This window comes from Populus trichocarpa, chromosome 1 (assembly GCF_000002775.5).
Source record: "Populus trichocarpa isolate Nisqually-1 chromosome 1, P.trichocarpa_v4.1, whole genome shotgun sequence".
Classification (NCBI taxonomy): Eukaryota; Viridiplantae; Streptophyta; class Magnoliopsida; order Malpighiales; family Salicaceae; genus Populus; species Populus trichocarpa.
Genome location: NC_037285.2, coordinates 8,846,963 through 8,990,288, shown reverse-complemented (window position 1 = coordinate 8,990,288; position 143,326 = coordinate 8,846,963). Strand labels below are relative to the sequence as shown.

The following is a 143,326-nucleotide window of genomic DNA, read 5'->3' as shown; positions in this document are numbered from 1 at the left end:
ACAACCCCTACCATAATATCAAACAGATTTTAAGTTTTTATTCTGACATATGTACAGTGAGATTTTATCTCAGCGGGGCGGAGGTAGGGTAGGCCCTAAAAAAACAATTAATATAATACTCACATAAAAAGAATAATTTTAAATTTTGTTTAAAAAAATTTCTAGTCTTGATCCCTTAACAAAAAAATTTATATGAAAAACACAATATTATGTAATAAATACGTTGTTTATTTTTTTTTTTACAAAATAATAATAATAAACATCCATTCACATTCTAGATTCTGAATTAAAGAAAGAGAAAGATATAGATAAATAATTTATACGAGCATAATATAGATAAATAATTTATATTGCTTATAAAAAATTGTTATAGGGTTGTTCTCTTAAAAAAATATCATCTCATCTTTTAACCTTACGGTCTACAATTATAGACTCTTATAATTCAAAATACGCTTAAAAATGTAATATAATAATATCATAATTCAGATTAAAACTTGGAATGCAATAGTATAAAAGAGGAGTACGTTACTAATTATGAACTCGATGAACATGTTTAACATTAAATTCATGTAAATATTTATTTCACTGCGCTTCTCCCGTTTATAAAAATGACATGAAGTTGATAACAGTTTAGTATGGGATTCTGCTTGATGATTTGATGTCACGAAGACCTAGTCAACGTTTATGTTTTGTAATCATAAATAAACAGGATCCATTGCTCTTGACATGGCATTTATCATGTTTAATACACAGTTTAAGTTTATCTACATTTATTTTTTTATGCTTTAATTATATGTTAAGTTCTTGTTATATATATTTTTTTTTTAACGTAGATGTTCGGGTGAGTTTACATGTATCTTAACTAATTCAACAGGCTCTAAAATTAATAACCATATAAATCTCTAATTACTATCATATTAGGAATCAGGAAAATCAAACCTCAAACTACATAAAATGCAAATTTTTTAATCTCTTTTACTACTGTTACTTACTAGTTAGTTCCGGTTACTTTTTCATTGTAATGGTTGAGAAGGTTTTTACTTTATTTTATGAAAGCTTGCAAGTTCTTAAAAAAAACAAAAATGGTAGGTATATAGTACAGCTATTGATTAAATTAATGCCCATATCTTGTTTATTAAATTCGTCTCACTTCACTCTCTGCAAAGGGACAGTACCTCTAATGTCCACACTCTGATGTCGGATTTTGACATTGATAGCACATGCTGTCGTAACTATTTCTGTTGAAGATTATATAATATAACAGCAGCAATGCCAGCAACCCTCAAATATCTGTAAAATAACACTAAAAATCCTAAGGCTTTCAACAAGTTGCAGTTTTTTTTTTTAACATAATCATCAAAAATATATTAAAAAAACCAACAGCTAAAAAAAATACATAGACATGACCAAAAAAAAAATTGATCTGCTACAGTTGCAGCTTTTGCTTTTAGAAAATGATGAAAAATGTTTTTATTTGAGCCTTACAACCGTATAAAATATAGATTTGATTATATTTGCTGCCAAATTTGGATAAAGATGAAAACAAGATATAAAATAAATAAATAACCCATTTAATTCTTTATGAAAAAAGAAAGAAAGAAAGAAAGACTAGCATTGTGAATATGAAGTTGCGTGTTGGACATGTACAATGATTCAATAAATGTATTGGTTATGCAGATAAATTGTGACATAATACTTTGAAGTGATCTATATATGTTATGGTGCACGTAACCCACACTTAGTCATCCACGTTACATGCTGTTCAATACTTCTATTCGAGTATATATCTTAATGTATTTTTTTTTAGTTTCTAAAAATTAAAGTGGACATCCACCACCACCCAGGATTATACACTTCAATACCTTCAAACCATTCTCTAGTGTTTATGGTGCGTATAAATTTCCAGTGCAGAGCAGAAGCACTCATCTCTAACAAACAACAAAGCATATTTAATGTCGAGCACCAACCTCTCTCCTAGTAGTACTCATTTCTCTCCACTCACAACGAGTTCCCTCGTCATCAATACTTTACTCTCCACGAGGTAAACTACCATGATTGAGGTATATAAACATCTCAGCTCACCAAGTAAGTTAACATGAGAAACAACACGAAAATAAATTCTCACAACTAGTCTCTTGACACAAAACAAAGCATACCACACAAGGCTACAATGCACAGTGCTACTCCTACGCTCTTGCTACACTGCTTATCGTCTCCACTACTTACTTCCATGTACAACATACTCCTCTCCCCTTACATTCATTGACTTAAATATTAGAGTGTTTCATGTTTTAATAGGAGACTTGTTTTGTAAAAAAAACTCATGAAAGTCACCCATCAACTCACGAGACCAGTGGTCAAGCCTAGTCATTCCATCAGTTTAAGATCACATTTGTGGAAAGCCTAGTCCATTTCTAAAGTTTTCACGACTTCATCAGCATAACAATGGATTGGGTTTAAAGAAAGAAGTTAATATGACTCCAATGCACGTTGAAGAAAACTCGAATAAGATTTTATAAGAGATGAACAAAGAATGTACAATCGAGATGATGATATGGACATAGAAAGTTAATAGTAACGGTATATTATTATATGCAAAACCTCTAGACTTGCAAATCTAACTATGATGCGCCTCCTCTAAAATTGACATTTAACAAAACCTAAAAGGTGTGACTAAGTCACTATAGTCACACTCACAAAGCACTATTCATTGCAATATTGCTTTGCTCTTTTCTTTCTTTCTTTCTTTTCTTTAGTTTTTCTTTTCAATTTCACCCTTCAATAATCCAACAATTTTTTATTTAGTTTTTTTTTCAATTTCATCATTGAATGTTAGGTTGTTTATAATTTTTTTTAATTTGCTTTATATGGGATTATATGGATTTAGTTTTTCTCTCTCGATTTCAACCCTTAACATTGGATCCTGTGGAATTAGGTTTTGTAATTTTACTTGATTTTTATTCTATGAAGTTATCTCAATCTCAAGGCTCAAGTTGCAGGTTTGATTGGTTAATCAGGATTGGCTAAAAGGTTTTTTTTTATTTTTTTTAATTTTATCATTCAATATTAGGTTGGTTGAGAATTAAGCTTCATAGTTTTGTTTTGATTTGCTTTCTTTAGGGTTATCATAGTCTCATTACTTAGGTAAAAAGTTTGGGAAGTTAACTCGAGTTGTTTTTTATTTTTTTTTCTTGAATATTTTTTTTCATTTTCATCCTTCAACATTAGGTTTATTCGGAACTGAGTTTCATAATTTATTTTGATTTGCTTTTTATGAAGTTATTGCTAACCTTTAGGTCACACATTTATGTTTTTATATATTTTAATGATAACAATAATATGTAAATTGGACTAATAATATATTTGGTTGAGAATAAGTTTTAAACATGTTTTATACAAAGATGATATCAACAAACATAAAGTATTTCATAAAGAAATCAATCAAGGAATCCAAAAGGAAACAAAGTGAAGACTTAGTTTTAATATTCATTTTAATGTTATATTTTAAATCTTTATATCTTATCTCGATAGAATAAGTAAAATGAACTCATACACTTCATTATGCATGCATTTAAAAAGAATTGATAATTAATCTAAGATAATCTAAAATAGATGATTCAAAAAATTCACCTAGGTTAATATGTCAAAACTTGAATTTTACATCAACTGGTTGACCGTCTAGTATGACCAAATGATTATACTCTAATTTGTGCTATTATACCTTCATAATCTAGCACAATTGTATTCAATATCATTCTCATTAGTTTTAAATATCTTCAAATCCTATAAGTGTTATCTTGTGAGATATACAAATATTAGGTCCTTAAATTGTATTATTCACTCTATTAAGAGAGTTAATTATGATAGCAAAATCACTCTTGTAAACTTTTAAGAGTTAGGTAAAAACTCTTGGTATTGGTGAGGTAATTTTACCAAGGAAAAATATTGAAGAGGGTACATCTTCAAGTGGAAAAATCTTGGTGTGGATTCATCGAGTGGTGAAAAATCTTGAAAAGAGAATATCTTCAAGCAGAAAAGTCTTGGTATGGATTCATCAAGTAGTATAAAAATCTTAGCGTAGATTCATCAAATGGCTATTATACTCTTAAACTTAGACTAATAAATGAATATAATACTTAAGTATGGTTTGGTACTTGAAGTGTGGATGTAGACTTACCGAACCATGTTAAAACCGAGTTTGCAAATTCTCTCTCTTATCTCTTTACTTTAAACACTTTAATTATAGTATTGGTTATTGTATTTATTTGAATTAGTTTATATTATTTGCTAATATTAGTGATACATCTAATTCACCTTCTCTCTTAGGTGTTATAGTTGTTTTAATCCTAGAACAATAGTTATCATATTCTCATAACCCGAGTTATAGATTTGACAGGTTAACCTAATAGGTCAACCTATTACGTAGTCATCTTAATATTTTTTTTCTTTATAAAAGATGTTTGTCTAATATGTAACAGTCTCAATATTTAAAACATATGTCATTCAATATCATTAGATTTTGGGTTCATGATTAATTGTTTTTACTATAAACACATTAGCAATATCTGGATAATTTTTTTTTTCTTTCAAAAAATTGATCCAACTCGTAACATAAATGTGGGCTAATGATCTAGTTTATACTAATAATTAAGTAATATTATCATGAATACCCAAAAAACAATAGTGAGCTAAATGATAAGTCATCTTTATCATTTTATTTTGTCGAGGCAACTTCTTATCCCTTTAATAAAACAATTTCATTTTTTATATGTTATGTTTATTTTTCAAAAGGAAGCTAAAACTCGTTGGTTTTAACTTGGAACTAATATTTGACTTGCACGTTATAACAAATCTAGTTTATAATCATATATATTTGTTTAGACCTTGTATTATTTTTGTTGTACATGTTAAGACTTTATGCATATGTTAAGATCTTGTTTTATCATCTTAGTTAATTTAATTTATGTTTTACATGATGGATGGACACATAATTTATTACAAATCCTTTTTTCACTTTTAAGCTATCTTTATAAATCAAGATACTAAAATTGTCATTTGTTAATATTACCAACAAATATTTTATTGATATTTGTTTAGTATAAGTGTTATTTTACTTGTTTGGTTAATTTGTTTATGTATATGGACTGAGTTTGTTTATTTGATATTTAGTAATATCATTTCAATTTCTAAAGTTATTACTCAGTTTGGTTGATGAGTTCTTATTATTGCTAATTTATTTTTCAATTACTAATTTTTATATATAAAAAAAAACTATAAGAAAAAGTATATCATGTGCTATTTATCTAAAATCTATATTTTCATTATATGATATATATTTAAACAAGTCGTTTTTTTTTTCCATTTATCATTAACCTTTGTTTATTTTTCTTTATTCTTCAATTCAATTTAATTTTAATATTTGAATATCAATTAGAATTTCTATTATATTATTCTATATGAATATAATATATTCTTAGAAAAACCTACAATTGGATTTGAAACTAAAAATTTCTTGATTTAATCATAAAAAACTTTAAGCATAGAGTTGGGAGTAAATAGTTTCTTGACTTAAATATTGCATCTAATAGGCAATTAAATCTTATTGGGCTATTTATATGTCCTTAACTTGCTTAACACTAAATAAATAATGGAGACTATGTTATTTTTACTAAAGACATCTTCTTTTACATCTCTTTTTCTAGTGATATGGGATGAATTTTTTTCTACTTCTATTTAACATGATAACATCAATGTGATGTGAAACAGGAAATGGAGAACTAGATTAGAGTAGAAGAAGTAAATGTGATCAAATAGGGACACCTTCATTTTTAAATAATAGAATCTATATAATGTCATTAGTCCCTTATCAGGTCATCCAAGAGGAGCACCAAGAGATAAATTCATGATCGCCTAACATTTTCTAAGCTCTTAACCACATCTTTTACCATTATATATGCTGGGTTGTTTATTGTCATTCATAAAAAGTATTTCGTGTGATATCCATCTCTAATAAAAAGTGATATGAACACAAGGAACCCTAACAAGTTTTATCACTTTTATCATGACCACGATCATGATATTGAGGAATGTCATGCCTTAAAATAGAAGATTAAAATATTGATCTTTAGATAATACCATTAATAATTTATGAAGAAGTAAATGTAACCTAAAGAAGTAAGGGAAAATCCCTATTATGCACTACCTAAGGTCATATAATTTTCAAAAATTAAATCTCTAATATCTTTTAAACTTTTGACTACAAGCAATAATATTTTTTCATGTCTTCACCAGAAACTATCCATAATAAGATTTTCATATCTCCAATAAAATCTTCATATCAAGATCTTCATGTCTTCATTAAATTTTCCAAGTCTTTGTGATAACTTATCTATGAAAGGAATATAAATCCTTTTCCAGGTCTTTGTGACCACTTATCTCTAAGTCTTGGTGATTACTTCTCTCAAAGCCTTCATAACCACTTATCTTTAAAAAGATCATTGATCCTTCTCTAGGTCTTTATGATGGTTCATGGGATACTTTACTTTAAATACATTCCTAAATGCATACAGAAGCAATATTATTTGACTTTTATATTTATCTTTTTATATTAGACTACCTCTTTTAACAATTCTTATATTTACGATATTTTTCTTGACAGACTATACAGAAGGGATAAACAAGTCTAAAAACATAACATGTATAAAACAATAAGTGTTTTCTCTTCTTGTACTACTAATTAAATCTTTCAAACATGATATTTTAAAAGACATGGGGGGCAAGTAATGGTGCATGAAATTAAAAGAACCTATTTGGACCCAAAACAAAAGGCCCAATTAAGCTTGATTTTGAGCCTGGCTAAGCTTGATTTAAATTGGCCCAATCGAGGCCTACAAATAAAAATAAATTAAGGAGAAGAAGATACTCTAAAGTGGGAATAAAGACATAAAAAAAGGGGCATGAAAATTAAAGCAAGAAGAGAGGAAGATAAAGAATGAATAAATGAGACACCAAGAAGACACCAAAACTTTTGTCAATATATGTATTATGCCATTGGAAAGATCTTGATGATAGAATTTCAAAGACACCTTAGAAGCTTATCATTGGAGGTGGGGTTGAACCACACACGCCATTCAAAGATGATGCGTGTGGTTCACATACTGGCGTGTGAGTTGCACGTACTAGCTAATTTCTTGCTCCTTTTCGAGTTCAATCCCTAAACTTTCTTTTCATTTTATTCCCTATAAAAATCCTTTCATCCCTTCTTAACCCAACCTAATCTTATTCTCCTTATCCCACTGAACCTTCTCAATCCCAATTGAACCTTTTCCTGGCCAAGACCAACCAAAAATACGTACGAAAGGAAGAGAGGAGCAAATCTCAACTTAATTAAACCCTCTCCAAACCAAGCCCGACCGAACCCTCTCCAACCTTGGCCCAACCACATTTATGTTACCCTTTCTTGCCACCATACAACCCCTCTCAAATTGTCTCAAGCCAATCTTTTCACCAATACCTATCCCAAAGCTTGACTCTACACCAACTATTATAGTCTGACTACTATTTTAACCAATGGTTATCCCAAAGCTTGATTTTGTACCAACTCTCTTAGCTTACTATTTTCACCAATGGTTATCCCTTTCCTAACCATTATTTCCACCAATGGCTTATTCTCAAACACCAACCTACCTATTAATAACAAGTATGACACATCAATTAATGACTCAACTTTATAGAAAAGTAAATATTTCTTATCATTTTTTCTCTCCACAAAGTCACTAGATAAGAAAGAAAGTTATGCCATGCTTTCTCAAGCTTGCACCTTACTTTACTCTCGTTGCTCCACTTACCCTCTCTTCACACACACATTCTACTTTTTCTACATTTACTAACTGAAGCATCGAGAGTCTCTTATTCTAACAAGGGACTTGTTTTGCAAGCCATAAAAAACCCAAATCTAATATGAATTTTTTCATGACTTAATCAATATATTTATCTCTGCCTCCACAATAAAAAAAAAAACAATAAAATTGTCTCTTTATTAAATTTATTTACAATTTTATTTATTTACTCAAAGTTCTCAACAATAAAAACACAACACCACACAACATGTATATTGAATTACGTATGGTTAAAGACTATACATGGCATTGCACATGGCTACGTAATAAGTCTAGCTCTATGAAACTAGCACTTAAAAGAAATGATCATGCTGCAGAACTATTTGGCATTGTTATTAAACCCAACCTAGCGGATCAATCTTGAAACCTCCCGGCATGACTCCTAGCCCATCCCATATTTAAAATTAACCTGGGTGAGAGTTTTCTCGATGTGACCCAGTCAACTTGATGAGTTTAAAGACAACTCGGATGACAGGTAAAATACATGGTTTGGCTTTAAAAAAATTCAAGATAATATCTTTTTTTAATATTAAAACAATGACATACTAGATCAGCCCATGCTTTGCAACTTAACTTACCAAACCTGCGATCCAGATCATGAACTTCACTGGGTTTAATAATTTTTACTTAATGATATGATAACAAAAACATAAACTCGCAAGATTGAAGATCAATCAAGTGTTAAAACATTTGTTTGAAACTATGATAATCTCATCGAAAACAAATCAAAATAAATTATAAAAATCAATCAAATATTGAATGATAAGATTAAAAATCAATACTTAATGATAAAATTAAAAACAAAATTCAAAAAAAAATAATCTAAAGAAATGGAGTTAAGAAATAGCTAGGAACTGATAGCCATATGTATTCTTTATTTTTCAATTCTTATAATCATTGAAATGGGATTGTTTGATAATGTAAGAATGATCATGTTGCTGAGCCAGCAATTACACGATCATGCAGGATAGTAGATTGATTAGAAGACAGTCAGGACTTAGAAAATGACTACAAAGAATTAAAATCTTGCAGCATGTGCGACGGAGGTGTCTTTGTCGAGTAACATGATATTTACGTATAAATATAAATGCAGGGGTTTGTTAGATATCTGATTGTTTTCTTAATTTTGTAGCTGTACTGTAATGTAGATGATTGCTCAATCAGTGATGACTGAATGAATTCACCCAGATAGAAAATTAATAGCTTGCATGCCATCCATGCGAATAGGATATATCACTCTTGTCCATGTGGTTGATAAATAAGTAGAAGACAGAGTAAATAAAGCAAGCCATCAAACCTAACTTTTGTGGGGCTAGTTTCTTCTCTCTCTGCGTGTGGCTGCTGGGGGGTTTCAAACCGACCTCCATGAAACCGAAGAGTCAATTATCGCTCGCGTCTTGTGCTGAACCCCCCAAGGGGAGGGGCGGTGGGGCCTGGGACCATGGTGGGGTTGATGAAATGATGTTGATCCAATGCTTGCTGAGTTCCATTAGCAAATGATTGATTGCTAGGGATATGTTAATGTTCCCAGATGGAATCATGATTAAAAAAAAAAAAGAGAGACGAGACGATAATTGGAAAATCAATTGTTTTATAGCATAGAGGTAGAAGAAAAGGATGTTAGAAAAATCGTGACAAAATCAGGATGAAAAGATTTTGCTTTTAAAGTTTCAATCAGCGTAGCTCAAATGCTTCAGTCAATAAGAAGAACTTGAAAGCAAAATCATGATGGAAATTGATCGAGGTGAAGGATTTACATAAGCAAAAGGCTTTAAAAGCCCCCAGGCCCAAACACAAAAATACTAAAGATTTTAGTGTGAAAGCCCTCGCCCAATTAAAAAGCTAAAAGTTTGACAAGAACATACCACTGGCTCGTGCAACCGTGTAACTTACATTGTTTGTGAATGTAATTTTAAGTTAATTTTTGCCATATAAAAAGAGTTGGGGTTATAAATGTGTTTTTTGGCATTATACTTTTTTTAATTGAGAAAAAAATCTATATTTAATAAAATAAATTGATAAATATAAATTGATAAATAAATAAAAATATTAATGCCCAAAATATAGATACATGTACAAATATTTTATTTTAACTATTTTTCATTTTATATTTTATTTATTTATCTTAGAGATTTATTTTGGCCGCTACATAATAATAAATGCATAATATAAATACAACTTATCTATCTTCATTATAAAATTATATAAAAACAACTTAAGAGGTTAATTACTATTAAAAAAGTTAAAATTAAATAATTTAAAAATAAAAGAGGATATTAATTAAAATTTAAATTAAAAAATAATAATTTTCTTTGAAAACAAAAAAATCAAGAGCGAATGGACATCAAATGAAAGGCCCAACTGCACTTGATTTTTTTAAATAACATTTTTTGACATATCTCTGTTGAACATTTTATTTATCATCAAAGACAAATGACATATAGTCTCTTCTCTCTCAGTAACCACAAATTAAAACATGACAAAATAAAATCTCAAACCAAGACATAATAACTTCAAACAACAGGCACCAAATATTTATAATTTTAGACTTCAAAGATGAAATTGAAGTTTTCTGTCTTTTCAAAAAAACAGCTCTATTTCTTTTTTAAATTTTAACCCTTGTTTTTTTTTTTCAACAATAATCTAAAATTCTATTTTGTAAAATTAAATTTTAATTTAACATCAATTTATTTTTCACAGCATATCAAATATACAAGAACAAGAAAATAAAAACAAATCTCAACCATGCTAAATTAAATTCAATAACCGCATTAAAGAAAAAATAGATATGAACAATAAGGAGACCAAATAAGGAGAAAAACAAAAAAGGCTTTGCCATTCTAATAAAATCTTCACCGAGATTACATCACTAACGCTACTGCTACTCTCGAAGCCAAACACCCTTTGATGATATGAAGCTTTAAGCATTGTTCATGTAGGTTAGAAATAGAAAAGATTCCCAGATCAAGGCATATTAAAATCCCCCAAAAGTAAAAACACTAAGAAAAAGTTCTTATTTTTTCATCCCCACATGAATTTATGAATACATCACATAAATGAATGCTCCACGCAAGCTTTTCGTTGCTGCTTCCACTAAATCTCCATTGCCGTCATAAAATTTAAGGCAAAAGAGTCAGAGTGGAAGGAGCAAAGAGAAGCTCGGGAAATGGACTGCCCTCCATTTAAGGACAATACTACAAGAAAAGAAGAGGAGGAGGAGGAGGACTTGTTCTGTCAAGAAGAAGACTCCTCCTTGTTCATCTAGCTATCTTATCCTGCAGAAAATTCTACTTTTATAGAAAATGTACAACTTTCAAAAGATGCAAATACTACAACCAGTTGATGAACTGCTGCCTTTGTCCGTAGCTGAACTATGTTAGTTATCCAAAGGCAAGTCAGTACACCCACTGTTGTCTGTTGCAGAGACCTTAGATGTCAAATATTTTTCACAATACCTTTTGGCCCTTTGAGGAGCAATGATCTCAAGAGCGTTATGGAGACATTTGCGATATGAGAAGTCCTCTATCGTCCCATCTGTTCTAACCAGTGAAAAGCAGCGTGTATCTTGATATTCTGGGTGGTTTATAACCTGTAATAAAGGATGGGAAAGGAAGCACCCTCAAACCTTGTGCACTGCTTATATTATTTCAACCACAAGATAGGGACAAACAACCACTTCAACAAACTAACTCATTTCTCTGTGCATATCTGTCAACCCAGTATGTAGTTGATGTTACATGTTAATTCAATCAAAACGAAAATAACTTCAACATTGACCAATATTTTATCAAAGGAATATGGAATACAACGTTTTGAACACTTTCAACAAAAGGAAGACTATTAGTGTGTGTGGGTGTATTTTTTTATTTTTTTTCTTAGAACAAGATACTTTCCAAAAGTAATTTGCAGGGAGAGATCTCATGAAATTGATATAGAAAAGATGGATTAAAAGAACTAATTCCTCTCAGAAAGTTGTATAATCCAGAAGCCAAAGAAGTGCCAAACATAGTTTCATGAAGTTACAATAACTCTACTATTGGTTTACGACTTCTTTCATGCCTACCAGATTTTAAATCTCAAGGTCATTACCTCCACAATATAAGCTTACACTGGAGGGTTTTCTAAGCCATGATACAATCTCATGGTTATCTGCTGTGACTGTTAAGGTTTTCAGTGTGGCATGATTTTTTAACCTTGTGTTTGTGATCATTTTCAACAATCTCAGCTAGTCAGAACCTTCACAACTCTGGAAATTGCTATGTGAGGTACATGTATATGAAATCTTTATTCAAACATTTATATATTCCCATACCTATTGTTTCTGCATTAACATTTACACTGATTTTTACTGAAACAAACAAAAAAAAGGGAAAAGTTAAAAGCCAGTGTCGTGTTTGTTCCAATGCAACACTGGCTTTAATTTCCTTTTCTCATTCTTTTATCTTGTTTATAAGATAACTGAATCTGTCTCTAAACTTTAGTCATGCTTTAATACCATAAACAGATGTCCAACGCATAAGAAAACAGTCTAGTTATCCAAAACAACAGCATCATAAAATTAGGCAATGGAAACAGTTCTAATTATTATTATTTTCAAAGAGCTTTTGCATATTTGATATATGAAATCATGACTATCTTTACACAAGTCTCACAGATGTTTACATACCTTGATGTCTTTGGCTCCAATTCCAATCTTCTCATCTCTTCGAGGATGGAAATATAAAGTCATCATCAAAACAGACTTGTCACTCTCATTTAATTGTTGGTCTACAGAGTACCTACATCCACACCCATTTAAAGATTCATTAGGACCTTCCACTTCACCAATCTCTCTGAAACAGTGAACTACTAGTATCTCTTTCATTCTTTTGCAAAGAAGCAGATCTTATTAAATTGACATGATCTTGAAATAATCAAAACAAGGGGCATGTTGGGAATGAGTAAACACTTTATCTTTATAAGACCCACCAAAAGAACAGAATAATGTTTAGATCATTGACAATACTGTGGCTTTGGTACAGTGACAGGATCATGTATATTGATGTCAAGCACCAGCATGAACATAGAAAAACATGTATGAGTGGAAGAGAAAATGAACAATTCATAAATGGTTGATGGTTGCTGCAACACTATAGATACATCAGTCAAACCAGCTCCACACTCAATAAAAATTATGTTTCAAGAATATGCAAGAATTACTTCTTATATCATGTTTCTCCTCCGCCATTAACATATGCATTTTACTGCCAAAAAACAGGTGGAATGTTTGTACATTAAATGCACCAGGGAGATGGTTAAAAGGAAAAAAAAGACCTCTCAACAAAAAGGTAATAAAGATGCAAATAATTTTCTGCAAGGGCAACAACCTTTCCACAAAGTAAGCAACAATCTTGAACTAGCACCACAAACAAGGCCCAGAATCTTGGCAAGATAATCCACATGGTAAGCATCACTCTTGAACTAGTAGAACACAAGTTCTTTCATTTGTGGAAAATGCCATAGAAAATGGAATAATTAAAATTGCATTGAAAAAAAATGAGGCATAAAAAAATCAGAAATATAGATCTATCATGAATTCAACATCACAAGTATTGCATCAAACCAAGACAAAAATAGAAAAAATTCATTTGAGATTTAACTTACTTATTCAAGATTTTTCTCACTGTATAGGACATCCGTTGAATGTCATCATATGTAAGAAGACGTCGTAAGAATGATCTTGGTATACCCTCCTTTACTTTAAATCCTTTAGGGCCACAACCACCAAACTTGTGCAGAAACTGAGCTCCACATTTATCAGATTTATAGATTTGAGCATCCAGTACTCCAAACTCAGTATTCTGCTCAGTAGATATCATTTGGCTTCCCAGAAGGTTATACACATCAACAGGCTTTGAAAACTCTAAACCCTGATGTGTCAAGATGAAGCATAAAAACATAAGGGATTAGACAATTCTAAGAAACGTTGTTGATGCAAGAGAAAGAAACATGAGGACATCATTAATGACAAGGACTACAACTCCTATGTAAAGTTCCAGGATACATGTTTTATGAATGATAACCATTCAAATATTATTCACTTCCTCGAACTCCTGGAATCCCTTTAACACTCAAAATCGTTTCAGCAAAACCCTTATGTTCACTATGTAACTTCTTAAATTTTAGCTTCCCAAGAACTGGGAAAAGATACTTGACATCTAACCTCTTGTTAACTACTGCCTAGAGGAACAATGTAAAATCTACCTTTCCAGAGTATACAATATCAAATTGTCCAGTCCCAATGGCAGGAACCTTTCCCCATGCCAAAGCATCTATGCTTCCCTGGAGATCATCCACCACTCCAGCCTTAGCAGCCCTGATAAAGCAATCACCAGGATTCTAGAACAAATTTCAGAAACAAAACATGAATTATATTTGATTGAAAATATCAAGAAAATATGAAAGTGCGCAGCACAAAGCAATGAGAACTAACAGAAAAGCATGCTTGCACAAAAGGCGTTGAGACAGAAGCATGCTCTCTTTGTCGTTTCAAGCCTTTTGCATTTAGGCCAACAAACTCCCCAGTAACTGAGAGACAATTTGCAACAAGAAGCAAATGTTCAGGAAGTACTGTCTTGCCAACATCAGACATTGCAGACTGCAAATTCTGTTTTCAAAATTGTGTTAGTAATTAGTCTAAGTGACAATTTCCATGAATGGTCGTTTTAGAAAACAATATGATGAGGTGACAATATATTCTACGTACATTGAGAAAAAATTTCCATCCAGCATCTATGCCATAAGCCAAACAGCATTCATGTATGTTATCTGGATGACTACGAGCCCAGTCAATAAGATCCATTATTGAGAGACAGTCATCCATAAGTTGGTTCCAGAGTCTTGTTTTGTCAGATCCTCTTGACATGTGAACCCTCAAGAAGAGCTCACCACGGAGACGATTATGAGATTTTGGTATCTTGGGCTTATCATTCCACAAAATGTCAACCTTTTGTATCTCCATGAATCCTAACATCAAATCAGAAATGTGGTATGTTATAATATCAACAACTTGTCCACTTACATCTAATCCAAATGATATATTATGTTCATGACCGACCTTTTATAACTGTTTCAAGAAGGAATGGAATCATTAGATCTTGAATTGTCTCCAATTCTATGAATTCATTCTTGGAAGTTTCAACTATGGTGACAGTTATGCAAAATGTTTCTTTTTTTTCCTTCCAAGTGTCAGCTACAGTGCAGTACCTGGCATTTAATCACCAAGTCAGAAAGAACAACAGATCTCCTTGCAGATTTTGAGAGGTTTTGTAAAGAGTCTAGCACCAAAAAAGGGCACAAGTGGTAATGATAAGTCATTATCTCATCCAAATGGAATACACTGCAATAATCACTGATAAAGAGTGGGAAAATATGCAAAACTTTGAACCAAAGAACAAAGAAACCATGAAAGGAAAGGGTCAAGAAATGAAAGACATAGGGAATGACCAGCAAAATGATTTGTTGATAGCAAATAAGTGGAAATAGGTTGAGGCACCAGGCAGATTTATAAAGTGAGGGGAAACATGAAGGGAAGACAAGGCAACAAATTCCAATACAAAGCTCAAGTATATTTAGGCCACAGGTTCATTTGTAAAGCAAATTCAAAAGTGACCAGGAAACCAGAAAGTATGAATCCGGGAATGGGTGGGTTTCACAAATAAACCTCTTATTTTGATATGCATTATTACTCTTAGCAATTAAACCAGGTTAGAGTGAACAAATATGAAGAAAACCACAATCAGACATACGAAGAGGAATAAACTCAAATTCAGGAAAGAAATTGTTCCTGGATATTGAGACAGTCAAGTTTTAATTAAAAAATAAAAATCCATTCCTTAGATGATTACATTATGGAATTTTTAGCAGTTTTACAGCTGCTAGGTCTACAATTCTACTTCAGTTTTAGTGAAATGACAAGAAAAATAGAACAAAATTTTAACAACATAATGCAGATACCATAAATTGTTCTCCAGTCTCTAATTTGATGGGTATTTAATAAGAACCATAGAGCATACCTGCTTGTTATTTGCACTTTAGGAAAACGAGTTTTTGATTTACACTGCTTTTCAAGGGCGTCAATTATGTAGTGCACCTTTAGACTTCTCTTCTTTACAATTTCCTGAAAGGAAAAAAAAACTTTATGCAAGATATACCACTTATACATATGTAGTAGAGGTAACCAAAATATTTAGTTTTATTACCTTGTATACATGAAAATGGCAAACCCAAGGACTAAAATGCATCCTGCCATCACTTTGAGGGGAAAAGCTAGTGCCCAAATACACATCAATTAGCAAAACAAATAATAAGCATTGTGATAATAATTATTAAAAAAATGAAATATTTAGAACAGTAAACTAGAAACTGACATTATCCTGACAAAAGAAACAATGTCTGAAAAGAGTAGTCTCTCTAAATGGTTCTGGACTTCTAATGCTGCATACTCGAAACCATGCCTCTGTCTCCCAAGTTTCTCAGACAAAAATAGTGACATAGTTTGGTGAGCACTATTCCTTTTCAGACCACACTCCAATACATTCTGTGCAATTTATCAGATGATGATTAAAAAAAAGTCGGAATATTCAGGGATAATAGTATAATAAATACATTGAGCAAACCATGATACCTCAAAGTGAAAATTGAAAAGGTTCCAAGACTGGGATCAAATAAAAGAAAAGGAAAATACTTCTGTGGCACCAACTATACATGCACTTCTCAATTGATTTCATGAACTATAGCTATTCAGGCTCCATTTCCAAAGATTAAAGAATAAAAAATAAAAGCATGCTTCTGTCACTCCAACTATGGATGTATTCCCCACTGACTTCATGAAACTATTTTCTACCATTTTAAGCTCCAGTTATGTATAGTCGATGTGTCCTAATTCCATGACTAAGTCATGGAAATACATCTAGTGTATCCGCATTCTTAGCTTCATTGGGAGTGGGAGGACAAGAACAAGTTCTAAGCACCCCTCTTAATAAAACCTCATTTATCTGTTTATGCTTTTGGGATGTGGCAGGGTCTATTCACTACATTTTGGACATATTAAAACATCATCATGTAGAAGCCATTCCTGAGCGCAACATCAAAAGATATGCTTGCAGCTGCAAGAGCAGTCACTTAATGCAAGCCAAAAAAAATACGAGCTAAAATGCCAAATGGTAACAATTTGTCTCTAAATCACCCCCTCCAGTTCCCAAAATGACAAATTTTTTGTGAGTAAAACGTGGTTATGGACTACATGTACAGAAATTAAGCTGATGGATGTGTTTACTGTCATTTGCAAGTGACCTTTGTAACTAAACTGATAGATGTGTTTACTGTCATTTGCAAGTGACCTTTGTAACTTGCAAAGCATAATAAAATGAAGCTTCCACAAACTTGAGAGGGAGAGAGAGAGAGAGAGAGAGAGAACCTTCAGATTCAGCAGAGGTGATTTTTCAAGTAGGCTGATTGGTTGATCCAGGGCACTGTATGCAGCTTCAGAGATGGCACATGCAGCCAATGGACCCACTGGCCGACCAGCTATCCCATCACTGTTATTGATCTCATCAACACTACCAGATGGATCCATGTCATCAATATTGTAAGAGAATTGAACAAGCTGATTTCCGTATGCATTTCTAACTGTTCCATCATATGCACCATGCAAATCACGCATGAAGAACATCATCCTTCGAAACAAAGTCCCAGGAAGATCAGCATTGTCACTGAAAGAGCTATCTCGGCTTGTTACTGAATGAACAAAACACTCAATAGGATTCAAGCCAGATAGAAAAGAACCTTCAACAACAGCATGTGGGATGTAGCGCTTGGCAGATTCAGTAGCATCATCAGCCTTTTGCTTATTCCAACCAGCACATGAGAGTTGATGAGGTATTCTGAAGGACAATGAAGCCAGTGCATGTTGCAAGCCTAGACACATGCTATGCTGCACTAATTTCAGTAGATTACCCTTGCTTCCTGCCTTAAACATAGCCAGAAATGAGTTGTCCTGACTAGCATATTTGTATACTAAACTTTGAATATCCCGAAACACTAGCCTGAAAGCATCAACAGAAGATTGACTGAGAGCAGCAGATCTTTGTTTCTCATAACACAAGCGCTCTCCATCAAAGGCCATAACACAATAATCCTCTTCACTGCATCCAGAAAGGAAACGCAATCGTTCAACATTGCACTGATCCTCTTCATTATTTCCAGTGAGGAAATCCCGACAGGAATCTACCATCAAATGTTTCAAGTTGCATGCATAGTCAGCATCTTGCAATCCATACCAAATTTCATCCATCATGTTTTTCCGTGAGTTAGAATCAGGACAGAGGTACAGATCAGAAAGAGAAACACTCAAGCCCCTCATTGATAACCATTCACAAAGAACTCTCTGAGCTGCATACAAGAAATCAAGAACCTGACCATGGCAATGTTTCACAAGGCTTTGGAATAGGTTACCATCAGTGTCCCAAAGCCAAAAGGACCCTTCAGAAGAAACAAGATCACCATCTCGAATGCAAACATTGCATGATGGAAAATCATGATCAAATCCTACAGGTAGGAGCATGCTGATCAACTGCTTTCCAGTCCAAACAAGAGCATTAGCTGAAGGAGCTTTAACTGCTGGCAACAGGAACCGCTCAGGTCGAAACATTTGCAGTTGCTGCAACTCAAAAGAACTTAAGAAAACATCATCCTCCAAAACCAAGTGAGCAGCAGTTAAACTATCTTGACTAAGAGAAAGAAGATTCCTGCCACTCTGCCAATTAGTTAACTGCTTATCCAAGGAAACAAGCTCAGTTAGCTCAACTCTGGTGTCGACCGATTGAGGAACATAGCCGTGCAGACAATCACCATCGAAATCAGCACGGAATGGGGGACAACAGAGGGGATTAATTGCAAGAACCGAAGGCACTGGAAGGACTTTAACAGAGAGAGCAATGAGGGAGTGTTGATGTATGGATGGGGGCCTATTGATCAAGACCGTATCTCCATCATTAAGAGGTCTATAAATGATGTCGCCAAGACGAAGTTCTTTCATGTGACGAACACGAACCAGATTCCCTTCTCTGCGAACATGCATGTCACCCTTCTCAAAACGGCTTTTCTCAAAACAAGCATTCAACTTCTCCCAATTCCAAGCTGTGAGAGATTCTGAAATTTGCAACCTCTCAGCAATATGACAAGGTATGCCAATTTCGTGCAGCTGGAGATGAGGATCCCCTACAATCACCATACGGAATGAATGATCATTCCGTTTACCTAGAACGACATCCTTGATCCATCTCAAACCAGATGCGTTGTTAACATAATCGTTGCTTTTCTTAGGTTGAGCAGTCCAAGGATCAATATTTCCTGACTTGTCTGGGTTTAGCTGTGAATTAGAAGAATAAATTTTAAGAATAAAAGCACAAGATTTCAAATATCAAATGATTCAAATCCAATACATTTTAAGCAAAAATTAATAAAGGAAGCCATGTCTTACTTTAGAAGTTTTCAGACAGTCCATGACGTGAAAACTCAACGTATTTGCTACCCCTCGGAAATCAACCATTTTTTTGTAAGCCCTAGTCCGTTCATCCTACAAGCACAATGGGCACATGAGAACAGCTTTGGAAGTTTTCCAAGCTGCTGTGACATGCAATCCAAGACAACCAAGACAAATGAAGTGGTGGAAGAAACAGTTCTTACAAAGATCAATCGCTGCCCATTAGAAAATGCATGTGTAACTTCTGTCACACGATGAGAATTTGGTGTTACTGGGAAACAATTGAGGAAAATTGTATCTGTCTTCAAAATAGACAGTTTTATGAAATTTGGATCAACATCTTTCAACATATGTCGAACCTGAAACAAGAAAGGTAGTCATCATGTACACATAAGCTTAGTGTAAGGCATAGATAACATAAACAAGATAGCAGCAATCAATTAAAAAATGCATAAAAAGAAAAATACAAAATGACACAATGACAGCAAGCTATATTTGTGAATCAATGAAAAAGCATTAAACCTGAAGCCACACTAAGTTCCAAATAAAACTCAAAACTATGATGCATATACAAAAAAAAAATGAATAAGCAGGAACGTTGTTCATTATTTATGAATGATTTCTGAGGGTATACAAGCATACAAGGGCATTCTAAAGAATATGTGGACACCAGCTCCAAGAGATTCACGTACTTTAATGGGCAGTGGAATCATAATTAACCTATCATTCAACCCATCTTATGTCCTTCACTCCTTAAACCTGAACACCCAGCTCTTCCTGGAAAGGGACAAAAGAGATTAAAGGAAGCCATCGAACAACCCAACACCAACCACATTTCTCCTCCCCATTCTATTCTGTAACAGTGGATTTACAAGGAAAATCTTCATGATGACAACAGTTTTTAGTGGCAGCGTGGCCATTAAGAATTTTGGCACCAGCATATAAATCATGACAAGAGGGCCATAACTCGTGCAAAGGAAATGATCTTCTTGCTGATAAACTTGATTTCTTAAAATATGAAATAATTTCTGTCGCCATTTTTTGATCTACTTAGAATAGCAATATGACTGCCTATGCTAGACCTCACATTGAGCCAGATCTGCCATAGCATATCTGGACCCAAGATGTAGAAGTTGTGATAAATTGACAGTCAGCATAAAACTAGCTGTATCATTTTAAAGAGATAGGTCCTGGTGGGAAAACGATTAATGGAAACTATTCAACTAATCCAGGAACAAGTGTTGGTCAGTTATATAACACCATAACTGATTACAATGAAATGCTACAATTGTCACATTTGTAGATGTTCAGTACACTAATGGATCAGGCAGGAAACATCAAGTCAAGATATTAAATTCATCTCTCTGTCCTTGTTTAGAGTTTTCACATATGGTGAAACTATAACATACTAAAAGAAACGGGTCCTAAATAGATTGATGACATTAATTGAAGTGGAAGGTTAAAAAAAAAATTGCATGAAATTCAATTAGAAATATCGGGTGACTGAGACATCAAGATACGATAAGGCAATGATGTGGAACCTGTGAATGTGATAGAACTCTTCTGTTTGGTTTTGCATTGGTTTCTTCCTCTTCTTCTTGTTCATCTTTTGGAAAAATATCCCAATAGTCAGCAGCCAGAATTTTCTTGAATCCTTTCTGGGGTTTTTTTGACAATGTTTCCCTGATCTCTGCTATAATTGCTGTTTTTCTGAAAATTTCTTTGGAGGAGACTTTGAATTTCATTGGTGGATACCAACCTAGTGAGTTTCCCTGTTTGTAATACGGTGATTAATATGAAACCACGTATGGGCAAAAGAAAGAAGACTGCATCAAGTGCTGGACAGACTTACAGCACAATATTTGCAGCCCTTTCTCTGTGGATTTTCTTTAGTTATCAACTCTGTCGCCTGAATACATGCACAAAATAGAAAAGGAAAAATATCAATAAAAGGATGACCAGATCACCTGCAGTAGCTCACATACAAAGCACCAAGCACTGATGTTATTGTATGGAAGGAAAAGATGATCTATAATCTATCTTCAACCGCAAACAAAAACAAATTTCAAGGATCTAGAACAGAAAGGGGAAAGAACCATCCCAATAGAAATATTAATGCTTCTCAAAGTTTTCCAAACCAAACCTGGTGATTCATTCAATGAACATGGTAAAACAGAAAGGTTTGTGCTAATTGCCAAACGCCAAGTGATTAGATGCCCTATCCTAAATAAATTGTAAAGCATCTGTGCTAATGAAAAAATGCCAGGTGATTAAATGCCAAATCCTAAATAAATTGTAAAGAACAATATACTTTTTTAGATCAACCCACGACATAATGAAAAGCAAATTCATGCTGTGGATGATTAAGCCTCCCAATAACACCTAAATATTTGTTGTGCTTAACTGCTAAAGTTGTGCCCCACACAATTAAGGTTCTCTACTGATCTACTTCTTTCAAAGCACTTCTACTCTTCAAAAATTGTTATATTTGAATAAAAACAAATATAGCTTTGTTTTTATTCCAAATCACAAGGGTAAAAGGAAGAAAAAACTCAGCACAGTATAGTCTGTGGAAGTGGAATACATTACAAACGTGAACCTGGTTAATATACTTAACATGACGCTCATGCAGGTGCTCAAATCCAGATTTAACATATCTAAATGAAATGCGTGCTTGAGTATTCATTCTCACATGGATAGTTTTGATTACTAATTAAAGTAAAAGTGAAAATGGAGACAAATCTGGCAACAATCACAAATAAACATAGAAAAGAGCATATATAACTTATCACAAGAGAAATAGCAAAAAGGAAAAGATTTAAGCACAGGGAACGAGGTACCTGACCTTGGCCAATCGAATAGATTTACATCCTGGGCAAATTTTATTCAGAATCTGTACAACTTCAGACAAAAAGTATGGATGTACTATAGTGTATGGAAAATTAATAACACCAAAATGACCTGAAAGTGATAATAATATATTAGCACAATCTCCAGTCGCTATAGATGCTAATCTGTCAGCAGAATTTAAGTCGACATCCACAATACCTTCACACGACTTTAAATCCCTAGAGCCACATGTGGAGCACTGCGAAGATGGATTTGGAAGTCCTAGCTTAGGATCAGTGACCTCACTTACAGCATCAATATTTAGAACTGAAAGTTTTTCCTGTCACAATATGACAAGATATGACAAGATGAATCAATTATTTGATATGAAAAGGCACTACCTCATAAAACTAGAAATATCAATCACCACTTGAACTTATGTAGAAATTGGATGACAATTTTATAAAAAAAAAATGGCGTGTCTAAATTTTGAAACCATCAGTATCAATAAATAAGCCAAAACAAGAACTCAGAATTAGCATTGGATGCCAGAAGAGTTTCGGAAACAAACAGAAGCTTGATAGAAGTAAATTTACCAAACTGAAAGAAACGATACACCTTAGGGGATTTGGAGAGTCACTGGGTTTATAGGGAAGAATGAATTCTAGAACCTCACTGAGTGGTTAACACACAGAGATATGAATATAAGATGTTAATGCTGCTATGGTGATCAAAGCTGAAACACCACCGTAAAGAATATTGCTGTGATGGCACAGCAATATTTAAAAAAAACAGAATCCAACTAAAAACGCATACCGTTTCTGCCTCAGTTAAAACACCAAAAGCCATCCCAGTTATCAGAGCAGATGGCACTTGCTGTTCTTCAGAAAAATCAATCTCCATTACACCCAGCAAGCTTATCACTTCAAATCAAGCAACCTGCAGGCCCCATGAGATCATAAGAGCGGGGAGGTGGGGGCAAGTGCAACAACCAGAAAAGATTAGAATAAAGTAATAATTCAACAATTTTTATAAAGGGAAGGAAACTTTCCTACGCAAAAAAGTTGATTTCTTTAAACCTGTTAGTGGTGTAGCAAGGAATTCTTGCAAGAGGTTGGGTCAACCTAAAAAAACAGCAGTCTAGGTATTAGGAAAGCCAAGGAAATTGTGTCATCAGCATATCTGAAGCCTTACTGAGAGACCTTACAGCTTATCCACCCTATTACTGTCAAAGAAATGAGCAAGAGAAAAAGGAAAGAAGAGACCAAAAGTTAATACACCATCTATGGCTGATTTTAAAAATCTGAAAATTCAATGAAACAACATAATTCAAACATTTAGTTAAGATTGTTAAGTTTACTCATTTTGCTTGTAAGAAATTCAATTATCTACTATACTGTCTTAAACTAGCAGCAGATGTTTCGCATATATAAATGCATCAACTTCAAATGTTGGCAGTTACTCCCAAGCATGCCAAAGGGGTGATTACATCCAGTTCATTCTTTTTCCTCTTCAGCCAAACTCAACAATGAAATTGCCTCTAGAGGCAAAAGATAGCAGCCGAGATAGCTTCTGGCTTTGTGTTATTCCGTGAAATTTAACTGCCGTGCCTCTGAAATATATTATGACCGCATTCAATGATCACAAGATCAGAGTTCACCAGATTTTCCACCATCAAAGCTGGCACACAAGCCTGGAATAAAACGACACTACAATGCAATCATTGCAAGAAACAGTCACTATGACCAAATTACTCAGTTTATGTTGCATAATGAGTAATCTTATGGCGCTCAACATGTAACTAGAGGCAGCATAACAGTTATGGGTCCATAACATAAATCAAATCACATGACAAACAGCAACCACTTCTGACTCTTTCAGACTGGAGTCTCATACTCTTGCGGCTGAGAGTTGACGTCGCTCTTGCTGCTGAGAGTTGACGTCGTATGGGCCCATGTTGAAACTAGTGTGTTGTCACTAAACACAACAACTTATACACCATAAAATTTCCATTGCATGGCACATCCAATTAAATGAAACGTACGTATCACACATGCATCACGTCAATATACTCTGCAGTTTCATCCGTTATCCACACCTTTACTTATGTTTTCTCCTACTATCCAATGATAATAGCAAGTCAATCAATAAGAATATTGGAATCGTCTGAAAAAACAAGCAACAAAAATGCCAAACTACCAAATTTACTTCTAGCAGATAAAAACATACGTTATTGGATGCAAACATCCGGCAAGTCAACGAATCATAATCACATCCTCAATCATTAATCCCCTGCTTTCTGTAGTTTGGAAATTTTGGGGCACACCAATTAATTAATTATCCACCAAAAGAAAACATATTCCCTCCAAAATCATCATAATTAAACACCTAAATTTATATTTCTTAAGAGAGAAAAAAAATGAGTTTGACAGCAATGATCCACTATATCACCCATTAATCAACTGGATGCACAACAAACACATACCCCCCCCCCTACTTTTTTTGGCTCAATGTTTCAAGTGAAAAGGCAAAAAGACCATGGTTTTGTAGCAGACCTAACTCAAAACCAACAAAAACTTGCACTAAACAATCAAGATTCATCAAAATAACAACAATTCACTAACCACATTGTACAGAGTTTCACTTTTAAACCATCCAAACAAGAAATACTAACACATTCACCAAAACCCTTGAATTCCAACAAATCCCCCACAATCAAAACTCGCATGCAAACACACTAAAACCCAAAAAAACAAACCCACATTCGAGAAAATCCAAAAAACAGGATATGATCATATGATCATGGTCACTGATCAAACAACCTAACAAACAAACATGCGGAATAATAATATATGCAATAAAACAAGACCTCAAAAGCTAAAAAAAACATGAGAATATACTAACTTTAGTTTGTGTAAAGAGAATGTACTATAATTTCCTTGATACAGGGGATTCTTTGCTTTTCCAGTGAAACAGAGGAGAGTAGTAGGGAAACTGCAGGGCGTGTCTAATGGTGGCTAGCGAACATAGAAGGGAGCAGCAGAGTGGCTGAGCGGTGAATGAAGTGAGTAAGTGAGGGTAAGTGAGGCGGGGAATGGAGGCGCTTCACGCCGCCGATTAAGCAAACGACACGGCTCCGAGTTCAAGGTTTTCTTTTATGCCTTTCTGGGAGCAGACCGAGGTCCTATATCGAAGTGCTTCTTTATCGTTCAGTTAAGGGACTTGCTTTTTGTTTTAATTACGATTCTGTGACTTTTGGCTTTGCAGTGTTTGTCTTCATGAATTGAAAATGTGTTAAATTTATATTTTTTTTATGATTTTAATATATTTATATTAAAAAAATTAAAAAATTATCTTGATATATTTTAAAAAAAACACTTTTAAAAATGAAACGCACGACAACTATGTTTTTTTTTTTTCAACAACGACAGCAAAGAAATTGTTAGGTTTATAATGGACAGCAATTCTCTTGAGCATCATCCCTATCTGTGCTAGCAAAATTTATCCCTCTAAGTTCCACGTCACCTTTACATGATACCCCCTTGTACAATAAGGTTTTCTCGACTTTTTTTTTTTATGAGAGATTAAGATTAGTATTTGTATTTTTAATTTATTCTACTTATTATTAGTTGGTTGAAGTTTTTTTCTCTAAATATTGGGGATTCTCAAAGGGGTTTAAATCATTTTCTGCTCAAGCTTCAGGTGGTCATCTGATAGATTCACAAAATAATTGTTCTTCTGAGGTTTTTATAAAATCTAACCTAAAATGACAGCACGAGAAACAAAGTCATTTATTATGTGAATCAATACCTTTGGTTGGTTGAGTTAGATTATTTACTATGGATGGTAAGGAGGAGGAGGAGGAGGAGGAGGTAGCAATAAATTTGCTCGGAAAAAAAGTACCTAGTTGTGTAGAAATTAAATGTGGTGAGTAAAATGGTTAGCCGTATTAATGGAGCACGTATTAAGAAATTGCAAGAACAGCCAGGTTCAGGGGATTGTTGGACGAGAGTCACCATTTGTGTGCAGAATCGGGGGGGCCTGATTTGGCAAGTTCACAATTCTTTTTTCTTCTTTTTTTTTTTGGTTTTATTAACACGAGTGTTCGGACCGGCTTGCGTACACCTTAACTAATCCCACGAATCCTGAAATTAACGACCATATAAGTTTCCAATAACCCTAAAAAACTAGAACTCGTGATCACTGGGGAGCGCAAGTTCACAATTCTTTTTTTTAAGTTTAACGTGGGTGTCCGGGTCAGCTTACGCGTACCTCGACTAATTCCACGGGCCCTGAAGTTAACGACCATGTAAGCCTCCAGTGGTCATCATATGAACAATCACAGGGCTCGAACCTGAGACAACAAAGGAAGCAAACCTCTTTATCCCAAGTTCTTACCACTGGGCCACCACCTAGATGGTTGCAAGTTCACAATTCTTTTTTTTTTTTTCACAATTCTTAATATGATTGTGCATGTGTCATGGATTTTTTTTATTTTAGTTTTTTTTTTTATGGTGTTATGGATTCTGGATTCCATGGGTACATTATTTGTTTTTCCATGGTGAATTAATTAATGTACAAGCTCTCAAATAATGTAAAGAAACAAGGGCTTTTGAAGACCAACGACTTTGGCTTGGCTAGTGTCCTGGCGCAATAGTCTTGGTTGTATGTTTAAAAAAATATTTTTGAAATTTAAAAAAAAATTAATTTTTTTAGATTTTTAAATTATTTTAACATATTGATATTAAAAATAAATTTTAAAATTAAAAAACAATTACTGCCGCAATTTAAACTTTAACCGCTGAAAAAACAGGGGGGAAAACAGGGAAAGGCAGGGGAAAAAGCAGGGAAACATCAAATTTCCCACAAACATGACTTTATTATGGACGGAGAAAAGTAGGGGAAACTCACTCGTATAGAAGGTTCTTAAATTGTCCAGACTATAAGGTAATTAATTTTCAGTTTTAAATTGGGACTTCTTTTCGTGTCAAGATTGATGAATATAACAAGCGCATGCAAAATCACATGCGATATGTTAACTAATATTAATAAAGGATGCAATTATGCCTATGAATAAAAAAATCATTTGGATAAAATCGATACAATTAAAGCATCGTTTATTTGCTGGAAAGTACTTTTTTTTTTAAAAGTGAATTCCGGTAAAGTATTTTTCGATATTTGGTAGTGTAATGAAAAATAAGTTGGAAAACACTTTCCAGTGTTTGGTTATGTCATTAAAAATAAGCTGGAAAATAACTTATTAATGTTTTATTTTTTTCAAGTTTATTAAAATAATGAGGAACAAATCTTACAAATTAAAAGATTGAATGAGAATGAAATTGAAAAAAAATATAATTTCATAAATTATCTCAAATAAAATAAATAATAATCAAAATAATAGAGATCAAATAAAAAATAAAAAACTTAAAAGATGAAGAAATTAAAATAATAATAATTAACATTTCATAAATTATTTCAAATAAAATAAGTAACAATCAAAAGAATGAGGACCAAATTTGATAGATAAAAATTTTCAATTAAAAAATGATAAGGGAAAAGCAAAATAAAAATGAGAACCAAAGTTAATATAAAAAATAAATTCTAAGGGATGAAATTAAAAAACAAATATTCAAAATATATATATATATATATATATATATATATATATATATATATAGCAATCAAAAGTTTGAGGATCAAATTTGATATAATCGGCAAATAATATGACATTTCTAAATTTTTCATAACTTCCAGAAAGTGTTTTCCGCCTAAAATAAAAGGAAAACACTTTCCTGGAAACCAAGCCAAATTTTTCTTTGACTGGAAAGTGTTTTTCATTGACCAACTTTTCTAATGGCAAACAAACACAAAAAAATTTAAAAAATAGTTTTTTAAAAACTACTTTCCATAAAACAAATACCCTAAAACTTGAAAGGTTTGAAACTCAATCTACGACAAGATCTTTCGTTTAGAGTAAAATCGATACAATCAAAAGGTTTTGGGACTCAGTCAATAAAAACTTCATATGTTTAGGGAAATTTTAAGATTTTCCCGAGAAAGTAAAGGGGGAAGAATACAAAAGGTAAAAAACATGTTTTTAACTTTAATTAAAAAAAAACGGGGGGTGGAGTACCTTGCTTATGTCTTAATTTGTTCCTTTCATAGAGAATCCATCCATCCACACACTCTCGATGGCATTGTTTATAATCAGCTAATCAACAAATAAAAATATATTCATTCTAATCTTTATACTGATTCCTTGTTTGAAAAATAACATCTATGATCTCTCATGTACATTGTCTTCAATCAACTGGTCAATAGAAACAAAACTAGTTGTTTATGATTGCTTTGTAATTTTATCTATAAAGAGAACTAGGCCACTAAAATTTTATGTTAAGATTTTAATATGATCCAACGGTCGGATTAAAAGTTATGTATATTAACATAAAATTCTATATTATAAAAAGAATCCTTCATTAGTTGTCAAATAATTATATCAGCTCAAAAACTTTAAGTTATTAGTTAAGATTCTAAAATATGATTCATATTACTCTCTAATATATCTCCTTAAGTAAAAGTATTTAGGCTTGAAACTTATACAAGCTCACATCACCTTGTGTTATTAATTTATTTTAATTAGCAGAGAGAATAGAGGTGGTGAGATTCGAACTAGTGTATTGTTTGGTTAACAAAAATTTAATATTATATCAAAGAACTATCTTAATCCAAAATCTTAAAATGTCCTGGAACTACTGTATTGTTTCCATCTACGTCAATTGTTGTCATTTAAAATCCTAGTGATGGGACCAATGATGGGGTGGCCCACACAGATATGTTGTGTTAAGAATCCACGATGAGGCATCCTGTACAAAGATGTTGTGTTAGGGACTCGTGATGAGGTGACTTGCACGGAGGTGTTCAAGACCCATGATGAATAGCTCACGTACTGAAGGATATTCTTGATGGAGGAAAGTTTCTAACCAAAAACTAAACTCGAGGATGAGTTCTTTCCATTATAGAAAAACTAATGCAGGGGCTTTTTTAGAAAAATAGATATTTTTCTTAGTTATTTTTGTTCCTTCATGTCTCTACTTTAAAAAGACTATCACAATCCCTTTATATAGAAAAAAAAAATAGAAAACCCTAATAATACTGAATAGAAAAAACAAACTAGAAAAAAAATATTCTACTCCTAAAAAAAAATCTAGGAAAACATCATAATAAATAATAAGAAAATAAAAGTAGGAATAAATAAAATTAACTAGGGAAAATATTTATTTTTCTAAAAAAGCTTATGCATCAGTCTCTTCGAGTTTAAAAAAATTTATCCACGAGCTTAATATTCAATTAGAAATCATCCTCCATAAAAAAAAACATTATTTTGTGAACCACCTCATCTCAGGTCCCTAACAAAACACCTTTATGCGGGGTCTCCTCACTGTGTATTCTTAACACAACATTTTTATACGGGGTACCCCGTTGTGGGTCAAACCACAAGATCTCAAATGACAACAATTGATATAAACATAAACAACACACTAATTCATGAATGTTTTTTTTTCTTGAGAGGAAACCTCCTCATCCCCTCTTATACAATGATGTCACGTTCCGAAATCTCTTTCAGCCATGGTTGTTTTACAATACACAACTAAGCAAAATAACCAACATAGATCATTGGGTTATGATACCAATCAATGCAGACAGGGCGAAGGATAGTGGATTTATTATAAATCAATTTCTCAAAGACCAAAAACACTATAAATATTGAAAAACTCTCAAAATAATTAATTTTATTTCATAATCTCATCACTTGTCAAAAAGGTTATTACAACTCTTTATATAGGAAAAAACTAGAAAATCATAATAATATTGAATAAAAAGATAAATCAGGAAAAAATATTTTTCTCAAATACAAAAAAAATAGAAAAATATTGTAATAAAGAATAGAAAATACTTTATGAATAGGTATATATGAACCTAATATGCATATTTTTAAAAACAAATTATCATGAATATTCAATGAGAATAAAATATTTATATTTTAATTTTTAATTGCAAATTGTTTGTACATTATTTTCAAAGTAATTATTCCTTTATTTTCACATACAACCACATAAAAATTATCAAAACATATGTTTTTTTTATTGAAATTTACTTTTCAAACCATAACAATTTATTATTAAAAGAACCATGGTATGAATAAAAAAGATGTGTTATTATATGTAGAGAGAGAGAGAGAGAGAGATGCATAAACAAAGAAAACGAGTTTTAAATAAAGAAAATTTTGGCAAAAATTAATAAGAAGTAAATTGTTTGCCAGACACAATGGTATCATAAAGTATCATATTGTCATGAAAATAATTTGACATTCATGTATCGTTATGAATTTTATATCTAAATACAGTAAAACATAATTTAAAATGGTATCATATCTATTACCATGTTCCAGTATTTCCATTTTCTTGACCCATTTCTTGCACGTGTCAAAGTTTTGATTTTGAATAAAAAAAATTTAAATTCGAAAAACACCAACATATTTTTTTTATATATTCCTTCAACGAATTCATAGACTAAAATAAGGCGCAACTAAACTATTACAACACTAAGCAATTAGAAGCAAAATCTCGCTCACCTATGATGTTCGGGATTAACTTATCTTTTTATAACCTCAAGTATACTATAAAGCCTTGCTTGGTAGGAAAAGTTCATCCACACATAACTTTATAAAAATTAAATTTAAATAAATTATAAAGATGAATTTTTAATTAATTTAATATTAAAAGATAAAATTTTAAAAAAATATAAAATAAAAAAAATAAAAAAAACTACCTGAGTTAACTTGTCAAACTAGTAATTCAGGCCGTAAAATTGAGATAACTTCATTAAAAGCAAATAAAAAAAATTACAAGACCCAATTTTCAATCAACTTAATATCAAAGGATAAAATAACAATCAAAATCAATTCAGGCTAACATGTTAAATCCGCAACATAGGTCATGAGACCAAGATAACTTCATAAAAAATCATAATTACAAAGCACCATTCCCAACATATGCAGCATTGAAGGTTAAAATTAAGAAAAAATACTAAATTTATGAGACTGAGATAACTCTACAGGAAGCAAATTGAAAAAAATATTATGAAACCTAATTCCTAAATAACATAATATTGAAAGATGAATTGAAAAAATATATATTCAATAAGAAAAAACCAAAAAAATGAACCAAGTTATTATGGGCTAACCTATCAAACCGGCAACTCGAGTCATGAGATCAAAATAAACTTACAGAAAGCAAATTATAGAGTCCAATTAAAAAAGACAAAAAAAATTCACGTAGTCAACTCAGGTCAATCTGTTAAACTTGCGACCCGGGTCATGAGATCGAGATAATCCTATATAAAAATATTTTAAAAAAATTACAAAGCTCATTTTTCAATCAACTCAACTTTGAATAATAAAATAAAAAATAAAAAAAAATCAAATAAAAAAAACTTGAGTCAACCCTAGTTAACTTATTAAGCTCACAACCGGGTCATGAAATCTTAATAAATTCATAAAAAGCAATTGAAAAAAATATATAACCCCTCATTCAATAGATCTAATGTTGAAAGTTAAAATCGAGAAAAAAAACTAAATTCATGAGATTGATATATAACCAAATAAAAAAATTATTGAAAAAATTATGAAACATAATTTTCAAAACAATATAATATTGAATAATAAAATTAAAAAATATATAAAATATAAAACATTATTCAATAAATAGTATTTTATGAGTATGACTACAATGATTTAACCATATTTTTAGTGTTGTATTGATGAAATGTAAAATTAAAAAAAAATCAGATAAAAAACAAAACATAAGAAACTATTTTAATAAATAATTTTATGTTGGTGTAGTACAGTGATTTAACACATTCTTTAATGTTTTGTTGATGTTAATATCACATGATGAAATAATTAATTGCGTGATTAAAACAGGTCAAGGAGAATATAAATCGTGTAAAAAACGCATAATCAGAGCAAAAATTATTTATACATTTCACGCATAGCGGGACCTTTTTATGTTTTTGCCACGAAAGAATAATAATAATAAAAAAAAAAACCTTGGATGGGGTAGTTTTGTAGTTAAGGAAACTGGTAAGGGTATTCTCTCAACGACAAATATCTTTATCCAAAATTATCCAGAGGAAGCTAAAACAACAGTCAAAGGACAAAAACGTAAAATGAGGCCAGAAACGTCTCTACAGTGATTGGTCAGGTCCTCTTATATATAAAAAACACAAAATAATAAAGTTTTGGGTTTGAGTGACGCACATTACACACGTTACACACGGTGCTTTGCTATCTCTGCTGTTTCTCTTGACATGGCCACTGCATATTTTTCTTCTTGACAGCGTGGTCCCTACATCCCATTTTCTTCCAATAACGCACACTTGTTTTCCTCTTGAAGTTATGTCGACATGTTTAATTTGTTGATTTTTATTATTGAAGCCCATGAAATACAGGTGAAAATAAATAAATAAATAAATAAAAGAGCATACGGGGATCATATTGAAAGAGAGAGACAATACAGGGTACCAAAAGTGACATTGACCTCCACTTTGTCACGTGCAGCTCTAAAAGGCAACTATTTGGTGACGGGGGACAGGAAAATATAGAGCGGAAAACCAATTGATTCTGTACTCGATCGTATCCAAAAGATAAATGCCAGAACAGAAAAGTTACAATGGGGACAGGTTTGGAAAGGTTTACACGTGGCAATCATGCAATGGTGGCCACGGGAAATGGAGTAAAAGGTAAACAAGACAACCTTTGGTGTCTTCTCTGCTGCAGTGCTGCTGCTGTGTTAAGAAGCGAGTTTTGGGTCTCCAATTATTGGAACGTTACTTTTCAAACTTGCCAATTCAGTATATACTGTTAAGTCGCGGGTTTATACCATTTTTTTTCAATATGAAAAAATTATTAAAACAATGTGAGCCTTCTTAAAACAACAAAATATATATTTATTTATTTATTTATTTATTTATTGAGATACAAGTTATTATTGATTTTGTTGTTCTTAAAACAACAAAATATATATATATAGACTCTACTAGGAAAACAAAAGGGGGAAATTGTTTATAAAAAAGGAAAACAAAAAGGCCCGACTTAGCGGGTCAACTTTGATACCTCTTGACTCGACTTTTTACCTAACCTGTGTTTAAAATTAATCTACGTGGGAGTTGCCTCAACCTGACGGGTTTAAAGATAATCTGAACAATCAATAAAAGACATGATTTGACTTTAAACAATTTTAAGATGACATTTTAAAAAAATATATTGAGAAATATCGAATCAACTCGAAGACTATGTGATTTAACTCGCCAAACCGACAATCCTGATTATAGACTCTACTAGGTGTAATAGATTTTTTTTTTAACTATTTTTTACTTAGTGATATGATAACAAAAATAGATGTTCGTAAAATTAAGCACCAACCAAATACTATGATGTTTGTTTAAGACTGCGATAATCTTAAAGAAAACAAACTAAAACAAATCATGAAAATCAATTCAAAATTAATGAAATATTGAAAGATAAAATCGAGAAAGAAAAAAAACCATAAAAGATTCAATCAAAAGTAAAAGAAAACAATTAGGGGGATATTAACAACGAAGAAGTTGGGATTTTATCATAATTCTTTTAGTATAGAAGACTAGATCGGTGGCTCGCGCGATGTCGTGAGCAAAATCAAAAAATTCTTTAACCAAAGAAAAATGGTTCAGGAGACAATTATGTTTTTTAAAAAGTAAGAGAAATTTGATAACTATGTTAAATCTTGATCAATTCAATAATATGATAAAAAAAAGGTGAGGCAACAATAACAATAACAAATAATGTTTCTAAGAAATATTGCCCTGGACATAGTTGGGCTAATACGTGAAACCCATGACTTGAACATTAAATATGTCTAGATTATATGTCCATCGTGAATCATAAGTCATGAAATCATGATAATTCAATGGAAAAGTAAATCGAAGAAAACCACAAAGCCATTAAAAAAAATATTGAACAATGATATTAAAAAAGAAAATAAAACAAAAAAAGATGTCAACATCTGTTAATTTTTCAAACTCGTGACTTGCATTATTAGATTGGAAACGCTATACATGAAAAAATCATGAAGCTAAATCCATAAAAAATGAAACATAGAAAGATGAAATTAAAAAACAAATTACACAAAAAAAATCAAAAAATCAAAAATCAAAAATAAAAATTAAAAGAATGAGGGTTAAAATCAAAATTAAAAATAAATTAAAGAGAGACAAAAATTTTTTAATTTGAGAGTTAAATTCAAAAAGAATAAAAACATTAAAAATATTATAAAAAATAAATATTTGTTATTTTAAAATATAAATTTAATCTATATAACATATAAAAAAAATTATAGATAAATCATACTAACATCTTAAAAAATTAAATATATCTAATATAATTAAAAATTAATTGTTATTTTAAAAATATCAAATAATGCAAAATAATCACAAAGAAGGGTATTGATTAAAATACAAACTTAAAAATAATTTTCAAAAAGACATGTAAAAAATTTTTAATTAAAAAAATCAAAATTAAAAAAAAATAATTATGTCAGACGTTGTTGGGTCTAATAAGCCAGGCCAAATGTCTGGCTCCTCAAAAACAAGCATGCACACACGAGCCTTTATTTTTTTTTTTGTTTGAGCTAATGGGGCATAAGACATGTGCTATGCCCAAACTATTTGAAAGCAAATAGACGACTCATCATTTAAAATTCTCTAGATTTCGGCTATTATGATAGCTAGAAAAATAAAATTCCTAATTTTTTTACTTAAAAACTCATTTTCAATATATTCTTTACTCAAAAACCTTAGAAAACATTCTAGTTATCTTGTTAAACTGACTGAGCTCAAAAACCATATGAAACATAAAAAACCTAATTTGAAATCCTTTCATTATATAAAATTATTTGACATAAAAATCGATTATTTTGGTGATTGGAATTATCTTCAACAACAACTTTCTCTTTCTACCTAGAATCCTATGTGCTTCTCTCTGTCCTCTCACAAAAGAAAACTAAAAAATAGAAAAAATAAAGTTTGGTATTAAAATTAATTTTTTGAAAATTAAAGAGACAACCATTTAATAGCTTAAAAAAGATGAGGGACTAAAAGGTATTTTTGAAATAAATTCTATTTTGAGCACGTCCTCAGCACTATCAAGATATATTGCTCCTCCATATCTGTATATCTGGGATGGCTTGATGGATCTGGATCCATACTGCAGTTTGTTTTTTAATTGTTATTATTTGTATTAGTGTTTGATAATTTAATATTGTATTATTATATTATTGTGAGTACCTTCTAAAAACAATAATTAAGAAGCCCAGTTAAAAAATAAAAAAATTGGTAAATTGGAATAAGGTTTTTACATCAATTAAAATGCTTTTAAAAGCTCATGAAAAGTTAAAAAAAAAATTAATTAAAAGATATAAAAATATTGGACAATTGGAATAGGTTTTTTTAAAAAATCATAAAAAAGCTTAGAAAATTAAAAAGGTTTTCTAATTTTCTAATAACATAAATAAAACTCAACCGAAAATTTGATTAATTTGAACGATTCCAGTTTTAAATTAAAAAAAATGATTTAATTATTCTTTTAAGTAAAGACTGAACAAAAAGAAATAAAAAATTCCCCTTGAAAATCTTTCTCCTCTCCGTTGCCAAAGTGTAATTTTACCCTCGTTTTGCACCATTTGAATGATAAAATTTCACCATTAGCTTCTGTTTTTTTTTTTTGCACCAAGCAACATTAAGGAGAAATCCAAAGCATATGGAGAAATCATTGTTCATCATCTCCCATTACATCATGGATTGGTAATCCATGGTGTTTTGTTATTTGTTATCTGTATTTTGATTATTTTATTGTTTTGATTATTAATTTTTTATTTTTAATTTAATCATTTGATTGCATGTTTGTTGGGAGTATTGCGTTGATAATTTATATTAACTTGTTTTTTGTATGGCCATCATTATATGGAAAAAAATTCTAGACAGTGAATTGATTCTTGATTTTGCAAAAAAGAGTTTGATTTTATTATTTTAATGAAATTTAGAACCAAGGGACTAAAATTGAAAAAAAATACAAAAAAAATCATTTTTTTATTTTAATAAAAGGTGCTTTCAAGTTTGGCCCGTATCGCAATATTTTGTATAGTCATCGAATCTTTTTAATTTTTATTATATTATTCTATATTATGTTGATTAAGGTTTTTTGGTTTCATGATAATTTAGTTTAATATGCTTTGTATTCATCATTATATCAAGTAATTATCTAGATATTGAGTTGTTAATGATTATGTAAAATATTATACAGATTCTTTATTTTTCTAAAAACCAAGAGTAAATGAACAAAAATTAAAGCATAAAAAAAACATTAAAGCCCCGAGGGAAAAAATGACATTGGCTGTCATGGAAATCGAGTCAATAAAGAAAAAGGGAGTGGATTGTCAAGGCCTCCTAAGGTAACATGCGCCGCTTTATAGGGAAAATGACCCTTCTAAGATTTGCATGATATTATACTTTTCTTATTTAAAATCTGTAGTCTGAGAGTTGAGAGTGTTGTTATAATTAGTTTTTAAAATATTTTTTATTTAAAAATATATTAAAATATATTTTTTTATTTTTTAAAATTATTTTTAATATAAGTACATTAAGATGATATAAAAACACTAAAAAATATTAATTTGAAGCAAAGAAAAAAATAAAAAAAATTAAATTTTTTCAAAAACTTTTTTAAAATGCAAAAACACACAGTGGCTTAATTTTAAAATTATAATTTATTTATCTTTGTTTATAATAGCTTACACGCTGATACCAATGCATGAAAAATTAATCAACAAATTTATTTTTAAAAATTAAAAGATTGCCAATTAATAACTAAAAAACACTTACAGATTAAAGTTATAACTCTGCGATCGAATTACCCTTTTCTCTTCTCTTTTTTACCTTGACCGAATCTACCCATTCAAATCCAACCAACCAAAACAGCAGCACACCATACTTTAGAATAAGAGAGGAGAATATGATTAAAGAATCTCACCTTTTTAATTTCCACCTTAGAAACAAAAGTACGAACGGAGCTTTTAATTTCTTCAGGAGGAAAATAAAACATCTCCTTCTATTACTGTGCCATTGGCAATACCATGATTAGTCATTAGTCTGCGCTGCAAATTGTATTAGCATCTGGATATTGATTTTCAATGAATTTTTTATTTGAAAATATATAAAAATAATATATTTTTATTTTTTAAAATTATTTTTTGTATCGGTACATCAAAACGATTTAAAAATATAAAAAATTAATTTAAAGTAATAAAATTAATTTTATTTTATTTTATTCTAAAACATAAAAAAACGAACAAATTTAAAACGAAACATGTTATCAAAATATCTATCATGGTTAGCCAGTGAAGGGGGCACGAACTGTTCAACCATAGGATTCAGCTCTGACAGCATCTCCACCAAATTTGTACTTCTGTTCCTAACCTCAGTTTCAATCTGGTTGGATTTTATTCCGTCTGGTTTTGCGAATTTCATGCTCTTGGTCTCGAGTCAACGCGATGAAGATTCCAAGGTAGGCTGACGGCTGACCTTGTTCGTGAGAGATTCTTTGCCATACAACGCAACGGAAATGGCTTTTTTTCATTTGTTCGGATCTAACAAGGAAGATTTTTGACTTAGAAATGAAAAGGATATATATATGAAGCACATTTTGCATCTAGGTCCCATTAGTCTTCCCATTGCTTAAATCCCAGTCTCCCCAAACTTGCCATTAACACTCCGATGATCATTCATGTTTTGCCCTTGAAAGTTCGAGTCTTTAGTGTTATTGACCACCACTGATTTATTTCTAGGTTTTGATGATGATTTCTTTGGATCATTCATCTCTGACGACACTACAGTGATGTCCATCTTTTTATTTCTTCAATCACATCAACTCTTTCATAAACAAAGTAAATTAGGTTATGATTTTTTTTTAGATTCTCTATTCGTAAAGAATTGAGGGGAACACGATTCTTAAATTTTAAATATTTAAATACTGATTTTAAAAATAAAAAAATTATTATTTTAATGTATTTTAAATACAAAACACTTTATACTGTAACCGTTATTATAATTTCAAATATATTAGAAATCATGTTGCGTGAAAAATAAATTTTGGATGGAGTGATAAGTTGTTTAAGCCATTTTTATTATATTATACATAGTAGATTCATTTATTTGTTCAAATTTAAATATTTTTGTATTCATCCATATGCAAATTGTAATTTATAAAATTGCACTTATAGAAAAGTAATTTTGTTGAAAAAAAACATTTTTGAAAGGTTCATAGTCTTTTTTCTAAAAACAAAAAATAAATATAAAATTAATGTTTTTGGAGTACTCGTCAATGATTTAATACTGTGTGTTCAAAACTATTGATGAACGGGAAAAAAAAAAACTCTTGCAAAAGCATTTCAGATGCATTATCAAATACAACCTCAATATTTGCCGACCCAGCACAGGACATGGATGAACATAAACTTTAGATCATTTGAAAGTTAAACCTTTAGCAGACTTCATTAAACCATGCTTCACTTGGAATTAAATCATTTCATTAATTCTTGTAAGATTCCATCTGTAAGTAAATGGATTTTGCATGCGAAAATGTAACTTCTTGTTAATTATTATCGAGTTTTCTTCGTGGATTGAATTCTACAAAAAAAAAAAAAAAAACAAAAAAAAACAATCTGGGTACAAATGAAATCTAGCAATGTTCAGTAGAGGTCAAACCCTAAATTAAAATTCAAAGAGGTTTATTCTTAAATGGCTCAAAGGTCGAAAGAGTGACACAATTTAGCCAGCCAATTAATGGTGTATTTTGGACATTAATACGTTACACACGAAAACAATACACAGTGTCGTTAAGGGTCAAAAGTCATATTTTCTCTCCTTTCCTGAATTTTCACACAACTCTCCTTATCACCAGACACACCCTGTATTAACGAAGAGAGATGAGATGGCGAAAGATGGTGACGCGATATAACTTGCAGGTACAGAATCCACAGCAGGTTTAATGGAGCAGAAATCTTTACCACAGATTACGATTTAGCCGAATTAAATTCAGGTCGTGGAATTATGTCAGGGATGTCCATTCAAATCCAGTCTGGCATATCTTTTTCCAGGACACTCATTAATGTTAGCTGTATGTATTCTTTTTAAAGAAATTATTACGTGATTATTATTTTTCAGATCGATCAAATTTCCCATTTGCCGAGACAGGCAGTGAAACAAGTTTCGGGCATGTGGATGCATCCTCTGTCCTTGTCTCGTGCTTATCGATCATCACTCCAAGCCAGACGTTGTAGAGATTTCTCACTACTGCAAATGATTATTTTTTTTAACATTATATAATATCTCAAAAATTGTTAAAAAAAAAACCTTGACTAAAGATCAATCTCTTCACAACAGTCGCAAGTCAATTGTAATTAAAAGGTAATTAAACCTCTCAATCTCAGTCATTGAGAAAAAAAGATCTGTCATCAAGAAAAGAGGGTCATCACCTTGTATGATTCTTTGTTATTGCTAATAGACTGCATAATCAAGCAATATAGGAAATTCTTTACAACTGCTGTCAACTGGATTCAATTCGTTATACTAAAACCATCACGCCCATAGGGGACCTGAGCTAATAAATTACAGTTCACACACAATGGGGCCAGGCTACTCGGCCACGCCACATTGCCTCACTTATTACAGACAGAATCTAAGCGACCTCCCTGTCAAAGTTATGCGAGGATCCCACAACAAAAGCCAGCATTTCTTTTACCCGGCAAAGTGCCGACTGCCTGGACTTAAAGAGCCTAAAATGGGATTATTTTTCAGCTCCTTTTACACCCTTTATCTGGTCCTACCCCTTATTAATGAACGAGGATGGAGAAGAGGAAGCATAAACAAATATTGACATTGAATTTTCTTGTCGTTTAAGGAGACTTTATGCCAAGCTATTTGGGTGCAGACTGCAGAGTGTTGAGTGTTCAAGTCAAGTAAAACCCACAGCTTGCTGTCTCTTGTCCGGGCATCACACCCTTGCTAGGTTCCCAGTTTAAGTGTTAATTTTAAGTTAGTCCTTGTAATTTCAAAAAATACTATTACATCCTTACGCTCTTAAAATCCAATTATAACTTGGTAATTTTCTTCAATTCATTTTTTTTTAAAGATACATATAATTAGATAGGACGGGAAAATTTGACCGGGAAAGAAGATATTTTTGGGATAAAAAAACAACTAAATTAAGTATGGTCAACGATGTTCAAATGAATATTTGACTATTTTCTATATGGAACAATTAATTAATTATGATATACTACAGGGACTAATTTCTAATTAACTCCCGATTTAATCAAAGGAATTTTTTTAAAAACAAAAATCTAGAATTTGTCAAAACCCAATTATAGAAGACATCAGCCAGACTATTTTGAGGCCTTCAATATGTTAGATGAGTGATAGTGCATAATTAAAAGAAACTAGAAGTGCTCTTGGTTTACTGTGTATTTATTAATGTGTATCACAACTAGCTCAAGAATCCTACCTGCAGGACAACCTTAATCGTGGACAGCTAGAAATTGCTGGAGGTTCTTTCTCTACCCCATTCATTGCCAGGGATCAAGCCTACAGCTTCACCTATGAATCGCCTGTAACTGGTGAGGATCAACAGGTGCAATCTCCTACATTGACATCGTCATTTTCTTCTTTCCTAGTTAACGACAAGACTCCTCGCTCTGCATCTGAAGGTTTTTCTTTTAGCAACCATGACGAATCGGGTGCGGGTGCAATAGAGCTCTCATCAATGCTAAGCTTTACCTTCGTCAGTCCTAGAATTGCAGTTGAGAAAGGAGATATCTTGTTTGATGCTAAAGTCACTGAATCGAAATTGGATGCAATTCATGGAGGTACATATGTTGCTTTCATCACTCTCCTGTTTGTAAGATCATAGTTAATACACATTAGATGAATAGGCATCCACATCCATCTTTGGAAACCATTAAAAACTGCGAGTTAGAGAACAACATTTTCCAAAAAGGATAGGCTTCTTTTGGCTCCAGATATGAGAGCAATCAGGTCCCTAACGTGTTTCCAGATTCCACTTCTATTTCGATATATGTGCAGTATGTTTGTCCATGAATTACTATTCGAAGCTCTCTCTCTTGGCTGGTGCAGAAGTACTCTTAGGAAAGCTCCCTGCATTGTCAGATACTTTTGTTCCAGTTAACCGTGGAATAGGAGAAATGATGCAGAAGATAGAAATTCGACAGGAAGGGTTCAATGGGTCTAAATTATCCAGTATCCACGGCAGAAGAAATCACACCATAGGACTCGGCGAGCTTGATCAACTTAATGTCATGGTCACTGAATCGGTAATTCGCTGGGCATCATGCAGTCACATCCCTACCGCCCCATCACTTAGATTATCACTTGTGTGCTAGACCCTAGAGGCGTGCATATGCAATTCGTACCCTGACTGGGCATCTGGGAAGGATTACCTTGGCAGTATTAACGAGTTCTAATAATGGCCGACACGGAAAGTTCTGGGGATGTGAGGAACTGAACTCCGATGACAGATTTGTGGCTTAATTTATGAGGTTTCTAAAAAATTGCAATATGTGAGTAAATAACAGAAGTAGCACATAATTAAATTTCAAATGCATTTATCTCCCCCTCCATCCAGTGCACTCTCAGTATTGTTATTACATTTTGTTTCTGTATCTAGGGGCTGTGCTGTGGGGCAACTTGTGCAAGAGAACCTGCAATCTCTTGATTCTATTTGCCTTCAATTACACTTTAGAGAGAGAAGAAAATTTGATAGCATTGCATAAATTAAGGCGTTTGGACACCGTGAATGATGCCAGTCACATGATGACGTGCTCATTCATCAAATAAACAAGTTAACTAGAAAAGGATAATAACGGTTTAAGATTGAAACAAAACATAGCATTCCTTTTCCTCCTATTATAATACAAGTAATAGAAATACATTTGATTTCATGGGGTCCGAGTTCTAAAAATTGACCCCTGTTATTTTGGAGCCCCAAGACAAGCTGGCTCAGTTCCTAACAAGCCAATTGCTGCTGCAAAATTTTAAGAATCGTGCTCCTATAATGACTTTCATGAAGTGGGAGCGTATTCTTGGATTGCTGTCGCTAGCTTATTCCGATCCTCCTCTGTTTTTGTCCTAATTAAGAAAGTACGTGCCACAACACTATCATTATTGCCGCTATCATCACCCTACAATAAGACGAACCATCGGCTATAAGTTCCATGATAGACATGCTACATTAAACACTATGATTAATATCATTAAACACTATGATTAATATCTGCCATTACAGCAGCCTTCTATATGATGGTTATGTGAATCTGCAAATATTTGCAGGTGAAGGCTAAACCAGGCAAAGTTTATATGCTCATAAAAGTGCAAATATAAAGAATTAAAACGCATTACTGCAGTGTGAAATATTGCAACAAGGGAATTCTTCTGTGGATTTGTCTTGATTCCTGGATAGAGCAAAGCATTAAGCAACACTTTCCCCACCTGCCATCAGCAAAAACACTAAAGACAGTAAGTCCAAGAGAGAGTTACACAGGAGTTAAAGTAGCAATTTCAACTAAGCACCATGCCATGTCTATCAAAAGAAAATAAATGCCTAATCATTTCGAACATACATCATTTCGAACAACAATGGTTGGTTTAGATTCTTTCGTGGACTTGCCAATCCCCTCTCTGCATTTGATGGAAAGCTGCCCTGGGCCCTTATCTTTCCATGTGTCCTTATCTGCCGGATCACTTGACTGATCATATCAAGAGAAAAAAACCACGGAAATCATTCATCCACAAAGAAGGCAGCACAAGCAGGAGATGCAAGTCAAGACTTGACTGGCATGCAGATCATCTCAATTCATGAGGCAGATCAATTACGAACATAACCAAGATACAGAATGGGGACAGCATTGGCATCATTTCAAGATGAATAGATAACTGCCAAACTCAAATCACACCAATACGCATTAACAACTGATACACTTAGAATCCTGGATATTCTGATTTTGGGAGAATTGAAGTACCACTTGTCACCACACCCCTTAATTGAAACCACAAATACAGAGTTTGGTTCAGGGCTTTTTTTTTTATCATTATTTATAACCTTTTTGTTACCTGTACTATTTAATTACTAATGCTGGACCTTAAAATCTCATGGAATGCATGAAACATGAAATGATCTTCACTTCAAAATCAATCAAGAGACTTTTGACATAGCATTAGATAGAAATATTAGATGCCAAACTAACTAATTTCATAAAAAAAAGGGTGAGGAGAAAGTTAGATTTGCTGGTATGCATGAGCGAAAGACAACTTTCTTCTACTATTAAAAGTTGATAGATTTACATAACCCTACCCCAAAAATAAAAACTTCGCAATGCAGTCTCAATAAGTACAATATGACATGTCAATTACCTTCACATAGAGCTTGCACTTGACTTCATGGACTGTAACAATACCCTTCTCTTCAGACTTCTTCACAGATGGACTGCCAGGTTGCTGTAATTCATTTTCTGGTAAAAGAAAAGGGTTTAACATCAACATAAAACAAACACACGAGTGGGCTGGGGTTTCCAGGCTACAAGGAATATTATCGAAATAATATGAAAAAAGAACTGTCTACCATTTAAGATTTCAAAGTTCTAATAAACATGCAAACAACCTGTGCAAATCCAGCTTCAAAATGGATCAGAGCTAGAACCAGTAAAGCAGACCAACATCATGAAAGCACAAACTTCACAGAGCAGAGAGACCATTCAGTTGACTGAATAATCAGGATAGAAACATTAAAATTTCATATATATATAACACAACAGATCAAATCCAAGGAATATAGGAATTGATAGTTTAATGATTAATGTCTTCATTTCCAGTAAAAAAGAACAACTATTTTGTCTGCTTATGCTGTAGAGAAAAAGTAAAAACAACAAATACTCTCAGAAATACAGTAAACTCCCAAGAGTTACCTTAATACACTCAACTATCCTCTTCCAATATTTTATATCCAAGTTCAAAGTGAAAATCTAATCTATTAAGAGTGGTAGTTCCATGGTCTCAAAAGTTGAGAAAAAAGGACTCCGCAATCAGACATAAAACCACAGATCAAAATTGATTCCTACATTTGCAGCATGTTCCTTTATATCTTGAAAAGCATCAGGCTTGCAATTGAATAAACTCGATACCTTACAATACTAATAGCCTGCACAAGTCTCTGATCCAATTTTCCAAAAGGAACCAACAAGAAGGTATTCACAACATGCCAATTTTTTGAAGACTTGAAACCAAATTTCAACTAGCAGTATGTGAAACAGATAAGAAGCGCAGTTCACACTTATGCACATAACATGATTATCTCAAATAAAGCATACATCCACAAGAAAGGAGTCAATTGATGATAATCATAAAATGCATAGCAGGTTTAACTTAAAGTAATGGCTTAAGAGAATCTCAAACAATGAAAAGGCAATTCTTCTTTCTCTCACCATCATCCGCATCATCTGCAGTGTTATGGTTTGCGGGGATGGAGCTTTGGCCTCCTAAAATTAAAAAAAAGAAAGAAGAAGTCAGATTTCATGTCACTTCCACAAAAGCAACATATGAGACTATAATCTATATAAAAAAATCACAGCAGAATCACTAACGAATTGTCATATCTGCATCTTTGTATCTTATTAACTAAAATATTCTTGACATAGTAATGTTTATCGCATTATTTCATTAATTGTTACAATTTTTAGGTTTTGAAGAGTTTAAGAAGAGTCCAAGAAACAATGTGGTAAATCAGACATAACTTTTAATCCGACTGTTGGATCGAACTGAAATTTTAATAGAAAATTTTGAAGGCCTTGTTTTCAATTGGTTTAAATTTTATGATGATCAGAGATCAGAAAGGCCTTCAAATAAATCTCGAAAGTTACTTTTCGAGATTGTTTTTATTTGCCTTGTTGTGTTTGAATTCTTTTTCTCTATTTAGATTAGGCCTTTTAATTTAATTAATATTTTACTCTCTGGAAATCCTAATCCTAGATGGATTCTATTAGTTAGATAAGTTTTAATTAGAAATCCTTTCCTATAAAGGATTTTAGTTTTAACTAGGAATCCTTTCCTATAAAGGATTTTTTATCTAACTAATATAAATAAAGATGTCTAGTTAATTTTGAGACTCAGTTTCAAACTATTCAGACTTTTAATAAAATATCAAAGAATTTTCTATAAATTTCTCTACAACTTAGGTCTTTAACCTTAGAGCTTGAGAATCCCAACTTCAATCCACACTATATGCCGTGTCAATTGGTATCAGAGCAATTTGACCTCTTTGATGGATGGAGACAGTAGCAACCCACTTCGCAATGTAGGAGTGGAGACCCACTGTAGCGTTGTGCAGGCTCATGGGCAGATTAAGAACGGAGAATGGATTGATTGGAGCAAGCCATAACAGGTCTAAATCAGCTAAAGGGTGACACAAACAGGAATCACAAAGAGAAGAGGAACATACTTGGAGACTTACCTCGAGGCTAACCTTACCTATGACCTATTCCTGAAATTCCACCTAGACAATCATTTGTCTATGTGGAGGAATTTGGTAAAAGCAAAATTTCAAAGTTATCTAATCATGTTGAAGATAACATGACCAAAGAGGGTGCTGACAAACAGTTTTAGTCTTTTAACCTTAAGTTGGAGAAGATAGTGGCTAATGATGATCTTTCAATCAAGAATGAAGATCTCGCAGGTAAGGATATGGAGGACATGGTAATTTCTGACAATTTTCCTAAAGATATTATGAAAGATTATCTCGAAGTTTCTTTATATTCAAAGGTTGAAATATTGTAGGTCATAGATGATGAAAAGGTCAAGTTTTAAGTAAACAAATGTGTGAAGGAACTAAAGGTGGAGATTTCATAGGAATAGTGAGTATAACATTAGATATGGATTTTTCTTTAGCATGCACACATCATAACTTAAATTTTGAAGTTCACAGGTCAAAGACACGCTACTTCGTGAATATGTTTGCTAAAATACTATATCCAAAGTATTTGTTCTTTTGGAATAGAAAAGTTCAATTCTTGACAAATAACTCGAGGCCGAGTTTCTCAAAAGTAAAAGCGACTGACGTGGGGGAGAGTTCTTCAATATTCTTGGCATAATAATGTTTATAGTATTGTTTCATTAACAGTTAAGATTTTTAGGTTTTGAGAGATTAAGAAGTGTCTAAGACGAAGTTTTGGTAAATAAAGCATAACTTCTAATCCCCATTAGATTGAGTTGAAATTTTAACAGAGCTAAAATTTTAACAGAAGATTCTAAAAGCCCTAATAGGTTAAAAGTTCACGATAATTGGAGATCCAAAAGACCTTCAAATAAGGCACAAAAGTTATTATGCGGGATTGTCTTTATTTACTTTCTTGTATTTGGATTGTTTTATCTTGTTTAGATTAGAAATTTTAATTTAATTAATGTTTTACTATTTAGGAATCCTAATGCTAAATGTATTCTATCAGTTAAGTAAGTTTTAACTAGTAATCATTTCGATAAAGGATTTTAGATCTAACTAATATAAATAGGGATGTCTAGTTTATTTTGAGATTCAAATTCAGAATTTTAGAGTTTTCTCTAAATTTCTCTACAGCTTGGGTGTATAACCTTAGGGCTTGAGAACCTGAGCTTCTATCCACGCTATACGTTGTGTCAACATCCCATCTACAAGAGTTCTGAATTCAGTACTCTCTAGTTGTGAACAGTCAACTCATATTGACTTTCCTTCACCCACTCTCTAGACTATATTGCCACACCATTAGACACCAAGGTGCATGTAGCAAGGTCTGGTGGGTCTTATGGGAATACCTTTCACAGTCCAGTTCACAATATCACAGAAATTTTGTAACCTTTAAAGGACTATCTTCATCTAGATGATCAAACTAGAACCAAGACTCACTTATAGGTCCTACTTGAGCATGGCAAACATTTCCAATGTCACAAATGTATTTTTCCATTTTCTCTGGCACATAATCCATCTTAGCGACTTACTACTACTGGTGTGAATTTATGACCTGTGTAGCATTGAAGTAAAGCAGTACAAAACCTACCAAACAAGAAAGATGTTTGAGTGTTGGGGAGTGCTCCTAAACTTTGGCTGTTGGAGAATGTTCCAGAGCTTTGATTAAAGGAGAAAGGTGTTTGACTGTTGGAGAGTGCTCCTAAACTCTGGCTGTTGGAGAATGCTCCAGAGCTTTGATTGTTGGACAAGAGGCCAGGGCTTTGAATGTTCGAGAAAAATCCAGAGCTTTGGTTGTTGGACAAGAGGCCAGGGCTTTGAATGTTCGAGAAAAATCCAGAGCTTTGGTTGTTTGAGGACAAAACAGAACTTGGATTGTTCGATAATAATGAACCAGAACTTTGACCATTGGAGAATAAACTAGAGCTTTGGCTACTAGATGATACTCCTCCAGAACTTTGGTTGGCAGAAAAGACACCAGAGCTCCAGGAACTTGTAAAGCTTGTACTGGTACTCGGTAAAGCAAACCCGGTTTTTTCTTGAAGTAATTTGCTCTCATTACTCTTTATTTCAGGCACTAATTTCTTTTCAGCTCGAAGAGAATCAGCAACAGGCCCTCCTTTTACAGCATTTGCTTTAAGCCAGTTGACAACATCACTAAACTTCTCCTGCAATTAGAGAGATGATCAAGCTTTTATAAATGCATTTTACAATATAAAGATGGGTGCATGCATATCCCCTTTAATGCATACTAAAGGATGTTAAATGTTACCATAATGTTTGAAGCATGAGCAAGGTAATCTCGAATCCCATCTTCCCAGAGTTCATCAGGATGGTTCTTCAGTTGCGTTTGAACCCAACTATTCAAAATTGAAAGAAGTCCCAGAAATTAAGCCTATAATTTCGGAGGGGGGGGGGGGGGGGGGGTTACACAAACAAGAGAACGCATCATCTTCATCCAAATTCATCATTGAAGCAGAAACTAAGTTGACCAGATAATAACTGAAGACGCAAAGTTGTTCAAATACAAAGAAAGAAATGGACCTGGCAAATTGGTTATTGAGAGCTCTCACATACTGCTGTGATGAAGCAGCCCGTTTTGCATCCAACGGTGGCAATGGAGTCGATTGTTGCTGAGATTGTTCAGGTCTATGAATATCAAATAGCGATCCTTCCATTATTCTCTTATTCCTTAACTGCAACCATATTGAGTGTTGCACAATCAGCCTCTAAAATATGATTGGAGGTCAATATCAAAAAGATGTAAAATAAATTATTCTTTCCATGAAAAAGTACAAAAGCCAGCAGTGAAAATAACAAAAACTAAGTTGATATGGAATCGTAGTTTTGATTTTGCCTACACAATGAGCTCAATTAAAAATTCAAAGATATGAACAAATGCAACCAAGAATCTCACTACAGCTCCTTAAAATGCATTGACATAAAATACATAGACCGTCTAGAAACAAAAAGAACTAAATTTTTAGCTCTAATTTCATTTTATCATTAAAAAAATATCAATTAAAGCACTAAATTCCTCAAAAGCTCAAAACTAAATTCAAAATCCCAATTTAAGCTACAGCCCGCAATTCAAAATCCAAACTTCATTATTACAAAACCAAAGCAGAACTACAGAAATGTTTTTTTTTTCTAAAAGCACAAATAAGCATATCCTTTATCAAGTAAACAAGACATTCAAGTAGAATAAAATTAGGGTTTTCTTTAAGAAACTCACTGCCGTGTCATTCGAGTCAGGGACTGGGTCTGAAGCGGCAAATCGTTTCGCTCCTTTCATGATTTCTTCTTTTCTTGAAAAGCTGCAAGGAGAGAAAGGGAACCAAAATAGGGTTTTTCTTGCTTTTGAATTATTTTTCAATTTTCTTTTTGGGGCTTTTGGTTAATGGTGATGAATGATGATGCTATCTTTTTCAAAATTTGGAGATTAATTTAATAAAAAAGTGAGGTGATTGTGACCGTCTGATCACGTGGGGAACTAAATTTCAACTGGGGCCGTTGGATATTGTAGGCACATGGCCCATGTGCATCGTGCTATTTTATGCCCCCACCATTACAGTTTGCTGAAGGAATTAATTTTTGTTTTTTTGTTGTTTTTTAAAATATTTTATTTAATTTTTTTGAAATAAAATTATATTTTATATTAATATATTAAAATTCTAAAATTTGTAAATATTTACAAATTTTACCAGCTTATCGGATAGGCTTTGAGCCTATGAAATTAGGGGGGGGAATAAAGTTCTTGAGAGCAGAACTGAAACTGATTGATTTAATAAGGCTTGTGAATATAAATTATCTTAAAAACCTCAATTTAGTCCCAAGTTTATACTCATTTTCAATTGAGTCTTGAATTTATAGATTTTTTCATTTACATCTCAAAAATTATCGATCAAGTCTTTTTATTAGTGCTCATAAATACTTGTTTTTATTTTTTTTTCAAATTATGCCATTTTAGTGCATAAATAAGCACATTTGACATAAAAGTTTAATGTCGATGGAAAATCATTTTAGAGCATAAAATATGCAATTAGACTTAAATTATTAAAATAAATTGACAAAAGGACACAAGCGATAAATGTAAGACCTAATTGATAAGTTTTATAGGTTTGGGACTAAATTGAGATTTTTCCTACATTGTTCCATTTCGGATTCCAACTGGAGGGAAGTTTGTGAAAAAATAAAAATAAAAATAAAAATAATCCTTGAAAACAGTTCAAGGCGGTTGGTATGCCTAAATGAGACGAGGAAAGTATTTAATTGAGCTGACAAAAGCTAATCTAAATATATCCATGATGATAAAATTTCTCGAGGCAGAGAAACCATGCTTTCATGCTAACACATCACTATAATAACTTCGATTAATAATTTGCGTGGAGCAGCAACACACTTTCTTGACAAAAATCAGGAGAACGATGGGATGGGATGTCGCTCCTCGGGGCATTCGATCATTCGATGGGCCACTTCTGTGTCTCTGTATTTGAAACTTCCATGGAACAAATTGCCAGCCATTACGAGGAGGATCCTCGACATCAACCATTAGCTGCCGAGGAGCGGTTGCCCTACCAGTTGACATTGGCTTCAAAATGGTTTTGAGACAAGTTCACATGTGGAGGCAACCATCTCTTTAATCTCCATATATTTCTGTATTAAACATCAAACTATGCAAGAGGGCATGCCATATCGAGCCACAAAAAGAAAGAGAACATTGCTCTTGTATTTCAATTTCAAAAACATAGAAAGGTAAATCAGTTTCACCACTGAAATTTTACATTACAAGTAGCTAGCATGTCTATTCTCTCTTTTCTTTCCTGACCTGATATACTTTTCTTATTCCTATCCCCCATGCCCTTCCTGGGTTTAATGAGAAACCAAGAACAAATTCGAGGAAAAAATTACAAATAAGAACAAAAAAATCTATGACCTTGGTCTTCAAACTAAGGGCCTTTTTTCTTCATCTCCTTCACCTTTCCTACTATCTGCTTGACTTTTCTCTTCTTTAAAATGGGACTTCCCATTTCTAGGTGCACTCCTACTGGGGGGTTTATAATCTATAGGAACCATCTTCAATATAATTCCCATGGCGATGAGCAGCAGCCCTGATCCATGCTGCTCAGTTAATGGCTTTGTGAATATCATATATGACAGCAACAAGGTAACTGCCTTTCTAGCAGTTGTTATCTGCATGCCAGTACAAATCAGAACCCAACAGTTAGATATATCATGTAGAACGCTAAAACATGATCCTATAATAAGATGGTGGAAATATTTCCGATTAGCTCATTTTGAATCTTGTTTAAAAAGCTATTGAATCCCCCATTAGGCTTCCAAGTGAAATATTCCGATACAAGACATGTTGAAGTCGGGAACAAAATGCAGGGTTTACAGCTATCCAGAGGGGAGAAAAATAGACCTACCATGGCAGTCGTAGCAGCCCCAAAAATGGCAATGAGGGATAGAACAGAAATTTGGCCAATGAATGTGGCCATGGCTTCAAATACTAACACCCCATACACGTAAGGATGCTGCAATACATAAAGCAGCAATGATCAAAGGATCTTGGCAATAGAAATAAAATTTGTAGTAATCATCAAAAGGAATAATATTAGACATTTAAGGCAGTGACAATCTGGATTTCTGATAGTAGATCATTTATTTTAAATACGTTATACCAGGAGAACAAGTAACTGGAGTAACAAAAATCTTAAATCTGTTTTTATGTTCAATTGACCAGAAAAGAACTCATGAACTGTCTTCCCTGAAACCAAACAAACTTCTTGGTAACATAAATTCTTTACTTGTCAATCAATAAGTATTTCACTCCCCCCTTATCAATACTTTAGTACAGAATTCCTAATTTTTTAAAGCAAGTTATGTCCCCAGTAGAGAAGCTTGTTAGAAAATAACCCCACTAGAGGTTTGACTACGTCAGGGGGGACGGTATTCATCATTTAAATAAATGAAGTGGACTTTCAACCACTAAATCATTGATTTCTCCTAGGAACTTCCTTCGATTGTGCATACCCGGCACGTTAAGTGTAACTTGACCCCAACCATTTTCATTGTAGCCCCACATGTACACGAAGGATTTCTTTTAAAATCAATTCATAAGTGCATGCAAGATGACAAAAACTTGTAAGAGCATAGGTCTTTACTTGAGCACAAGATTTCCAAGCCTTAAACAGCTCTCCAGTCAGGATCATCGGAGGAAGCAAGAAAGGCAATCCAACAACTGTCGAGCAGAACAGCACCTCGATCTGTCAAGGAAAAAAAAAAGCCTAATGGGATACTATTTTTTGCCAAATCAATTTTGCATTTATGTACCAACAGAATATTGAGATCACCTGAGTGGTGTCAGGATTCATGGTAAATATTGCTTCTTGCAAATTACCCATTAAAGAATCCATAATTAAAGCACCAGAAATCATCAGGACACCAATTATGCTAAAATTTGGCGATGTTTGGGCATCTGCCAAGGTGAAAAGGATCAGACCGATGACCAGAAGCAGGGCTGATATGTATTCATGAAATGGATATTTTCTTCTCAATCCTGGAATAAAGGCGCCCATTACCATAACTGGCAGTACCTAGATTCTCAAAATCACCAAAACTCACAAATTACAGAATAAGAGACAAGATCCATCTTAAATTTCTTCAAGATTTCCACGTATTCAAATGCAAGCAACATAAGTTCAATTAAATATTACTTCCATATGTACATAAATCTTTTTAAAAAAAGAACAAAACCTTTCACGACCGAGACATCAGATTAGAAGACATGAATATAAGTTTAAAGAAGAAGAGGTTGATAAGAACTGAGTTTACCTTGGTGGATTTGAACATGATTTGAGCTGGATAATTGAGAAAGGCCAGGGACCCCTTAGTCAGCCCATGAGAACCCATAAGAACAGCAGAGAGTTTCCAATAAGTTTTCCATGGATTCACCATTTGCTTAGGGGTAAAACCCTGCAAGTATATAAGCACCAAGTACACAAATCCTTGTACAAATGTGAAATACCAACCATAGCTGAAAACTCAAAAGAATAAACAAACATGCATGAGAATTACTACATGACAGAACAAAACTAGAAAATACTATCGGTGGTGATGTACCTGAATTGAAGCCGATTATACACATATTCCTGGAATTAGCCAATGAAAGATGCGAAATGTCAATGATCAGATCAAAGGTTCAAAAATGAGAAGCAAACAAAAACCAACCAGAAATTTACCAATATTGTAATATTCGATTTTCATAATTTAAGGTCAAAACGAATAAAACAGTATACAAGGAACACCCAGAAAAGAAAAATCTTTTTAGAAAAATCTTTTTAGCAAAATAATGACCATAAGAAGACAGTTGACTTGGTAAACTTTAAAAAACAAAAAATTAAAACGCACACGGCCACCTCTGTTTGGTTGCAGAGAAAACAAAAATCATGAGACTTTGTCATCGATTAAATCCAAGATCTAAAAAGCTTTGCTTTCCGTTAGTTTCAATCTCAGCAATCGAACAGAGTATAGCAAAAACCTTAGAAATAAATCGATGCTCACAACATAACAATTTAACCAATTACACCAAAAAGAAAAGAAAAACAAGAACAATTGGCCATCGAAGTGAAAAAAAGAAACAAACAACATCTCCACACTTTATAAAAAATCCCAAGACGATAAACAGTGATAAAGGTCAAAAACAAACCTCGCAGACGCCATTAATGAGATAGCCAAAGAAGAACCCAGAAGAGCAAATAAGAAACTGTTGCCATTTAGGCCGATCGGATAAAGAAATCCCAAACAAAGACCTCGCTTGATCCTCGCCCTTCATTGTTCAATTCAACACTGCAAACCCAGTAAAAAAAAGGTACAAAAGGGTGTATATCTACAACGGGTTGCTTGCTTGTGTTAACGGTGCATGTGAGTGTAATTGACCAAAAAAAAATAGATGGAAGGGAAACTGGTTTGGTTATTGATTCAAAGAAGAGATGTATCAAAAGGGTGCTGTTTAAAAACCTCGTAAAACCTCTCCCTCTGTCTAGCGTGATAGAGTATAGTTTGGGTGGTAATGGAGGTTGAGAGAGAGAGGGTTTTAAGAGGGAGGGAAGTAGCTAGGAAGAGAGATGAAAGAGAAATTTTTTGTTGCTGAGGGGACTAAAGAGCCTTGAATGAGCACTTAAAGATATCAAATTCCATGTAACGTTTTCTCGCGACAAGATTTGGTGGTAACAAAAGGGTTGGGTTGGACCGGCACCATTTCTTCTTCTTGTTATTTTTGTATGGATAATTTATAAATTGCATGGTTACAATTTTACCTATTAAAAAAACTAAACATCTTTGCAATAGCTGCAGATTTATTGTTATTATTTTTTTTATTTTCATTCCATGGTGAAAAAATCCAAATACCTATGAAAATAAAAAAATAAAAACCTGATATTAAAGGATATTTTAGTATTTTCACTGTGATAGAAGCAATTTGATATTTGACAAAGTAAAAAAATGCACAGTAAAACAAAAAAGTATCCTTAAAATAAAAAAAATTAAATTGAAGAACAAGCAGTGTTTTTGGTTTTTTACGATGATTTTTTTTTGTAATTATCATATTCATGTTTGGTTCGGTTTTAATTTCAAAAAGCTAAAACTAATTAAACCAAGCCAGTTAAACAAAAAGTATATAATTATAAATTTTAAAAAGTAACATATTTTTTTAAAGGAACATATCAGATCTGAATTTCATTTCAATATTTTTTTATATATTTAATGGTTAGGCTAGCTGACATTTTTAAAAAAGTAAATCCAATATCTTATGGAAACAAAAAAAAAACCATGGATGCAAAAGCTAGCTTTAAAAAAAAAAATCTCATTGATAAATTTCAAATTAGTTTTTTTATTGGTTATTTAAAATGGATTTTAAAATTTATATATTTTTTTTAGTCCAAGAGAAGTGTTTCGTGGTTTTTTAAGATTATTTATGGCTAAAAAGGGAAGATGGTGGGCAATTACTGCTAGAGAATAATATAAATTATATATTCTGTAATAGTTTAAGCTATTGAGTTGGGATAGTTCTTTGACATGGTATCAGAGTCTTGATGACCAAGTAGTCACGAGTTCGAATCTCACCATCTCCATTTATTTGATAAAAATCAAGCATAAGATAATATAAGCATGTACAAGTTTTAAGCCCAAAAGATTTTTATTTGAGGGGATGTGTTATATTCTAAGACCTCACCTAATAGCTTAAGTTGTTGGGTTAAGATGATTATTTGATAATAATAGTAGCAAGATTAGTAGCAAGATTGAGTTGAAGACGATAGTTTAATTCAATCTTTATCTTTCGAAAACTTCAACAAAGTACTTAATTAAACTTTGTTATATATTCAATTTAGTTGTTAAATCTTTTCAGCATTCACATGATTATTATGCGTAACAATCCATTACTTTCTTAGAACTAAACCGAACAAAAAATCAGTCGTGAGAGGCTTCATTTCAATATAAAATTAAACCGAACAAAAAATTCTCCCTCTTAATCAAATCAGTTGTGAGAGGCTTCATTATCACACATACCATTTGCACCATAAAGTTGTGAGTTGAATGTTTAGAATACTCTAATTCCAGCTCGAATGAGATGGTACCCTGGCTGCCTACAGTGTGTTTTATTAGTTTATTATTTGACTTTTGATTTTTATTTTTAATTTCAACCTCCATCCACATTGCAAAGTGCAAACTCGGGATATTCTTTACAATTTCTTTTTTAGCATACACCACACCACTCCTTGACCTACGGTGCCTTAGCTACAGCTCAATCGATGTAAATCATCCCACATCGCTTAAAAAAGTTATTTCACCCGCTTAAATTATTCCTGCCCATGATTAAATTGTTTGTTTATATTAAAGGTTTTTTTAGCCATATTTCAAGAAATTATTGAATTTTTTTAGTTTTAAATTATTATTTTGTATTTTAATATTTTTTGAATATGCTGATATTAAAAATAATATATAAAAAAAACAATTTAAAAAACAATATTTATTACACGAAACCGTCACTGAAACGAATTAAGACTACCTAACCAGGATCCTTAACTTATTCAATTAGGTTTATGGGAAAACAAAACGACAAATCTGATAATCAACAACTCGGATTATATTAGAACAACAAACAAACCGCTTGGCTGTTTAATTGACTTCCATGACAATCCTGTTAATTGGTCAACGAAACTACAATTGAAATGAAAGACTCATGATTATCTTCAACCACATAATTTTTCATGAGGATTTGGAATTTCTTTTTTATAAATTATAGCCTGCCAAAAAGACAAGGTATAAATTAAAGAAACAGTGTTCTATAAGGATCAGCAACACAAATCACAGCTTTAAGAGCATATTCGGTGGTAGAATGATAGGAAATGTTTTTTAAAATGGTTTTATCTTAAAATTACATTAAAATAATATTTTTTAATTTTTTACACCAACATATCAAACCAATCAAGAAATACTTAAAAAATATTAATAAAAAATAAAAAATTAAGAATACAATTCAACCATTTAGTAACTAATCGGTGACTAGGTCTTTAATCCACAATTTATGGCTTGTGGGTTTATTAACTAGTAGCCAATAATGCACGGGAAATGCGGCGAGATATTGAAATACCTGTCGGCAACCTGGACCTGTTCCGTGTACAAAGAGAATATATAATTTTGGACGCTGACTTGTCAAAACTAGGATATGCCATCCAGAGCTGATTACCCCCTTTATCTCTAATTCCACGCCTAATTTTCTTCCTCCACGAACAGAACAGGTTTGTTTCAAAAGGGCAGCAGAGGTGGCCGAGTGGAGTGTGCTTCCTTGTGTGGGTTTCAAAAGCTGTCGCTGTCTAGGTTGATGCATGAATTTGAACGCCATGGGGACGGGTCTATTGGGCTGCCCTCCCTCTATATCCACTTCAACGTTACTGCCTCGAGAGACTTGTGTTGACTAGTCTTCTCAAATTTTAATCTTTCAGTGTGAATATTTTGACACGACTCCAGATTTAAGAGCTGGAAAATAAGAAATTTGAATAAAAATTTTTTTTAGCTTCAAGAGGAAGGGTATCTCTGACCTTGCAGTTCAAAACTGGTTTTATCACCAAATTAATTTTAAATATAATAAAATAATACGTAATATTATGGGTGTATTTTAAAAAATATATTTTTTAATTCAAACATCCAAACATATTGCTTACATTGCTGGTAGCATTTTAAATCAATTTCTAATGTGAAAAAAATGCAATATGAACATGTTTTCATGAATTCTTTTAAATTGAGAAACAAGAAAATGTTGTTTATAATTTATAAAATAAATTAAAAAATACATGAAATTGTATTATCACTAGACAATGCTAGTCTCGTAAATTAAATCCAGAAAATTATATGAAATGATTAAAAAAACTATCATTTTCTCGGTTTATTTCACATGGAAGAAGCAAAAATGGCCGAGTGGGGTGTGATTACTTTTTGAAAAAAGAGGTGTTAATGATAATTTATTAAACCGGGAAGTTAATTTTCATATAAAATAAAAATAAATGTATAAATAAATATTTTACCCTGACTATCATTTCTATTTTAAGCATTTTTATTCATTTTATCTTGGTGGCTAAATGTTGTTACTAATGATTTTTATTTTTATACAAACCTTATAAAATATTAATTCATATAACATATAATAAAATTGTTACAAATCAAACTAATATCGTGTCAATGAACTAAAAAAAATTGTAAAAAAACCAATATTTAAATGGAAAGAATTAATGAAAATGAGTAAAAAAAAAACAAGGCTTAGACTTTGATGGGTCAGGCCCGTATGGGTATTTCCCAACAAGCCATAGCAAAAACTGCTGTTGATCTTTGCCATCAATCAATTGCCTAGGCCCAACTAGCTTGTAGTTATGACACCTGCAAGCCTGCTACTCGGGTTTTTTTTTGTTTTTTTTTATTATTATTTTTATGCGACTACGTGTTAAGCTTTTTTTTTTTTTTAGTTTAACGTGGGTGTCTGGGTTAACTTGCGTGTACCTCAACTAATCCCACGAGTCCTGAAGTTAACGACCATGTAAGCTTTCAATAATCATCATATAAACAACCACAAGATTCGATCACCACCTGGATGTTTCGTGTTAAGCTTTCTTGATATTGTAGCTTGTAAAGTTGAAACGACCGCCATCAATGTAAACTTCCGAGCAATTTCAGCTGAGCCTGAATACAAAAGACAACGATTTCTGACAGCCTTATGCATAATTAGAGGATTGCTACATGATTGGTTGTGGTTTTGCCATGGGCAGGATAAGACTTTTTTTTTTTTAAAAAAAACTTATTTATGGCATCAAATAATCTAAAAATCACTAGAATTAAAAAAAATTCCCTGAACCCATACCTACCGTTTAAGGCAAGTTAAAGGAATTCTTTTCATCTATTGTAATCTTTGACGGTAACATTGGCATTTTTATGGCTAAAAGCAATGTTAAACTTTTTTTTTTAAGCGAGTTTATGAGATATACTGTAAATCAAGAATTAAAAAATAAAAAAATAAACTTTTGAATTAAAATAAGATTGTCACTAATTTGCTGTTAGCTATTTATTTTCTCCGTGTTTAATATATTAGTCCTCTATCTTTAAATTTTATATTTTGAACATGATTTGAACCCTGTTTTTTATATAATTAGGTTATAGATGAGTATGATTGAATGAAAAAATAATCACCAAGTTCATTGTTCATATAAATAGTGAAACCGACCTCACGTCATTTAGTTATTACTATATAGCTTGCCCGTTGCGTTGCGGGCCGGGTTGATTTTTTGAAAGTGTAAAAAAAAATAATGCTTAAGCATTATAAGTGTATTTTAAGAAACATAAAAAAATAATGACTTTATATCATAGAAAGAGAACTGAAAAAAATAACGATTGTCAATCTTCAAGAATCGAAATATTGAAGGATAAAATCAGAAAAAAAAATCAATCAAACAAAATAAATCTAAAAAAATTATACCAAGAAACCCGGATGATGAAATTGAAAAATTTTAAGATTATGAATCCAATGATGAAATTGAAAACAAATTAAAATTTGATAAAATGGCTAAGAATCATAATTAAAAATCAAAACATTGAGGATCAAACCTCAAATATCAAACAAAAAAAATAATAACTTTTAAAAGAGCAAGATTTAACAAAAACATAAAAAAACCCAATGCAATACGAGACCAATTTAATGTCGAAAGTTGAAATAAATAAATTTAATCTAATTAAAAAATCATTTTAAAAGTGCTAGATCTAGCAAAGACAAAAAACAAGGCAACCCATGTTATTACTAAAAATTCAAAAAAATCCCATTAAAAGTGGAAAAAAAACCGGATGATGAAATAAAAAAAAAGAATTGAAAAAAACCAAACAAGCTCGGGCGAACCTCCTAACCCTGAATTCATATCTCATACTTGCAACCCATTAAGCTCTAGATTCGAGATTAATTAAGAAGGTAAACACCCAACAAATTTAATATTGAAGGATAATTTCACAAAATAAAATCAAACTAAAAAAATTTAAAAGTTAAAAAATTCAATAGGAAAAAATACACAAGGAAGATGAAATCGAAAAACAAACTAATTATATAAACCATTTGAAATCAAATAAATAGAAATTAAAATAATTGGGACCAAATTAAACATATGAAAAAACCTATGGGGTGAAAATGAAAAATTATAAATTATTTCAAATAAAAAAATTATAATCAAAAGACCATGGACCAAATATGAAAAAAAAAAACTAATTGAAGTGTCGCATTGAGTCTTTTAAGGATCAAATTTAAAAGATAAAAAAATCCACGAGATATGAAATTGAAAATAAATTTATTTTTTTAAAATTATTTCAAATAAAACAAATAGTGATCAAAAGATCAAGGACCAAATCTGAAGATAAAACTAATTAAAGGGTTGCATTGATTTTTTTTTAGAAACAACACGCTTTTGTAGGATGAGAGAGAAAGGAGAGAGAAAAGAAACGGTCATTGACGCGATCCTAGTCAAGTAGGGACCGTTGGGAGGATTTCATTGCCGCCTTGAAAGCCACATTTTGGCCTTGTAAATTAGCCACACACGCTGCTATAAATTTGTTGGACCCCACACGCCTCTAGATTAATTATTTAAATAATATTATATAACCAGTAAAAGACACAACAACCACTCCCTCAATTCGATAATTATCCAAAAATTAAAAGGAAAATACATAAATACCCTTGCACTCTTGTCTTTTTTTTTTTTTTCAGGGTAAGTTTGATAATTCACTGTGTAATTGAATCTGAAACGTCAAAAATACCATCAAATGATAGATATATGTCTCTTTTTTTTTTTTCAGGGATCAAAATATCATTACACTGTATAAAAAATATATGAAGAGTAATCTGCCCCCAATTAATTTTGCATTGCCAAGTGAACCCATGAAAAGATAAAAATACGCTCAAAAGCAACAAATTTTAGTTTTATCAAGAAGGGTATAGACTTCAATCCACAGGATTTTACTTTTTTTTTTTTATAATGTTAATTTGTCTCGTTTTCGGTTAAAGAGAAGAAAAGAAATCTATATTTCTAAGCTAAGAGTTAGTAACATAAGGGCCTCGCAATGTCAAATAGCTGATAAACAAAAGTTTTGAGATAGCCACGGTCAGGCGCAGGCACGAAATTATGTTTAGCCACGAGGAAGTATATGATTGAAGAGACAAAAACCCGAGGAAACTCGACGAAGAACTTGGTATCATTCCACAAATTTTAAAATTTGTGCGAGTTTTATTTTTCTCCAACGGAAAGTTGGTAGTCTGACTGCCTCAGGGTGTCTTTAATCATTTCATCTAAATTGCCCTGCTTCAAAATGAGTGGAACAACCTTGAGTGATCCAATAATTAACAAATGGACTTAATTTAAACAGTCTACTAATAACATTAATTAAGCAGAATATAATCAAGTAAGACTTCGTCCACCAAGGAATTGAAAACCTCAGCTTCCAATTCTAGAGCAACCTCTTCTTTTCCTTGATCCACATTTTCCCACTTCCCACTCTTCTCCATATGCTTGACGTAGACATGCCTCCTCTCCACCATCTCCCACCCCAAAAACATTTCTTGAGGCTGCCCATCAATCCATTCCTGAGCTACCCTTAGCTCTTGCTCAAATTCTTTATATGATCCAACCATGCTTCCACCTGCATAATTTTCTACAATTTTCTCCTTGAAGAAGTCCAGCAATAGACTATCTACCTTAGACGCCAAGCTTGTTGTCGATTTGACATGCTTAAGTAGCTCCTGTGCATGCTTTTCGGTTCCATTTTCTTTAGTTTCCTTGAAATCGTTGTCGTTATCACTGTGGATAGACACTGAACAATGTTGCACGGGGGATTCAAGGGATTCATCCTCCAACTCTGCCATTGCAATTCGCTTTTCCAAGTCTAAAGGGTCTAGTTGAGCGAGGCTCTCAAACCTTCTGATCTTTTGCATAAGCTTTTGTTTAGTTCCTGCAGTTGATCACATATTTCAAAATCTTGTTAAAATATGAATCCCACCGGGTAAACCATAACATCAAATAGTTACTAGTCTTACCCAAATCGAACAGAATGAGTTTATTTCAAAATCCTCTCTCAAGAAAAAGTTGCTTGGATAATCATATGATCTTAGTTCGTCTACACAACGTAGCTATGTACGAGTGTGGGTTAATATAGCTCGGTCCCATCCTATTGGAGCTCCTCTCTGGACCCTATTTCAAGGGCCCATAACTTGGCTCTAGTTGCATTATAAGTTTTCATGGAAGAGGCAACTACTTTCCTGTCTAGCAGGTCACTTAATCGCAAAATCACCACTCTTTATCAAAATTTTCATGAAGTGTGGAAACTGTGTGTGTGTGTGTGTGTGTGACTGAGAGAGAGAGAGAGAGAGAGAGAGAGAGAGAGAGAGAGACTTGTAAAGAGATGGAGAGAAGGATACCTTCCACGCGGATAGGACTACGTTGGAAAGGAGAGCCAATATCTTCTTCTTCATCCTGGAATGGACAGTCCAGAATTGACACTGGACTGGATTGCTCCTTCTCCTCCTCATTTGGCCACTCCTGTTGCATTACATGAGCTATTATTAAGTATTAATGCATGAAAGTAGCAAGCACCTCTACGATAGAAATTAAAAAGTAACCAGGAAAAAGGTCTCTGGAGACAGACACGATTATTACAATAAATAATGCAGTTGGTACATATCCAAAGTCCATCATAAAATTGGATGCCCCATTTCAATTCCCTACTCTCAATAATTTAATTTAATTTGATTTGATTTGATATAATTTTGAAAGCAACAAAAAAAACAATGTCACATGACCATTATTGTCCACGACACTTAAGTAATTCAATTTGATTTGATTTGATATAATTTTAAAAAGCAATATTTACTATACTCTAAAATATCTGAAAACTACAAAAATACAACGAGTGGTAAATATTAACCAAAACACAAATAAATTTGATTTGGATAAAGATGCCTTAACACAGCATATAATATAATCCATTATTTTTATAACACCATACTATGTAATTTTGCTAAAATCGATCAATCATTGTCTTTTCAAGACAAAAGGATAAAGAAACAATTGTTGCCAGAATGGTAAATCCCAAGACTGGGTGAGTTGGCTAAGTCAACCCACCGCAAGATAACAGCAAGACATCTGTCCAGCTATTCAATTAATTTTCATAATCCCAATTGTTAGCGTAGATTAATACTTTCCTAAAATTCATAAGTGTCCATCTACAACCCCACCAAATTCTATCTCTACATTCTTTATCAAAAAAAAAAAAAAAAATCAATCTCTGCATTATTCTCCAAGTAGCCTACCAAAACTCCATGTCACCGACAGAAAAAGTTATGCAATTGGGTCGCACCTAATAACTAAATTTCAAAATACCCATGCCAAATAATAGTAAAAAAATAAATAAATTTGATAAACTATATACCATGAAGAAGCCTAAATACTCCATCTCATTTCACCGCCGTAGATGCCGCAAAATAGACATCATGCAGCGGGATCGTAGGCCTCGAAGCACTCCATGGTATTTAATTCCAAGGTCCCGAGATGCACCGTATCCAATTCCCAATAAAAGCCCACATGAAAATGCCAAAAACCCCCATTTATCATATTTATATGACTCTCTAACAACCCCTTCAAATCCCTTTTTTTAGGGTTTTTTTTTAGGGCATTTTCAAGTTAGTCTTGACGCCTTAAGATTGACTCTACTTCTTGATTCTGATTGCAGACTCAAATTTCCAGTCCAGAAATAAACTACGCGCATGGAATTAAAATGCTGCACGAAATCACATTTTCTTGACTCGATTTTAAAGAGATTATAGGAGTTAAACTCGTGTCAGTTTTTTATTGGAGATTAGCAAAACCACCAATACCGTTACCAGCCAATTATAAGAGAAATCCACCGGCAGACAATTGTACACTCGAAACATTAAAGACAAACTTTTCTCACTAACCTTCCTGTTTGTGATGGAATCCTGACCGCCTGATACGCTCACTCTGTCGCTGACTTCCTTGATCATTAAATCTTTTCTATTGCAAACGGAGTCGTTTCGGCAACTGTTACACGTAGAATTACCACTGTCAACAGTATATTCACTCTCAGTAGTCCAAATGTTACAGTTACTGTTACTGTTACTGCTGGAGCTTGTTGAAATTCCGCTTGTAATTTGATCGGACAGTTTATCTTGTTCCTCCAAGAACTCACCGAACAATCTCCATCCTCTGATCTCATTTCTTTCTTTACATTGACCATGTTGATCAGCTGCTTTTCTCCAAAAGTTCTTCTTAAACAGCTTCCGTGAAAGACTTCGAGGTAAAAGTCCCTTCCTGGTTCTTGACGGTGACGGAGACCTCACGGTGGAGTTGGGTGAGGGAAATGGGAGTAGTTTAACGGCCTTCATAACGGCAACCGATGCTTTTTGAAGAGCTGAGATCGTAGTAGAAGCTGCTTTTGATTTACTTCTTTTGAAAAGCTGCCTTGGTTGCTGCTGCTGCTTGGTTTTGAGGTCTATTTCGAGGAGAAGTCGGACGGTTGTGCAGCATCGACGACGAGGAAATGACTTGAAGCCGTTGGATGAGCATGAACTTTGATCATCAAGAAGATAATCTTTGAGCATCAAGGGTTTTGATCTTTCAATCGAAAATGATTTTTGCTTAGAAGAAGAAGAGCTAGAGGCCATTGTCGATTGAGAATTAATTAATTATAAGTTGAGAAAATTAAATGATCAAGCTAGCTAGATTTAAAGCTTAAACAGTACTGAAGTAAATGATGGGAGACAGATACAGAGAAAAGGCTGCAAGAAGAGACAAAGAGGGATTTAAAGAGGGAAATGCTAGGAAGGTTGCATAAATTCACCAGCTATGAGACGACAGCTTTTTAGCAGTGCAGACACTAAGAACTTACAGAGGGAGGGTGAGGGGTTATATAGGGAGCTCTCAGGTGAAGTGAAAGAAAGAGGGAGGTAGGTTCCAATTCCAAATGGTGAAGATCTCAATGAGAGAGTGAGAAGAGTTAAGAGAGTTCAGTCTTTGCATGCAGAGGTAGAAGAAGCTTGGATGGTTCTTGTTCTGGTGTGTTGTTTTTTTGAATCTTAAGTTTGGTTATTTTATTGCTTTGGTTTGTGTATTTAATGCATTTTTTGAATTCTATGAACTGGCTGTACTTTATAACCTAGCTAGTTACCTTGTGGATAGTAAGTTTTATTTATATACATATATTTTCTCATAAATACCTTAATCTTTACATCCTAGGACCTTAGTTTTTTTTATTTATTAATAGAGATTTTTATTTTTTGAAATAATTTAATTATCAAAAGATCAAAGTAACATGTACAAATGATTCTGAACTATAATTGGATTTTATAAATAACCGAGTATATTAAGAGTCATGACTGCATGGGGTTACAAGCTAGAAATTAACACGTATACTACTACGGTAAACAGGGGTGCTTCAATGTTTCTTCGAAATTTGCCAAAGGCACCCACCAAGATTTTATTTTATTTTGAAAATATATAAAAATATTCAAATTTTAAAAAAATATAGTTTCCATTACATGACCACTAGTTGACCTTGAAAAATCTTGAAAATGATAGTAGTTTGACTGCCCATTTCTTACGCTCTTTGGCACGTGTGCCTGCCCTGAAGTTCAGAAGATCGGAAGCGTGAAAAATGATCAGCTGTTAGATTTTCCTCTTGTTTAATTGTTTATTCGACGAAGGGCAATCGAAGGTCTGAAGAAGTTTTTGTTGCGGCCTTCGATTTTCTGATTAACTAATTAATGGAAGATTCTTTCATGCAGGGACAGGACAGGAGAGCTTTCCATTAACGGCCGGTTAACAACTTCCTACCTATAAGCCTCCTATGTATGTATATTTATCATCACCATATGATACATAGATCCACGAGGCTATAAACCTAGCTCGTCACCCATAGAGGACAAGATAGCCGTACTGTAAGAAAAAAAAAGCATATTTAAAAAAAAATATAATATGTTATGTTTCAAATGTCATCATTAATATTTTTTTAATCCAGTGATTTAGATTTAGATGAGAAAAGTAAAATAATAACGAATTACATTGGTAACTAACCTTATTTTTATTATGAATCATAATTAATTAATTGCGATCTAATCATTTAAGAATTTGGTTGTTCAGAACAAAGGTAGTTATGGATTAATTAACGGTTCTATAATGGAAGTAAGATTTCTTTCAAAGTTAGAAATAATTTACTAATAATGTACGAAATAATTTGAAAATGAACAAGGCACGCGTGCCTGGTGATTCATATGATCATGATTTCGATTTTCCACTTGCAAACCTGGAAGGAAACAACATGATGAGTATATATGCATGTAACTATTCTCCAAAGCAAAAGTAAAAAAACAAAATGAGTACTTCGCAAATTTTGAAGTTCTTTAGCTCTGGTCTTCCCAACAGGACCCATGCATGATATAGTGTGGTCCTAACCACGATTTACTTGCCCTAGTTAGTTAATTGATTTCTTAGTTGCATGGATTGGAAGCTCATTGAATACGAATTTTACATGTAAAACATAGTTCGGTATATCTCTTCTTGTTTTCTTTGTTTTTTTTGCTCTGACCTGGGAGTATTCTATCTGCTACTATAAAATTGATAAATATAAATGGATACATCAATAGAATATTTTCATAGATATATTGTGAGGAATTTTTCAACGAAATATTCCCTCGTCATATTTATCTATAAATATTGATAGAAATATTCTTTCAGTATATATCGATGGAATTACAATTGAAAAAATAAAAAAAGTTGTCAAGTACGATGACGTGTTATTTTTACATGCAAAATTACTGATAGATTTAAATATGTCTGTAATATTTAATTTATGACCTAACGAGTGACCTTCCTCTCTTTCTAGCTTTCTCTCATTTCTTCTTCTTCCTCCTCCATTTTTCTCTGCAACAAAAGCACACTCCCACCCCAATTTTATCACAAATCAACCTCTTGCTATATATTCAGCCATCCCAACACTCAGTTTGTCAGCATCCTTATTTTGATTTAAATTTTATTGAGGATTCTTCACTTCAGCAAAACTATCTATTTTTTTTTAATTTGAACTCAATTTTAAAATGTTAATCTTTATTGCATATTTTTGTAGTATATGTATTTTGTTTGTGTGTTTACTTGTTGTGAGTGGGTAAATATTAGCCCCCAAGCTTTGGGTTCATTAGAGTTACTAGTTGGACTATCATATAAGGTTTTCTAAGCTGAAATTTTCAGCAGCGATGAATTTATGAAATAAACATGTGTTTTGCGTGACAACATGTTTTCTTTGTTGGTACAAGGAATAAATTTGACTTAATAATGTATAACTGACCTTGTGGTATCTTCCTCATACTTCTCTTTCGCGAATTGGTATTCATTAGGTAGAGGTTTTTTATTCCAATAATATTGGTGTCTTAGGATAGGTTTTCATTGTATCACACTCTTATCAAACTTGATTCCGTAGCTTTTCAGGAGCTGTATCATCTTTGTTGTGGGTTGCTTAACCGCATGATCAAGAGGTTTGCATCAATCTCAATCTTTAGATATGGAGGAATGAGATAGAAAGTTTTCGGAAAAAAGAGACGAGAGATAAAATGTTTGGCCGATCACATTCTAACCACAAAATGACCAAACTTTGTGTCAATAAGTTGTCTTAGAGAATAAAATACAATGGAGGTGGTTTATCTTTTAAACATGGCATAGAAAATAGATTGAGACCTGTTAATTTATTTTTAATTTGATTTGATTTAATTTTTTTAACTAATTAAAAGACGTTTTAGAATTAAAATGTGTTTATGGAGGTTTCTATGATATTATTGTGGTGATTTTAAACAAAATTAAGTTGAAAAAACTTTTTAAACATAAATGTAATGGATCATTGCACTCCATTACATAACATATTTATAGATTGCATTATATTGTGTTATATCCAACTAAACATGTTATTAAATCAACATAAACTAATAAATATGTATTTAACAAAAACTAAGAGGAGGGAAAATCATTATTCTCTTCCTCACAAAGTATTGTTCATTGGAATATATATATTTTTTTAAAAAAAATCTAGTTTTTTTTTTTCAAATTTATGCTTTAGCATTATATTTATTGGGTATTGAGTTTTATAATTTATTTTGGATTTCTTTCTATGAGACTATCTCAATCTTATGACCCGAGTCATGGCTTATACGGGTTATCCCGGTAACGCAATTTTTTTTCCTTTTTTGTAATTTATTATTATTATTTAATTTTATCCTTCAACATTAGGTTGATTGAAAATTGAGATTTATAGTTTTTTCTGACTTGCTTTATACGATGTTATCTTAGTTTCATGGTCCGGGTCACGAGTTTGACATGTTAACCCAGATTGACACAAGTCTTTTTTTGTCTCATTTCTTAATTGATTTTTTTTTTCAATTTCATCCTTCAACATTGAGTTTATTGGGATTGAGATTCATAATTTATTTTTATCTTCTTTCTATTGGGTTATTCTAGTTTCATGTTTCGAATTTGACAAGTTAACCCGATCGAGTTAACTCGGGTTATTTTTTTGCCATTTTTTACTTCTTGATTTCATCCTTCAACATTAGATTAATTGAGAATTGAGTTTCAAAAAAGTTTTTTGATTTGTTTTATATGAGGTTATCAAGGTTGCAAGACCCATGTCATGAATTTTACATATTAACCTGGGTAGACATAGTCGATTCAATATGTTCTTATCTTAGTATTTCTTAAAAAAAGAAGATGTTTTATTGAAATTTTTTCTGTCGAACTATGTTTTGTTTTCCTGATTGTCTAGGTTACCTTTGAACTTGTCAAGTTGACAAGGTTATATTGGGTTAATCCCTACATGATTTATTTATTTTCTTTAAAACACATTCCCGATGCCGAAATATTTTTTAATGTTTGAAAAATATTTGATTCAACTTGTTATATATTGCGGATAAATGATTTATTCTACTACTAAATCAAGAAGATACACAAATTATTCTAAAAACACTACCTAATTAGCTAATAAGTTAAAAAAAATAGAAAATCCACAAATGTTTTTTTTAATGACTTATTGTTTACTGATGACAGCATGAATATGAAGAAGAATAGTAAAATAACTAGGTAATTATCTCGCATACGTTGCAGGCTTGATTAATTTTTTTTAATGTAAAAAAAGTGCATGGGCTGTAGGAAATGTTATTAAACCTGAGATAGTAGATCAATCGGGAAACCTCCTATCATGACTTTTTGCCCATTCCAAACTTTAAATAAAATTATTTATGAGTGACCCCCAGTAAAAACATGGTTTTGGCTTCAAAAAATTTAAAATAATATATATATATTTTTAAATAATATATATTAAATCAATTTAGATTTCATTACTTAATCCGTTAAACCTGTAATTTATCTTATTAACTTTTTAAGTTTAATAACTTTGTTGAAACACTTTATTGAGAGAGCATAAAACTGCATCATCAAACGTCAAAATTTTAAATTTTTAATACCGTGGATCCAGTCATTTTGTCCACTAGGGATCTGAACAGTAAAGTATGGATCAAGGTATATTGTCTGAGCCCAACAGTTAACAAGCTTGGACCTGTGCACCACCTAGCTCGGATTCCTGGGACCACCACGTGATTCTCGTTATCCCGTGGTCTAACCTCGTTCCACGCATTTGTTTAACCATTAAACCACTAATCAGGGGTGTCTTTTTTGAATGATTACGAGGATGATATATTTTGTTAGTGGGTTTTTTTTAAAATGATTTTTTTTTTAAATAATATTTTTTATATTATTTAAAAATTTATTTTTGATATCAGCATATAATGAAATTATTATGATCTTATAATACATGTTATGACTTTGACGCTTTCATTTGAGTTGTTTTTTTTTTGTTTTTTAATTAATGTTTTTTTATTTTTTATATTAGGTTGATTGATAATCGTCTAACTTATTTTTAGATCTATCAAATTAACTAAAATATATTAAACTATTAAAATAACTGTATAATAAATATATTAAAATATAATTAACTATTTTAAAATCTTTCTAGAATGCATAATACTATTCAAAAAGACTTATTAGCGATTTAGCTCCTTTAAATAACATTTCTCCTCGGGGAACTTTTACCTTGAAGTGGGTCTTGAGGCTGGGCCTTGTGTCCAGCTTATCCCACCCTTTACGTTACGTTACGAGATTGATGCCATCCCTTATCCCACTTCATGGCCTTCACTTTCAAGCTGGCTTTTTAATTTGTTTTCAGGCATGTTTTATTTATGCTTGATTAAAGAAGGATCAAATGATTCCATGGGGACCACAATTGTTCCCAACTCCAAAGAAAAAACTATCACTTGCTTTACTTTACCCACCAAATTAAAGAACTACTGTTTTAACACTATTCCATAAATTTGTTGTAAAAATGAAAGAGCTAGTTCTAATTCTTGTGCTTTTAATTTGAAATTAAAATATCTTAAGAAATCACATGACAAATCTATCCATAACCTTAAAAAAACCCAAAACATATTCAAAAACCAAAATTAACTTGAAATTAAAAATCAACTCAAGCTCATATTTTTTTAAAAAAACTTTAAAGGTAAAAAATACATGTAATATGAATTTTCTTCATCAAATGGAATCATCTGACACAAATATTATCCGTTTTGATGATCTAAATCAGTGTCAACAATATATTTTTCTTTCTACCTCTGGAACCCAGCGACCTCTTACTATGCTCTCTTAATTAGGAACTAAAAAATAACAAAAATAAATTTTTATATTAAAATTGAATTTAAAAAATACTGAGGTACCGAAATTGTATAATCTGTGTTATTTTTTAAGTTCGATGACCAAAGTGTATCTTTTGTAAAACTTATGACATGCCATCCATGTTTGACTCCTTTTTTATTTTGGCTCATCTTTTAATCCTAATGTTTTTTTATAAGAAATCAAAATTAATTGGTCTTTATCTAGAATTAAATCGCCGAAAAACAAAATTTAAAGACCAAAATAAAAAAATAATTTTTTTTGCATAATACATCCACAATAATACGTGAGAGGATATTTTCATCTCAATGAAAATCCAACGCCATTTAGTTTTATATTCAATGTTATTTAAAAAACAATGTTTTGCTTTTTAAATAAAGTAGAGTATTTCCTGCTTCTAACAAAATGTACAATTGTTTATTATATTATAGGGTTTGTTTTAAACAACTTTCTCTATTATTTTTTTAAAATTAAAATATATATACTAGTGTTTTATGCAACTTCATTCAAATTTTTTTTATATCAATTTTGTTTTATTGAAATGATGTGTCTATATATATATATATATATTATCATCCCATTTAATTTATGTTTTTAGTTTTCTAAATTTAAGAATCGGTCCCATAAAAATATAGACACTATCATAAATGTTATAATTTTTTTTTAATAATATTGAAATATATGTATCAAAATATTTTTAGTATACTACAATCCTTTGATATCTCAAAAACACGATAATAAAATGTAACCAAACAATAATTAACTGCTTTAAACATTTACAAGCAAAACACAACAATTAATTATAAAAAAGTACTTTATTCTACTGCACAACACCAAATAACATAAGATAGTATAGTAATCACAGCATAATATAACACAATAATATCAAACTGGTTTTTAATAAATTGTTTTTTATTAATGTGGGTGTCCGGACTAATTTACACGTATCTTGATTAATTTTATAGATACTAAAATTAATAATTATTTAAATCTTTAATAATCCTGAAATTTATGAAATTTAAACTAATAATTTTTTTAAAAATAAATTAAAAATCTAATTAGTTTAACAGAGTTTAACAAATTTTAAATTCGCTGCATGCAGACACCGCTAAACTACTAGAAGCAAGAGTTCCCAGTGAATACGAAGTCAACACACTGAGGAGACGCATTCTCAACACTCGGAAGTAAAAAAAAGAAAAAACATGTATTCTTGAGGGGCGACATGAAGCTGCCAATCGAGCGTTGGAAAAGATCCACGTGTTATTTCCTTTGAATTAAGAGTACACGTGCATAAGAGTAGATAGTACGATACAGCGGTAAATTGTAAGCAATGAGGTGGCAGAAGCTGCTGGCAGAGACAAAAGTGGAGAACGACCATCATATCACTTTCCACTTTGGTGCTTCCTGTTCCTGGCCCTGGTGTGAACCGTGGGTCTCCAACTGGCATCTCAAGTGAATCCGTGTACGGCCCCACCAATAAATATCCTCTTCAAAACACAAAGCCTATATAATTATCCCATCTGACTGAGCAACCGATTCAACACTTCCTAGATCACCCACTGTCTCCAAAACCGAAGCCTTTCACACTACATTCAATTCCCCCCTTGAAACCCCCAGAAAGCAACAAAAAAGAAATTCCCTTGACAGACAGACGAGAGAAGAAAGAAATAAATTCACCCCATCATTCTATATATTCCCTCTCAAAAGTTGAAACTGCCTTCAGTTCTTGTTGAATGGATAATTTCTGCCAATTCTCTGATCAACATCCTTTGAGGTCAAATTCAATGCCCAATGACAGGCAAGAAGCATCTTCTTTCTCCGATAGCAGCACGTCTCGACGAGTTGTCCATTCTGATGAAGAGGTCTTACTAGCAACAAGTTTTCCGAAAAAACGCGCTGGCCGCAGAATATTCAGGGAGACTCGGCACCCGGTTTTTAGAGGTGTTCGGAAGAGGAATGGTAACAAATGGGTGTGTGAGATGCGGGAACCAAACAAGAAGTCACGAATATGGTTAGGAACATATCCTACACCAGAAATGGCAGCTCGAGCTCATGATGTTGCTGCTTTGGCACTTAGAGGCAAATCTGCTTGCCTTAACTTCGCTGATTCTGCCTGGAGGTTGCCTGTGCCAGTTTCGAAGGATTCTAAGGATATTACAAGGGCAGCAAATGAGGCAGCAGAATTATTTAGGCCTCAAGAGTTTGGTGGTCATCCGGCAAAACAACAAGATAGCAATGCAGTGCTAGAGGATTGCTCAAGTGAAGTTTGCAGCGATGATTGCAAAACTTTCCAAGAAAATGATGTCTTCTTCAAGGAAGCAGTGTTTGCCATGCCAGGAGAAAATGATGTCTTCTTCGAGGAAGCAGTGTTTGACATGCCAGGGTTGCTCGTGGACATGGCAGAAGGTCTTCTACTCTCTCCTCCACGTTATGTAAGGAATGATTGCAACGACTTGGATCATATGGAGAATGGTTCTGATTTGTCGTTATGGAGTTATTAGGCAAACTTCTAGATTAGTACGTAGTGCCATAGTTAGCAGTTAGCTTTACATGTAAACGAATTGTTCTACATTATTTTTCCGTACTTCTATAGAGCCTTCATTTTAATATATGATGCGAATGGAAGAAATACACCCCTGTCCCTTTATCCGCCGTTACGTACTCTAGCTGAAACTAAGGACAAGAAACATAAAATAAATAACCTTTTATCAGGTAGAAGAGCTTGGTTCAGGCACGCCCTATTGCATATCCAGTAAAAGAACATGTTCAACCTATAAGCATAACAATTTTAAATGTTTTCTAAAACATTTGTCCCCAGTATCTACCCTCCTGTAATTAGTTTCATAAGGATTTTACCCCTCTTTCCCTCTAAAAATACTCAAAAAATCTAGTTTTATCTAAAGTATCAGCGTAGCTATTGCCGATGAGACCCGACAGCAGCCTCTCCCTTTTCTTTTTTTCATACTTTTAGATTATTTATTTATTTAATTTTATCAAGATCCAAGTAAATCTTGTATATATGGAATCGGATGTTATTTATTTGTCAAGTTTTTTTTTTCACTTTAAATAAAAAGTCCGGCGTTTGTTTTTTTGTTGGATAGAGAAAGTTGCTATCATTTTGTGATTTTGGATTTTTCATTAACGTGATGTGATATGATAGCATGACTTATTTTTTATTGATATATGATGATCCAAACTCACTTTTATGTATGAATGCAATCAAGTCCTGTATAAACTGAAGTCCTGTATAGGCATTTCAAGATTGGGAATCTCAAACATTTTATTTGCCATCCAAATCATTAAAAGGGCATCTTAATTATGTCCATCATCTCTTCAAATAGCAATAATTCCTCTAAATTTATAAAAAAGAGTGATTTATTTGTTCTTCATTTATTATTAATGAAAAAAAAACTTTCAAATATCTTTAATTCTAATTAAACTGAGAGGTAAGTGAGAACTTATTTTCATTAATTAATAATCTACCAAACTAAACATTGTTATCTATGTCCATTATAAAAGAACCGACTTTACTTTCGTGACCATGACATCTCTTTGTCGGCTGTTGATTGGCAGAGTACCTGAGCGAAAATCCAAAATGTTTTACATAGCTTGCTAGGTCGATAAACAAGAGAGAGAAATATCAGTTCTTCGCAATGTTATTCTTCTGTCCACCTATCTCAGCGACTCGTTCTGAATTTCTTGAATATTAAGCTTATATATCAAGAAGTTACACTCTGCCCAATATATCAAGACATGCTCTGATGTTTAATAGCCATCGAGCCTGTCAGCTTGTTTTCTATACACACACACACACAATTTATCCCATGACATTAATTCCTCCGATCGAACATTTTCCAAAAAATTTGAATTTCTGTAACTAGCTAGAAGAGAAAAATCCACAAAACCCTGACACGTCAAATTAACTACTCCACAACGACCAATCAGCATCAATTTCCCCGTCATTCCAGTCCCCAGTATAATGTGGAGGAGAGAGTAGAAGGCCTTCTGCCATACTAGCAAGCAACCCTGGCATGTTAAATTCTGCCTCTTCGTCTATATACCCCACATTTTCAGATGGCAAATCTCTTATGTCATCATTAGTACTACTACGAACTTCACCACGGTCCTCCCTCCTGAAATCTTCCATTACTTGACCACCAAGGTCTGAAGTCCTAAACAACTCTGCTGCCTCACTTGCTGCCCTCCTGATGTCCTTGGCCTCATTTGAAATAGGCACAGGCAACCTCCATGCCGAGTCCGCAAAATTAAGGCAAGCTGATTTTCCCCTAAACGCCAAAGCAGCTACATCATGTGCCCGGGCTGCCATTTCGGGTGTAGGATATGTGCCTAGCCAAATACGTGACTTCTTATTTGGTTCACGCAATTCGCAAACCCATTTATCGCCATTCCTCTTCCTAACACCTCTAAAGATTGGATGACGAGTCTCCTTGAATATCCTCCGCCCTGCACGCTTTTTCGGACGACTTGTTGCTAGTAAGACTTTCTCGTTCGAACTGGGCGAGTCCTGCTGAGAACCGCTACTATCGGATAGTAAAGATGATAAAGATGATTCTTGCTTGTCAGGTGAGAAGGAATTTGATCCTCCCATGACCATTTTTTAAGAGCTAGTGATGTTTGTATAGGGTTTATGGGTCCGCTTTGAACTTTTGGGCACGGATAATGAATGACTTGTGAGAGTGTTGAGATTCCGGCTTGCTCTTTTTTAACTAACGGAAGTGAGATTGTGTGCTGCTATATATGCTCAGGATCTTTGTGGATGAGGATACGAGGGGAACACTGAACACGAACACGGAATCGGTTACTTCACACTTTTGACTGGTCTTGGTGGGTCCTATTTTACTTAGCTGAGCATATAATGTGTTAACCACGTGTGTCATGTGGGGTCGTATGCCTCCTAGACGACGAAGTAATTTCCTTGAACTTCTTCAACAACGGCATGTGTTTGATGACTTGTTTCACTGCTGAAGCTCCACGTGTCCTTTTTAAATATCTTATCCGTTGATGTTTCCTTTTTCCCAGTGAGTTCCTTCTTTTAATTTAATGCATTGACACGGGAGTCGTCAAATGTTTGTGGGCCTTCCCTTCTATTAGTTCACACTACTTGTTTATCACTCGTTATGCCGCGAGTCAAATTAATTTAATGCATTGGTTATTTAGTTATAGTTTTCAGAGATGTTAATATATTTTCTAGTAAAAACAATTAAAATATGTGATTGTTGATTTACAATGACATGATTTGCTATTTTTAAAAGTTACTCACAAATGGTAAAAATATTATTTAAATAAAAAAATTTAAAATAATATTTTTTAAAAAATATATTAAGACAACATAATAATAGGACTCGAGTCAACCTTAATTAATCTTTTAAATCAAATGAACTAGATTGTGAGAGTTTAATAACGTTATAAAAAAATAATTTGAAACAAATCAAGACGAACAATTCCTATTCAAACTAATATTGAAAGATAATTTTTTACAAAAATTAATTTAAAAGAAAAACAAGACTAAATAAAAAAAGACTAGGTAAACACTAATTTTATTAAAATAATATATGTTTTTAAACATGATTTTAAAAAATAAGATTATTGAATACATGAAATTCTTTACATGAATTTATTAAAATATAATTTCATGAGATTTTATAGAATACTAAATGAATCTTCTTCCAATTCAATTCGACTATATTGTTATAAATGCTTATAGCATTGCGGCTTGAATAAAAAATATTTTAATATAAAAATATAGTTTAATTTTAAAAAAATTAAATATTTTTATTTTAATACGAAGATATCAACATATTTAATCGACTTGAGTTTCGTTACTTGACCTATTAAATTTATGATTCGGATGACGGAATGCACTAGGTTTAAGAAATTCTTTTTCAAAACTGTGAGACTTATAAAAATAAACAAAACAAATTATAAAAATAAATTTAAAATCAAATAAATATTAAAGAATAAAATTAAAAAAAACAAAAAAAAGAAGAAAATGTAAAAAAAAAAAAAAACCCTCATTCACTATCACCATGAACAATAAAAGAGCTGTGTTGTCGCACGAACTTTTTTAAAATATATTAGATAATGTTACACGTACATGAGTGCATTAAGAAAAGGAAAGAAAAAAACTTGCAAGGCTACCAAGTAACCACGCCTTCTTATCCCTTGTGTTAATAAACGAGGGCTGCTGATAAACGACAGTGATGACTGAATTTTAATACCATTAGTCGAAGACAAGGACTCCGCCTCGAGTACGTGTTGGAGTCTTGAAGATTCTGTGTCTGCCCAGTGTGGTCATCGTACGTGTTGGAGTCTTGAAGATTGAAACCAGCTACGTGCATGAGTTTCAACGGGGTTAACACTTGTTCCAATTACACTCTCAAATTACAATTACAAAATTTACTATAAGGCTTTTCACAGTAACAATCCACGTAAGTTTTTTTCAAATTTCATTCTCAATTTCCTTTTCAATCACAAACTCTTATCACCAAATTAATAATCAATTTCTGAAATTTAAAGAAAGAAAAAATTCAACAAAGAGATAAAAGTGTAAAACAAATTGAAATTTTATTTTTAGTCTTAAAAATCTTTGTTTATTGTTTAGTGTCGAGTTGTGAGAAAGAGAGAAGACGGAAAATCGACAAATAAATATGATTGCCATTTCAGTTTTCAAGTACCAAAAGGCTCTTGTTTCTTCAATCTCTAACTACAACTTGAGGATCAGCAGGGACACTGCCCTTGGAATTCTCCACTTCTTTTCCACTAGGAGAGGGCATATAATGACGTACGTATAATTATTGATTAAAACATCCACCAAGTTAAGAACCAGGTGGATATATAATGACGTAACCAAGGGCTGAGACAAGGGGAGCCCGGGTTCCTGATAAAATATAGATTTTTCTAGGGATGTATATGTATTTTACATTTGTAACTCTTAAAAAAAATAAAACATAAAATTTAAATCTTGACTCCTCGCTCCGCCGTAGCTAACAAGAATCTGGAAAGCTCGTAGAAATCACCAAGGAAAGTAGAAGGAAACATCTTGATTCTAGACTGGACAGCGCGACTGGAAAGGGCCTACGGACTGCGGGCTAGCAAGTGGACTGCAGGCTAGCAAGTGGACTGCGGGCTAGCAAGTGGACTGCGCCTTCGCGTGATGTTTCCGAACTCAGAGGTTGAATTACTAGATTAGGCCTATAACTTAGCTTGGGCTCGATGGTTGTTTAAAGCAATTTTAAGACCGCGCAAATCATCTACACACACACACCTGGAGGTGTTCCTCAGGAATAAATCATGATTAAATAATTTATTAAATTATAAGGTTCATGAGTTGTTAAAATTAGATACACCATATCACTTTCTTCAGGCCAATAGTTATTATATCTCTTATACAAGGAGCTTGGAGATTAAAGAGATCAAGAGCTTATTTTAAAGTAATAGTATTTAATTTTTTTTTTTTTAAACTGCTTTGCTTTGAATTAAAGCATGCATGACTGCTTTTAAAAAAGCAAAGTGGTTTTATTGTGGGTATTTTTCAGTTTAATTACCGTTTTTATAAAAACACGAACATTGTTTTACTAATACTATTATTTTATAATACCAAGCAAATCCCAAGCCATTCGTATGCATTTCTATATTTAAAGGCTTGCTTTTCTTATGTCCTCATAGGTTGAGTTTGCCTCTAGCTATCGACAAAATAAAATGAAGAATTTGTACTGTTAAGATATAAACATATATTAATGCAATCGGAATTGTGTTCAAGTTAGTGAATTTGAGAATATAATAAATTATAATAGTTTCTTTAAGATAATATCTTAATTAAATATAAGATTACAGAGATCATCCAAAAGATTCTACAAAAATATTTTTTATACCTAAAATTTCCTTAATTACTATTTACAAAAATTGATAAATTAGAGAAAGAATAAAAAAAATCTAAAATTGACCAAAATTAAATAGTGAAATTGATACTTCTGATCTACTGAAACAACAATTATGATCATGTCTATTGTTAGCGTGATTACTAGACAGCTACATAGGATTTCCTTGATTATAGGAGATTTGCCTTGCACGATATTAGGAACCATATCAAACGTATCTGTGTCATATTTCATTACGTATCTATTATATTTCATTCCTAAACTAACTTATATTCCTATGTATATATATAGTTATTGTATCTCAGTATAGAGAAACATTCAAATAATACATACACAATTCTCTGCAACCTTTCTTTGTTATTATTCTTTGGTCTCTGTTATCATGGTATCAGAGCCTAGACTCTAGATCCAAAATTTCTCATATGCTTCCATGGTCTTGTGTCTTTGCAATAAATCTGTTCCTGCTTCTCTTTGGCATTCATACAAACACCTCTCTGATAGTATTATTGGAGTCTACAACTGTCGTGTGCCTTGCTCCCTGTCATCATCATGGAAAAACCTGATATTTCACAACCCATTACAACTGTTTTGTCTGGTTCAAACTATAATCTTTGGATTCAAGGAATGAAAAGCTTCTTAATTGGTCGTAAGCTGTGGCGTATTGTTACTGGAGATATCATTAAACCAACCAAAGAGAAAGATGAATCTGATACAAAGTTTGCAGATCGCTTAGAGGACTGGGATAGTAAAAATCATCAGATTATTACATGGTTTCGTAACACCTCAGTACCAGCCATTCACATACAGTTTGCAGATTATGACTCTGCCAAAGAAATCTGGGATTTATTGGCTAATCGGTATCAAACCACTGGACTTGCCCACTATTATCAGTTGTGGACTACACTTCATAGTCTCAAACAAGGATCAGATCAATCTGTTAATGATTTTCTTGCTCAAGTCCAACCAATTTGGAATCAAATATCTCAGGCCAACATTAGTGAGGATCATTTGCATCTCATTCAGGTACTCATGGCTCTATGACCTGAATATGAATATGTTCGAGCCTCTCTTCTACATCGGGATCCACTCCCTTCATTAAACACTGCTATTCAGGAGATTATTTTTGAAGAGACTCGTCTCAATCTGGATAAATCTCCTCAATTTGACATAGCTCTTGTAACTACTCGGTCCTCACATCAGAAATTTGGCAATCAGACATGTAAGAATTGTCATCAAATGGGTCATGCTTTTGCTACTTACCCTACTGTAGAATGCAGATATTGTCATGCTTTTGGCCATATTCTTGAACACTGTCCCACACGTCCTCCAAGACCAAAAGGTGGGTTTTCTAAATCTAAAATTATGTCAAAGCCTGGCTCTTCCTCTGCCACTGTTGCTGCTACTACTGAAGGTTCTACCTTCGTCACTATGAGTGATCTTGAGGCAATGGTTAAACAAGTTATCTCTTCCAATTCCTCTACTGCCATGTCTGCTACTCCGGGTAACTCTCCTTGATTTTTTGACTATGCGTGTTGTAACCATATGACCACTGATATTAATCTTTTGTCCTCTAAAACACCTGTTTCTTCCTTGCCACCAATCCATACTGCAAATGGTACTCAAATGACCATTACTCATACTGGTCATGTAACTACCCCCATTCTTAGTCTTCCTGAAACGTATCATATTCCTAATTTGACACTCAATCTTATCTCAGTTGGTCAGTTGTGTGAGAAAGAACTAACAGTTTTCTTCTCTTCCTCTAGTGTTCAGGTACAGGATTCACAAACGGGACAGATTCTTAGAACGGGTCGCAAAGTGGGTCGATTATTTGAGCTTGCATCACTTCACTTACCTGGATATATTTTCTGAAACATTGTTCTGAGCTACCACAAATATACATTACCTTTGTTAATATGGTTAAAACTCAGTTTTCTTGTTCCATAAAAATTCTTAGAATAGACAATACCATGGAATATAGAGATTTTTCCTTACTTCAGTTCTTGAATAAGCAAGGTACTGTGGTTCAACGTTCTTATCCTCATACCTCACGGTAGAATGGTAGAGCCGAGTGAAAGCATCGCCATATTCTTGATTCTGTACGTGCTTTTCTAATTTCAGCATCATGTCCTGAAAAATTTTGGGGGGAAACGGCTCTTAATGTTGTCTATACTATTAATCGGCTCCCCACTTCAATTCTTCATAATTTATCTCCTTTTGAAAAGTTGTTTGGTCAGCCTCCTGACTATTCTGTTCTTAAACCTTTTAGATGTGCTTGTTTCGTGCTTTTACAACCTCATGAACATACAAAATTATAACCCCGAGCTCGACTATGTTGTTTGCTTCGTTATGGGAATGAACACAAGGGGTTTCGATGTTGGGATCCTATTTCCAATAGATTACGTATCTCTCGTCATGTTGTCTTTTGGGAACACACCATGTTCTCTTGTCTTTCAAAGTTTCACCACTCTGTCCAAACTGACTCTTTCTTTTTCACTAATTCCTCAATTGATTTGTTTTCAAGTACTAATCCAGGTGATTCTAGTGCACTCACTGATAACTCTTTACCACATGATCCCCCTGAATCTGTACCAGCTGTTGATCCTGCACTTGTCCCTGCCACTACTCCTGTCAATCCTCTTCATCGTTCCACTCGGGTAAGAGAAACTCCTCATTCTCTTGCATATTTTCATTGTTATTCTGCTATTACTACTCTTCATGAGCCTCGATCTTATCGAGAGGCAAGTACTGACCCTCTTTGGCAGCAAACTATGAGTGAGGAATTTCAGGCTTTGGAGAAAACTCATACTTAGGACTTAGTTGATCTTCCTCCTAACAAGACACCTGTTGGCTGCAAATGGGTTTACAAAATTAAGACTTGTTCTGATGGAACTATTGAGCATTATAAAGCTCGTTTGGTTGCCAAAGGATACACTCAAGAGTATGGTATAAACTACGAAGAAACTTTTGCTCCTGTAGCTCAGTTAACATCTGTCCGTAGTCTATTAGCTATTGCTGCAGCTCGAAAGTGGAAGCTATTTCAGATGGATGTTAAAAATGCCTTCCTTCATGACGATTTAACAGAAGAAGTTTATATGCTTCCTCCTTCTGGTTATCATGCTCCTCATAAAGTTTGTAAACTTCAGAAAGCCTTGTATGGATTAAAACAAGCCCCTAAGGCTTGGTTTGCCAAATTCAGTTCCACTCTTGCTCAGTTTGGCTTTCTTTCCAGTTCTCATGATTCTGCATTGTTCATTCGACGAACTGATCGTGGTGTTTTTCTTCTATTAATATATATTGATGATATGATAATAACAGGAGATGATGCTTCTGGTATTTCCGAAGTTCAACACCATCTTAGTCAGCATTTTGAGATGAAAGATCTTGGTCATCTTAGCTATTTTCTGGGTCTTGAAGTTTCTCAATCTTCTGAAGGCTATTACTTGTCACAAGCCAAGTATTCATCTGATTTACTTTCTCGTGCTGGTATCACTGATAACAAAACAGAGTCCACGCCCCTGGAAGTCAATTGCAAACTTACACCTCTAGATGACACTCCTCTTGCTGATCCTACTTTGTATCGACAACTTGTTGGGAGTCTTGTCTATCTCACTGCTACTCGACCTGACATCTCATATGCTGTTCATTTAGTAAGTCAGTTCATGTTTGCCCCTCGCTCCACTCACTTCTCTGTAGTGCTTCGGATACTTCGTTATCTTAAAGGCACTCTATTTTATGGTTTACACTTCTCTGCCAACTCCTCATTGGTGTTGTCTGGCTACTTTGATGCTGATTGGGGTAGAGATCCAACTGATAGTCGGTCTACAACTGGATATTGTTTCTTCCTAGGTGATTCTCTTATCTCTTGGCGTAGTAAAAAGCAAACTGTTGTTGCTCGCTTTAGTGCCGAATCTGAATATCGTGCTATTGCAGATGCTTCCTCTGAATTAATTTGGTTGCGGTGGCTATTAACTGACATGGGTGTTCCACATTCTTCTGCCACTATGCTTCATTGTGATAATAGAAATGCTATACAGATTTCTCATAATGATGTATTTCATGAGCGTACAAAACACATCGAGATTGATTGTCATTTTGTACGACATCATGTTTCTCATGGCACCATAAGATTGGTTTCTGTCTCCTCTGAACAACAAACAATTGATATCTTCACCAAAACACTTCTTCCAGGTCGTTTCCAGGATCTCTTACGCAAACTAAAGATGGCATCTACTATACCACCTTGAGTTTGAGGGAGGGTGTTAGCGTGATTACTGGACATCTATATAGGATTTCCTTGATTATAGGAGATTTGCCTTGCACGATATTAGCAACCATATCAAACGTATCTGTGTCATATTTCATTACGTATCTGTTATATTTCATTTCTAAACTAACCATATTCTTGTGTATATATATAGTTATTGTATCTCAGTACAGAGAAACATTCAAATAATACATACACAATTCTCTGCAACCCTTCTTTGTTATTGTTCTTTGGTCTCTATTATCATCTATTTTTTATATTCTTTCTTTAATTGCTTAATTAATTTTTTAATACAACTATTTTTTTCAATATTAATTGACGATATTTTATAAACAAAAAGGGTTTATTATAGTATTGGAGGGATTTTTCAAGATTTTTGTAATTTTATAGTACTCCAAGGAACTCATCAATTAGAAGTTAGCTTTAAAAGGTGTATTCTATGGATGTAATGCGATAGTTATGACTCAACTATACACTCTCATGGAAAAGGGGAGGGGAGCTAGAAGTTTGTGAAAAAACGAACACGATAATGCAAACTGAGAAAAATACAGGCAATCATAGGAATATACAATTCTTTATGCATAACTAGAGATGTGGATGTTAAGTTCATTTGAATAAATATATGCATGCATGCATAAGTGCAGAATAATAACATGTTTCTCAATTGATGTGGCAGTCAAGGAGTAGACCTATTCCCACGCTATTCTCAGCTAGCGTGGTAGTCAAGAAGTGGACCTATTCTCACGCCACATTTGTGGTGATTTGATCTGCGGATCATCACAGTAGAGATAGTAGAAGTAGTGGCTAATATTTCTCAATTCTGTTATGTAAAGAGCTGTATTTAAACAGCCCCGCTTTGCTTAATAAAGTGTGTAGTTTTTCATCAATCTTGTGAGTTCCATAATCAGAGCTTGAAACACTAACAGTGGTATCAGAGCCTTTACGGGACAGATTGATTGCAGCGAGAGATACACAGTGAGAGTGAGAATGAGTGACGATAAGACTTTAACAAAAAATCCTCATTTCGATGGTCAACACTATGATCATTGGAGTGAGTTGATGGAAAATTTGCTGCGAGCAAAGGGGCTGTGGAGCCTGGTGGAAAACGGCATTCAAGAGCCTATCGTGGGGACTGCGTTGAGCAATGCGCAGCAGACACAACTCGATGATGCAAAAATGAAAGATCATCAAGTGAAACACTATCTATATCAAGCAATAGATAGAGTTACATTTGAACAGATTCTGGACAGGCGCACATCGAAGATTGTGTGGGATTCTTTGAAAAGCAAGTTTGGGGGGAATGCCAAAGTGAAGCAATCTCTACTCAATACATTGAGACGAGATTTTGAGATTCTGCAAATGAAACACAGTGAAACAATTGCAGAATATTTTGTGAGAGTCACTTCGGTGGCTAACCAGATGAGGAGCAATGGGGAGACGATGCCCGACACCAAGGTGGTGGAAAAGGTGCTTCGAACCTTGACAGAAAGGTTTACTTATATTGTGGTTTCAATAGAAGAATCAAAGGATGTAAGCGCAATGACAATTGACGAACTACAAAGCTCACTTGTAGTCCATGAAGCCAAGTTCAAAAGGCTAGATAAAGAACACAATGAGGAGCATGCATTGCATGTATCAATTGGAGATGACAGATTCCACAATGAGCCGAGAGAAAGAAGACGTCCCACCTATCAAAGTCGAGGCAGAGGCAGAGGACGACAGGGATTTGGAAGAGCAACTGTGAAATGCTTTAAATGCCATAAGCAAGGGCATTTTCAGTATGAGTGTCTTACTTGGGAGAGGAATGCAAATTATGTTGAATTGGATGATGAAGAGGAACTTCTTCTCATGGCTCACGTTGAGCCAATGGAATCTGCAGACATTACAACAGAGGACGATGAAGATGCTGTGACGCTGGATTGTGTGAAAGAGAATGGTGGAGACGTGGAGCTGGATAATGGTGGTAACATGGCACTGGATTGCGTGACAGTGAATGGTGGAGATGTGAAATTAGAAAACGATGTCCTTCTCCTTATGGCTCACAGTGAAACAAAGGAGCTGACAAAGGAAGAAGTGTGGTTTATTGACTCAGGCTGTTCAAACCACATGACAGGCAACAAAAAGTGGTTTGTCACTTTGGATGAGAGCTTTTCGCACTCTGTAAAGCTGGGCAACAATGCTAGGATGCAAGTCATGGGTCAAGGAAATGTGAAGCTGAAGGTTTAAGGGAGGACGCAAATTGTCAGCAATGTCTATTACGTCCCAGATTTAACAAATAATTTGTTAAGTGTGGGGCAGCTGCAGGAGAGAGGCTTAGCAGTGTTAATGAAAAAGGGAGTTTGCAAAATTTTTCATCCGAAGAAAGGCCTCATTGTGCATACAAAAATGACCACAAACCGCATGTTTGTCATGCTTGCTGAATTACATAACGATGCTTGTCTGCAAGTAATACAGGAAGATATCACAGGGCTTTGGCATAAGCGATTCGACCACCTTCATTTGAGAGGGCTTCAAGGACTGCATCATAAGAAAATGGTGCACGGATTACCAGAAATTCAAGCAGTACACAAGGTGTGTGAAGTACGCAACAAAGGGAAGCAACATAGAGAAGGAATTCCAAAAAAGGCTAACTGGAGAGCCTCCGAAAAATTGCAGCTAATACACTCCGATTTATGTGGACCCATAACCCCACAAACCGTGAGCAACAGACGGTATATTCTGACATTTACTGATGATTTCAGCCGGAAGACATGGATTTATTTACTTACAGAGAAGAGCGAAACCTTTGAGAAATTCAAGTTTTTTAAAACCAGCGTGGAGATGGAGACAGGGCTGAAAATTCGATGTCTACGAAGTGATCGTGGAGGAGAATACAATTCTCAAATCTTTTCAGATTTTTGCAACACACAGGGTATCAAAAGACAACTTACCACGTCCTACACACCCCAACAAAATGGGGTAGCAGAACGCAAAAACCGAACACTCATGAACATGGTTCGGTGTCTACTGGTAGAAAGAAAAATGCCTAGAAGTTTCTGGGCAGAGGCAGCAAAATGGTCAGTTCATATCATTAATCGAAGCCCAACAGCAGCACTGCAAGATGCAACTCCAGAAGAATGCTGGACTGGGCAGAAATCAAGTGTGGCACATTTCAGAATTTTTGGGTGCATTGCTTACGTGCATGTACCAAATCAAAGGAGGGTCAAGCTAGAAGAAAAGAGTCAAAAATGTGTGTTTTTAGGAGTAAGTGAAGAATCTAAAGCATACAGACTCTTTGACCCAGAAAGCAAACAAATCATCACTAGCCGAGACGCGATTTTTGCTGAAGAGGAGATTTGGAATTGGGGGAGGATAGATGGTGACATGGAGGAATTAAAATGGGAAGATGCAGAGCCATTTGCTGACGAAGAAGGCAACGCTGGCAACGACCATGCTGGCAACGCTCAAATGGAAAATGAGCAAATTCAAGCTCAGGCCGACGAAGCAAGCCGTGAAGCAAGTCGAGCAGACGCCACCTGGCGAGCAAACGCCACCTCATCATCTCAAACAATTCGAAGGGAGCAGCCAAAGAGAATTAGTAGAGCTCCAGCACACTTACAAGACTACGTAACTGGGGAAAATCTCACAGAGGAGGAGGAAGGAGACGATCAATTTCTGGTGCTCTACACTACAGCAGATGATCTAGTAAGCTATGATGAGGCGGTGAAAGACATAAAATGGAGACAAGCTATGGATGCCGAGATTCAGGCTATCGAAAAAAATAATACATGGGAGTTAGTGGAGCTGCCCAAAGGGATGAAAAAAATCGGAGTCAAGTGGGTTTTTAAAACCAAATTAAATGAAAGGGGAGAAGTCGACAAATACAAGGCGCGACTAGTTGTGAAGGGTTACGCACAAAGACAAGGAATAGATTATAGTGAAGTATTCTCACCAGTTGCCAGATGGGACACTATTAGGATGATACTCTCTCTCGCTGCGCTACGAAGTTGGGAAGTTTTTCAGCTCGACGTGAAAAGCGCATTTCTTCATGGAGAACTGAAGGAGGTTGTTCACATTGAACAACCTAAAGGATACATTCGGAAAGGAGAGGAGCAGAAAGCGTATCGATTAAGAAAGGCATTGTATGGCCTAAAACAAGCTCCAAGAGCTTGGTACAGTCGGATAGAGGACTACTTCAATGGTGAAGGTTTTGAAAAATGCAGTTATGAACACACCTTGTTCATAAAGAAGGAAGGAGGGAGTTTTTTGGTGGTAAGTCTCTATGTGGATGATTTAATTTTTACCGGCAATGATATAAAGTTGTGTAGAGAATTTAAAGCTTCCATGCAATCGGTATTTGATATGACTGACCTAGGGAGGATGAAGTATTTTCTGGGTGTTGAAGTACACCAAATGGATGCTGGAATATTTTTGTGTCAAGAAAAATATGCAGGTGAACTTCTTACGAGGTTTGGAATGGGCAGCTGCAATGCAGTTAATAATCCAATGGTTCCAGGAACTAAGTTATCATCACAGGAGAAAGGAGAAGAAGTAAACAACACCGAATACAAGCAATTGATTGGTAGCCTTATGTACATTACGACAACTCGACCTGATATAATGTATGCTGTAAGTTTCTTAAGCAGATTCATGGCCGCGCCAAAAGAAGGACATTTACTAGCTGCAAAAAGAATACTTCGGTACTTAAAGGGGACAATTGATTTCGGTGTTTTCTACAAGAAAGGTTCAAATAACATCCTCAAAGGCTACACAGATAGCGATTTTGCGGGAGACTTAGATGGAGGAAAAAGCACGTCCGGGTATGTGTTCATGATGGGAGATGGGGCAGTAGCATGAAGTTCCAGGAAGCAGCCAATCATCACACTATCAACTACGGAGGCCGAATATGTAGCAGCTACCACATGTGCATGTCATAGTATATGGATGAAGGAAGTTCTAAACAATGTTGAAGAAGATTATTGTAAGTGTATTACCGTATTCTGTGACAATAGCTCATCCATTAAACTGTCTAAGAATCCGGTACTACATGGAAGAACAAAACATATCAATGTGAGATTTCATTTTATTAGAGATTTGATCAAGAAGGGAGAAGTGGAACTAGTCTACTGTGGAACAAAGGAGCAAATAACGGACATCATGACCAAACCACTCAAACTTGAAGATTTTGTGAAACTCCGCATGCTCTTAGGAGTACAAGAGAAGAAGGCATTAAACTGAGCTGAACAAACACGGCATGCTCAGTTTAGGGAAGGATTTGTTAAGTTCATTTGAATAAATATATGCATGCATGCATAAGTGCAGAATAATAACATGTTTCTCAATTGATGTGGCAGTCAAGGAGTAGACCTATTCCCACGCTATTCTCAGCTAGCGTGGTAGTCAAGAAGTGGACCTATTCTCACGCTACATTTGTGGTGATTTGATCTGCGGATCATCACAGTAGAGATAGTAGAAGTAGTGGCTAATATTTCTCAATTCTGTTATGTAAAGAACTGTATTTAAACAGCCCCGCTTTGCTTAATAAAGTGTGTAGTTTTTCATCAATCTTGTGAGTTTCATAATCAGAGCTTGAAACACTAACAGTGGATAACAGTGGATTGCAATGATGTAAAAAAATGTACAGAAATTCACGTCAAATCTTCATTCTAGACTACCTGGGGTCATGGACTGTCAAATTGAAGTTCGAAAAGTGACTTAAATCCATCATCATTGACAATTAACAAGTAGAGAATAAAAGATAAAGATAAAGAAGGAACGATCATCATAACTAACAAACCAAAAGAACATAATGATATTAGTAACAATGGGAGGCACATCTTTGGTGGACCACTAACTCTGAGTTCAAGAAACCCTAGCTATTGTTCTGCAGAGGGGGGCCGATCGGGAAAAGAGCAAGAAGGTTTCCTTTTCTTTTTTTTTATTACAAAAATAAAGAACAAGACCAAAAAGATATAAGATTTTGTGTCTACGACATTGGATCCTTGTCCCCTCCTCTTCTTTTGAGAACCGAACCATTCAGGTTGCTAATATAATATTAGTTGGTAGCTAAGTTTCCACGTTACCCAAAATGGAATGGCCATGATTAATTATTTGTTCAGTTTCCCTAATCAGATCTCTATCAGGCATGCCCTATTGCAATATAAAAATAATTTGGAGTAAACACTATCACAATACTAATACTATAGAAACCTCATTAAAGCAAGTCAAAGAAAGGACTCACTGTGCATGCTGAAAGAACATAGCACGCACTTGGTATTTTTTTAATGGTAATTAGGGTTTGGTCAGTTTTAATGATTGGAGACTAAAAATATTTTTTCAAACTGGATCTTAATTGGGTTATTGAAAAATGAAGTGCTGCATCTGTAGGATTAAAAAATGTTTTGTCCAGTTAATTTTGATATGTTTTCACAGAGTCTAGTCGGCTAGAGAGTATCACCAAAACATATAGCAATGTTTTGATCAAGGTTGTGTGACGGAATTCATTGTATGTGTGTGTGTGTGTGTGTTTGTAATCTTGCACGCGTATTGCACTGTATGTGCTCGAGAGACAGAAGGACGATCGAAGAGAGAGACGCATCACCAACCAGGCCATGAAAGTGAAGAGAAGACAGCAAAGGATGCAATGTCGGCCATGTCTTGTCTTGCCTTTTGTCAAACCTAACTCCTGCTCATTCAAAGATATAGGGGGAATTTCGGCTCCTTGTAATTTTTGTGTCATATATCTGCTCATTCAGATATATGTTGAGCGCCACAAAATTAAAATATTGTTCGTTTCTCTTCGATTTCATGAGTAAAACATGCCTAGCCAGATTAATTACTACGACTTTTCTCAACAATTGAAGGCACCCTTTTGGATTCCATGGCCGACTCACAAGTCACAACCACTCTATTTATTTCTCTTCATTCTAAATTTGTGTAAGAGACCCCCCGTTGTTGTTTGTTAGCAAGAAAAGAATCGCCAAAACACTTAATTAGCTGTAAACAAAACTAATTAGGGCTTCATTAGAGCCTAGGTATGCCATACAAGTGATATAAACACTATTTTTTAAATTACTTTGAATATTTGACTCTAAAATTAATTAAATGATGGTTATGGCTTGAAGAAGCATCTTATCAGTACTATGTCACCTATGTGAAATTGTTATTAAATTAGAATTAATAGTGAAATTAAGAACATTAGCATTTTGTATATGTATTCCTTTCTTCTCACACATGTAAAATTCCTGAATACAAATAAATTAATATAAACCTGAATAATATAAAATTATTATTGCAGTCACATATAATAATTTTAAATTTTAAATTAAGATGTATGTTTAAAAAGATCACACTGAACATTTGGAGACAAGATAATTGCAGAATGAGGTCAACACTTTACAAGTGTTCCAATAAGTAGGATTGGGAGTGTTGCACACACATATATCTCAGGGTCCACTAGATATGACAAGAGATGTTTGTCTCCTTAAAGAGGCGAAAAAGTCTTGTAGGCCCTCATGACGCGTGTGACCACTAGAGGTGTCAAATCTTTTCCCTTCAATACGTGTTAAAGGTGTCTCAGTCAATTCAAGTTTCTTTCATTAAAAAATGTGCTTAAGATAGTTCTAATTAGTCCCCATCTTTCTTTAAGCTTTCAGATAGGCCCTTAGGTTTTTTTTTAATCTTTTTTTAACTAAAAACATGAAAATTGATGTTATTTTAAAATTTTGATATCTTTATATTAAACCATTCAGATTAAAACATGGAAAAAAATAATAATAACTTTTCTTGATAAAAAAACGTTTTTTTGGAAAAATACTGATAATAATATTGTATTACCAAACGGGCTAGCTCTAATTGATTTACAATTAAAGCAGCTTAATTTGTCTCAACATAATAAGTTCCTTTTCATCGGAGGAAATAAATAAAAGAAACTGTGGTCCATCTCATTAACTCTAAACGAGAAGAAATTCAAAAAAGAAAAGGAAAGGCAGGACGACGAAATTAATGAAAAAGAAGAGACAAGAAAGTTAGTAAACATCATCGCATACAATCTTAAAAAGCAAAGCCAAAAAATATATTAATTACAAGCTAGCTAGACTATTGTACAATGCACTCACATGGAAAGAAATGCAACCCTAACTTGCTGCTCTCTGTCTCAAACTCAAAAACTGATCACTACGTACTCTTTGATTTATTTATTTTTATCCTGTTTTCGTTTCACATCCTAACCTCCATCATTTTCTTATTGCTCAGTTCTTACTTCAGGACAGGAAAAATCGTCCAAAAAAGAAAAAAAAGGTCACAGTAATGACTTCCGTATCCTCTTGTTCCTTTCTTTATGCTGTTAATCCATTCATGAAGTTGTAAAGATCAATAGTAAGGAGCAATATTAAAAATAGCTCCACAGACTTTCTCCATCAGAATTTCCCTGTGAATCATCAGACGGTGGCGAGGTTATTCTTGGTGGCGAAAGCAGCATTCCTCCTGCCATGTCCACCAGCAAATTTGGCATATCAAACAGTGCCTCCTCATCAACAAATTCTTCTCCACTTGATGCCAAATACGCACCGATGGCATTATGGTCATTTCTTGGTTGATCAACTAACGCTTCATTGTAGCTCAGTTCAGCCTTTTTTAATGCAGCAGCAGCAGCTGCTGCATTGCGAATATCAGTGGATGATGCCGTAGCAGGCACTGGATAAGTCCCAACAGAACTTGGGAAGTTAAGAACTGCACCATTACCTTTTAGGGCCAGGGCTGCAACATCATAGGCTGCTGCCGCCATCTCCGGCTTTGGGAATGTGCCAAGCCATATACGAGTGGTTTTGCGTGGCTCCCGGATTTCAGACACCCATTTACCACCGCGGCACCGGATTCCATGATACATTGGGTGCCTTTTGGAGTTAGAAGAAGTCGTGGCCATGGTGGTGGGTTTAGAATGCTAGCTGAGGAGGAAGATCTTTTGGAGATGGATATTTTCACATGTGTTTGTAGGGATAGATTGTGACAATATAGGGTCAAGTGGGTTCACTAGTATAGGAGAATTAGGGTCAAAATGTAATGCTAACGGTGGTATGGTTTATTTGGGGCACATTAATATTGGTAGAGGATATATAAATATATCTATATGTGAAGGAAAATGGTCTAGAAGAAGATGAATTTAGAGGTTATGGGTAGATAGGGTCCTTGCTACAAGGAAGAAAGAATATATACGTGTGATTTTGCGTAGATTTGAGTTGTAAAAACGTTAATGCGTGGGGATTTCGTGGGGGGTCAACTAAAAATCGTTGTCCTTCAGTGTGTAATGCTGGTTGTTGATAGCTAGGGTTTTAGTCTTAGAAAGATTAAAGTGGAAAGTGATAGTTTAGCTGAGGCTACTAGCTAGTAGTCTGCTACTTCTTTTGCTAAATGGAGAGTTTTGATAAATAATGGGCGGCGCACACGCATTGCGGCCGGCTAGCTAGCACTTAGCTGGTCTCTGCTCCTCTCTCATAGTGGTGCCAAAACCGTCAACGTTTTCTCTCAATATCTTCTTTACTGGTTTTATGAATCCGAGGACCGGGAGTTAAGTGGTGAAACGGTATTTGAAAAGTGTTTTTAATTTTATTTAAATGATTAATGATTATAATGTCTTGAATAAAAATAATTTAATATGATAAATAAATTTCATTTTAAAATATCTAAATTAAAATATTATTGATGAAGGGATAATAATTACACCGAGAAGCCGATCATTGAAAGATTAAGTCAAACCACTTATGATTTTTTTAATATTTTGAGGTTCATGATACGTTATTAGACGGTGAGCTTGATCTTTAAATATAAATTAATCAATTATTGAATTGATAATAAATTAAATTATTTGATTTATTTAATTCTATTTTTTTAGAATTATAATTTATATTTAAGCCAACATATTGGGAACTTAATTGGTCACACACATTAAGAACCATTAGTCAGAAATTAAATTGGGATAATTAATCAAATGTGACTTGATTGAAAATAATTTTAGAAATTAAGCTCTAGAATGTATTCAATTTATGTATTATAATTCTAATCCATGAATTGATCATGACACGTTGTTGGATGCTCGCAATCGATTTCGAGCACTCAAATTTCGGTGTTCGCGGTGATGTTAGACTAATGAGTAGAGGCTCAGACAACCTATCTTAATGAAAAATGTGAACGATTCACTGCTGATTATAAAGAACTCTGTTGATTGGTAATGAAGAAGAGATTACTGATGAGTGGTACATGTATAGCCCCTAATTGACCTCATTGTCCCGGTGACGACTAGCCTCCTTCTCCTCCCGTGCCGCATTTATTTTAGATTTATCGTATTTGAACATAATTTTTTTTAAATTTGTAGTAAATATTTGATTTTATATTATTTTAATTTATATTAATTATTTTTCTACTTCTATTCAATATATATATATATATATATATATAGGGTTACCATTGAAATAACTTCGTCGTTATATTCAAGAGAGAGTCGGAAAAGAAAGACTGTAAATACCACTGTTACTGTTAACTCACCGACATAATTACAAAAGATCTTTTGTTAGTGTTATATTTACTGATGGATACACCGAATAACAAATAAAACATTGATGACATTACATATGATTTTCCTGTTGGTGAAATGTTAAATTTACCGATGGAGATATACTGATAGAATGAAGCGGGTAAATTGTTTTTGCACACTTTGTCCGTCAGTAAATCTATCGGTATATTTATTATCAACGAACTCATTAACAGACCATTAATTACCGACGAAAGTTTTTTCAATAGACTGTTTCTGTCCGTGAACCTGTCATTAATATATGTATCAACGGACTATGAGTGTAAATACCAACATAAATTTTTATTGGTAAAACTGGTGCATCTGATAGTATAACTAGATTATTAATATCAATGAGTTTGTTTATAATAAATATACCGATAGATTTATTGACGGACATTTCACCAATAGAAAAATCTTATGTCAATTGACACTTTGTGATCTCCATTCTCAGTAAACATAAAATTTATAACAAAACCTGATCTTACGAACATCTAATCATACTATAGTTATGAATGAATTAGATTATTATGAACTAATCGACAACTCTTTCTAATGGATCGAAGCATTATACAATAGCGCCTCGTTCAATGTTTTTTTTGCAACATATAATAATAAAAGGAAGGTTGCAGACCGCGTTTTCTCATTATGTCACATTAGAAATGATTCTTAGTGTATCTTGATTCCTTTGGGAACTCTTTGTTTTCATGTTTTTTATTCCAACTAAAACGTGTACAACCACCAACCAATGTAAGGATGTTTTTCTTACTACATGGTGGGCTTTCCAATCAAACTTGATTGGTTAGGCGGCCGATATATTATTCCTCTGGACAATATCTGGCCACCAAGGAGCTCCAACATTTCATGCATGGTCATCAGCCCACCAGTACCTTCTCTGTCACACATGTTTTTGTAGTTTTGGGTCACTTCCGTTCAAAGAATCCTTAATCATTTTCCCCTTTGCCTCTTGAACAGTAGCTTTAATCATAATGGAAGGTCAACACAGAGCTTCCATCTTCCATTTCAGATTTGAGGTTCTCGAGAACATTTCGATGTATCCAAAACATATGGTTTTTATTTTTTTTTATTTTTTAAATAGCATCGATACAAACGCAATCCATATTTGTAAGAAAAAAAAGGTTATATATATTCATTTTTAGAGTAACGAGTTCCACTCATGTTACTTCGAGAACCAAATTAAAAATCTTAAAATGTAAAACGTTTTGGTAGCTTCGCATGTCAAGGAACTGCTAGCCGGCCCAGACTTTTTTTGTGGGTCCTTTTTTTCTCCGCGATTCCACCGTTTTCAATCTAAATATCTTTTGATTATTGATCTTATTAGACAAGTTGGTTTATATTTTATTAAATCTTGATTAATGTTAATGATTTATAACCAAAAAGAAAAGGAGCAGAAAGTCCAATAGGTTGATTCGTGGGCGTAATTTTAAAAAAATTGACAACAGCAAATAATATATATATATATATATATATATATATATATATATATATATAAAGCTAATACCTATTAGAAAAAAATTATGAAAATGAAGCAAGAAATTGATACTATTCGAAATTTCAATAGGGTGTCAAAAAGTTAACTTACCAAGGAAAGAACAATTATCCAACAAAACAAAAATAAATAAAAAAATATACTTGGTGATAGAACTTAAAAATACATCTCCTGAAATAATTAAGAAAACAGAAAGACAATAAGATTTATTGAAATAAAAGGCACTTGAACCCAAGTATGCCTATGCATTTCATAAAGGTGTTCGAGATGAAGTCACATATATTCTTAAGAAATTGAAATATCAAATTAAGAAAGGAGCTAGAGAGGAACAAAAAATTAAAATATATTTCTTATTTATATAATATTTTATCACTCGCATATTCAATGCCATACACGGCTTCTTTTTTTACTGTATCATTTAATTTGTCGTTCTTCGTATTTTTTATCCAACAAAAAATATAGTCAATTTGCCTGGGACTCTCTAGGCATGCTTTAGAAAAGAAATAGAGGTAAAAGTGAAAAAAAATTATAAATTGAATCAAAACTTCTTATAATATGTATTTAAAGCAATTGAAAGTCCATATATATATATATATATATATATATATATATATATATATATATATATATATATCATACTTCTTAATTTAATATATCAGATTGAATTTTGTGAAAAACATTATTCAAGGAGCAAGTGATCTCCTCTTTTATTACGAGTTGATGTGCTCTTTTTATACCAAACTAATCCTATCTTTGAATCTCGCTTGTGATATTTAAATAAAAGAAAAAAATTTATATACTCTTCTAATTTCTATATATATATATGCATATAAAAAAAAATTAAATCGAATATGCATCTAGAATATATATATGTATATTGCAAAATTATTTTGTTTTTTATTTGCTTTTCTAATTCATTTCAATTGATAAATAGCAAACAAATATTAATTGGTGAATAGGTGAGTGTAGATTGGATAGTTTTATTATCCAATGCATCTTAAGCTAATTAAAAAATAATTCATATTGTTAATATGTTTTTGAATAAACTTTAGCATTCGTTATTGTATGAAATAAAATTTAAAATAATCATCTTGATTTAATGGGAATCAAATTCGATACATTCCCGTATACAATAAAAATACTACAAATAAATGTTATTATATCAATTATTATAATATTTATACAACTTTATCACAAAAAAATATTATCATTCTAAAAAGACTTAATTATTTACAAATAAAAAGACTATCATGATCGAATCAAATCATACGTACATGGATGTATTGTTGAATACTACACTTGGAAGGAAGTACGGAATTTAGAAGAAAAAAAAACATATAAGCATTCGTCTCTATGTTTGCAATGACCTCAAATATAATGAAGATAAAATTGATTGAGAGATTATTAATAAAGGAAAGACTTGGTAATTAATTATTAAAAAATAATGGGAATAGTATAACGGAGCACCGCCTCAATGGGCGGGCCTCCTCTCAGTTCTCACTTGTTAACCTTACTCTCCTTTCCATTATATTCTTATGTCGTGTCCCTAAAGTTTTATGAATCGTATTTCCGATAGGGTTTCGAGAAGCAAAATTAGCAGAGCTGTTCCAAAACTAAGAAGCCAAGCAGCAAGCAAGCATCGAACTTCTATGTCCGTCAAGATTTAAAAAAAATAAAATGTTGCGTGCTGGATAATATTAATGATAAGATTTTCTTACATAAGATAAATAATTTAATTAATACATATAGTGATAAGATAAATCAACGATCCAGCTAATACGTGATTTATGATTCACAGTAGTAGTATTTCTCGCGCGAAGATGTTAAAATATTGGAGAAAGACTCGGTTGAAATTCTATCTTTTGAACTGAATTTCCACCCTAATCAAATTCTAACTTACAAATCTCACATCAAGTTGATTTCAATAACAACTCTACATGCACGCTGGATAGAAATATGTATAAATTTGTTGAGATATTTTAGAGATACAGATAATGCTATCATTTAAATCTTGGATAAATCAAGTACAATATTTCCGTTTGGATTTGCGAGTGGTAGAGATACAGTTAAATCAGGATCACTATATATATAAATATATATCCTCTATAAATATAATTTCATATAGCACTCCAATACTCCCTCTTCCCATTGATTGGCTTACGAATCTCACCAATCATACACAAAAGAAACAAAGAGAAAGAAAGAAAGAGATGGCTGGAGGGGCTTTCGCTCCAACATCTGGTGGAAAGGAATACCCTGGAAAGTTTACTTTCAGGGTGTTCTTCACGTGCCTTTTTGCAGCAACAGGAGGTCTGATTTTTGGTTATGATCTTGGTATTTCAGGTACGTAATAATGTATAATTAATTAGTTTCTTTTTGAAGATGTAATAATCGTATCACTTGTTTTTGAGAATCTGTGAAATATGTACTTAATTTCGTACTAGTGTAGTTTATGTTTACATCGTTTAAGGTGACAGCAAACCTGAATAATATATTTCTTTTTACAGGTGGTGTAACATCTATGGATGTTTTCTTGAAGGACTTCTTTCCTGATGTTTACCAGAAGGAATCCTCAGTCAAGCCGTCAGATGATCAATACTGCAAGTTTGATAGCCAGATATTGACGTTGTTTACTTCGTCTCTATACCTGGCCGCCCTTGTTTCGTCCATAGGAGCATCTATGGCGACTAGGACGTATGGACGGAGACCTACGATGATGACCAGTGGCTTACTTTTTGCAGCTGGTGCTATCGTTAATGGCTTAGCCAAGAATGTCGTCATGCTTATTGTTGGTCGGTTATTACTTGGTTTTGGCATTGGATGTGCCAATCAGGTACACTGTTCTCTTCAAGAATCAATCTTCTTTTTTTGCTATTATATTTACAATTATCTTTTTCATGAAAAACACTCACTAAATGGTATTTTACTCTCAATGCTAGATTGAATCTAACCGCTTATATATATGTATACAATGTTTTCCTTTAGAGTTTGATTGTAAGGAAATATATTCTTCTTCTTCTTTTTTTCCTAAATTGTCAATGTCCTTATTCACGATAGAACTTTTGTTTTGTGATTCTGGCAGTTCTTAAACTGACCGAATTCTGGAAAAGAAATTAAAGAATTTTTAAATCTTGTGTTTATTTAATGTGTACATATGCCTTGAGTTTTCTTTTCTTTTCTTTCTTTTTTAATTTTTCTTTCTTAATATTTTTCTCCTTGTATTACAGTCAGTTCCAATTTATCTCTCTGAAGTGGCTCCCTATAAGTATCGAGGTGCTCTCAACATGATGTTCCAATTGTTTATTACAATTGGTATTCTCATTGCCAATTCTTTGAACTATGCCTTTGCGAGGTTGATTGGAGGAGATATGGCATGGCGCTTGAGTTTGGGTGGCGCTATAGTTCCTGGTCTAATAATTCTTTTAGGATCATGCTTTCTTCCTGATACGCCGAATTCCGAGATAGAGCGAGGCAATTATGAAAGAGCTAAAGATCTACTTCTTAAACTCCGCGATGTTGATAATGTCGATGAGGAGTTCAATGATCTTGTCGAGGCCAGTGAGAAAGCAAAATTGGTGAAACATGCTTGGTTAAACATATTTAAGAGGAAATATAGGCCTCAGCTTGTGTTTGCATTCTGCATTCCCATGTTTCAACAGCTCACCGGCATGAACGTCATCGTGTTTTATGCTCCTGTTTTGTTCAAAACCATTGGTTTTGGGAGCAATGCTTCTCTTTTATCTTCTCTGATTACTGGTTTCGTTAATATGGTTGCAACTTTTGTTTCGATTTTTACGGTGGATAAGTTGGGGAGGAGAAAGCTTTTCCTCATGGGTGGTACCCAAATGCTCATTTGCCAGGTTGGTCACTAGCTCTCATCTTTTTTTCAACAACGCATATACACTAGTTTTCATTGATCTTTACACAATTCTTTGCTTTTACATTATGTTCATGTGACTTGCAATGTCTGCTATTTTTTCCTGTCCTTTTCTTTCTTTTTGTAGGTTGTGATAACAATTGCCATTGCTATGAAGTTTGGAGTGAGTGGGAACCCAGGTGTGATTTCCGGTACCTACGCTGGTGCCGTGGTAGCCTTCATATGTGTTTATGTTGCGGGCTTTGCTTGGTCTTGGGGACCTCTAGGTTGGCTAGTGCCTAGTGAAATCTTCCCATTAGAAGTCCGTTCAGCTGCTCAGAGTATCAATGTTGCTGTAAACATGATCTTCACCTTTGTCATTGCACAAATCTTCACGGCAATGCTTTGTCACTTGAAGTTCGGTTTGTTCATTTGCTTTGCAGTTTGTGTGGTGATCATGAGTATCTTCATATACAAACTGCTACCTGAGACCAAAGGAGTCCCAATTGAAGAAATGACCATTGTGTGGCGGAATCATCCTCATTGGAGCAAGTATTTTGATGAAGATGATGCTAAGTTTGAAACGAGCAAGGCCAAAGATATTGCATCTGCTTAGTTTCTTATGCAGATCAATATCATTTTTGTTTTTGGTTCGTACTTCTGGGTTGTGGCGAGTTTTTTTTATGTTAAAGTTTATTTCCTGTTTTTTTTCTAGACTTTGTAGGGCATTTTATTTGTTTTATTAATTCTGGACCATAATTTTCATTTTTAGTACTTTTCTATGCAAGAATTGCATTAATGTTAATCTGCCTTCAATTTATATTAGATTTTCTTATTTGAGCATTAAAATAATATTTTTTTCTAAGTTTTTTCGAAGACATTTTCCCACAACAGGCTCTGATATGGCTCATTAAAGGACAGTACAAAAGCCAAGCCCTTGAATTCCAGAATGGGACCGGTTTATATAACAATCCTAGTCTATCCTCATCCATCCACTGCACGAAAACGTTCTTCATGCCTTATGAAAAGCATTATTAATTAAGAAATTAAGGAGTTCCTGCTTCTCGTAAATATTTGCCACCTGTACTCCATTGGCCACACCTCTAAGTTTCCACCGCAAAATCTCTCCAGAATCCGAACATCCTTTTGGGATTACTGTCCGAACATCGTGGTCGGTTATAAAGGCCATCTGGAAAGGTTTTCAAGACACGGTTAGAGCTTGGAACTCAAATATCTTTTCTTTCCATTCTATTTTTGTTTTTTCTTTCTCTGTCTTAAAAAGATCACCATGTCCATAGGTGTCCCCAGCAACTCATAACTCCTATACCTCTCCATTTAAACGTCCCTAGCTCGCCTCTTTCAAATCCATGTACCCCTAGCCATCTCTCTCTCTCTCTCTCTCTCTCTCTCTCTCTCTCTCTCTCTCTCTATCTATCTATCTATCTCAATTAAGTCCACAGTATGTGCCAGTTATCTTAACCTTCTGATTCTTCCAAAAGCAAAGTAGACCCATCAACCAGAGTACAAGGTTCTGGCATGTTAACTGCTTTGATCCCCAATATGGAGTGAAAGAAAAGGGAAAAAAAATCGAGAATTTTCTGGAGAGAAAAATTTGCCACGGAAAAGTTTTTGGAAGAAAGAGAGAAAAAAAGAAATAGAAAAAAAAAGAATGAATTATTTTAAAAAAATCTCTCTCTCCTCCATACAAATTCAAACCACCACCATGCCATCCCCACCATCTTCGATTCCAATATTGACTGTCCACCACATCGAGATAGCATCCACACAACCACCGGACCATGGACATTGACACGACGACCACACCCACCAACATTTATGGCTGTTGTTACCTCTTTTCTTCCCTAAAAATCATTTTCTTCTACAACAACAACCTATTCTCTCATCCCTTTATTTCTCCAATCGATCAACTCACAACAGCCGTACCATACATCTCTGACCATCATCTCTCTTCCCTTCACATCAGTAGAAACGATTAAAAAAAACAAAGAAAGAGAGAGAAAACTAAATCGATAAAGAGCAAAAGAAATTAAGAATAAACCAAAACTTAGATGGCTTCAATCTCCCTTCACAATCAACGGTGGATGACATTACCCATACATGAAGGAAGAGGAACGAGTTGTGCACCTAGCATGGTAATCGATGCACCTCTACCCATTACCAGCACGTGCAACGACGCACCAAAAATAATGGATAAACTAGTTTTATTTCAATTAGATAAAAAAAAACAATATATGAATCAAAATTTAAAAAACTGATTAGTGTTTTTGAACGTTGAGAGACGCTGACATTATAATAACAAAAGAAATCTAAATCTCCTTGTGGTGTTGTTTCTCCTTTTAAATATTACATGCAAATCACATGATTTGATGTTAAATTGATATTGCTAAAAAATAATTAATTGTGATGTCTTTTCTTCTTTTTTTTTTATTTACGTGGGGTGTCCGGGCCAGCTTACGCGCACCACGACTATTCCCCACGACCCACTGGACATCCTGCAAGCCCAGGAGCAGGTAAGGCACCGCGGGGGTGACAGGCGTGCACATAGAGGGTCAAACCCGGGACGGGAGCGGAACAAGTCACACGATTGACCACAGCAGCTAGACCTCAAGTGCGTCAAGCCCCTAGCTAGTGCTCCAACTCAATATATGAAGGAAAACTAATTACCTTTGCACCATTTTAATGGGTCGATTTAACTAAAATATTCCAAGGAGTTCGCAAACAATGTGGTATCATATGAAAGGTTAACTAACCCAAATCCAATCTCATTAGGGGAATAATTAGATCAGAGATTATTTTTTTTCCCTGTATTATACAAGGGAATAAATCAAGCCCATTATAGAGTTATATAAATTGTGACTGTTCTTTTGTTTTTTGGGATTAGTTTTGACTATATATATATATAGACATTAATAATACACGTAGTTTTAAGTAATCTCACTGCCATTGCATATGTATTGCAGAAATGAATGAATGAAAGAACGATCAATCCAATAATAAAAATAATGTTGAAATTTTGAACAAAATTCATAGGCATGCAAAATTGCGAACCCGACGAGGATGGGATCCTTAATAGTGGTTTGAAACAAAACAACGACATGAGCTAGCCCGCTCAATAGGTTTTCTTTGGCCTCAGAAATCATGGAAGGCAATGGACTCCTAGGATCCTTGGATAATGTCCCTCTAAGATATACACATCTCCTTCAAACCCAAGGAGATACTCAAACGAAGAGATCGTAAGTTGAAAGAGAGATACGATCTGCCTAACAATATGCCAAATCTGTGCGTAGGTTTGTTTATGTGCACGCATATATATAATACCAAATGGATGGATCATGCGCCCCTGCCTGTAACACTTGGATGTCAGACATGAGGGATGTTCGGCCGTCCTAGCAAGCCACATGACATGATCACCTATTGTGTAACCCCATCACTCTCCCACATTAAAGTCAACTCGACCAGAGTGTCTGACCACTGCATGCTTATGGGCCATGTGTGTAATATATTGTTGTTTGTTTATCCTAGGTGACCAGCGCTAGGTATAGAAGGAAGGAAGTCGAGGGATGTGACGAGGATTTGGCCTTCAATTGTTTATGAAATCATGATTGGTAATCCCATGTAACAATGATTCTTATTGACAATGCAGCCATGATCAAATAGTGGAGTTATGATTTCTTGTAATATCTTCTTGTTTATTCATTTAATCATGCATCTATTATTTGCTTGTACATAGTGTCTAAAATCTTCAACATGCAAGTAATATTCTTATAGCTAGCCAGACATATACAACAATCACTAGCTATCTAGATAGATGTTTAGATAACTGACCCATTTACATGTTCATCATACTTTGAAATAAAAAACACTATCATGCTCGTAAACACTCCATCAATTATTTAAATGACTAACCCATTTGTATATTAATCAATTTCGGATCCGTACAGATTAACATATTTGTGGTTAGAGTTCAATTTCTGAACAAAATACTGGAGTGGCACATAGTCAATGTGGACTTTGCACATGCATAGCAAAGATAATCAAAACAGAACATATACCATGAACTGATCATCGCTTTAATCGATCTCAGCAGGAAATTTAACGGCTCCCACGAAAGAAACATTAAGTGACAAGATTTAATTTGTACGAAAACCATGAGCATGAAAGGGTTTGAGCCTTGTTGTTTTCTTTTTCTTTTTCAAAGAGAAAAGAAGAGAAGGTCTTTCACTTCAGGCTTGGGTTGGGAGGCAACTCGAGAGGTTATGGGGTTCTTAATTTCACAAGTCATAACCTGTTCCACAGGCCCATATCCAGATTTCAAAGGGCCAACTTAATATGATAAGCCGTAGCCAGTGCGACATCCAAAGCAAGTCTAAGAGGAGTCATCAAGACGGGCCATACTCTAATGGTTGGTGAGGAAATGTCCCTTTGAATTCCTAATTTCGATTATAGTTTTTCTCACGGGCTGTGGAAATATACACTGACAGAATGAATCGATCATCATTGAGAAGAAATGGTTGGATGTAGAATTAGATTTATCATCTTCATGTAAGTTGCGCCTACCATGTGCTTTCACTAACAAAAAGACGATTTGTTCTCGTGTAAGCATCATCAAAATTGTTTCTGCGTCCATGCGAGTCCAACTTGTAATAAAAGCTCCCATTTATGCTATGTCTTATTAACCATAAAGCTTGATAATGGCTACCCTTTTTGCATGTCTGCTTGGTCCCATATGATGTAAGTTGTTCATTGGAGGTACGCAGATGTTGTTATCATGATCATGTGAAGCTCTTTTTTATTTGCATGATCGTATCAGAGGAATTAAGCATCGTATAAAATTAAGAGAAGAGAACGTTCTATAAATCTCACTACTAGAAAAAATGAAATGAAAAAAAAAGAGAAAACCGACGGAATTATTATTTACCAGCAAAAAATATGATAGAAAATTTTTATCAGAAACAATGAAATAAAAATAAATATTCTAATTGTTTATTCTCTAGAAGCAATATGGTAATAGTAGACGGTATTGCTCCTAAAAAAATAAAAATAACAAATTAATCGCATATAAAGAACATTTTATCCCTCAAATAAAGCTTTAAAAATTAAAAAATAAAAGGTAAAATGTTAATTTCACTATAACCCTAGATACATTTTATTATAGATAACTATAATGAAAAACTCACAATAATGTTTAGTATTTTACTTGATAGTTTGCAACATGCCTCATTAGAGCTTCACTCTCACTGTCTTCAATTGGAATGACATTAAAAATATGAAAATCCATGTAAACAAGATTTGGAAAACCTCATGTACCAAGACTCAATCTGGAAGAACATTTCTCCTCCTGTTAATATCAATAAACTAATCTATAATGTACCATCTAATCTTACTAAACCATTTATTGTTCTTGCAAGTAAGACAATAGGCTGAGGAGGGTTTGGAAAAGAAAAAGGGAAAAAGGAAAAGAAAAGTGAGGCATAGAATTTTCACTTTGGAAAATCTTGCCATTGCCAATTAAAGAAAGGAGAGAGGGAAAATGCTATAAAGTAGAAGATAAAATGAATTGATAATGCCATGGAGAGCTCAAGAAAGCAATAACATAATCACCAAATACAAGTTGTGGACCAGAATTGCCTATGCCCACACTTGGTATAGACAAAAATAATCGGCATTGGCCTCCTCTCCAGTCTCCAATCCGATTCTTAGATCTGAGCTTGTGACTACCGACTGCTAAATAAGTCTAACATATCAACATCTAGATTTAATATCAGTGTTTGTCGAGGAAGGAAATTTGCGACTTTCTTTCTTGGGGTACCATCTAGCATCCTCCTTTCCAGTTCACAACAGGCCCATTTCCCAAGGGTCAGTCACGGCAAGACTTGTGAAAAAGCAAAGTATTTGCTTTCCCCTCTTGGCATGAAATAAAGTTGGGAAATGTAAGCACGCCCCATCATACAGAAGAGAATTCCGATGGCATCAGATGGATTTGTCCGCAAGGAAAATGAAAGGAAGAACAAAGAAAAGACGGAATAAGCATGGCCCCTTCTTTTTTCTTTACTCCAAAGCTAATTAACTGGGAGTATTCAGACGTGTTTGAGAGAACCTTGAGTCGGCAAATACTCTTTAGGCATCACATGAAAAGAACTCCTTAGTATTTGCAATTATCATCCCTCGTATTCTCTCGATCTGATCGACTCCTTCAGTTCTTCATGGATGTTTTGCAATCCACTCAAGTGACCATGGAGCCTCTTTTCTTTTTCCTTTCCTTCTTTTTTTCATCCCTTATTTGCTTAACTATAAGCATGATTACATGTTTAATAACAAAAACTTCTGGGAAAATAAAAATATAACAAAATAGACAGCCCTTTTGTCACCTTTTCTAACATCCATTCCGGTACAGGAATATAATTAATAATAATTGTTTTTTAAAGTATTTTTTTAAAAAAAATATATTAAAAAAATATTTTTTTTAAAATTTAATTTACATAAACACATTAAAACAATATTAAATCACTCAAAAATAATTAATTTAAAAAAAATCAAAATTTTCAAAAAATTTTAAAAAAACTAATACACCATTATTAACAACTGGCTGGCATTAGAAGTACAATTATGGTTGAACTATTTACTAAAAGTCTTCATAATCACTGAGCATGAAAATAGATTTTTCTCTGACGAGTAACATTTGACATGATGTCACCTCACCAAACTTCAGTAAACCCTACTCTTATTGGAAGAGACTGTAAAAATAAATGCACATGAATGTCTTTGAATTCTCTGGTATTCCCATCATGTCAAGCCAATAGTTTCCTAAACCTATATGTGTGTGTGTGTGTGTGTTATTTATTTATTTATTTATTTATCTCAGCAACAGAGAGGACGGCTGTGATGGAGATTTTTTCAGGAGTAACTTAATATGGGTTATTAAAATTTTATATTAAACACTTGAACATGGTGGCTTCGAAATGATTAAACCACTCTACCTGTTTCCAATACTCTACCATATATCCTGCCTTCCGAAGTCAAGTCTACCTTTCTATCATTTTGGAATGATTAGTTTAACCTTGTTATTACAAAAAGATTATCCCCCTAGTCTCTTCCCCCCCCCCCCCCCCCCTCCCCGCATGTAGAAACAAAGAATTTTACGATCCAGATCGGAAATAATCTACTTCTCCACCGACCAGTACCGTATATTTATAAGATGCTAGAGGCAATAAATGACTGGATAAAGAGGGATTGATTGGGGCAATGGTCCCAAGACACAAGGATTATTTCTTTCTCTGTTAATTACCAACGAGTATAGGCTATGGAGTATGAACACGAGATTGGTTGGTCTGTGGTCCCTGGATTGAGTCAACAGCAACCAGTCTCTGCAACAAATACATGAAAATATAATTCTACTTGCCCCAGTTTCTAACTACTCTTATAACATGTTGTAGTGCATAAAAAACAATCCTTCCTTTGCTATGCACCATATTTTGCTATATGTTATATACAATTTGCAAAGAGCCAATTTAGTTTATTTAAAAAAAAAAAACAGATCATAAACCTAAAACAGCAAGAATGAGTAAAGGAACCAGAGAGACTGACAACATCTAAGAATGGAGAGCCACGCATCGCTAACCGTTTTTTTCTTTTAACTGTTCCCAATTCAGCTTAGAACTCGCAGAAACATTAGCTCCGCAGCTTAATCAAAAGTTTCCCATGTTGTTGTCACCACAAAAGACTCAGAATGCCTCAATATTGGTCGCTGCTGCTGTGTTGGCATTTGCATTGTAGCATTCTGCTGCTTGGATTGAACTGACTCTTTCTGCCTTGGTATTGGCATTTTCCCAGTTGAATTTTCGAGTTTCTGTAATGGGATTTTGCCTCCATTTCTTTGAATTGACTGCTTTTGCATTGCTATTGGCGTTGTGCCTATTGAATTATCTTGTGGCTGCAATGGGATTTTGCGTCCTTCGCTTTGAATTGGCCTTTGCTTTGGTATTGGCATTTTACCCATTGAATTATCTTGTTCCTGCAATGGGATTTTTCCTCCATTGCTATCAGCAGTAGAATAGTTTAACTTCAGCTTATCAAGAGTTTCAATGTACTGTTGAACTCTCCTTTCCTTCAAGAAAGACAAAGGAAGGCAAAAACTTGAACATTACTGGAAGTGAAAATATGCTAGTTGACCAATTAGAAGTTGCATAATACCTGCATTCTCTTCTGCAACTTCAAGTCTCCCTCAACAAAAATTCCATCCAATGCTACTAATTTTTCCATCAACATCGCAGTCAATTCATCCACATCTTTCTCTGCAATTTTTCCTCCTTTAGAAGTTGTTTCCAAGGATGTCACCTACCAAATCGCAATAAGAACAATTTTGCTCTTATCAGAAACTTAAATCTGATTTCTGCCAGAGGCAACCATGTATGTTTTCAGGTAAAATTTACTTGCCTTTTCGCCAAGTCGGTCAACATCCACGGTGATCTGTTGCAATGACTTTGAACCCTTTTTTATTTTAGCAGTTTTAAGCATCTCAAGACACCGCCTTTGGCGGCTGGTAATGTCCTCAGTTAACACAATTTTGGATCCATCTTTGACTCCTGCGGTATCTAAATACGCCTTGGAGTTTCTCTCCTTCTTCTTGTATATCAGCTTTTGATCCTCATGGTGCACTCCTGTGTGTTGTGCTAGCATTTTCTTCAGTTCCCCTGCAGCCCAAAAACCAACTCCTTTAATCTCCATCATTCAAAGAATTTGAAGTCAAAGCATCATCAGTTAAACAAAGACATGGAGGTTTAATTAAGAATTATCAAATTACCAAAGCTTGCTTGTGAACTGATACTAATCTCATGACATGAAGAGCCATATTTGACTCTAACTTTAATAGTGGAAACAGGAACAGAATTGTGATTGGAATCAGCAGTAGTTCTCTTTTGAACTAACATTCCTCCTGGCCTAATTTCCCATTCGTCAACAATATTCATAGTGCCTCTGCCAACAAAAGAGTCCTCCTTATTCCCCTGAGTAAAAATCCCTCTAATCTTTGACTTCATTGGCTCCATCTGCATATATTCCTGATCTTGCCTTGAGGAGAAGAAAGAAAGAACCTTACCTTAGATCTCTAGGAAAGTTCTCTTCACTGATCATAAGCAGTGGTTTCAAGGAAACCCAGTTTGACAACTACTGAGTTCAAATAACATGGTGTGTAATATTTGGGCTCAGTATTGAACAGCTATAAATTACAAGACAAAGGTATTTTGCATGAAAGAAAACTGGTTTCTATAAGAAGACAATGGGTGATTATGAAAACAATGACCAAAAACAAAATAAACTTTTATATATTGAGAAATCGCTAATGAAGAAATACTTGCGAGAGAGAGATGTGATATATTTGCTGAAGAAAGCAAGGAGGAGAGATAAGAAAGGAAAAAAGGAAATGGAAATGGAAATGGCAAAAAGGAAAGGAAAGGAAACGAACAGCCAGCGAAAGATATGAGTGAGCAGAAGAATCTATCTATATATATACGAACGAACAGAAGGATGTTTTTAGTTTTGGAAACTATTTTTTGTAATGAAGAAAGACGATGTGGGAATGGAAACGGAAACTTTGGCATTTGTGGTTGTTTACGAAATTTAGCCTTTTTTTTTTTTATGGTACGGTGAAAACAAAAGAAACAAAAATTAATCTCCTCTATGATATTTAGTGCCCATCCAAACTACAAAAAGAACACTTAATTCTAGAGGTGGATTTTTTTTATATACAAATTTCCTTCATGAATTAGTCTCAAGACATTTATGGAGTCTAAATTGCAGATGATCTTCATATAGCCTTGGTTCCAAGCTAGAACTAACCCATGTTTAATAGCCAGAAGCTATGGAAGCAGGTTAGTGTCAATTCCTCCAGAGCCCGAAAAACCCACAGGCCACTTCCCTTCATTATCCGTAATGAGGTCTCCAAAATTAATCTTCCCTTCATCAGGCCTGCACCATGAGATAGTGAGCTCTTTTCTAAGATTGACAGCTTGCTTGACCCAAGCATTGCACGAAGATCCTTATTAAAAAGATGAATTTGCCTCATGAGCCAATTATCACCTACATAATTCTCCTCATAATAAGCAATGGTGTTTCTACGCCTCTAGATCCACCAAATACCCAAAAGAAAAAGGAAAGAATCATTAGAAGAAACCATCTATCTAAACCATTCCACAACATTTATGTTCCAAAACCCATGAGCATTTACTAATTACTAGTCCCATATTTGTCCGTATGATTCTAGCAAAGTGACAATCCCGCAGGCAATGCAAAACACTGTCCTCCCCCTGGTTGCAGCAGCCACGGATGGGAGTATTAGAAATGTGACGTTCATAGCGTAGAAAGGTGTTTGACACATTCTGGAAGCATTGTCATCAGGTTTATAAAGTTCCGGTAGCTATTTTGCCACAAGTCTTGTACTTTCAACTCGGAGTCACTGATGTGAACAACATCAACCTGTGAACCAACCGAACCCACATCTAGCCACATATCAAACCAAAAGGAAAACTCCCCATTTCCAACCTTGTACGAGAAGCCATCACGTAGGTGAATGAAGGCTTTAAATATAGCATTCCCACATATTTGAGGCATCAGTGCAGGGAGCTGATCTTTGGAACAGGTATGAGAGACCCCCGAGTATTTATGCCTCAGGATGCTGACCCACGGTTTCTCTCCACCACTACAAAGTTGTCACGCCTTGGTTCCAAAGAAACAATCCTTCCTTTGCTATGCACCAATAAAATGTGGCGAAATGCAGGGAAGCAGAGGAAATCCCTTTTTATTTTTATCGTAATGATTTGTGAGTTTTTGGATAAAACTTGTCCAATTTCCTTCTATTAATTAAGAAAAACTAGATTTCCGTTCAATTTGAGTGAATAAACATGTGCTAGTCTTGTGATTGTATTATTAGTTAAGAAGTGGATGAATTGGCACAAGGATCTATTTAATTCTCAAATTTTATTTAGAAACTAATTGCTGTGAGATTATTAGTTTGTTTTGTGACTATGACCACTAATTCAGGGATTTTGGTCACCATTTATCCTAAGTTTTATACAAAGGAAAGGGAAATAAAGAAGGAAAAGGAAAAGGAAAACCAAATTAAGAGGCAGTCGTTTTCTACGAACTGGAAGGCAATAATCAAGGAGGGAGAAACAGGCAAGGCAAAGTCTGAACACACACACACACAAACACACATCTGTAGCCAGTTGGCACCTGTCTGTATGTTCGCTTAGTTGTTGGGTTAGCGGAACGTTGTTGTCATCATTAATATCGTTCAAAACGGCAGAAGAATGAAGTGCTCAAATTTTGTACTTTTATTCTTTGGTGAGAACTTTTAATAGCAATTTTCTTCTACTTATTTTATCGTAACCCAACAAGGAAAAAAGAAATATCCTTAAAAGCTTTGATATGCATGTCCAGCTTGAACTAGCCATTCTCTTGCAGAAAACAAAATCTCAAGCATATTACTTATTTGGACAAGGAGAGAGCCTAGAGATCAATCAAACCCTGTATAATCGAAACTATAGAGATTAGCCCACAATAGATGGCCCTGCTAAGAGCGAAGCGCAAATGCCTGCTAATAAATAGCTCCCTTTCTATATAATCCTTGGACCCTCGGTAACCATTTTCCAAAGCAGGCTGTCCTGTACATTACTGCCGGAAACTGGAAACCATTTCCAGAACAATCTACACAGCTACTGAGATGACTGATAACTGGAAAACAGACCTAGAATTCAAGATGATGAGGCACCTAATAGCTCAGCAGAGAAATAAAAGTGGAAAAGAAATAAAGCATTTTAACAATGCTACAGGCACTCAACAAATCGATGACAGTAGTCAGTAATACCACTACTGTCTACAACAGGATCCGTCCTCTCTAGGATCATGGATCTGTTCAGTCAGTTCTGTTGTTCCAAGTGAAAGAACAAAATTCACCAGGAAAACAACTGGACTGGCATTTCTATAACAGGGTTGAGGAGAGAACGCCAAATTACAGGAAACAATTATAAAGAACAAAACAGTAAAGACATGCTTGCTACTTCCAAATGTTACACCACCTTGTTGACAAGATCAACAATCTGCTTCAAGTAAAATAGGAGAAGGGAGGCATCATAGCATCTGCCAACCAAAAGTCTTTCAAACAAGATAGCTGTAAGAGATGGAAGACAGGTCTCTGTAAATTGCAAATATGAACCTTCCATTTATACATCCAATCCCCACACCATAATGACACTAAAACAGGTGGAGGGATCCAATCTATTAAGAAGCTTGCAACTTCTGCATCATGTGATACTAAGAATTCAAAAAAGTGACAATTGGGCACATACAAGCTACTAGTACTGCCCCCCTCACCTCTCTTATGCACAAAAACAATAACACACTACTTTGACACTAAATTTGTCACTCTATTTACTGCAGAAAACTTAATAGACAATACATCCCGACTTATACTTACAAACCGACTGGTCAATGGCCATAAAAACATGTGAACAGGAAGTGTTTTGTAATCTAAAAATTGATTTTTCTCTAGGACAGAACAACAAAATGTAATGAAGCTCACTTTCCCCTCATTGGGAAGAACGAATGGGAGAAAAGACTACAAAAAAAATATGAAAATAAGCAATCAAGCAAGACCACAAGAGAAATCCTTTAGTTTAATGTTTGAGTCACACTCCAACAAAATGGGTGGTCTGGAGTTTAGGCACTGGGAAACAGAAGATTAGGGTCTATATATATTAGGAGATAAAGAAGGAGAGGGAGAGGGAGACAACTCTACATGAAATTGGTGGAGTATAGCCAGCATAAACAGGCTTGTTTAAAAATATAAAGGTCCAGTCTGACAAGAAGGGTTCATTGGAAACTAGGGAACCACACTTCAATGCCAAGAGCCTAGAGCTCCTCCACAATCTGTGGATACACAAGTGCAAAAACATATGTCCATCTCTAGAAAAGCTAGCTGCTTGCTATGTAAACTAACTTGGGAGTTAATCGTTGCATTGCAAAAACATAAGCATGATATGAATGCCCCAAATGTTTTGTCTTCATATTGTCTTTCATCCTCCCAAACAAACTACAAGTAAAAACTTTACACTCCCTCAGTAAAAGAAAAAATACCCATTCCAGAGAACCTATTTTCTCAAGTACAAAAGCAATCTTGTTATAGACTATTTCAGTCAAAACTATACTCTGAAGAGATATTTTCATCTCACAAGTACCTTTATTATAATGACAGTGGACGAGCTGAATCCAAAAGGCAAGTGCAGCACATTGAACAAATGTATTCACTATGAACAAATAGTAGCGAGTTGATATGGTTCCCCAATCCATCACACTATCAGATTAAAGACTGAGTAGAAGCGCATCAAGGTAATATAAGTCTAATCAACAATGGCATTCACAATTATGATGTCATAAAAGCTCGAGAACAAAAAACAATATGCACCAAACCACCACACTAATTGAACCAAGCAAATGAAACAGCACCATTAACAGAGAGTATAATTTTATTTAAAAAAAAAAAAAAACCTAAAAAAAACAGGAGGATGACATCAGCTACCTTAGCATCTCATTCCAACTCATGCAATCCAAATTTGTAGAAACCAAGAAGTTAGAAGCCAAAGCAAGAAAGGATTACGTTATCACATTGAATTTTCACAAGAATGATATCCAACTAAACTAAGCATTAAGGCAAAGTGCAAAAGAACAAAACTGCAAAATATATGGCATGGGATTCGAAAGTTTTGCTAAAATGGAGAAAAACTAATTGCACAAAGCTGAGGGTATGAAGTTTGACACCGCCATCCATCCAAAAAGTACCAATAAAGCATATTTCCTCTGGTGTGTTACCTACTCAATAATGGACTGAATAACACCAGCTCCAACAGTCTTCCCTCCTTCTCTGATAGCAAACCTCATGCCTTGCTCACAAGCCACGGGCATAATAAGTTCCACTATCATCTTCACACGATCCCCAGGCATAACCATCTTTGACTCCTCATCCTTATCATTCATAATCGTAGCCACCCTCCCTGTAACATCAGTGGTCCTCATATAAAATTGAGGCCTATACCCAGCAAAGAAGGGAGAATGCCTGCCACCTTCTTCCTTCTTCAAAACATAAACAATCGCCTCAAATTTAGTATGTGGAGTAATTGACCCTGGCTTCGATAAAACCATCCCTCTCTGAATATCAGCCTTTTGAACACCTCTCAACAACAACCCAACATTATCACCTGCCAATGCTTCATCCAATATCTTTTGAAACATTTCCACACCAGTAACTGTTGTATTCCTAGTCTCCCTTAACCCCACAATATCTACGGTATCCCCAGTTCTGATTGTACCTCTCTCAACCCTCCCAGTAGCTACTGTCCCACGACCGGTAATAGAAAAAACATCCTCCACAGCAAGTAAAAATGGCAAATCAGTTTGCCTTTGTGGAATTGGTATATAATTATCAACGTTATCCATAAGTTCGTAAATTTTATCAACCCATTGATTCTCTCCTCTCTTAATAGCAGGATTTTCCATCAAAGCCTCTAAAGCTAACAAAGCAGAACCAGAGATAATTGGAATATCATCACCAGGAAACTCATAACTAGACAACAATTCTCTTACCTCCAACTCTACCAATTGCAACAGCTCCTCATCATCAACTTGATCTTGTTTATTCAAAAACACAACCATGTTTGGAACCCCAACTTGTTTTGCCAACAAGATATGTTCTTTTGTTTGTGGCATTGGACCATCGGCGCCAGACACAACCAAAATAGCTCCATCCATTTGAGCAGCACCAGTAATCATGTTCTTAACATAATCGGCATGACCAGGGCAATCAACATGAGCATAATGGCGAGATTCTGTCTCATATTCAACTGTAGCAGTGTTAATTGTGATTCCTCTAGCGCGTTCTTCTGGTGCAGCATCGATTTCATCGTATTTTTTGGGCGCACTGCCACCCATAGAGGCTAGAGCCATGGTTAGAGCAGCAGTGAGAGTTGTTTTGCCGTGGTCTACATGGCCTATGGTGCCTATGTTGACATGGGGTTTCTTTCTTTCGAACTTCCCTCTCGCGGCACGGACAGTGAAGGTGCGGTGGCGGGTGGTGGTGAAGGGGGAGGTTGGGGAAGTGGGAGTGAAGGGGGAGAGGAAAGAAGAGGAAAGGATGGATTTTGAGGGGAGTTTGGAGGTGGGTTTGAGGGAGAAAGTAGGGGTGGAGGTAGAGGATGTGGTGGTTGTGTGGTGGGGGTAGATGAGGTTTGTGGAGGTGAAAGTGGTTGCTGAGGCGGAAACAGCCATTATGAGTGGCGGATGAGAGAGTGGCGGAGGGAGAGGGGGGGAGTTTTCTTGATTGGGAGAGGATACGAGAGGATGTGTTTTGTTATCTCTTTTTGGGTAACAAAAGAAGGGCTGTTATTGAGAGTTTTATCCACTGCTGCTTCTAAGACTGTAGGCAAGTTGTCACTAGGGTAGCATGGAAAGTTCATGAAACCACCACTCAAATTGTAACACGTGGGTAAGAGATTGAAGGTTTCTAAGAATTTTTTTTTTTTTAGTTTAACGTGGATGTCCGGGCCAGTTTGCGCGCACCTCGACTAATCCTACGGGTCATGAAGTTAACGACCATGTAAGTTTTTAGTAGCCATTATATGAGCAACCACAGGCTCGAACCTGAAACCACAGAAGAAACAAATCTCTTGATCTCAAACTCTTATCACCTAAATGATTAGATATAGGAAGTAAACTGCTTGCTCCTAGTTAAGATTTAGGCACGACTGTAGGCTAACTGGATGAATGGACAGTGGCTTCTAATTAAGGAATTAAATTTTGGAGTAAGTTTACACTTCGCGGCATGAACACATTCGATACTACTAACTCATGGTGTTGTGTTTGTGTATCGAGTGTAGAGATTAAAAGGGGCATGATGCTCTTGTGCTATTGTAGGAGTTTGAGGCCCATAATCATTAATTATTAAAAATAAATTTTTAAAAATAAAAAATATATATTATTTTATTATGTCACCACTCGTGCCCACCATTTTCCAGCAAAAATTGTTTTGAACGGCCTTTTGTTGAAAAACGGGTGCTGCAAACTTTCCCCTAAGGCATGCAAACTCTTTTCTTTTCCTATTTTCCTTCCCATATCACCGAAAATTTATATCTAGCCCCAAAATTACTGCAGTAAACCCAATGGGGCTTGTCGATTTGAAATATGCAACGCACAGAGCTTATCTTGAAATTAAAATTCAGACACAGCAGCAACAATGTCAAAGATCAAAAGAAATTTACAAAAATTGGGCAACAATTAAGGAAACCACCGGTTATCTGCCATTCTCATTGCAAGAACTCCAAAGCGAAACATCAAAGAAGCAAATGCTACACCTCACTGTTCCTTCCGGGCTTTAGATCTGGAAGGCTTTGCTGGTTTAATCATGTTGCCAAGGAGAATCAATACTATGGGCGCAATGGTTCCAATGTAATATACACTACCATATAAAGCAAGTGTTTCTTGCAAGGTTAATACCTGTGCCATACGAGGAGAGAAACATTAGGCTCAAGAAATATCAATTTCAGCTTCTAAAATGATTTTTTCCAATAAGAGGAGCTAACCATGAAACCAACAGCGGAATAGTTTAGAACCAGAACGGTGTAGGCAAAGCTTATAAACACAAGCAAATTCTTGACCACATCCATATTTGAAGGTATAGCTTGTTGCCATCTGTATAGGACTGCTCGGCATGGGGGAGAAGGGTCAGCAATCTCTTCCAATTTATTTATTTATTTATTAACTATCTACAAAGAAAATAGCCACAAAAAAAAAAGGCTTCCATGTCATACCCCTTGAACCGGCAATCATCAATGCTGACTGGACAAAGAATATTATGTACCCAGGATATAATCCCTGTAATTTGTACAGAGAGAAGGCAGGAAAAGGTTAAAATCAATTAATAATATTATACAAGAAAACTTCATGAAGAATAAAATAAACATACAGAGTCATTGGTATTTCTAAAGAGATATGCAAAATGCTAGGAAAATTCCACAGATAATGAGTCCAGGAAAAGAGTCAAAGATCTGAGATATTGAAATATGGAATCCCTGTGAAGGATCATGTTGCTAAACAAAAGCTATGGCAGACTCCTTCGCTCTTGTAAAATTTACCTATTGGGGCTTTACTGGTCTTTTCAATTTGCAATGACTTGAGAAATTGAATATGGAATAGTATGAAAAGATTAGGCTGGTAATACAAAAGTATGGCACAATCCTTCGCTCTCTTCAAAAAATTTATTTATGGGTGCTTTACTGATCTTTTCGATTAGCAACAACAGTGTACAGCAGCAGTGTTGTACGCGAAGCTATACGGAGGACAAATACATAATTTAAAAATAAGTTTCCTGACCACCCACAGAAATAGGAAAGATGGTTGCATATTATACTCACATGCCAAACGGCACTGGTAGTCTGCGTGGCTAACAACTGAAAGAAACCAGGTTTCTTCCCCTTCTGAACAAGTCTATCATAAACATCTACAACAGCACAAAGAGCACATGAAGTTAGCACAACAGATTGTGTCTCATATTCCCATATGTTCATAGGACATTAATATAACCATTACTTTTCATCTAGAGGTGCTAAGAATAATACCAACTAAGATGTATATACTACTAATAAAATTCAGCGAGGACTGGAAAGAAAAGCTGAGATTTAGAGAAGCTGATTAACTCACAATGACGAAGCCAGGTGCTGACTTGTATGTTCCATACAAGCGGCAGCTGAACTGAACTCTTAGCAAACTCAACACCTAGTATGTCCACATTTTTTGCACGATCCCATTTTGGCTTTGATGGAGAAGTGTCTGTCCAACCACTGAAACCCAGGCCAGAGATAATAACAGCTGCCTCTGAAATTGACCAGATGAAATAATATTTCCAACGTGCTGTGAATCCTGACATAAACTGGTAACTCAAACGTTTCCAGAAGCCCCATTCTTGGTATGCGGGACCATTGAGCCCAGATATGTTAAAATGGGGTATCAGGTACAGATACAAGGCCATGCAAACAGTAGCTTGGAGAAGAGCTTGAATTGTTGCCCCAAAAGGTGATGGTGCGGGTCCTTTCTCAGTAGGGGCCCAAATCTGCAAAGATAGATTAAAAAAACTAAGAAACAAATATTCCCAGCAAGACAAGGCATCAACTCAATTTGACTAACTAAAACTAAGCCTCTGTCCCAAAAGTTGAAAAAAAATTAATAGATCTTTTCAATTTTCCATTCTCTTTTGCAATACCAGACTGCCTCCATCAAGACAAAGCATGTACAAGCACGAGATAAACACGGTATACCTACCCCTTTCCTTTCAGTCCACTCAAGATAATCCTTCATTTCAAAAACTGGACCTGCAAAGTGGCTACCACAGCAGAGGCAGTAACCAACATACTCAATAAAAGAAGGCAGCTCAATCAAGCGGTTTTTCTTCTGAGCCTCTCGCAATTCTTCCTCTTTTAATAACCCATCATTGTAACTCATGGCACACGATATGACTTTCAGTGTTAACACCATTAAAGCCCCTAATAATAGAAGAAAATGATCCATCACACAGCAGTAAATAGTTCTCACAGAGTATACCAATTCTCATTATCTTCATTGTGAAATCTGAAATCATGCTTACCAGTGGCATCGATGCCTCCTTCCTTCCATGCATCCCCGCTCATGTAATACATATGGCTACACATGGACACCAATAATCAAGAATTCAGAAATAAAAAGGGTATATACTTTTCCATAAAAAAAAAAGATTTTCTTTAGTCCCATTTGATTAACATGAATATACTTCAGAAACGTATTCAAAAGAACATCAAATAACAAAAATGAAACAAACATGGTCACTTGAAATTCATAAGGCAATACCATATTCCACATACACAGCAAACAGATGCACACTGAAGATCAAACTCGGCATTTTCACGATAAAACCTTTTTTCTAGCAAAAAGTAGATACGAATCTGTACTTGTACATTGAAACCCTTCTTTTCTAAAAATTAATTACTAAATAAACAACACTCGACAGCTCCTACGTCCACCAGCATAAACAAGGTAAAACAAAACGTGCAGCGTTTGAGCTTTCCATCATTTCAAACCAGATATTTGCATCCAATTAACAGCAATGCTATCATTTACCCTCACAAACAATGTAATTTCCAAATTCAAATGTTTTCTCTTGTGTTACATTCAGCCTGCAATTAATGCATTAATTTGTAACAGAAACCAAAGATTAAAACTTCAAGAAAAATCAAAATAATTAACACGTCAAATTCATTTAATCAAGCAACAAATCATCACAGCACAACAATTAACAATTCAATAAATTAAAACTCCTATAACTCAGCTCCAATTAATAAAGAAACAATTAGTTCATAAAAAATGAGCTTTCAATCTCAAAAATAAATCAAATTAAAAAAAAATACCAGCCAATTAAATAGCCGAATCCCGATAAAAACGTGAGGATTCCACAGTACGGCCGAAACAGGACCATCGAAAGGTAGCCCAACAGCATAGGCACCAAAAAGTGAAGATTTGAAGAGAACCCAAAAGACAAATACGAGAGGAAAGCCCCTGAAAGGGCAGCGTACAAGTGCTTGCCAAATAGACTCGGTACGAATCGGTGGGTGAAACTCACTGGAATCGTCGCCACAAAGCATAGAAGGAACCTTAACACTGGGACCGAGACCCCGATTGCCAAGGCCATGGATTCCATCTCCAAAGCCATGGTGGTTTTGGCGGTCGAATGTTTTGATTTAGATTGACTCGGGAGAGTCTGAGATTTTGTATTTGCCTGTACAGTTGATTTTTAGATTTTCCTGAACTTAAAAAAAGCGAAATTTTTGTCAGTGGTTCTTTGCAATGCTGTGAGCTGTAGGGTTGGTGCCTTTTTCTTTCTAACTTGAGGTTGAAATAAAGAAAAAGAGGGTGACGGTACAATATTATCAAGCGATAAGGGTGGTGATTTTAATGGCAGTGGGCAACAGACCCGAGATATTTCATTGGCTGTGCCTGTTGAGTTGACATCGGCTTTTTTTACCTTGGAATCATCGACAAGCAAACATTAATTGTTATTCAAGAATCTCTACGGTGTCTTCAAAAAGCAACCAAATAAAAGAGTTGTTGTTCATTTGGACTGGATTGCTGTTTCTCCTTCTCCGCGGCCGCGCAAACAAATTGACATAAAAATTAAATTATATAATATCAATTTAAAATTAAATTATATATAAATTGGCTTGATATAATTTAGTTGACATTGTTAATTCAAAAACAATTCTAGCCAATCATTTAAAAAAATATTTTTATTTGAATATATATCTTTTATTTTTTATTTAGCACTAATTTAAAATTAAATTATATGTAAATAGCGACCATATTTAAACTCTAATATAAAATATATAAAACAAAACGTCAGTTGGATTAATTATTTTCATTTGCATGTATCCTTTACTTTGCTAAACACACCCTTTATGTAATGGTTTCAGTTGGCCCCTATGAACTATTGCTGAGAGTTTTAGGTTGTCGTCTTGCTTTAAAACAAAATAGAAATTCAACCTGACCTCCACTTACATCATGCCATGCCAACTACACAAATATAACCATTACTGCTTTTCATTTAATATATTTGTTTTTTTATATCATTATTCGGATTAATTTATACATATCTCTATAAATTTTATAAATTCTAAAATTAATAACTATATAAGTCTTCAATAATTCTAAAAAAATTTGAATTTATGACCATTAAAAATTAAATTCAATATCTAACTAATTAAGCTACGACTTGCGATTTATTCCATTAAATCCCTTGCATTAACTGGTTCTTGCCTTTATTTTCATTTTATTATTTATTTTTCTTCAAACTTCGCTACTTTCTCCCTCTGCTCTTTCCCCATCTCACTCTACCAGATCTTCATGTACATGTATTTTTCATGTTTTCAACAATACTTGACCTGCGAAAAACGCCAACTCAAGACTTCTCAACTCCTCTGCACTTGTTTTATGTGCGACGGCATCAATGCTTGGAAGGCATGCTAGTAAGAAAATATCAAGAATTAATTTCCCATTTTCTACAACTTTGCTATTCATTTTGGTATTATCTCTTAATTTGATATATATATAAAAAATTTAATACAATATCAATTGATAGATTTGTTTTAACCATTCATTCATCACAACCTCTCTTGTGTAAAACACAAGAGATAGAGAATGATTTGAACTGGCAAAATCATATAGAGAAATATCCTCACATCCACACTCAAATATAACTTAGATTTATTAAAAAAATAAAATTAATTTAAAATAACAAATCATCACATAATGTTGTCAAAATGCATTTTTTTTCTTGCCTTTTTTTCCCAAGGATAACGCAATTTTGAGTATCTAAATTAACTTGTATGAATATTAATTATAATTGAGTGTCTGATTTTTAGTTTTGTCCATATAGATGTTCGATATTTTTATTTTACATAATAAAGTGTATAAATGAATTTGTGCTTGTCAATAATGATGTGTCCATTAAGTGATAAGATGGACACTAGCGTCTAAAATAAGATTTAAGTATGATGCCACTAATAAATTTTCACATCATTGAGTAAATAGGAAGAAACATTTCACTAAAACCTAATGGGAGATTAGAAAATATCATATTCACTTGAGTTATATGATATCAATTTTTTTAATATGAGAGATTGGAATAATAAACTTCATAACAAATAAATTGAGAAAAATTATTAAACTCAATCTCTTAATTATAAATTAAATGTTAAATAATATATAAAATTAAAATTAAAAAAAATTAGGAAAAAATTATTATAGTACATACTGTCTTGTGAGGACGATTATAGTGAAATCTTTTCTCTTTTCTCTTTTCTCTTTTATTTTTTATTTTTTATGTGGATTAAGTGGCTCGGCGTTCATCCATTATTTTTTATTTTCTCTTTTATTTTTTATTTTTTATTTTTTATTTTTTATAGTGAAAAAATGGATTAAGTGGCTCGGCCTTCATCCGTTATGAATTAGCAAGTGATATCCTAAATAAACACTAGGGAAATTGGAGTACATACTACGGAGTGCTCTTTAGTCCAGTAACGTGCGTCAGATCATTAAGATGGAAAAAAAATATTTACGATGTCAAAAATATTTTAGAAAATAAGTTATTTTGAAAGAAATTTTTATTTTTATTTTATTTTTTTAAACAATAAACCATATAATGTGAACAAATTTTTCAATTTTTTTTTAGTTTAAACACCATCAAAAAAATTGAATCACACCGACAGTAGGAATATCGTTGACAGATTTACTGAAAAAACCGTTTCGTCAACTACTGTTACGCCGATGATTTCATATCCATCGGTAATTTCATTGTTGGTTTAAACAGTGAGGATTTCTGACTTTCACTTCCTTCAAGCCTATGTCAAGAGAGTTCCTCTCTTGATACTTTTTATCTTTCTTCTTTTGCTTTCCCTCCGATAGGCCGACATAAAACTATTATCGGTGATAAAAATATCCGATGACCAATTTATATTGGTCTATCGGTCGACAAATATTACCGAACAATCATTTTCTATTGGTGATTATGTTGGTTTATATCAATAAACAGCTCTGTGTAATTGTCCAAGAAAAATTTGCATATATAACCGACAGTTTTTATGTCCGTCGGTGTACTAATTTTTTTATGCTATCAAAATAATTTGACATTAAATAATATTAAACAAAAAAATTAACTTGAAAAATACATTCAATATTATTAATTTAACTCTAAAAATCAATTACAAGAGGATGCAAATGGATAGGGAGAGGGAGGGGGGGGGGGAATCTCGTGGAGATCGATAAAGGGAAAGATAGTAACTGGACAAATCCATTGATGCTTTTTTTGTTCTTCATATTTTGCCAGAATTTCAACCCCAAAAAACCAATTAATTGTTCATCCAACTTCTCAACAACCAGTAATGACTGACTTATATTGGATTGTGGGTGTCTAAGGTGGAGTCTGGGCAACCAAAAAAATCTTGACAAATAAAACAAACTGGCTGGCAGCTAAATTTTGTCTTCTTGTTCAGCCCAAAAAGCAAAAGCCTCTTAATTAGTGAAGTCAGGCATGAAACGAAAAAAGAAAACATTAATGCGAGCCGATGAAACGTAAAAACAATAGAGAAGTCTATGACAACAATGGAAAGAAAAGAGACAAGCATTGGAAACATGAGGGAATTGAAGCACGAACATATTCGAAGTGGGCTAAAGAAAGGAGCAACAACAAAACAGGAAAAGAAGCAATATAATTTGGCATGCGTACGAACAGAACCCTAAGAATCCAGCAACAAAAACAATAACAACGAGCATCGATCGATCTGAGGCTAGGTGCAAAACAAAAGGCTTGAGGCATGTATTCCCCTCTTTTTTTTCAAATGATGGCACAACGTCTAGGTATTTCCACAGCAATGCTTCAAGGTGAGAAGCTACACTAAAAACAAAAAGAGCCAATCCAAGGTGGGCAATGCTCTATACATAGGAGCGCAAGCAGTTTATTCCATTGAAGCTTTAGTCTCTAAACTTTGTTAAGCCATGCTCTAGTTTGACGCAACTGGTTAATGTGAGAAAGCATTAATCCAAAAGATCTCTTGCTATACAAACAGATCAAAAGCACACCAGAGCTTGTTTCCATACAAAAGTCTAAGAATTGTTAATGGTCTCCAACCGTGGTTTTTTTAGTAGAAGATCTGAGCAAGTCGACACAAAGAACTGAAAAGGTATCAATATATCCTTATTCACTGTCTTATTAGAATATGTTCAAAGTCTAAATCTGGTAATCTTGGAAGCAAGGTCGAAATGTGCAGAGTAACATCAACCTTTGTTATGTTTGGTGGCACATGTAAGGATAGCGATAATCATTAAGAACATGGCCTCTCCATGAACTATAACAGCATAAGCCAAGGTAGGATTCTGACATTCAAGAATATAAGGACAAAAGGTGATATGCCTTCTTACTCCAATGTGCCACCCATGCACGTTGAGCTGATACCTAGTTAAATTGTAACTTGTTCTTTTATAGCTAGGGTCGTAATCTAACATTATTATTATTATTATTATTTTAACCGTGAATGATCAGGTCAGTTTTTACATATATCTCGATTAATTTTTCGAGACCATGAAGTTAACGATAATCTAAAATACTTAATCATTATCAATATGGAGATCCCTAATGCAAGACCGAACCAGCAAGGAGAAGCACTCGAGATCGAAACATGCCAATTAACAAAACAACAGACATAACTCACACATAACATAACCAAAAGGGACAGATTGCAGAGCACACCTGCAATCAACTGTATGGAGGGAGAAAAAAAAGCAGAGGCAGAACAATAGTAGGAAACCAAACCACAGCTAAAACCAGAAGGATGAAAGGAAAGGTTCCCAATGGAAAAAAAAAAAAAAAAAAAAAAACAACAACAACTTTGAAGACCCCCACAAAGGCCTCAAATAAGGCACACAAATTAACCAGTGGAAAGAAAGCAGATAAGTCCAGCCCCAAACTAAGCCCAAATAAAGTAAACTCGGCTACCCTAAGGCGAAATGACAAAGCAAGCAGAGCAAAATGGTATGCAAAAAATTAAGAAGCAAGGAAAAACAAAGCCAAACTGTTGCTGCTACGAACCTGGTCAGAAAACAACGAAATTGTAACAGAACCCATAGAGAAACAGCTAACCACTATCGAAATTGTATCATTGATGAAACTATAAAAAAAAGTTTATGATTGAGGAGGATCATTCCATAAAAAAAAAAATTATTTCTATCTTTACAATTTTCCGCCTGAAAAAGGCTGCTGAAGGGGCGATTCGGGTCCAACCCAAAAGTATTGGATAGGGCCTGTGTTCATTTGTGTGGGCTTGGTCCATATATGTTGTACGTGCCACACGTCGTCTCTGGTCATAGCATGATGTCTCCGTAAAACAAGCAGCATGTCGTCTGCTTACTATGTAATGTGGTTCCCATCCTAGGGTTTGGGCAGTTAAATAATTTATTTATTTCTCTCACAGGCAGAACGACCATCCTTTCTTCTTAGCTTCCAAGATCAAAATGAAGAAGAAGCCCAGTAATGAATTTGGCATGTCAAGCAAAACCCATGGTGTAGAAAGTGAAGAATTGTCTTCTTCAGAGGAAGATGTGAGTGTTCATTACAAACTGAAGAAACCCCTTAATTGTTCTGTTTCTTCTTCTTTCTTCTTTCTTTTTATCAAATCAGTTTTTTACATGTTGGGTTTTCTTTTTGATTGGAGTAGGAGAGTGAAATAGAGAGAGAGCTGGCAGAAGTTACTTTTGAGGATCTTCAAAAAGCAAAGTCTAATGGGTCTCTTACAGTTTTTAAAAAGCCTGATCAGGAGAAGAAGGGTGGCAGAGCTAACAAGAATAGGCCGACGGAGGTGAGCTGCAAGAAGCCGGTGAGTCGTTTTCGAGAGGTTGTTCAAGTTCCTAAAAAGGTATGCTTTATATTTTCGTTTTCGATTCATTATTACAGTGTGTTGCAAAGCACTATGATCAGGCCTTTAGAAACAGCACCTCCAATTGTGTACCCATATACTACGTAAACTATGGAAGCAAGTCACGAAATCATTCTACCTAAACGTTACCCCTACTTTAACAAAATGACTTCTTGCATAAAGCCTGCGATTTTCAGCAAACTTGATGTGACTGGCCGCAAAGCTTCTTCCAGGTGCTCTGCGCTGTTGGCAAAATTTAATGTGCATGGATATCACTATTTTCCAAGCAGTCTCATCATTCTTGTTTAGCCATATGATGTTGAGCTTTAATGCTTTCAATTTGGTATTTCTGTTTACAGGTAGTACGCGATCCCCGCTTTGAGTCTTTGTGTGGCAATCTTGATGTTGAGGGGTATGTCTCAGTTGCCTTTCTTTATCTTTCAGTAAATCTGCTGAGTGCTTGTTTTATGGTACGGTGTTCCTGTTATGGCTTCGAGGCTACTTTGTGCGAACGTATTGAATCTAGTCTGTATGGAACCTTTCTTTACTAGTCCTTTGTTCCCCATGTTGTGTGGACAGATAATATTGATCAGAATGGGTGGATAGTTGTCCAAGATACTAATCTATTTCTCTGTAGTGTCCTCAGTCTAGTATTTCATTAAACATTTTTAAACGAGGCCATATCCCTTTGGAGTCCAAAATTCTGATCTGTCCATCATTAGTGCTCTCAGTCTGCTTTTTTATAAAACTCTTTAAACAAGGCCATGCTCCAGTTTTTCCCTGGATTTTAATGTTATTTCAAATTGCTTATAACATTCTGGACCTCATCTTTCTTAATTCTTATTGTTTTTGCATATTGTCGTATTAAATGGTGTTGTTTATAAAAGGCCACAGTTGAATATTATTGCTTAACCCATACTTTGGATGTAAATCTTTGACTTGTGGATAAATTTGATGAATAATAGTGAATAACTCTCTTTCTCCATCTTGGTTGTGTAATTAATAGCAGTGGAATTTTTGCAGGTTTAGAAAAAGATACGACTTTCTGTTTAAGAATAATCTTCCTGCTGAGAAAGAGGTAATTTCTGTGAATTCATCAATGACAATTGTTTTTCTAACTTTTTGTACCTAAATCTTAAATTACTTCCCCTAAAAGTGACTTTTTGGATATGAAGGAACTAAAGAAGCAACTGAAGAAATCCAATGATCCGAAAGTCATTGATCAATTGAAGGAGCGTATATCTTGGATTGTAAGTACATGCCTTGTTGGATGAAACTGTTACTCTAAATCTGGCCATTTGTCTGATCAATTGATTTGTTTATCTGGTCTGTCTTTGTCATCTTCTCATAAAATTAATAGGAGAAGCAGACGAAGTTTGAGTCAACAAAGCAGACTGATGCAGCTATACTGGCTGAGCACAAGAAGAAAGAGAGAGAAGCTGCGAAGCAAGGGAAACGGCCCTTTTATCTGAAAAAATGTATCTCCACCTATCTCTTGCTCTCTGTTGCATCATTATTGATAAGTATCCTCTTTTTTTGCTTGAACATTTTGATCTTCCGCTCTCAGGTTTACTATTTGTCAATAAGAAGGAATCGATCCTTAAGCACTGGTTATAGCCTGAGACAGTAATTAAATTGGTTATTCCTAATTTATGTCTTTAGGCTGGCATTTGAATATACTTTTAACTATTCATTGAGAAGTAAAACGTGTTTGGAAATGCTTTGTGAAACAAAACTGTTCTTTAGAATGCTGAACCAGAATGCATGGGACATTTGATACGACCGATAGTATTAGTTTGTTTTAGTGGTGGATCCTATGAGAAATAGTGAAAGCATACAAGGTGTTGAGAGTATTGGATCTGTGTTTGATCTGATACTATGTGGGGCAAAAACTAATTATTATCAGAATCTGTAATTCTTGATATAGGTACCAATTTGCATGTGTGGTGGACAGTTCAAGACAAGTTGTCTTATCCATTTGTTAATGTTCTTTTATTTTGTACGTTAATTTTTATTATTTCTCATGGTGCTTGGATAAATGAATCAACCAGCACTCAAGCAGTCTACATGAATACTAACTTGTGTATTTTGCAGCGGATATACGGAAACAGAGGCTTACTGAAAAATACAACAAACTCAAGGTACCTTTTTTGGATGAGCAAAATGCTATGTGATGTGAAACTATAAGATATGACAACTCATTTCATCAGTTACATGGTTTTGCTGACTAATGAATCTTATAACATGACCAGGCATCTGGCAAGCTCGAATCCTTCATTGAGAAAAGGAGGAAAAAGAATGCTGCAAAGGATCACAGATACATGCCATACCGAAGGTCAGCCAATAGTGAGCAACAGAGCTGATGATTTGCGAGTTTTTTGGTTGCTAAAGAAATGTATATCGTTCTCCTCAATTTTCTGCTAGCATGTGAAGACATGCCTATGGTGTTCTGGTTTGGTGGGCAAGTTTAATGGTTTGTTTGTACTCCTCTGGTAGTGTTGTGCCCTTTCTGGACCAAATTAGAGAAGCCATATTTTTGAAATTATGATTTCTATTAGTCATCAAGCTTTGGATATGGTTGAATTTATTTAATCATAATCCAGCAGTTCTAATACATGGAAAAACTACGAAGAAAAATATGCTTCACGCTTTGGTTCTCTAAGGCCTGTGATGGAGCCCATCTCTAAAATAACAATGAAAATTGCAATGAAAGAATGGAGCCCATATCAGTGTTGGACCATGCCTACCAATTACTCCAAGCCGACACCATTTCTCTACCTGATACTTGATTTATTATTCTTCCTGAGAACATGTAAAATGTTGCTGATCATATTCTCGTGCTAGTTGAAACCTTAACTTTTGCAGTTAATTAAAAAGCGTGGTCACGATGCACTTGTTGTCCAAATTGTCACAAGAAATTAGATTTTAGAACATTATTTGTAAAATTATAAATTCATTTTTGCAATCATAAGTTCATAACATAAGATTTATATGAAACAAATGTTAAATTATACATAAAATATTTAAATTAATTCCTAGAATGCAAGCTAAAGCATAATATTGAAATGATACCTAAAATAGAAGCATGTAAAGCATTAATTTATTGGAGCTCTTAAAATTTGATTAAGCTGAAATATTTGTTGTTGATGAAGATTAATAATTCCTTATTTGGTGCAAAATGATTTTCTTTAATGAGCCTAATAGGATTTTAACATTACCATCTTGTTTAAATTTATTCTCAAATAAGTTCTAATCTTTATAATAAAAAGAAAGAGTAGAAGAACAAGGAAAACCAACAACAAAAAAGGAAAAAAAATCAAGAAATTTCATATAATTTTTCGCTGACACCTATTTATTAGGACTTGGAAGCTAAAATATTAATTTTTCATAATCCATGAATATTTATTGTTTTTGATGAATGTTCATATTTCAAGTTTGTTGCATCCGGATTTTTTTGTTGATATTTCTGTTTTAAGAGTTCATGTGTGAATTTGATTAAGTCTTCAATTTCATTCTATAAGCAGCAACGGAATAGCTGGCTTTACAAGCTAATTGGACAACTAACTGTTGGCACTGAGCTCCATGGATTCGTGTCAGGTGACCACAGACTTGGTGAAGTTCTTAAATCCTGCTAACATACTACAAAGAGGTCAAATCTAGGCTGCACTAGGTTCTTGCTCAAATGCATCATCTGGAAATTTTCCTGGGTCTTTAATGAAGATTCCAGATTTCAATGTGGGTGCCATATATGAGGATAGGAATCAAACTGTTTTTAATAGTATGATTAACTCGGAATTGAGTCTCGCAGCAGGTTCTTTACCTACTGGGGCTAACTCAGCTGTTCTGAAAGGTCTTAACCATCTTGATTTACCCACACCCTCTTGATGTCAACTAATTTTAACTGTTCTGGATCTTCTACTGCCCCCTGCTCGATAGCAGAGGAAGATGCCCATCTAGGACAAAATAGATCACAAAAGCTGAAAAGGAAACATCAACAAGGAGGTCTTAGTACCACATTTCAGTCTGATTTGTTCAATTGATGTTGCGTTGTTCTCTCTTCTTCCTTGGGTCTTGCTTTAAATAGGAAGATCATGGACAAAATTTCACCTTTTGATGTCAAAAGGGAGGGGCTTTCCACTTAGCTACATAAGAAAACCAGATTAGACAGTAAGAAAAATGATATTCTACAAGGGATTCTTATTCAGCAGCTACCACCAAGTCAGGACTCTGTCCATCTGCAAGGTCAACGCCAAACTCTACATACATTAGTACCATAGAATAAGTTGGGGAATCAGAAGCAGCAGAATACTTTGCAGTCACACTACAGTTTCTGGGAGTTAATGTTGACTTGTGTCAGGACTCTTGCTGATGCTTTATTTCCATCTTAACATCCATATTTCCGCCTGGAGCAAAGAAATACACCTTGAAGCTGTTCTAACCTCACACCCCCCCCCCCCCCCCCCCCCCCCTCTCTCTCCCTGTGTGGGACAATCGTATTGCTAAGAAACGATGGTGTTTGTCTTCATGCTATAGTGCTAGATTTCATGTCATTGGTGTGTTCTCCCAGGCAGATGTGGTCAGCTGTCAATTTGTACTTTTTTCCACCGTCGAAATACTGATATTTATGACATATTTCATATAATCTTTCCTCGCTCCTTATTCTATTTGTTCCCTGTTTTTTTTTTCCTTTCCCAGGCTACATGGCATTGTGACTTGAGCTGGGCCAAATCTGGGGGAGGATTTGGTAAGCAAATCAGCACTACATGTTTTTCAGTCAGTCAATATGTTGCTTTCTAAAACAAAAAACAGTTCATTATTGCTATGTTGCTAAAATTTTGTAAATTATAATGTCGACCTTCATCTGCCACTGACTGTCTAAATTCGCTACTGTTGGAGACCCTCATGTCTAACTTAAAAGCTTGAGGTATTAGCTGAAGGCTAAAGTTCTATATTCTTAACAGTTTGCCATGGAACATTTTATCATTTTTTTTTCTTTAAATTCTTGGAAGAGGCAACATTTGAAGTACTTTCCAGGCTGAATAAGAAGCAGAAAGGCAGTTCATGAGACTGTTAATGACCAGCATCATGTTGTTCATGAGGGTAAACTTCGTATCATTATTGTTCATAATTTAAAGGTGAACTATAGCCCACTGAATGAGACCAGTGGATTTCATAACACATTGATCTTATATTCTCGGTATGCTTTACAGATACTTCCTTGGAATTTTGTTCAAGGGACCTCGAAGAGCTGTGTTGCCTTGAAGTTCAATTCTATCTAAGGTACATATGACCTGCAATATCTGAACAATCATGTTCGATCCATCCTGGTCCTTGTATGCTGTTTATTAATCATTATTTATTTTAAACCTTAAAGGTTTGAATTGACAGAACAGGTCCTCTTGTATGCAGGTTAATGAGCTGGTTATGCTTCAAAAAAGTATCGAACCACCGTTGATGGTATTGGATCAGATAGTATATCACCATTTGATTTACAAGAAAATTGCAACATAGAAGAAACTCTCTTTATTTCCTGCAGTTACTAGCTCCATGAAATGAATTGGTCAAGCATGTATCCATGTATGTAATTTCAAGCAGCAAACAAATTACACCCACACTTTTTTCGTATTGTGTTCTCTTGATAGTTACCGTGGTCTCAATTTTTCAATCTTCTAGTCATATTTGAAAAACTTGTTTTTGGAAATGATATTATAAAACTTAAATGAATCTTGTTCGTCATGTAGGCTATTATCAGCTGGGTGTGAGAGAAATTTGGACTTGTGCTTGCCCGTGTGCGGAGAGAATTTGTTTTGATTTGTCTAACAGTCATCTAAATCCTACTCAGGATCTCATGTATTCTGGGTTCATTGCTTGACAGACTGTTGACATATTCAAGTACTGCATGAAAGACTTGAGGACTTTCAGCTGGGATAATAAAATTGAACCGATCGGTAAGTGATATCTACTTTATTATACATTTGAGTGTCATCTTAAAAGTTGACAACTGAAAACCCTTGGAAGTAGCTGCTTGAACCCTCTAAATCTCTGTTTCTTCTGACATTGCCTTGTAAACTTTAATTTACTTGTTAAAGCAGTGGCCAATGGATTCTTGCAAAGTCATTTCTCATGTAAAACTCCAATACACAGAGAGCTTGAAGAAATATTCCCAAAATTTTTCCACAACCAAACTCCAGAAAGATCAATCGCAAGAAAACGATCAGCTTGGGGTCCCTCAATGTTTTCCAACTGAACCAAATAAGTTGTCTACTTCTCATTTTCCAAGTGGAAACAGCAATGATAACTCGATTATGAGCAAGGGTGGACTATTGAATAGCTCTGATATGGTGCGTCACTGTATATTTCCAAAGTCTTGCATTAGCTCAAATGTGGGTAAACTGGAGCAGCCATCCCTTTTATACGAGAGATGCGAAAGAAGTGCATCTTCCACACCATCTCAAGTTCCCAAGACTTTGAGTATTCATGCAGCGTGGGCATTTCTCAGTCTCCAATCCTGCGGAGGTAGCCAGCATTGACTGGAGCATGCAGTCCAAATTTTGCTTGAGCAGTTAGCTCTAAGATTGATGAGATTGTATCTGGCTTGCAAAAAGGTGCCAAGAGCAAGATGCTGCAACGGATGGGATGACTTTTGATCACAAAACATTAGTTGCTGTTGCTTCAGGAATGCATCAAGTGGTGTTGTGGAAAATACCTGGGGCCGGGTTCATGGTTGCCTCTAATGCGGATTCTCATACTTGGTGACAATCCTAGTTTCATCAACTTTGTTACAGTCGTTAGTTTTCTGAGATCCTGAAAATGCGTTTCATGGATATAGCATTCTTATATGAAGTGGCAGCATGAACTATATGGTTGGGATAATCGTAAGTTTTTGTTTTTGGGTACTTTTTGTTCCATCTTTCTGGGTAATGATTCAATAGAAGATACAAATAGAGCCTTAAAAGAGTTTCTTTCCTCAAGCCCGTTTGATTATAGTTACAGTTGGGATAATCGTAAGCTTGATGATGAAGATTATATGCTGTAATGTCGACATGAACTAATAGCTATCCCAAAGTCTAAACCTTACCCAAGAAATGAGATGGTGCCATTCTTTTATCACATTGTCAAGGTATTTATTTTTCCTTTCCTGTTTGCCGTATTAGATTTTATCCAGGTTTGTCAAGATAAGCACGGCACCCGTCCATGAATTACATGCACAGAAAGCCAACGGCGATCTGCAATTGACTTCCATGGCCTTTTACAATTTCAGATTTGTTGCATGACTTGGCTGTGAACTCCTAACTCTTTCTAATTTACATAACCATTGGCCAATGTTCGACACGTTGAACTCTTACCTGATATTTCTGTACTTGTGACTAATAATAGACTGTTGGCTAGATGGTCCAACCACTGTAGACAAGATACACTCATACAAGGTAACAAGGCTGATGCTGATGTTTTGGGTTTGAACGAAGTTTAGAACGATGTTTTGGCCCTGTTATGGGGCTGACAGGCTGATGCTGTGGAATGTCCCTCATATTTGACGTATCGATCTGTACTTTTTCTTCTTTTTTTCTTGTCTTGGCATGTTATTCGTCACACATTTTTAACAGTTACTTTTATTGCAGCTCATATGGTAAGAATGAGGTCACATTCTTTGCCATCCAAATTGATGAATTTGTCGAGCAAATTCGGGAATTATTATAAGAAACTCTAAAAGACGTGGCTAAGACACTTGTAGCTTTTGCTCAATATTTCACTGCGATGTGTGATTTATTTATTTTTTATTTTTTTAGTCATCAAAATTTATTTTTGGATGTTTTCATCATTTTGTAGCCTAATTGAAGGTTAATTAATTCATATTTGTTAAGGAAGGACAAAATTAAAAAAAATTCAGAGTAAAAGATAGAAAAAATGGGTGGCAATTTTGAAATTAGATAAAAAAACTTGACTTTGAGCCTTTTACTTTCAAATTATGAATTTTCAATTCCTCAATATTTCATAAAATCATAGTTCTAAACTTTATCATTTTTTAATCTCTTGTTTGAAAAAAAAGAAAAAAAATGATCAAATTTCAATAATATAAAGAGACAAACTCTTGGTTGACACTGATTACAACCACAAAAAAGATTGGTTTTAGTATCAAATGGTTTTATTCAATGAGAGGAGTTTAACTTGGGTGTTCTTTCACCTAGAGAAGTTTTAGGTTTCAAGTTGGTTTTTTTTTTAATTGTTTGAAGGCATAAAGAGATTTATGTAGATTTCTACGTTGTTTTGTAGGTATTTGTGTAAAAACAAATTGATAAATGATTTTTTGGGTTTGAAAACCCTTAATTGATTTTTTTATGACGTAGGTTATTGGAATCTGGGTAGAGCATGTTACATGTTTTCTATTTTTTTAAAAAAAATCATTTGTCCCATAAAAAAAATAGGCACAGACGCGTGGGCTACCCTTAAACATATGTATCTAGGCCTTTTTATTAGGTCCAGACATGTTGAGCCAACCAAACCTGTATGTCTAAGCCTTTATTTATTTATTTTTGATTAATTTTTTTTTATCAATTTGATCCTTCACTATTAGGTCTTTATTGATTTTCCAGATTTTTTTTTAATTGTATACTTTAATATTTTATTTATTTTTAATCGGGTAATGTAATTTATTTTGGTTTGATATTTGTAAGTTTATTGTAATCTCAAATAGACACCACAATATTTAGTTGGTTCTTAATTTTTTGAACGTCTATTTTTCTTAACAAATAGTTAAATAAAAAATTATTAAAAAAATTATTGCATCCAATTGAATCCATAATTTAAGTCATGGGTTTAACATGTTAACTTTGGTTGATTAGGAATTGGGCTTTCTAATTTATTTCGGTTGCATAAATAATTCTCAATTTATTTAATTAAATATATAAATTTTTAAATTTACAATTAAAATTTTTAATGTCAAGAAAATTATATAAAATGCCATCATATTTATTTTTTTGAATTGAAAGAAAAATTTATTTAACTCATTACAAAATGCATATGAATTGATAATTAAGGGTATTTTTAAGAGTGTAGTAAATGTTATTTTTTGAAATACTTTTTACTTGAAAATAAATTAAACTAATATTTTTTTTATTTTTTTAAATTTATTTTTATTATCTATACAAAAACAATTTAAAAATAAAAAATCTTTAAATATGATTATAACGCAATGTCATGTCAAACGATGAACAAATCCAACCGACGATCACTGAGGATCCATAAATCAAATCCATCTGTGAGTTACATAAGACAAAGAAGTACGAATAAGTGCAAAGTGTAAAAAATATCTGGTATGAGCCAAGGGAACTTGAGAGCTTGTAACATCACCATCTTGTCTGTCTCCCCGACTGTTACTGTAGCGCAGCAGATTGGTTGTTGTTTTGATGGCATAAAAATAGTTATTTTTTAAAATATTTTTTATTTAAAAATATATTAAAATAATATTTTTTATTTTTTAAAAATTATTTTAATATTAATATATTAAAACAATTCAAAAGTATAATTTTTTTTTTAAAAAAAAAATTTACCTTACCTTCTCTTGAAACACAATACCTCAACCAAGGTTGTTAAAATCACAATTTTAACACGGCACGAAAGATGCAATACAAACTCGGATCGTAAAAACGGATCGTAAAATCGTAAAATCGTAAGGAATTTTAAAATACATTAACATTTTATGATTGTAATTAACTTTTTGTTATACATAACAATTCAAAAAACTATAATACTGAAATGGAATCCTAAAATCATTAATTCAATTCAATTTAGTCCAATTAATTCAGTCCTATAATACTGAAATGACATTCAATTCAGTCCAATTCAACAATTTTCAGTCCAATTTTCACCCGATTAATTCAATTCAATTCAATCCAATTAATTCAATCAAGATATATACTGAAATGACATTCAATTCAATCCAATTCAACAATTTTCAGTCCAATTTCACCCGATCAGTTCCATTCAATTCAATTCAACATTATAAATATACAAATTACAGGACCGGGCAAAATCAAAACTGTAATTAATAATTATAGGGTCACAGGGCAAAATCAAAATCTATTACAGGGGAATATACAATTATGATTTACAGGGCAAAATCAACTATTGCAGTGATGATGATGAAGGCAAAATCAACTTACGGTGGAGAGTCGTTGATAATGAAGGCTGAATGGCTGCCGGTGAAGAGGCCCGATGTCACCCGCTGCTGTTGATGAAGAGGAAGCCGTCAGCTGTTGATGATGGGAAAGAAAGGAGATCGTTGTCGGCGTGCCGCTGTTGATGAAGATTGAAGAGGAAGCCCGAAGCCGTGAGCTGTTGAGGAGATCGTCGTCGCTGTTGATGAAAAGGAAGTCGCGACCGTGAGCACTGATGACTGGACTCTGAAGTGAGGAAAGAGAAGGAGTGAAGACTGGATCGTGACCGTGACCGCTTTTGTGGAGATCGCCGCCGCCGCTTTTGTGGTTGTCGGTGCCCAGTTGGTTAATTAGAGAAGGGGATTAGGGATTTGTTCAGTGAAAGAGAAGGAGTGAAGACTGAACACTGAAGACTTTTTTCATCTTTTGTGATTGAAGAGTGAAGAACGCGTGGCATGACTGTGCATTTCCACAGCCACTAGGCGCCTGACAGCTGGACCATGGGGGTGACATTTTGTTTCAGTGCATGCATTTTGTTACAATCGTAAAATCGGTCCTGAAATCGTGATTTTGTGCGATTTCATCTGATTTTAACGATTTCATCCGATTTTAACGATTTCACCCGATTTCAACCCGATTTCACCCATTTTCGATTTTTTCAAACGATTAAGCACATACGATTTTACGAGTCAAAACGCGATTTTAACAACCTTGACCCCAACCTACCTCCATTTAGAACACAATACTAAACAGTAGCGAAACCTGAAACTTAGAAAGCAGCAAGTTCTCTTCATGATATCAAATTTTTTAGTGGTAATAACTTTTCCACATGAAATATATGTCAATAATATTTTTTTATTTTTTAAAAATTATTTTTAACACCACCACATTAAAACAATCCAAAACATATAAACCATATTAAATTTTAATAAAAAAATAATTAAACCGTTCCCAAACGGTTTCTTAAGCGTATAAGCAAAATTTATCGCTAATATTCATCCCTATGCTTCTGATCCATGGAGCTATTTTACAGCTTCCACCAAAAAAGAGAGTGGTAATGATTTCCTCGTGACAAACAATAATAAAAACCTACACACTTTATCAACAACCTTAAATACGACAATATATACATTGCTTGGGTACAAATGATACAAGGCCTGAAGAACCAACAAATACTAGATTCCGCTTCGTCTCAAAGATGTCCTAGCTCACTACAACGCAGAACTCTACCCTAAAAGGTCAAGTGCGGTTTAAAAATGCCCTAACCCTTCTTTTAATTTACATGGATATACTAATATGGAGTCCAAACATAGACCACCTTTGGTGTGTGTACAGTCTATCTGTGTCATTGAGAACTTGAGCTTTGTTGATGCATTGGTGCCATCAACCACAAAGTCCCCGGCATGGTAGAGGTTCCATTTCCCAGGATCTTCCAAAAAACACTGGGAAGAGGCATACTGGCCATCTGAAGTCCATAGCTGAAACTGTACAGGTTTTATATCCCAACCATGGACATGCTCAGTGTTACAGATGCGGCGACCGAACCTCTTAGCAGCCCGCCCCAATTGTAGTCTGAAGAACAGGCTATAGGTCCCCGCTGGAAATGGGAATTCAAATTGACCATCAACCTCAAACCACCAGATTTGCTGAAGATATGCAACTGAGTTGAAGCTGCATGCAAAACAATGGAAGTTCAGATCAATTCCACCACTATTTTCACTATATCTACACAGGAGTAATCATCAATTTGAGCACAAACATAGAAACAACCAATTCAATTAACGCCTAGTTACCCACTTATCAAAAGCATAAGGATGCAAAGTATCAACAGAACCAATTAGCATCCTTTAAATCAACTAGCATTGCCATGTGAAGAAGCAGTGGCTAGGAGAAAGATTAAAGCTGCTCGCTTGGATCTTGGAATTATCTGCCACCCACCCACCCACACACACTACAAAATAATGCATAGTTAAGAAAGGAGCGACACAACCACCATCCAATCAGCCAAATCAGATGCAAGTCTATGCTACTCGATTGATCAGCTGATTATGAGTACTCCGCTCACCCATAGTAACCTTTTAATTGTTTCAAGGAGGAAAAAAGAAAAATGAACTTAGGTCCAGGATTCATACTTGATGACCATACTTCATGGGGAAGAAGAAAGAAGAGGATACTTGGTTGGGGACAGAAAGGCAACCACAGAAGGTTCATTACTGACAAGGTGTTCAATAGCTTGTATCTTCAAGGATATGATCAGGAATTCTGGAAGTTAAATTATCAAATCATGTTCCTCAGTCACATTACTGGTTTCAGGCTCAGGGTCGGATGAATCTACTTCTACGTAAAATAATTTCTGATACAAGGAAATGGAAGTGACAAACTCTGATGTAATCCAAAACTCACTTACCCCTTGAAGGTCCAATCATATAACCTCCAAGCTCATAATTAATAAGACACAACTGCAAAACAGTTGCTGGATTTCAAATTCTCACGCATCATGGACTAGAAATCTTGATTCAGAGAATCAAAATGAACATGAAAAGAAATATAACTAAAAACCTCTTCGAAGAAGTTTGGCAAGAAAATACTCGGATCAACTTGGACTTGACCGGCCAATCTAAGAAATAAATAATGAAAAACTAACCATTTTGCAATTCTAATCAAAATTCCAATACATAAATAAGAGTTTCAATAATCTCACCTAGATTCCTCTGTTGGAATATGATTCCAATATCTTCGATCATCGATTCCTGTTATCGCTAACCCCTTGGAAGCAATGGATAAGCATACACCTCCTGTTCTCTTATCCAGCCATGCTTTCTGCACAAAAACAAAATCTTAATTCAATAAGTTAAAAAGCTAAAACAATAAAACTTGATGGAATTGAACAATCAAAATCCACAATCCTCCTGCTCCTTTTCTCTATTGCGATCCATTTCTAAGTAACTGAACTTCAAAATCAAGCCAAAAAAGGAAATCTTCCCCCGTGCAGTACATGAAGTTAAGAAATTTTAATTTTCTTCTGTTGAATTTTCTCATAAAACAAACAAACAAAATCAAATCAAGATTCCAATATCGTCGCTTTCCTTTTTTAGTAAAAAAACATAAAATTCCATTATTAGTTGCTGCAAAAACCAGAGAGAAAATCCACAACTCAACAAAACACCTTCTTTTTCTCAAAGTTTCCATTTTTGAATGTCCTAAATAACAAAATAACCAATAAACCAGAATTTCTTTTCCTTCTATTACCCAAACAAATAAGAGCCAAAAGATCATACCTTGGTGCCATCATCAAAAGTATTAGCTCTACAAAGCCTGGTATAAACCTCTCTCTTACACAACTTATCTTCGAGACCATCACCAAAAACTCTTTCAATCAAATCTTCATAATTCACAGGCAATTTTGACTCCCAAACAAAATCAGCCCAAGAAGCACCACGAAATGCCCTGTTTAATTTAGCCAATCTGCAAATCTCTGATGGGTTTAAATATTCAAGAACTAAAGCGACACAACTCTCTGGTAAATCACCAAGACCTGGCTTTATCCTTGGTGGCGGTGGTGATGGTTGTAAGCATAAAGACCCAACAAGAGAATAAACATTTGGGTCTGCAAAGCTTGAAGAAAGATTAGCGCCCATCAAGAGAAAAGAAAGAAAGAAAGAGGAACCCAAAAACAGAGAGACTAGAAAGTTGTATATAATAAAGAGATTGGGGATTGAAAAGGAAACGAAAGAGAGGTGGCATAGAGGAAGGTAAAGGGAGCTTTAAAACATTAGGAGATTTGTTTGTTTCTTTAGATGACAAGAAGCAGAGAGAAGGGGAAAAATGTTACAAAAATACAGTTGTTTGTTTTTGACGGGTAGAAAAAAGAAAAAACAGAGTGGATTTTTGTTTAAATTTATTTTGGATTTGGTTGGTTTTCAATATATTGCTATAAACTTTATGATTTTCTAGATATTATTATTATTTTAACACCTTTTGATTCTGGATTTTCTTAGATGCTGTGCTAAATTCATGGGGTGATTTATTCTAACAAGTATTTTTGAGATGTTTGAAAATTTTGCCTATTATTGAGTTTTTTCTTTCCTCCTCCACCTCCTCCTCCTCCTCCTCCTCCTCCTTTATATATATATATATATATCAGCTGATAAAATTTTCCTTCAAGGAAAGTAGGTTTTATGTTTCTCTTTTTGGATAAGATAAGATTTAAAAGGAAACTATCTATTCTCTTATGACAACTTATTGACAGATTTGAACAATTTATGGTAATTTGTATTTAACTAAAATTGATTGGTTGTTAAATGTCTTGACACTCAATATCTTGTTGTGGTGGTTAATTCATATATGATATCTGGGTAAGGTTAGCATTGTAGGGTTAATTACCAATGGTCTTTAGTCCATCTTCCAAATCTGAGGAAGCAATGGCTCGCCAAGGAACTTTTTTTAATCTCTTTTATCCCACAATCGATAAGAAGTTCTTTGATCCTGTATTATACCTTTTCAAGGCTAGAAATTAGAACCAGGTTGGTAAATTCTATCACTAGATATTTTAATATATTATTAGATAACACTTATAAGATATAGAGATGTTTAACTTTAGTGATAATAAGACTGAATACTTTTTATATTAATATGAAGGTTTAATAACATAAACTAGAATATGATTAATGATTTTGATGTTGTTTTACTCTTAGAATAGCTTGTATATCATATATGTTCGGACTCTCTTCTTAATTTTACGATTAGACAAGTTATATATATGTTTCTAAAAAAAAACTAGTTATTTATAGTCGTTATAGTCATATTGACAGCTAAAACAATCGACTGATTAAGTTGATCAAGCCAATCAATCACTAGTTTCTGTAGAATTTTCAATGTTCATCATGATGAATAATCGATCGACTAGTTATTTGGTAACCCCAAACGATCAATCGGTTCATGCAGAATTCTAGATTTAATAGTAACCTAGGTGAATTCTTAGAATCGTCTAATTTAGATTTTATTTGATTATTATCAATCAATTAATGCATGCAGAGTAAAGTGTGTGAGTTCATTGTAATTGTGTTTTCAAGTGAGATATGAATAATGAAAAAAATAATGTGTAAACAAGTAGACACAAAAACACTTTTACTCTAACCCTCTAAAGAAACCGCTCTCAATATGAATAATGATCCTCAACAACTCCTAACCACAAAAGTGGTTACCATAATCAATCTCCCCCTGAATCTCATTATCATGCTCCTCGTAAAAAAAGACCTTGACGTGAGATAAGATTAGTAACTTCATGAGCTTTTGAGAATGAACATCAACCCTACTAAGTAGGAGATTCTCCACTTTATTATCGAGTGACACACACTTATATCTTTTAAAATTGTGTTTTTATCAAAGACAACTTAGACAACTAGAATGGACTTACAAACCTAAGAGAACATATACATAATAAACAAAGTATCCTAGAGCTTGTAACATAAGATAATGATGTCATGTGCAAAGTCCTTTCAACAATATTCTGTGAATATGCTTGGACACGGTACCATAACCTAGAGCCTAACTTCGTCATTAACTTTTGTAATCTCAATAGCAAACATATCTCTCACTTAAGTACAAGCATACTAGTTAAACAAAGCATTTCTAAGCTCTTTTTCATGACATAATAAGAAAATGAAAGTACAAGATCATATCTTCAAAGGTTTAACGAGGAAATACTGAACTTGGAAAGTCTACTCGAACTCATTACCACTGAAGCCTTCATTAGTGAGTTCTATAACTATTTTTTATGGGAAAAATTGTATACTTGCCCTAATCAAATTCTCATTAACATGAAATAGATAATGAAAAACTACATTCAAGTAAAATAAATTAGTATGACCAGACAAAAACACCTTTGTTTCTAGTATAAAGAGTAAAATTTCTTAAACGATATTGATCCGGTAGTAGCCTGGGGCATCTAAAAGGAATACCAAGAGATCCATTCATGATAAAATGACATTTTCTGTGCTCATAACCATACCTCTTACCATCACACATATTGAGGTATTTACTGCAATTAAAGAAAAACAATGCATATGATACCCATTTCCCATCAAGAGTGAAACAAACCATAAGGGACCTTAACAAATTGTGTTTCTTTTATCATTACCATGCTTATGATACTGAGAAATGTCATACCCTAAAAATTTAGATAGAAATATTGATTGTTAGGGACCACCTCTAATAATTTATAAGGAAAGAAATGCAATCTAAAAAACAAGGAAAAATCCTTATGATTCACTATCCAGATCAAATAATCCTTAAAAAATGTACATCCACTTACATGAGAAAATATTTTGAACTTTTCAATAAAAGCAATAACGTTTCTTTATGTCTCCAATGAAAATCTCATGTCTTCGATGAATTCTCCATGTCTCCAATGAAAATCTCCATGTCTCAAATGAATTTTCCATGTAAGCAACTCCATATCTTCATGCCTTCAATGAAATCTCAACATCTCCAGGGACATTTCCCTACACAATGCTTTGACATTGCTTTCATGATCACAAATCATTCTTAACTCTCTAAGTGAAAATGTTCTCCGCTTTAAGAGGAATAAGTAAGCTTACCGAACTATCATCTCACTCTTATAGACATGTTAATAAAGCCATGAGGAAATAAAATGATAGACATAAGATAATAAGTGTTTTTTTTTCTTCCTCATAATTCTAATATTAAGTCTTTTAAACATGAGCGTTTGAAAGACTTAAGGGACGAAATTAAGGTACATTAAATTTTAAAAAAAATATTCAAATCATTTAGGCTAACCCGAACGACCTGCCATTTCCAGATGTTCAAGCTCGAACAACCTGCTCTATCTAAACCATTTGGACCAAGCTTGAAATGGACTGCCTTATCCACTCCTCTCCCGGTACGACCTCAAAAAAGTATTAGAGCCTCAACCTAGTACCAAGAAAACTCTCAACTATTGACACATATCTCAATGCAGAATTATAACCTCTAATAAATTCAATATGGTGTTGCATTGACCTACATTTACATATAAATTGAGGGTCATCATCTCTCCTCGTCAAAGGTTATTTCCTGCCCATAAGTTGCCTTAAAGGCCACCTGCCAAGAACCAATCTCTCCATCAATGATAGATCAAGACACCACAACTAATGACAAACACTAACTTTTTCACCAATGACACAACGAGACACAATAACCAACAATTCAATTTTTTAAGTATTCTCCATCATTATAGCAATTTTCACGAGGTAAGCTAACATAATCAAGATCTATAAATATCTTGAGTTATCAGGTAAATATTTAAGCCCGATCAATTTGAAGTTTTCATGATTTCATCACTAGTAAAAAAAAATTTCTCATCTTTTAATTTTATCTCGATTGCAAAAGTAGTCGAAACTAAAACTAATCAAAAGAATACATACTCTCGGTAACACACACATGAACAAGTTGTAACAAAAAAGAAAGAAGAAGAAGAGACAGATTAAAAACCAAACCTTGCTTAAGTTTGAAGTATTTTGTTTTTCCCTAGTGTGTGGGTGTGTTTTCTCGTAAGGATCCTTAAGTTTCCAATGCTAATGCATGCTGGAGAGTGATTATTATTTTTTGGAAAGGGATAACATAGTTTTTAGTGTCATTATTTATTTGATTTTCACATTTGGGTTTATAATCTTTAGTTTTATTTAAATAGGTGTTTGATTATTATTTTTGTGCATTAAATGATAACATGAACATGAACATGAAAACCTATGACAACATTTTAGAGTTAGCTTCATTAAAGAGATGTCACATAAGCCAAAAAAAAAAAAACTCAATCCAAAAAATAGTTGAAAATTTAAAAATAATTATTATTTAATATATAAATTAAAAGGAAAAAACATACACAGATAGATAAAAGTTAATAGCTTAGATATATAGGAGAAATTTCTTTTAGTTTTTTTCCTCTATCTTAGTAAACAAAATAACCCAGTTTCTAAAATCATTTAACATTTCACACTTTCCATTACCCGTATTTCCACTGTCCCTTAAATGATTTACTAATCAATTATATATATATATATACACACACACAATTCTAACATTCATTAAATGTCAGTGTTCGATCATATTATTACCTAAGGAATACATGCAATACATAACTATTTTATTAACAAAGATTTACTTAAACACTTAATTTATTATGGAAAATAAAAAAATCAGATAGCTATTTAATTAAATAAAATAAAAAAATAGACATTGAAATATAAAAATAAGATAAATTAGATATCCAAAATCGCTTTATCCTTTTTCAAAATAACAAATTAAAATGCTAATGAGAGTGATATAGAAAGTAGATTAAAAAAATGCTATTAAAACCCTATTTTGTTTTTGGAAAAATATGTAGACATGTATATTTTGCTCAGGAAAGAATATTATGTCCTGAAAATACTCATATCTCATGGGTAAACATGGAGAAAATTAAAGACCATGCAAGCTTGCACAATGGTATGCATGATGGAAGATAAAAGAACGGGGAGAGGGAGAAAGAATATCTTGGTACGGAGGCAGGCACCGAAAGGCAAAGAAAAGAAGGTAGCTAGGTAGTCTCATCTCTAATTAATTCCATTATTATGATTTTTTTAACAATAAAAACAAAACAAAAGAGTTTAGCACCGAATTTTGTTTTATCAACCTAGTTTTGAGCAGATTCTTCACCCATTTTTCATGAAAGAAGTATGCAATATTCAGGATTAAATTATATACTTCTTTAATGCTCCTACTAGGGCAACAAAGAAGGGTGGTTGGGCTGGTATGATAGACTAAACACAGAATTAAAAGAAAGGTTTGGTAGCACATCTTGTAGTTTAGTAGTATTGATCACGCAGGAGCTGGAAATCCATGCGGGTCGTAAAGATTAATAATGAGAAAAGGACAAGAACCATAGGACCAAGATCGATGTGGAAAATAGAAGGTCGTTGTTGTTTTATGAACCAAAAAACGGGTTCGCATAAAATTTCGTCGATCTTGTGAAACTCATCATTCAAGGGCTCTTGTAAGATTCCCACTTCTACATATATTAATTGTTCCTTGCACTTTCCCCTTCATTTTCTAATTGTTTTCTGACCCTTTCCTGCCTTTTCTCTGGTATCATCACGTTAAGCAAATAAAATAGCAAAATGGGAGGCAAATAGGGTTAGCTTTTCTTGATTATAATATGTATGGAACGAGTAATTATTAAACTATTAACACTTGGCATTAGGGTATGGATATCTAATTTTATCATCAAATCAATGTCCAAAATATATTAATTGAAGACAT

General features: G+C 34.0%; 13 protein-coding genes and 2 long non-coding RNA genes across 24 annotated transcripts; 4 read left to right on the top strand and 11 right to left on the bottom strand.

Annotated features, from left to right (window-relative positions):
* Positions 1-10,707: 10,707 nt before the first annotated feature.
* Positions 10,708-25,446, bottom strand: LOC7490920 (DNA-directed RNA polymerase IV subunit 1). 5 transcript variants are annotated; one of them, XM_052456732.1, is made up of 20 exons: positions 25,156-25,446; positions 23,331-23,476; positions 23,068-23,190; positions 22,471-22,591; positions 22,268-22,383; positions 21,275-21,331; positions 20,964-21,194; positions 19,626-19,781; positions 19,420-19,515; positions 17,356-19,308; positions 16,307-16,476; positions 16,139-16,205; positions 15,953-16,056; positions 14,995-15,143; positions 14,644-14,903; positions 14,371-14,544; positions 14,142-14,276; positions 13,542-13,807; positions 12,565-12,676; positions 10,708-11,487 (listed from the first exon to the last, which is right to left on the bottom strand). In XM_052456732.1, the coding sequence occupies exons 3-20, from the start codon at positions 23,152-23,154 to the stop codon at positions 11,275-11,277; spliced, it is 4,467 nt and encodes a 1,488-aa protein (XP_052312692.1). In that variant the 5' UTR covers positions 23,155-23,190; positions 23,331-23,476; positions 25,156-25,446; the 3' UTR covers positions 10,708-11,274. The 5 variants fall into 5 exon arrangements, with proteins under 5 accessions (XP_052312692.1, XP_052312694.1, XP_052312698.1 ...); XM_052456734.1 differs by having other exon boundaries at positions 23,331-23,470; XM_052456738.1 differs by having other exon boundaries at positions 23,331-23,375.
* Positions 25,447-39,770: 14,324 nt separating this feature from the next.
* LOC127904710 (uncharacterized) lies at positions 39,771-41,523 on the bottom strand. Its single transcript, XR_008058066.1, has 3 exons — positions 41,383-41,523; positions 40,904-41,290; positions 39,771-39,848 (listed from the first exon to the last, which is right to left on the bottom strand). It is a non-coding gene; the product is annotated as an uncharacterized LOC127904710 (long non-coding RNA).
* A 734-nt stretch (positions 41,524-42,257) lies between these two features.
* Positions 42,258-49,315, bottom strand: LOC7478077 (uncharacterized). 4 transcript variants are annotated; one of them, XM_024593704.2, is made up of 9 exons: positions 49,137-49,315; positions 48,446-48,630; positions 48,174-48,261; positions 47,493-48,069; positions 44,892-44,945; positions 43,825-43,922; positions 43,035-43,160; positions 42,814-42,903; positions 42,258-42,596 (listed from the first exon to the last, which is right to left on the bottom strand). In XM_024593704.2, exons 1-9 carry the CDS (start codon positions 49,194-49,196, stop codon positions 42,477-42,479), a joined length of 1,398 nt encoding a protein of 465 aa, XP_024449472.1. In that variant the 5' UTR covers positions 49,197-49,315; the 3' UTR covers positions 42,258-42,476. The 4 variants fall into 4 exon arrangements, with proteins under 4 accessions (XP_024449472.1, XP_024449473.1, XP_052304981.1 ...); XM_024593705.2 differs by having other exon boundaries at positions 48,446-48,597; XM_052449021.1 differs by lacking the exon at positions 42,258-42,596 and having other exon boundaries at positions 42,604-42,903.
* Positions 49,316-50,610: 1,295 nt separating this feature from the next.
* LOC7478076 (UDP-galactose/UDP-glucose transporter 2) lies at positions 50,611-54,076 on the bottom strand. The gene is made up of 7 exons (XM_006368682.3): positions 53,613-54,076; positions 53,027-53,055; positions 52,739-52,940; positions 52,258-52,500; positions 52,069-52,170; positions 51,331-51,438; positions 50,611-51,094 (listed from the first exon to the last, which is right to left on the bottom strand). The coding sequence occupies exons 1-7, from the start codon at positions 53,736-53,738 to the stop codon at positions 50,846-50,848; spliced, it is 1,059 nt and encodes a 352-aa protein (XP_006368744.1). The 5' UTR covers positions 53,739-54,076; the 3' UTR covers positions 50,611-50,845.
* A 6,615-nt stretch (positions 54,077-60,691) lies between these two features.
* On the bottom strand, positions 60,692-64,620 carry LOC7490919 (uncharacterized). The gene is made up of 3 exons (XM_002298032.4): positions 63,435-64,620; positions 61,899-62,019; positions 60,692-61,432 (listed from the first exon to the last, which is right to left on the bottom strand). The coding sequence occupies exons 1-3, from the start codon at positions 64,158-64,160 to the stop codon at positions 60,864-60,866; spliced, it is 1,416 nt and encodes a 471-aa protein (XP_002298068.3). The 5' UTR covers positions 64,161-64,620; the 3' UTR covers positions 60,692-60,863.
* Positions 64,621-71,780: 7,160 nt separating this feature from the next.
* LOC7478075 (dehydration-responsive element-binding protein 1E) lies at positions 71,781-72,863 on the top strand. Its single transcript, XM_024601389.2, has one exon. The coding sequence runs from the start codon at positions 71,988-71,990 to the stop codon at positions 72,753-72,755; it is 768 nt and encodes a 255-aa protein (XP_024457157.1). The 5' UTR covers positions 71,781-71,987; the 3' UTR covers positions 72,756-72,863.
* Positions 72,864-73,701: 838 nt separating this feature from the next.
* Positions 73,702-74,993, bottom strand: LOC7490918 (dehydration-responsive element-binding protein 1E). Its single transcript, XM_002298031.4, has one exon. The coding sequence runs from the start codon at positions 74,867-74,869 to the stop codon at positions 74,174-74,176; it is 696 nt and encodes a 231-aa protein (XP_002298067.2). The 5' UTR covers positions 74,870-74,993; the 3' UTR covers positions 73,702-74,173.
* Positions 74,994-90,379: 15,386 nt separating this feature from the next.
* LOC7490917 (ethylene-responsive transcription factor ERF026) lies at positions 90,380-91,581 on the bottom strand. The gene has a single exon (XM_002298030.3). The coding sequence runs from the start codon at positions 91,319-91,321 to the stop codon at positions 90,788-90,790; it is 534 nt and encodes a 177-aa protein (XP_002298066.1). The 5' UTR covers positions 91,322-91,581; the 3' UTR covers positions 90,380-90,787.
* A 4,987-nt stretch (positions 91,582-96,568) lies between these two features.
* On the top strand, positions 96,569-99,133 carry LOC7478073 (sugar transport protein 12). The gene is made up of 4 exons (XM_002299527.4): positions 96,569-96,815; positions 96,980-97,305; positions 97,700-98,332; positions 98,477-99,133. The coding sequence occupies exons 1-4, from the start codon at positions 96,683-96,685 to the stop codon at positions 98,942-98,944; spliced, it is 1,560 nt and encodes a 519-aa protein (XP_002299563.2). The 5' UTR covers positions 96,569-96,682; the 3' UTR covers positions 98,945-99,133.
* Positions 99,134-105,723: 6,590 nt separating this feature from the next.
* On the bottom strand, positions 105,724-107,920 carry LOC7478072 (BAG family molecular chaperone regulator 2). The gene is made up of 4 exons (XM_024608532.2): positions 107,150-107,920; positions 106,783-107,039; positions 106,540-106,683; positions 105,724-106,453 (listed from the first exon to the last, which is right to left on the bottom strand). The coding sequence occupies exons 1-4, from the start codon at positions 107,397-107,399 to the stop codon at positions 106,031-106,033; spliced, it is 1,074 nt and encodes a 357-aa protein (XP_024464300.1). The 5' UTR covers positions 107,400-107,920; the 3' UTR covers positions 105,724-106,030.
* Positions 107,921-111,970: 4,050 nt separating this feature from the next.
* Positions 111,971-113,771, bottom strand: LOC7478071 (elongation factor Tu, chloroplastic). The gene has a single exon (XM_002298028.4). It carries the CDS (start codon positions 113,659-113,661, stop codon positions 112,210-112,212), a length of 1,452 nt encoding a protein of 483 aa, XP_002298064.2. The 5' UTR covers positions 113,662-113,771; the 3' UTR covers positions 111,971-112,209.
* Positions 113,772-114,565: 794 nt separating this feature from the next.
* Positions 114,566-118,512, bottom strand: LOC7490916 (lysophospholipid acyltransferase 1). Its single transcript, XM_002298027.4, has 8 exons — positions 117,825-118,512; positions 117,029-117,084; positions 116,707-116,927; positions 116,089-116,497; positions 115,803-115,888; positions 115,200-115,263; positions 114,972-115,090; positions 114,566-114,885 (listed from the first exon to the last, which is right to left on the bottom strand). The coding sequence occupies exons 1-8, from the start codon at positions 118,124-118,126 to the stop codon at positions 114,745-114,747; spliced, it is 1,398 nt and encodes a 465-aa protein (XP_002298063.4). The 5' UTR covers positions 118,127-118,512; the 3' UTR covers positions 114,566-114,744.
* A 4,856-nt stretch (positions 118,513-123,368) lies between these two features.
* On the top strand, positions 123,369-126,417 carry LOC7476079 (uncharacterized). The gene is made up of 8 exons (XM_002299526.4): positions 123,369-123,561; positions 123,678-123,875; positions 124,235-124,287; positions 124,899-124,953; positions 125,051-125,125; positions 125,236-125,353; positions 125,970-126,016; positions 126,128-126,417. The coding sequence occupies exons 1-8, from the start codon at positions 123,475-123,477 to the stop codon at positions 126,236-126,238; spliced, it is 744 nt and encodes a 247-aa protein (XP_002299562.1). The 5' UTR covers positions 123,369-123,474; the 3' UTR covers positions 126,239-126,417.
* Positions 126,418-128,348: 1,931 nt separating this feature from the next.
* On the top strand, positions 128,349-131,435 carry LOC127904897 (uncharacterized). Of its 2 annotated transcripts, XR_008058329.1 has the most exons (6): positions 128,349-128,619; positions 128,885-128,975; positions 129,086-129,155; positions 129,285-129,452; positions 129,617-129,823; positions 129,968-131,435. It is a non-coding gene; the product is annotated as an uncharacterized LOC127904897 (long non-coding RNA). The 2 variants fall into 2 exon arrangements; XR_008058328.1 differs by having other exon boundaries at positions 128,358-128,975.
* Positions 131,436-135,108: 3,673 nt separating this feature from the next.
* On the bottom strand, positions 135,109-137,895 carry LOC7478069 (F-box protein PP2-A12). Of its 2 annotated transcripts, XM_024602534.2 has the most exons (5): positions 137,308-137,895; positions 136,731-136,849; positions 136,589-136,646; positions 136,437-136,488; positions 135,109-135,700 (listed from the first exon to the last, which is right to left on the bottom strand). In XM_024602534.2, the coding sequence occupies exons 1-5, from the start codon at positions 137,665-137,667 to the stop codon at positions 135,525-135,527; spliced, it is 765 nt and encodes a 254-aa protein (XP_024458302.2). In that variant the 5' UTR covers positions 137,668-137,895; the 3' UTR covers positions 135,109-135,524. The 2 variants fall into 2 exon arrangements, with proteins under 2 accessions (XP_024458302.2, XP_002298062.1); XM_002298026.4 differs by lacking the exons at positions 136,437-136,488; positions 136,589-136,646 and having other exon boundaries at positions 137,308-137,867.
* Positions 137,896-143,326: the final 5,431 nt, after the last annotated feature.

Excerpts from the sequence above, each read along its gene's own strand:
- LOC7490919 (XM_002298032.4), bottom strand. The coding sequence starts at position 64,160 with ATGGCCTCTAGCTCTTCTTCTTCTAAGCAAAAATCATTTTCGATTGAA. Across the intron at positions 62,020-63,434 it reads ATTCCATCACAAACAGGAAG|GAGTGGCCAAATGAGGAGGA; the intron begins GTTAGTGAGAAA and ends GTAATGCAACAG. Across the intron at positions 61,433-61,898 it reads TAGTCCTATCCGCGTGGAAG|GAACTAAACAAAAGCTTATG; the intron begins GTATCCTTCTCT and ends GATCAACTGCAG.
- LOC7478077 (XM_052449021.1), bottom strand. The coding sequence starts at position 49,196 with ATGAAAGGAGCGAAACGATTTGCCGCTTCAGACCCAGTCCCTGACTCG. Across the intron at positions 43,161-43,824 it reads AGTGCAAGCTCTATGTGAAG|TCAAGTGATCCGGCAGATAA; the intron begins GTAATTGACATG and ends TGATATGATCAG. Across the intron at positions 42,904-43,034 it reads CCATTGTTGTTCGAAATGAT|GTGGGGAAAGTGTTGCTTAA; the intron begins GTATGTTCGAAA and ends TGCTGATGGCAG.
- LOC7490917 (XM_002298030.3), bottom strand. The coding sequence starts at position 91,321 with ATGGCCACGACTTCTTCTAACTCCAAAAGGCACCCAATGTATCATGGA.
- LOC7478076 (XM_006368682.3), bottom strand. The coding sequence starts at position 53,738 with ATGAAGGGCGAGGATCAAGCGAGGTCTTTGTTTGGGATTTCTTTATCC. Across the intron at positions 53,056-53,612 it reads TCATTAATGGCGTCTGCGAG|GAATATGTGTATAATCGGCT; the intron begins GTTTGTTTTTGA and ends GGCTAATTCCAG. Across the intron at positions 52,501-52,738 it reads TCATGTTCAAATCCACCAAG|GTACTGCCAGTTATGGTAAT; the intron begins GTAAACTCAGTT and ends TTGAGAATCTAG.
- LOC7478075 (XM_024601389.2), top strand. The coding sequence starts at position 71,988 with ATGGATAATTTCTGCCAATTCTCTGATCAACATCCTTTGAGGTCAAAT.
- LOC7490916 (XM_002298027.4), bottom strand. The coding sequence starts at position 118,126 with ATGGCTTTGGAGATGGAATCCATGGCCTTGGCAATCGGGGTCTCGGTC. Across the intron at positions 117,085-117,824 it reads TTCGGCTATTTAATTGGCTG|CCATATGTATTACATGAGCG; the intron begins GTATTTTTTTTT and ends GTCCATGTGTAG. Across the intron at positions 115,889-116,088 it reads CAGCACCTGGCTTCGTCATT|ATGTTTATGATAGACTTGTT; the intron begins GTGAGTTAATCA and ends GTGCTGTTGTAG.
- LOC7478069 (XM_002298026.4), bottom strand. The coding sequence starts at position 137,667 with ATGGGCGCTAATCTTTCTTCAAGCTTTGCAGACCCAAATGTTTATTCT. Across the intron at positions 136,850-137,307 it reads CTTTTGATGATGGCACCAAG|AAAGCATGGCTGGATAAGAG; the intron begins GTATGATCTTTT and ends GTTTTTGTGCAG. Across the intron at positions 135,701-136,730 it reads ATTCCAACAGAGGAATCTAG|CTTCAACTCAGTTGCATATC; the intron begins GTGAGATTATTG and ends TTTTGCATGCAG.
- LOC7490918 (XM_002298031.4), bottom strand. The coding sequence starts at position 74,869 with ATGGTCATGGGAGGATCAAATTCCTTCTCACCTGACAAGCAAGAATCA.
- LOC7478073 (XM_002299527.4), top strand. The coding sequence starts at position 96,683 with ATGGCTGGAGGGGCTTTCGCTCCAACATCTGGTGGAAAGGAATACCCT. Across the intron at positions 96,816-96,979 it reads TTATGATCTTGGTATTTCAG|GTGGTGTAACATCTATGGAT; the intron begins GTACGTAATAAT and ends TTCTTTTTACAG. Across the intron at positions 98,333-98,476 it reads CCCAAATGCTCATTTGCCAG|GTTGTGATAACAATTGCCAT; the intron begins GTTGGTCACTAG and ends TTCTTTTTGTAG.
- LOC7476079 (XM_002299526.4), top strand. The coding sequence starts at position 123,475 with ATGAAGAAGAAGCCCAGTAATGAATTTGGCATGTCAAGCAAAACCCAT. Across the intron at positions 123,562-123,677 it reads TGTCTTCTTCAGAGGAAGAT|GAGAGTGAAATAGAGAGAGA; the intron begins GTGAGTGTTCAT and ends TGATTGGAGTAG. Across the intron at positions 126,017-126,127 it reads AAAAATACAACAAACTCAAG|GCATCTGGCAAGCTCGAATC; the intron begins GTACCTTTTTTG and ends TAACATGACCAG.
- LOC7490920 (XM_052456732.1), bottom strand. The coding sequence starts at position 23,154 with ATGGAGATTGATTTTTCTGAAGAACAGCAAGTGCCATCTGCTCTGATA. Across the intron at positions 15,144-15,952 it reads AAAGTGCAAATAACAAGCAG|GTACTGCACTGTAGCTGACA; the intron begins GTATGCTCTATG and ends ATTAAATGCCAG. Across the intron at positions 13,808-14,141 it reads ATATTGTATACTCTGGAAAG|GGTTTAGAGTTTTCAAAGCC; the intron begins GTAGATTTTACA and ends TTGACACATCAG.
- LOC7478072 (XM_024608532.2), bottom strand. The coding sequence starts at position 107,399 with ATGCAGATGGAGCCAATGAAGTCAAAGATTAGAGGGATTTTTACTCAG. Across the intron at positions 106,684-106,782 it reads TTGACCGACTTGGCGAAAAG|GTGACATCCTTGGAAACAAC; the intron begins GCAAGTAAATTT and ends GCGATTTGGTAG. Across the intron at positions 106,454-106,539 it reads AGTTGCAGAAGAGAATGCAG|GAAAGGAGAGTTCAACAGTA; the intron begins GTATTATGCAAC and ends TCTTTCTTGAAG.
- LOC7478071 (XM_002298028.4), bottom strand. The coding sequence starts at position 113,661 with ATGGCTGTTTCCGCCTCAGCAACCACTTTCACCTCCACAAACCTCATC.